The sequence below is a fragment of the Brassica rapa genome, chromosome A02 (assembly GCF_000309985.2).
Source record: "Brassica rapa cultivar Chiifu-401-42 chromosome A02, CAAS_Brap_v3.01, whole genome shotgun sequence".
NCBI lineage: Eukaryota > Viridiplantae > Streptophyta > Magnoliopsida > Brassicales > Brassicaceae > Brassica > Brassica rapa.
This window is the reverse complement of record NC_024796.2, coordinates 20372226-20516404: the sequence shown is the minus strand read 5'-3', so window position 1 is coordinate 20516404 and position 144179 is coordinate 20372226. Positions and strand designations below refer to the sequence as shown.

Genomic DNA, 144179 nt, shown 5'->3' with positions numbered 1-144179 from the left:
TTCTCTCGCCGTTGCGACTTCGAGTTCGTGAAGAAGGCTTGCGGTGGCTACTTCAACTGGGTGGTTTCGTTATCAGTGCTAGTCCACATGATGGCCTTCGCAGACGCTGATTGGATCTTCAAGCTTGCTTGGAAGCTAGATGATATGAAAAAGATGGTTCTCGCATCTGTTTCGACCACCAGGTAAATTCTGATTTGGATCTGATAAAATTGGATTATTTAGGATCATAGTGTGTTGCTTTCAATCACTAAGGCTCTTTTTGGCTAGTAAAATTAAGATAGGCTATGTATAATTGAGGTGCGGATGGGCAGTATGTGATATGGGAATTCAAAATTAAGGGCATTGCAAAGGAGTTTTGAGATGAGTTTGGACAGTTACCGGTCTTCAATATGCTGCTCAACTCCACATATATGTCTTCCACAGTATTCCCATCCACGCCTTTGTTGAAGGCATCCACGTACACACATCCCCTGTCCACAACTCATCCATCCCCAACTCCCCAGTCCACATCTTTTTTGTCGACACACCTAGACTAGAAACAACTTTATCAGTGTATGTTTGATTGTATGAAGAACTATTTAATCAGTGTTAAGCTGTTTTGAGCTATGTTGTCCTATAAGATTATTTGTTGTTTTTCTCCTTTAAATGAACTACATCATTGTGTCCTTCTTTTCAATGTTTTAAATTCTAATTGTTTTAGTAGATCATGGTCATCACCTATATGAACCAACGTACACTTTCACACATACATGCCAACTGATATACCATGATTTTCACCCGTTTTTATACATGGTATAGAAACTTTCTAAGATGTATTAATCATGTTTTAGAGTCTTTTCAAAGCAATTACAGGTTTATTCACCTGATGGAAGGAAATGATACTTTTGGGACATTTTAGAATGCTTTTACGCAAGGAAAATCGATCGACGCTTGAAGAGCAACATCGGTCGATCATAATCACTTACCATCGATCGACAAACATACATGTGCATCGATCGATGCCCAGTCACACGAATGAGATTGCGAATTAAAAGATTTCATTTCCCAGAAGATCTATTATTTGCAACTTAAGTCCCTAGCCGTATGTTAGGCTATATGTACTAGGGTTTTGTATCATTTTAGACAGACACTTGCAAAAAAAAGACCTAGTTTGGAAAAAGAGCATTTTGGCTACCATTAGAAGAGCTTAGGATTGGAGTGATAGATCTGAGACTGCAAAACAGAGAAGATCTTGAACTTCTTTATTTCTATTACACTATCTATTTGTGTTCTATGTTTCATTTGAGTTTATTCATGCCATCATGACTTTGTCCCTCATGAATATGTTTGAGTAAAGCAATTTTTAGATTTAGGTTTCTCACCATGGTTGAAATTATGTACTGCTAATATGACTTTTAAAAAGGTGTTTTGATTGTTCTTTCATTGCTTGTGAACTTAATGCTAAAATTGAGATTGATCACCTTCATTTTAGATCTTAGGATTAATTGAGTCCAACTAATCGTTTCCCCTCAATACCTGAACACACTTGCGTGATCTAACTAACTCAGGCGCAACGACAGTTGGTCTGAGAAGGTTAGAGAACAAGTTAAACCCGTTCGCAAAGCTCGCTAGAATAACCATCGATCGACGCAACTATCGTTCTATTGGTCGATCGTTACAAAGGTGTATCGGTCGATGAACATAAAGTCACGTCGATCGACACTCTCTCGAGATTAAAATAGGACAGTTGAGATCCGAGATCTAACGAAAATAACCTATCCGGTTAAACCATTGTTTAGTTCAAAAACCATCAAACCCTTTAGTCTAAACTAAGTGCATGCATTTCATACCTGAGATTTGCCTGAATCTAGCTGCTTTTCCATTCTTGAAACCACTTCAATTCAATCTATCGTTTCACTATTGTTTTCGATTTATCATTTACTACTTTTAAAACTATTAAAACCTTTTAGTCTATCTTCATTTCTAATCATTTAAGTCAGTTGAGTAATCCTAGAGTCTCTGTGGATTCGATCCCTAAGTACTACATCTGAACCTCTTTTGATGAGAGTAACACTCTTTAGGGTAATTTGAGTGATATCACCAACCATAACTCATTCTTTTAAATTGCACAGTCCACAATACATTCTTTCAATTTGTACCATCCACAACACATTTTCCATGATACCATATCAATTTAACTCAGTTTAAAGTTTAAATTGCATCGTCCACAACATATCGTCCACGATATTGTGTCCACTTAATTCAACTTTAAATTTATAAAAATTAAAATATCAAAATAATATATATATATATATATATATATGGATCACAAAACATAGAAAAAGAAAAATAATAATTTACTATATATATTATATATCAAATTTATATATTGTAATATGAGATAAAAACAAATAAAACATGATGAGGGAAAACAAAAGTATCTGTCTATCCACAAACTTATGTCCACATCGACAGATTTTTCCTCCGAGAAATATAGATTTTTCTCAATTATTATACTGCTGATTTTAACTTAAGCCGTAGGATTAACATTTTTTATACGATCTAGGGGTCCTACTACTAAAATTTGACCTACTACTAAAGTTTTAATTTATGCCGTCAGATTAAAAGCACAACTTCAACATCCTATGATCGAGAATAAGGCACTTCAATCAATAAACCTAACAAATTAAGTGCTACCTAGGAAACAAATACAAAACCGAACCGGTTTCCCTTTTAGAACACAACACAACGGAAACTCTCATTAAGGGCATAACTGTCCAAAATTTTGTTTGGCCCATTAGAAAGTGTCTCTAATGTTGAATGTGTCTCTGAGTGAAAGATAAAGTCAAAATGTGGCCCATAATGTAAAGAACTCAATATATTATCAAAATGGTCCGAAGAATGGTTAAGAGGACGATTATCAGGACACATAACACGGACCAAATACATCAAATCAATGCCATTTCTAAAAGATAACAAAGTACATTTCATATTTGTTATCTTGGTTGCATAAGTCCTTTGTAAATCAATGCCATTTCAAAAAGATAACAAAGTACATTTCATATTTGTTATCTTGGCTGCATAAGTCATCAAAGGAGAGAAGTACACCGCTTAAACACAAAACCAAAGTAGTCACTAGAGAACAAAACTTACGTTCATCCCATGCGGTGAAATATCAAAATTCACCTCATCTGACATTTTATCATCAATTAAAATGACATGTATGATTAATAAAAAAATGGAAGGAGGGTTTCTACAGTTAGGGTTTCAATCAGGTTATTAGAACTACAATCCATATATGCTAGGGGTTGATCCTAGAACTCAAATTCAATAAGCAAGTAATCCCATCTCTCGCATGTAATTACTAATCAGATGACTAAGTCCTATGTTCCAACTTTCGTGTGTGAACAAAGATCAAATCTGGATCGATACTATTGACTAGGTATCGATAAATACTTATTTAGACAAGCATAAATGATCTAATCGATATGTGTTCACTAGATTCCTAGATCAGCTCTGGCATTGTATCAAACAACTTAGCCCAGCAGAATTATACTCAGGTAATGAACCTACTACCGCAGTTGTCAATAATACTAAATTCATGGTTCTAGTTAGCTACTCTAGAACACAAAAAATGTGATCAATTATGTGAAGGATCTAATAAATCACCCTAGCATTTCTATAATTCAGAAGTTCATCAAAACCCTTGAGAACCTAAACCTAACAGTAGATCTACTTAAACATGATAGTTGTCACAGAAACCATAGATAAGTAGATATAAAATAAATAAACCAAAACCGATGGAGTTCCAAGAGGACTCTGAAGAAGTTCCTCTCCTCTCTCCAACCCTAATAGAGAAAACCTAACAAAATAAAAGTCTAGCCTAAACAATGGATTAGAAAACACATATATCGAGTTTAAGTCGGCCATGGGAATTCTTGTAATATGTGGTGACTTTTGGCCCCATGTCGATCTTGAAATATACTCGGCCCGTCTTCTGGCATCAGTGTCGAGCGATGCCAAGGGTGTAGTGTCGATCGACATTCCTTCTAATCCTCGACAGCTTCCTCTCGCGACTTAGACCAACCACTCTCCATGCTCCCGCCCGTAGATCACGTGTACGTCATATTCTCTCAAGTCTTGCGTTCCACGACTAAAGGACGCACAAACATGGGGGCAAAGCTGGCAACTACTCAAAAAAACCACCCAGGTAATAGCTAATTAGGATCAACGCCTCGTCCTCTGTGCAAATTAACCGATCTTCCAAGGGCGATTTCTCGGAGTTACCAGACTCACTACCCTTCGCAGTCTGGTCACTTTCTGCGGTCTCGTCGACTTCTATGATCTCCCGATCATCAACCACAGTTTGGCCACTGCTCTCTCCTCTAATTTTTTTTTTGATATACTATCGATTATACCTGGTTTTATGCCATATATTGTGGGAATCAAAATTCACACTGTCGATTTTCCGTAAAATAAGGAAAGATAGAAACCATAATATTCCCAGAGATCCCGGATTATCTGCGTAAGCACACGAAAAACGAAAGAGACAGAGATAACAGAATATCGAAAGTAAATCGCACAGTGGCGTATTATTGATTGATAAAAGAACAAAGTTACATGATTTGCGAGAGATAAGACGGACAGAGTTTCTCTAGCCAAGTTAATCTTAGAACAAGAACGAAAAAAGTCTAAGTAAAATCGAGCCGCCTAAATTCTAAGATTTCCTAAGCTAGCCAAGTTTTTTTAGGTCACCTACAAATCTCCCTCCTCGCCCTCGGCTTTAGCTCCTCTTATATATCCTTCTAGGTCGGTTCCCCCTTCCTTTTTGCCCTTGGTTGAGTTTATCACTTCGCGGAAACTTTCCATTTTCCTTCGATCTTTTATGTTTATCCTTGAAAACTTAGCATTTATCTTCTTCTGCAACATAAAAGATAAACCGTTGTATCGATTGGGCTTGATTTCGTACAAAGTCGCGAGTGGGCTGTTAGCCGCGTTCTGGGTCTTTTCGGGGCGTTTTTTGGCTTATGCGTTTTTCATGACTTATCGAAGAGCGCTCTCGACACGACGTCGATTCCAAAGAAAACCTGGATTTCTCATCCGGTTTAGGCAGTTTAAGGTGTTTAGTTATTCGTCGCCGTTACATATGATACATCCGAACTTGATACGAGAAAACGAGTTCTTGCAGTTTTAAAGTCGTAAAGTTCCAACGGAGCCCCTGATCGAAGTGAGGCAAGAGCAAGTTTGATCAAATTTGGGGGAAGAAGCTTTGCGGACGAGACGAGGACAGCACAATCGTTCCAGCTCGGCCATCCGCCAAAGTGGACTGGTCCAGCTCGGCGGATGGTCGAGCTGGTTGCGAGTTCGATCCAGCTTGGCCATCCGCCGAACTGGACTGGTCCATCTCGGCGGATGGCTGAGCTGGTTTTGTGTTCGATCCAGCTCGGCCATCTGCCGAGCCGGATTGGATCAGTTCGTCGAACGGATGAGCTGGACTGTTTGTTTTTAGTTCCGGGGTTCATCTTTCTTTGAAACTTACACTCGGGTACTTTCGTCGATAGTGTGTCGAGAAAGTCTCCGTGAGGAAAGGTGATTTTAGATGCTGATTTCGAGATAACCGTTTTTGACCCCAACAATTAGCCTCCAGCTCGCAAGTTTCGAGTACGAATCTTGCGGGCGAGTGATGGTGTTAATTGGAATCCGCAGTTAAAATCGCTTTTTCTCGAAAATTTTCTTCCAATAATTTTAATGCGGAAAAAATCCCTTCAACTCTTAATTTCTCTATAAGTAGTGACCTCCCTTCTTCATTTTCTACACATTCTCTCAATTTCTCAAGTTCCCTTTGCATTTTCTCTCAAAAACTTCTCTCCACCAAGATGTCTTCTTCCAACAATGTCCAGAAGGAGGGTGATGTTGAGATGAGCGACGCCGCCGGTGCAAGTCCGTCGGTTCTTCCTGCCGCCGGAGAGAAATCGTCGGCTCTCCCTGCTGCTGGAGCTGTTCCGGCTCACATTGTAGAGTTTCTCTCCTTCCAAAGTGAGATGGCCCATTGAGAGGCTGAGGAGACGGCAAACCCCACATATGGCGTATCTCCAAGACCTTAGGTTCCAGCCAAGGCCCTAACTCCCGAGGTTCTCCCTGTATGTGACAGCGTCCCTTCTGGTGGGGTGGTTCCCATGGACGTGTCGGCGCCTGAGGTCGAAGGTCAGCCATTGGGTTCCTCAACGACTCCTGCTCGTGTTGTCGTTACCGACCAGCTAATGAGTCGATGCCTCCTCCTCCAGCCAAAAGAGTGATCGTCTTAGGGCTTCTTGCTCGCAATAGGACGAGCGCAAACCCGGACGCGGCCAAGAGGAAGAGATTCACCGAGGCTGGCGCTTTGCCTGCCAAGGCGTCTGGTTCGGGTTTGTCGTCGCGACATCGCGCCAAGGTTTGTTTCGAGCAAAAAACTTCTCTCTTTCTTAGTGCGTTCATGTTGATCACTTCTTGATCACCCCTTTTTTGTCTTGCATTTTGTTTCCCTAATTGATGGGATGATCAGCGAATGCGGATCGGAGGTCGAGGTCTCGCTAAGAAGTTAGAGGAGTCGAGAGAAAAGTCATCGCAGTCCAAAGGGAAGTTGAAGGTCATCGAGGATGCTGATTCCCTCAAAGAGGCTCGGTTTGAGTCTAGGATCGGCGAGCTTGAGTGGGATCTTGGGAAGACCGTAAGCTCTTTGCTTAAGGCGAAAGAGGCAAAGGCATTCAAGTCTTCAGATTTGCGTCAGCTAAAGCGCAAGGTCAAGAGTTGAGAGGGCTTATCAGTTCGCGCGATCGGAGAGGCCAAGGAAGCCATGCGCGCTGAGTTTCAGACACGTCAGGAATTTGGCCTTGGCCAGGGTCGAGGAAGGGACGAACAAGGTCGGTGAGGCACCTCTGTCTCCGCGAGCTGAAGGGGCCATGCTTCCCCTCTGTAGAGCGGAATTAGTGGATGCGGAAGGAGACTTTGACCAGATCCTTGATGGCCTGAAGTCTGAGTGTATCCTTCCATCTCGTTCGAGCAAGCCTGAGGGTCAGGATCCCGTAGCTTAGGACGGCGGAGGAAACGCGGCTCCGATCCCAAAAGAGGCGATTGGCGAAGGTGAAGCTCCGCATGCGGAGGATGATTGAGTTTGCACTCTCGTTTGAGACTTTTATTTTTATGTTTTGTTCCGGCCAAGTTTGGCCGTGTTTTTATCTTGGGACTGGCCGCTTGTGGCTTTGAATCCCCGTTGCTTCTGCAATTTTTAAATGAACTTTATTTTTTTGTTTATAAGAGCTTTATCGAATCATTTGTATGAGAGGGAAGACTACGAATTGTCATCTCGTAACCTAACTTTGGATGTACTGCTGTATCCGATCGACATGGGGTTCAAGTCGGCTGTGACCAAACGGGTTTTCTGCGCGCTTCGCTATCGATCGACACCATGACTTTTGTATCGATCGATTCTATATCTCTAATATCGACCGATTGTCGATCTCGATGGTCATCTCGGGTGCTTGCTCCAAATCTCTCCAAAATGCTCCAAAATCATCACTTATCTCCAAAACATTCCTGATCTTATAAATATAATAAATAGACTCTATAGTAATATAAATATTAGTACAAACACCTATAAACTATGGATGAAAATGGGTCAAATCCATAGTCTATCAACTCCCCCACACTTACCCTTTTGCTTGTCCTCAAGCAAAACAAACATGCAGTCTCTCTGAAAGAGGTTTTAAAAACAGCAGGGACTCACATGATTTAAAACTTAGAATCATCACCTCTACAATATTGCAATCCACATCTAAGAAATCCTAATCACAAAAGCACATCATACCATTTCCTAGCTTAGGAACCAAATTCATCTAGCCAGTAACTCAGCATAATCTTGTCTTTCATTCCCCTCTACCAACCTCAATTCTTAGCATAAAATAAAAGTGAAGGCTTTACCTTGGGAGTATCGATCACATGATTCAAGGATTCTCAAATAAGTATTTGGACCTGCAGGTAAATATTAGTTCATATCCTCTCTCTCTCTCTCTCTACTAATTTTCTCTCTTGGTTAAAAATCTGCTTATATGCAATATCATTAACCAAGATTGGACAGGTTTCCATGAATCAAGCCTTAATGGTGTTTGTCACCAAGTCCTGTTCACTTCTTTTTGACCTATATCCTAGGATTATTTATGAAGCAAGCCTTAATGGTTGTAGCCATCAAATCTTGTTCTAATCATTTATCTATGAAATTCTTATGAAGCAAGCCTTAATGGTTGTAGGCACCAAGTCATGTTCGAATTCCTTCCTAATAAATCTCTAATATATATATATATATATATATATTTTATAATCTAAATTTCAAAAATAGAAAGAGAAAGGGTGATAAATCTATATACACAAGGCTTTACCTTCCAGACTTGTTTGAAGAATCCGATCCCATGTATACCAAGCCCCAAGACAAGCAGTTGTGTCTGGTTTAGTGTTGGAGGTCAGCTTTGGTTCCTTCAAAACAATCTTAGCAAGAGTGGATAGTTGACAAGTTGATCCACTTTAGTATTTTTAGTACTATCTGCAATCAATAAGTCTAGAATTGTGCTAAAGAGTTGTTAGATATCTTTGCAAAATCTATAAGTTCATAATCCCCTTCTTAACTCAATAATAACTTCATTTGAATTTTTTTTAATAAGACTAATAAGTAAATAAATATCAGTAAACATCCCCCAGACTTAAACTACAATGTCCCCAGTGTAAATTCAGTCGGAGTTATGGTGAGAAATAAATCATAAGGACTCAATGTAACAAGTAGGAACAATATACCAGACCGGAATAGATGTTGATGTTGGTCGACGCAGGTAACGCAATGTCGAGCGATGTCGGCTTGTTCACGTCGGTCGATACAGATGTCAATCGTCTACTCGAATCTTCTACATATATATATATATATATATATATATATATATTTTATGACCTGCAATAATTAAAAACCAACATAAATAGTAAATCAATGAAAACTTAATAAATATTGCCTAATAGTGGGTTGCCTCCCACTCAGCAATTTGTTATAGTCCTTTAGCTTGACTTTGGAGGTGTTTTGGCTAGTAGTGTTGAGAACTGGGACTTGTTGGAAAACCAGTATCCATCTCCTCTTTGCGCTTGTTGAACCATGTACCAGTGAAGTCTCTCATTGCTTCATCCCCTCTGCACCATTTATCCTTCATTGCTGCAGTTGTGTTTTCAATCCTCTGCAATCTTTCACCAAGACTCTCAAGGTTGATTTGATGTCTTGTAAGTGTGGCGTAAGTGTCAGCTGAGATCTCCTTTCCATGGTAAGCTGTGTTGGACATGTCGAATGTCGTCTTTAGTACTAGCCGGCCTCGGTTTGTATCACTGTCGATCGATGCTGAACGGTTAGTGTCGATCGAGTTGTTGATGCGTCTATCGATTGATATCGATGCTTCTGGTCGACGTGCAATGTAACTCTGAATCTCCATCAACTCTCCTTGTATAGCTTCAACTTTGGAATTTAATCAACTTTGCAATGTCATCGCATTTCCCATTAAGCCTCTCCTCTGTAGTTTCCAGAGCTCTATAGATCATTTCTACCAACTGATCTATATCTTCTGTGGTGTGGAAATCTGGTTGAGACTTCATTGTGGTTGGGCGTGGCGGATTGGTGTCGATCTATGCGGCCAGGCGGCTGTCGATCAATGCTTGAAGGTATCTGTCGAGCGATGGTGATTGTCTGCTGTCGATCGATGGCGGTCGAGCAGTGTCGGTCGCGTTCTGAATTCTGGCTATGTCCTTCTTCATCAGCTCCATACAATTAGTTAGCCAACTTATACTATCATTCAATGGATATTAGACACCATCAAGCTTCATCTGGAAGGCCTCTTTGTTCCTATCATGTTCACCACAGACTCCATAGAACATCTCGTTGATCTCGTCCTTGGTGTAGATCTCTGGTACCAACTTTGTCTGTGTGAATTGGATAGCATGTTCAGGAAGACATATGTAGGCTGGTTCATCTCTCGAACATCTTTCCAGAAGTCTTCTGATATCTTTGTTGTGAACTGGGATGGTTTGTCCCTCTAGATCTCTGGAAAATTCTCGATCATCTCTGTAGAATCCATACTCATCTTTCTCTTCCCAGTAAAATTTCATGTTACCATAAAGGTCAAAAGCTCTTCTGCTGAATTCTCGCTGTCTGGCGACCGTTGGGACGTCTATGTTGATTGGTGGATAAGTTGTATGGCGGGATTTTGTTTGAAGCTGTTTTCTATACCACCAGCTGTGTCATAGAACTCCTTTGTAGTCATCTGTTTGCGGTTGCTGCGTTGATGCATGAACAGATTGTCTGCTCAATTAGATGTCTGAAGGATATTTGAAATATCTTCTCGAGATATGTGTAGAGTGCGGCCGTCTATTGCTTTTGCGAAGCCATAAGGGTCCCTGAAAATACCAAATTCATCTGGAGTTAGATACTGGTTATCTAATTTGTCTTTTTCGCTTACTGTGGTTTGCGCTTTTAGACGGTTGTCGATCGATGTGTTATTGTTGATGTCAATCGATTGTTGAGGAAGCTGATCGATCAATTGCTGGTGACGAGTGTCGATCGATTCGCAGAAACGAGTTCTTTCCCGGGTAGCTTCTGCTTGAATCTGATTTGTATCATCCCGCTTTTGCATGTTGAGAAGCTCCTCGTTTGTGAAGCTATCTTGTAGTTTATCTGCTCCTGGTGTGTAGGTTACTGTTTCTAATGCAAAGCTCTCGTGGTGGTGTTCGTCTGCCCTACTACCAATCGAATAGTGCATCTCGCACACGGTTGAAATCATTGTTGATCGATTTGTGGTAGGCAGTGTCTGTCAATGCTTGCTTTTGGTATCGTTGTTGAGGTTGAGTTTCGATCGATGGCTATCTCGTCCTGTCGATCGATGGTGCATTTCTTTTTCCAATAGGAATGGTGTAAGAGGTTATCTTCCTTATCAAGGATGGCTTTGTACTCAATAGCTCATTCCTCCTCATAGTCTTCATCATACTCGTCTGTATGCATATTTTGTCTGGTGTAAGCGTCAATAGCGGGGTTGTAGTAGTCATTCTCCCATTCATTCGGATTACTATCGACCGATTCATCATGTGGAATGTCGGTCGATTTCTGGTTACCACTGTCGACCGATGTTGTTGTGTGAGTTTTGATCGATTCTGAATATTCAGTTTCGTACTCATCTCCATAGTGGCAGGTTGCAATGATTCCTGAATCATTGATTCTTCTGGAGATCATCTGTGGCTTCTTGATTGGGATATGGTCGTAGTGGGCATTAAGATCGATGAGTGTTAGACACAACTGGTTGGTTTGCAAGTTTCACACTGTTCCTACTGTTGACAGGAAAGCTCTCCCAAATAGTAGAAAAGAGTTCCAGTTTAACTTGATGTCCAAGACATTGAAATCAGCTGGAACTAAGGCATTACCAATCTGTACCTCTAGGTCTCTTACAATTATTCCTGAGCTCTTCTGGGAACAATCCAAAAAGTGAACAATTCCTGCGAAGGCTCCACCTGTAGACCCAAATGCCATAACCCTAGGTAGGATGCTGACCGATGCTCCTATGTCGCACAAAGTATGTGGGAATTCAATATCCTGCACTATGCATGGTATTGCAAATTGCCCAGGATCACTCTTCTTCTTCAATGTAATCCTTCTTTTCATATTTTCTCTGGCTTAACATAACATTCTCCTAATGTCTTCTTCTTTCTCTCTAGTTTCTCTGAAGAACATTGATATCACTCAAATTACCCTAATAAGTGATCTTACTCTCTCAAATAAGAGGTTCGATTGTAGTACTTAGGGATCGAATCCACAGAGAGCAGGGGCACACAATAGACTATATAAATCAAGGTTAAGCTAGGTAATCAATATTAAAACAGTAAATAAAGCAATGTAAACAAAGCAGTTGTTCAATTGATTGAGGTTGTAAACAGTAAGGAGAAATAGCTAGACCTAGAGATTTATCAATCAAGAGATTCAAAACTACAATTCAAGGATGCTAATAGCTTATAGATTCATTCTCGAACTCGATTTTAATAAGTAAGTAATCCATTTCTCAATGCAATTACTAATCAGATGTCTAAGTCTCTGTTCCAGCTTTCGCATGCGAACAAGAAGTGAGTGTCGATCGATGCTATGGTCTGAGCATCGATCGATACTTCCTCAGACAAGCGTTAACGACCTAATCGATTATGTTCAACTAGACTCTTAGACCAAAGTCTCATATGCGCCTAAGTATCTAATCCAGCAGGGTTTGGGTTCCGTTAATTGACTGCACTTTAGTGCATCTCAATTCTCCTATGATTCTAGGTTCAAATAATCAGTCACACTTTTATATGAAAAAAACTATTCCAGATCCTAGTATTACAAATCACCCTGGTGTAGAAGTTCTATAGATAACCTAGCAATCCTAATTGATTATCAGTTTGACATTAAGCTCATGAAGTACTCAGACATGATAGAAGAAACACAAATCATAGTCTGGATAATATAATAGAATAGAAAAAAATAATAAAATCAATGGAGTTCCAATCAATCTCTGAAGGTGAATTGATCTTCTCTCCAACCCTAAAACAAGAATAATGGTGTAAAGAAAGCGTAGCCGTCAACAATGGCTTAGAAATGACATAAGTAGGGTTTTGGTCGTCCAAGGGCATTCTGGTAATTTGTGGTTACTTCTGGGCTTCACGCAGTCATAAAATATACAAGTCCCAGGATCTGGGATCTCCATCGATCGACATGCAGAGTGCTGCATCGATTGACGTGGCTTTCTCTTCTCGGCAGCTTCCTCTCGCGAGGCAGACTGACCACTTTTCAGTAAAACAGGCATAACTTCTGCTACAGCATGCTGAAAATACCAAATTCATCTGGAGTTAGATACTGGTTATCTAATTTGTCTTTTTCGCTTACTGTGGTTTGCGCTTTTAGACGGTTGTCGATCGATGTGTTATTGTTGATGTCAATCGATTGTTGAGGAAGCTGATCGATCGATTGCTGGTGACGAGTGTCGATCGATTCGCAGAAACGAGTTCTTTCCCGGGTAGCTTCTGCTTGAATCTGATTTGTATCATCCCGCTTTTGCATGTTGAGCAGCTCCTCGTTTGTGAAGCTATCTTGTAGTTTATCTGCTCCTGGTGTGTAGGTTACTGTTTCTAATGCAAAGCTCTCGTGGTGGTGTTCATCTGCCCAACTACCAATCGAATAGTGCATCTCGCACACGGTTGAAATCATTGTCGATCGATTTGTGGTAGGCAGTGTCTGTCAATGCTTGCTTTTGGTATCGTTGTTGAGGTTGAGTTTCGATCGATGGCTATCTCGTCCTGTCGATCGATGGTGCATTCCTTTTCCAATAGGAATGGTGTAAGAGGTTATCTTCCTTATCAAGGATGGCTTTGTACTCAATAGCTCATTCCTCCTCATAGTCTTCATCATACTCGTCTGTATGCATATTTTGTCTGGTGTAAGCGTCAATAGCGGGGTTGTAGTAGTCATTCTCCCATTCATTCGGATTACTATCGACCGATTCATCATAGGTATATCGGTCTGGTTACCACTGTCGATCGATGTTGTTGTATGAGTTTTGATCGATTCTGAATATTCAGTTTCGTACTCATCTCCATAGTGGCAGGTTGCAATGATTCCTGAATCATTGATTCTTCTGGAGATCATATGTGGCTTCTTGATTGGGATAGGGTCGTAGTGGGCATTAAGATCGATGAGTGTTAGACACAACTGGTTGGTTTGCAAGTTTCACAATGTTCCCACTGTTGACAGGAAAGCTCTCCCAAGTAGTAGAAAAGAGTTCCAGTTTAACTTGATGTCCAAGACATTGAAATCAGCTGGAACTAAGGCATTACCAATCTGTACCTCTAGGTCTCTTACAATTCTTCATGAGCTCTTCTGGGAACAATCCAAAAAAGTGAACAATTCCTGCGAAGGCTCCACCTGTAGACCCAAATGCCATAACCCTAGGTAGGATGCTGACCGATGCTCCTATGTCGCACAAAGCATGTGGGAATTCAATATCCTGCACTATGCATGGTATGGAAAATTGCCCAGGATCACTCTTCTTCTTCAATGTAATCCTTCTTTTCATATTTTCTCTGGCTTAACATAACATTCTCCTAATGTCTTCTTCTCTCTCTCTGGTTTCTCTGAAGAACATTGATATCACTCAAATTACCCTAATAAGTGATCTTACTCTCTCAAATAAGAGGTTCGATTGTAGTACTTAGGGATCGAATCCACAGAGAGCAGGGGCACACAATAGACTATATAAATCAAGGTTAAGCTAGGTAATCAATATTAAAACAATAAATAAAGCAATGTAAACAAAGCAGTTGTTCAATTGATTGAGGTTGTAAACAGTAAGGAGAAATAGCTAGACCTAGAGATTTACCAATCAAGAGATTCAAAACTATAATTCAAGGATGCTAATAGCTTATAGATTCATCCTAGAACTCGATTTTAATAAGTAAGTAATCCATCTCTCAATGCAATTACTAATCAGATGTCTAAGTCTATGTTCCAGCTTTCGCATGCGAACAAGAAGTGAGTGTCGATCGATGCTATGGTCTGAGCATCGATCGATACTTCCTCAGACAAGCGTTAACGACCTAATCGATTATGTTCAACTAGACTCTTAGACCAAAGTCTCATGTGCGCCTAAGTATCTAATCCAGCAGGGTTTGGGTTCCGTTAATTGACTGCACTTTAGTGCATCTCAATTCTCCTATGATTCTAGGTTCAAATAATCAGTCACACTTTCATATGAATAAAACTATTCCAGATCCTAGTATTACAAATCACCCTGGTGTAGAAGTTCTATAGATAACCTAGCAATCCTAATTGATTATCAGTTTGACATTAAGCTCATGAAGTACTCAGACATGATAGAAGAAACACAAATCATAGTCTGGATAATATAATAGAATAGAAAACAATAATAAAATCAATGGAGTTCCAATCAATCTCTGAAGGTGAATTGATCTTCTCTCCAACACTAAAACAAGAATAATGGTGTAAAGAAAGCGTAGCCGTCAACAATGGCTTAGAAATGACATAAGTAGGGTTTTTGGTCGTCCAAGGGCATTCTGGTAATTTGTGGTTACTTATGGGCTTCACGCAGTCATAAAATATAAAAGTCCCACGATCTGGGATCTCCATCGATCGACGTGCAGAGTGCTGCATCGATCGACATGGCTTTCTCTTCTCGGCAGCTTCCTCTCGCGAGGCACACTGACCACTTTTCAGTAAAACAGGCATAACTACTGCTACAGCATGCTGATTGACCTGAGACAGGTGGCATTGGAAAGATAACTCAAAGCTCTATCTTGTGTCAAAATATGGGCTCAATCTAACGGTCGGAAGGTCTCCATCCATAGCTAAACATCTGACGCGTCTGTGCAACTCTGTACCTCCAAAGGCTCCAAAAGACTCCAAAATCACCATATTTCTCCTAAACGTCCCTGAACCTGTAAATGCTCTAAATAGACTCCAAAACATAGTAATTGTATCTTAAAACACTTTAAAACACTTATAGAACATGATTAAAAATGGGTAAAATATATGGTCTATCAACTCCCCTAGACTTACCTTTTTGCTTGTCTTCAAGCAAAACAGACGGGTAGTCTCTCTGATAGAGGTTTTAAAAAAAGCAGGGAGTCACATGATTTAAAACTTAGAATCATCACCTCTACAATATTGCAATCCACATCTAAGAAGTCCTAATCATAGAAGCACATTATACAATATCCTAGCTTAGCAACTAAATTCACCTAGCCAACATCTTAGCAAATCATGTCTGACATTCTCCTCTACCAACCTCATTTCTTAACATAAATAAATGTGTATGCTTTACCTTGGGAGTATCGATCACAAGACACATGGACTCTTACCCCAACAGGTATCTGAGTAAACATGTAGTCTTGTTCTGGTTTCTTTTACTCTATATCTCCCTTCTCTGAATCCTTTTTATCTCAATTCCAATGAACAAAGATGCTGATGCAGTCCATCTTATTCACCTTCTTTTTGATTTTTTTTTCTTTTTTTTTTCTTGACAAAGTGTAGGCGAATAGTGGGGTCATCGGTAATGTACATACCCCTCGCTTCCAACAATGTGTGATCATTCTATTAGAGTAGAATAATGGGGTCATCGGTAATGTACCTACCCCTCTAAACCGCAAAAAATCATCTCAATCTTTTATTTTATTTTATTAGGATGCCAAAAAGAGGAGATAAGGAAACCGAAATCACTCAGACTTTTACCTTTCAGACCTAAAGGAGGAATCCGATCCAGTGTATACCAAGCCCCAAGACAAGCAGTTAAGTCAAATTAGGTTGGAGGTCAGCTTCGGTTCTTTCAAACAATCTCAGCAAGTGTGAACATAGTTGACAGGTTGATCCACTTTAGTATCTTTAGTACTATCTTCAATCAGTAAGTCTAGAATGGTGCTAAAGAGTGGTTAGATAACAAGCATGAATCTAATAAGTTCATTATCCCTTTCTTGACTCAATAAAGACAATTTGAAAATATTTTAAATAAGATTCATAAAGGTAGATAAACGTTAGTAATCCCCCCAGACTTAAATTACACTGTCCTCAGTATAACACAATCGGTGGTAAGGTGAAAATAAAAAGAAACAGAAGTACAAAATTCAACAAGTAAGAACGATATACCTGACCAGATTAAGTGTCGATCGATGGAAAAGAGTTACCATCGGTCGCTGCAGGTGATGTACTATCGATCGATATCGACATGCTCGAATCGGTCGATATTCAAGGCAATCGTCTACTCGGGTCCCTATTCTAAATATATAACTCAAACATAATATTAGTAGAACCTCCCCCAAATTTAAACAACACTATGAATAGTGTTATACAATCTAAGATTGGTGGGAAAATAAACCATAAGGACGATATTTAACAAGGCTCGCGGGTATACCTGCCATTGATTTGAGTATTGATCAACACAATTAAGTGTCGGTCGATGCTGATGCAGAACTTGTCGATTCTTGTGCAAACTCATCTTCTTGAGATCTTTTCCTATAACCTAACAGTGGGTTGCCTCCCACTCAGCGCTTATTCTAAGTCATTAGCTTGACTTCGGGAGATCTGATTTATTCTGGATTAGCATGTGAACTTGCTCCAAGACAAGTCTCAGTGTCCCTCTTCCTCATTTTGTTGATGCAGTTGATGAAAGCTCGTGCTGAAAGTTCCCCTTTATCTTTCATCTCTGAATCACATAACACTCTAACCTTGGTAAAAGGTTCATGACCTCCTCTGCAGCGCACTCTATACGCAAGACTTCCCTCCTGAAATTGTGAAGGGACTAGTGACAGGAAATCAGCATCTATATTCTTTTTCCTCTTCTTCTTCTTCCTCTGCCTGGTCCTTCCCCCAGACTTAGACTTTTCTGTCACGGCCTGTTCTGAAATATGGAGGGTGTCGACCGATGCTGGAAGTTTTGTGTCGATCAATTCTGAAGGCTGCTTGTCGACTGATGTCGAAGGTTGATTATCGATCGATGCTGATTCTGGTTTTGCTGGCTCGCGAGTTGAATCAGCTGTGTGTGTTTCATCGTCAGACAGCTCTATGCAAGAGATAAAGTCCTTGCTTCTGGTCTTGTCCACAGGATCGTAGTAGACTCCTTCATCAATGTTAGTCAAGCACATCATATTCTTCTTTAGATCACAAACTGCTCCCACTGTAGCCATGAAGGCTCTTCCAAAAAGAAGAGAAGATGGCTTGCCTGATTTAATCTCCAAACATGAAAATCCATAGGAATAGTGCAATTTCCTATCTCCACCTTAACATTCCTGATCATGCCTGCTGAGTTTGCATTGGAGTTATCCACGAAAATGAAACTATCTTGAGAAGGTTCCATCTTTAGACCTAATAGGTCGGCAGTGTCTATGGACATGATGCTAACTGCAGATCCAGTATCGCAGAGGGCGTTTGGTAAATCATGGTTTTGTATAGAGCATGGAATCAGAAACTTTCCAGGATCTTGTTCCTTCTTCAGAGTCCTCTTAGGCTTACGGCAGACCTTGTTGAATAGTTGCTCAATGTCCTCATATGTCTCTCTGCTCTCTCTGAAGAAATTACCAAGTCTATACTTATAGTATGCATCTACGAAAGACATATCCTTAGGAACCCTCTTCACCCTCTTGTGAAATCCATCAAGTTCCACTTTGTTAACTTCTCTCCTGAGGTGTTTGGGAATAAAGGGTTTCCTAGATTTGACTCTCTTCTCACGTTGAACTCCTTCTTTCGTTGCCTGCATTTCCATTACATGTTCATATCCATCCCTTTGGTGTTGATCAATCTCAACGAGAGAGGTTTCAGCTAATATTGAGTGCTCTTTCTCTGTTGCGTCTTCAGTTTGCTGACTGATCTGCTCTGTTGTCCCTAAGCAAACTGATGTCTGAGATGAATTTTGAGTGGCATTCAAGCGGTGTGCATCAAGATTTGGCAAGTCTACTCGGTATGGCGTGGATGGAAATCGATCGATTATGTGCTGCTCTTGTCGATCGATGCTCATATGTTCCTGTCGGTCGATTCTCTCGTGATGTTGTCGATCGATTCTTTCAGCTTGTTGTCGATCGACGTCATTTGGTCGGATGCGAACTAGGGTGGGAGGATGTGGGTGTCGTGCAGCGAAGTCGGAGTTGCTCTGAATTTGGACAGTCTTGTCTGATCCAAAAAGTGGTGTCGATAGATGCTTGTCTGATGGTGTCGGTCGACGCTCAGACGATGATGTCGAGCGATGTGTAGATGTTGGTGTCGGTCGACACCAGTACGAGCTTCCCACAGACATAGAACTTTCGACTAGAAAAGCATCTTCTTTCCGCTTCTCCTGCTCAGATATTTCCCCAAATTCATTATCTAAGAAGGAATCTCTCTGGTGTCCTTTAGTGGCTTGATCAACAGTGTTTTTGGACACGGGATGAACAGTAACTAGGTGAACAGTATCGTGATGAACAGTACCGCGATGAACAGTAACTGCGTAAATAGTGTCGCAATAAACAGTAACTGGGTGAACAGTGTCATTCGACGCGGGATGAACAGTGTCAATCGACGCGGGATAAGCAGTATCGATCGACGTTGGGTGAACAGTGTCGATCGATGTTGGATGAACAGTATCGATCGATGTCGGGTGAACAATACCCGAATGAACAGTACTTCGATGAACAGTACCCGGATGAACAGTACTTTTCTTTTGAAAAAGTGCTTCTTGCTTCTTCACAGCTTCTTCTGTCTGAGAAGCTTGGGTGTATAGCATCTTGACATGGGTATCTAAGGTTTCTAATCTTTCATTCACCTCTTTGCAGAGAGAATCCAAATGCAGATTCAAATCTTTAGTCATCTCCTGCTGTTCTTTCAAGAGCTTCTCTAGCATAAATTTCATCTCCTCTATATCGCACTGATCTTCATCCTGGCATATAGCTTGCTCCACAAGTGAGACCATGTATGGAACCAATCTCAGCCTCAAAGATCTTGTTGCCATCCTTCACAGTTGAATTTATCCTATGCATATCCAGATTTTTGGCACTGTTGCTAGATACCAAGTTCTCAATCAGTCTCTTAGTTTCCTCTAGGGTTCTTGTCTCAAAGTTTCCTTCGCTTGCAGTATCCAGCATCATATGATATCGTACATCAATACCCTTGACGAACCTCTTCAACAGCTGAATCTCTGTAAAACCATGATGTGGACAGTCCCTTTGGTATCTCCTAAACCTCTCCCAAGAGCTTCTGAAAGCTTCTGTAGGTTCCTGAAAGAATGTCCAAATTTTATCCCTTATCTCATCAGCCCTTCCTTCGTTGAAGAATTCAGTTAGAAACGCCGTCCTGACATCTCTCTAGGTAGTGAGAGACCCCGGTGGTAAGTGCCTCAGCCAAATTTTTTCTTTTCCAGAGAGAGAATACTTGAACACCTTGCAGATGATGTAGTCTGTGGCTGCTTCATTCTTATGTATTCCAGACACATAATCCTCTAGTGTCTCAATATGGTCGAAGGGGTTTTCTTGAGGAAAACCATGAAAAGGGTGCTGAGCCACATGAGAAAAGTATCTGGCTTTCATATCAACACCTTGTATTACTGGAGGTTGAATTGCAGACCTGTTGGTATAGATTTGACTAGGTCTGATCAATTCTGCCATCGTTCTCGGTTGAAGAACTTTAGCGTCCTCAGTAGCAGTAGATGGTTCAGGGATTACAGCTCCATGTGCATCTACTTTCTGACCTGCTGCATTACATAGATGACCCTCGTGGTCATGCAGGTCTCCGTTCTCATCTCGTAGAAGAATTATATTCGCAACCATGTCTCGCGGCTCAGTATCGATCGATGTTTTAGGTGAAGCATCGATCGATGTTGGGTGGAAAATGTCGGTCGACAGAAGACTTGTTTCAGTCGATGGGGGTGGGCGAGTATCGGCCGATGAAGACGGTGTCTCGGTCGACTGTGGTTGGCGAGTGTCGATCGACGAATTAGTGTTATTGTCGATCGATGGGGAACGTCTTTCTTTGCGGATTGAACGCTCCAATCTTGTAGAATCTGAGACGTAAAGTAATTTCTCCTTGCTGCTTCTGGTACTGATAGGCATGTACCTGAAAGACAAGAAAAAATTTTCAGTAAGCAACTATAACAGTAAATAAAACCTAGACTAAACCTATTAATCAACTCTAATGGTGAATCCTTGCTCCCCGGCAACGGCGCCAAATTTGATATCATTCAAATTACCCTAATAAGTGATCTTACTCTCTCAAATAAGAGGTTGGATTGTAGTACTTAGGGATCTAATCCCCAGAGAGCAGGGGCACACAATAGACTATAGAAATCAAGGTTAAGCTAGGTAATCAATATTAAAACAGTAAATAAAGCAATGTAAACAAAACAGTTGTTCGATTGATTGAGGTTGTAAACAGTAAGGAGAAATAGCTAGACCTAGAGATTTATCAATCAAGAGATTCAAAACTACAATTCAAGGATGCTAATAGCTTATAGATTCATTCTAGAACTCGATTTTAATAAGTAAGTAATCTATCTCTCAATGCAATTACTAATCAGATGTCTAAGACTTTGTTCCAGCTTTCGCATGCGAACAAGAAGTGAGTGTCGATCGATGCTATGGTCTGAGCATCGATTGATACTTTCTCAGACAAGCGTTAACGACCTAATCGATTATTTTCAACTAGACTCTTAGACCAAATTCTCATATGCGCCTAAGTATCTAATCCAGCAGGGTTTGGGTTCTGTTAATTGACTGCACTTTAGTGCATCTCAATTTTTCTATGATTCTAGGTTCAAATAATCAGTGACACTTTCATATGAATAAAAAGATTCCTGATCCTAGTATTACAAATCACCCTGGTGTAGAAGTTCTATATATAACCTAGCAATCCTAATTGATTATCAGTTTGACATTAAGCTCATGAAATCCCTAAACCTAACAAGATGAATTACTCAGACATGATAGAAGAAACACAAATCATAGTCTGAATAATATAATAGAATAGAAAACAATAATAAAATCAATGGAGTTTCAATCAATCTCTGAAGGAGAATTGATCTTCTCTCCAACCCTGAAACAAGAATAATGGTGTAAAGAAAGTGTAGCCGTCAACAATGGCTTACAAATGACATAAGTAGGGTTTCTGGTCGTCCAAGGACATTCTGGTAATTTGTGGTTACTTCTGGGCTTCACGCAGTTATAAAATATACAAGGCCCATGATCTGGGATCTCCATCGATCGACGTGCAGAGTGCTGCATCGATCGACGTGGCTTCCTCTTCTCGGCAGCTTCCTCTCGCGAGGCAGACTGACCACTCTTCAGTAAAACGTGCATAACCTCTGCTACAGAATGCTGATTGACCTAAGACCGGTGTCAGTGGAAAGCTAACTCAAAGCTCTATCTTGTGTCAAAATATGGGCTCAATCTAACGGTCGGAAGGTCTCCATCCATACCTAAACATTGGACGCGTCTGTGCAACTCTACACCTCCAAAGGCTCCAAAAGACTCCTAAATCACCATATTTCTCCTAAACGTCCCTGAACCTGTAAATTCTCTAAATAGACTCCAAAACATAGTAATTGTATTTTAAAACACTTTAAAACACTTATAGACCATGATTAAAAATGGGTAAAATATATGGTCTATCAAACATCCACAATCTGTGGCTGTAATAAGCTTCTTCGAATGGCTTATGTAAAGGAATCCTGAAGACTCTTTTTTGGAAACTTTCCTTTTCATTAGTCCCCCTCTTCAGATTTTTCGCCATTTTTTCCTTTCTTTTCCTTAGGGTTCTTCCAGTAGAAACCCTATCTTCTTCCATAGGATCATCTCCATCATCTGAAGGTGTCCTGACAGGCTCCGGTGGTTGTTCTGAAGGTTTAGATTTGGGCCTAAGTGCGTTAGTTGTGCCACATCTATCTTGGGCATCTACACTTGGTAGGTGATAGGGGCTCGTCGATCGATAGGAGGTGAAGGTTGTCGATCGATATTAGCTTCTGAGGGTCGATCAACATTGATGTTGGTATGTCGATCGATACAGACATTGTCAAGGCTGGGCGGATGTGGGTGTTTTGCTGCGAACTCCTCGTGAGTTAGAATCTTCACGACATTGCAAGATGCAGTTGAATCCGGAGGTGTTGTCGATAGATGCTCCGGTAATCATCTCGATCGATCTTGGTTGGTGTATGTCGATCGATACTCGAAGGTTGGTGTCAATCGACGTCAATGTGACCCGCCGAAACTCATTGTTGGGGTAAAAAACGGTCACGGCGGAATTAAAATCCAAAAATCCTCGGAAATCGTATTTCCGAAAAAGATAGTAAAAAGAAAAATGTAATTTTCGTAAAAACGAAGAAGTATCTTTAAAGGCTCAAGGCAAACGAACCAAGCTCGGTCATTGCGTAACTACCGCACATACACGTTGTCCGGTCGCTACGAAGCAACCAAGTCCGAGCCAAACTCGGTCGCTACATAGTGACCGAGCCAAGCTCGGTCGCTACATAGTGACCGAGCATCCAACCCGCTCGGTCGCTACGCAGCGATTGAGCGCTCGTCCCGCTTGGTCGCTACGTTTTGAGGTCAAAAACGGTTGCGACAAATTTAACATTCAAAACGTCTGAGGAAGAAAATAAGAATTTCTCCGATGAATACTTTTCTAAATAGATTCTTTCTTACGAAAAAGCTTTGCGGAAGAAAGAACGAGACGTCCGACGAAAGCTCGAAACAGGTCGTTACGCAGCGACTAGGCGCGCCACGCTCGGTCGCTACGTAGCGACCAAGCTCGGTCTCGGTCACTACGTAGCGACCGAGCGTTCGTCCCGCTCGATCGCTACGTAGCGACCGGGCTCGAGCCAAAGTTCGGTCGCTGCGTATCGACCGAGCTCTTCCGAAACGTCGAGACGACACCAGTCCATGCACTCTCGTCAAACCTTCAATGCTATCTCCCGAAGACCGTAGCAAGCTCAGTCTAGTTTTTCCGCTATTCTAAATTATCGATCAAACTTTGCGGATTAACACCGCGGAAAGCTCGTTCCTTATCGAAATAAATCGTAGTAAACGCTTCGAGTCGGAAGACGGCCCAAAGGGACCTAGAACACGACTCGAGATCCATCCTGCGATTTCTTAACCAAAAGCCCGTAAACCACAGCACGGTTTACGCTTGGTCCACAAGGAAGGATAAATGTCAAGTTTCTGCGGATAAATACGGAAGTTTTGAAGATAATTGTGAAGATCGGAAAAAATGGAATATCTCCATTTTTATGCTATGACGGCTTAAGGGCAGAAGAGTAAAAGCGTAAACCGACCTTGGAGCTAGTATATAAGGAGTCCTAGGCGAGGAGCGTGAAGGAGGATTTTTTCAGAGAGAACTTAGCACTTAGAGCAATTTAGACAATTTTCCATTTTTGTTATCTCGAGCTGCGACTCAATTAGGTTTAGCTGTCTTAAGGTTGCTAGAACTAGGAATCTCGCCGACAGCTCTCGAGACCAGGCTTATACCTTGTTGTAAACGCTCATACGCAAATTCGGAATAAGATCTTCTTTGCTCTTTTTTTTCGATTTCTTATTTTTATCGTTGTTATTCTCGTGTTCTGATTGCTTGACGTGTGGTATTAGCAGATATCCGGGTCCTCTGGGAAATTAGGATTTTCCTAGTTTCCTTATTTAAACGGAAATCGACAGTGCAAATTTCGGTTCCCACACTCATCAAACTTTCTACCTCGAAATCACATTCTTGCAGCTTCTCTTCCTTTACCACTTGCCAAAAGTCATCCTCAATAATGGCATTCACGTGGTGCTTCATCACATCATCCCCTACTTCTCTTGTTGAAGCTTCCTGCCTCCTAATAGCATCTCTTGTCTCCACAACCTATATCTCCATCTTCTTCACATGAGATTTCAAAGTCTCAAACTTTGTGTTCAGGTTGGTGTAGACAGAATATATCTTCCCATTGAAGTCTACTGTCATTTGCTGTTGTGCCTCAAGAACTCTATCGAGCATCTCTTCAATCTTGCTTTCTTGAGTAGGCGGCGGTGGCTGCTGGTAGTAGGAACTTCAAAAATTCATGTTGTTGTTGTAACTGTTGTTGTAGGGTTTCTGGTACTGCGAGTTTTGGTTCAAGTTACTCATATTTCCATAGGAGTTTCTGTTTCCATCCTGGTTTCCTTGGAATCCAGCTCTACCAATGTAGTTTACATCTTCTTCTTCTATTCTACCCTCTACAGCTTCTGTACCTTCAACAAAGTTGACCTGCTTCTTGAGAAGCTTGTGAATACTGTCCAGTCCATCTGATCATTGCCAAGGATGGTGACAGATCTCTTCCTCTCAAAATCAGTGTTCTTGGTGATGTTGCTGGATGCTAGGTTTTCAATCACTTTGACTGCCTCCTCTGGATACTTGGTGTTAAAGTTTCCATTGCTGGAAGCATTAAGAGCCATCTGGTACTGCACCGCGATGCCTCTGTAGAAAGTACTGAGTAGCTGTACTTCATTGAATCTTGGTGTGGACAGTCTCTCTGGTAAGACTTGAATCTGATCCAAGAGCCTCTGAATGATTCTGCAGGCTCCTGAGTGAATGTGGCAATCTTGCTCCTCAAGTCTTCAGCACGCTTGTGACACCCCCGATCGTAGTTGACCGGAAATGACACGGTTGATGTTCCTCGATGGTTGATCCAAGGTTCTCAGAATACTTCTGATCGCCTTAGACCAACAACCAAAGAACACCAACGCTCCTATCAGATATCACTCTAGGCTTTTCAACCCGAAAAAGCAATACCCGATAGTTAGTTCGACCGGACAAGGACTAATATCATATGGAACCCGTACTTTAAAAATACTCTTTATATATCATTCAAAAGCATCTTACAAAATTTGTTATAAATTAACCTCGAGGTTTTCGATCAACAAATCTTATACATAAGGTATATCAAAGTGACTTTGCAAAGATAATAAAACTACCGCTGGCTAATGTTGTTCCTTCCCGTCCTAGAGTAAGGTATCCCGCCTATTGGTTACCTGCATCACAAATGAGTCATGAGTAACTAGTTTACTCAGTGAGCCTAGTCCCGCACTCCGACATATATTAATAATATCTCAAGCAATCAACTTCATTTGTATGCAGTGGAAATATATTCCATATCTGAATATTTATATATAAGGAATATTCTTCCATCATTGTGAATCTAATCATATACTTCACTTCCTATTCCCGTCTCTCATATCATTCATAATCATATTTATATATATATATATATACCAGACCCGAGAAACCACAAAGGCTAAACGAGTCTAGCGAGTTAGCATCACAATCATCGCCATCAGATATTCAAAAATTAAACATCTAACGCTGCATGCAGTTACACGGCCTCCAGGGTGCAACCCCATCATCGTGTCTTCATGACCTTGTTCCATATCGCAGGACCAATTCACGGTAATCATCGTTCATACGGGAATATTTTGGAAGACAGATTTATAATAAGACTTCACATGATTAATACTTCTATACTTAATTATATTTAATACTATACATATGTATTAGTACTTGAGAACAAGTACTAAGGTTTGGAATAAACCTCTATGATCATTCATAAATATTTAATAAGTGTTTACACTAAGTAAACACTTTACCAATTCAATATTGATCAAGAGACAAAGCCTATCAATCATCTACAATCAGTACGTTCAATCAAGAAATATGCATTCACTACTCATCAATCATCTATCTAGACTCACCTTTGATTCCATGAGATTGGCTAGGAAAGACTAGACTCGAGCTCAACTAATAACACTCCATTTCACTCCTGAGTCAGAATGTGTGGATACAAGATCAGTCAGGTTGATTCCAACAGAAACTCTACTCAGCTTAGTTCAAAGCAGTTCAGTTCGGTTGAAGGATAATTCAGTTCAGATAAGCCTTTAAAAAAATATCTAAGACACATAACTGAACCAAGATCAATCCACATACAGGTTTAAAAACTAATCTGGACAGGAAGCTTAACAAATCAGTCCACTTGTTCCAAACAAAACTTCTCTGAACTAGTAGCTATGGCTTACCGATTTCCTCAAGGTTTAAGATGAACTTGGTTGATATAAACTTCAAGCTGAACACACGTCTAACCTGATCAGGACAAGATACCCATGATGGGTTCAAGATCAGAAACAGACCAAATCGTTTTGGTTACCTAACAAGAACGGAAGCTCAAGCAAAACTGATCTCATCAAACCCATATGTTCTTACCGATAAAATCCAAGGCTAAAGAACTTGGGTGATTCTAAACTCTTGAACACCAAACCTTCAGCTCTTAACCACACCAGAACACACTGATTAAAGTCACAGGATGGTGAGAAAGGGTCGTCCAAACTCACTTCTCTTCCCTGATTTTTTTCTGAAATTTTCAACTAATTTTTCTCACAGAATTTTCTCTTTTCTTTCTCTCTTTCTCTCTGAATTTTCTCTGGTTTTTCTTGCAGTAACAGGACGTCCAGAGGAGAGAAGAAGATGTTTTATACCATATGGGGTTGCTTCAGCTCAGGGTTTTTTCTTTACACAAAGTGGTAGTTTGGAGAAACATGTGGCAACCAGCTTCAGCACAAGCACCTCACCTTTCCCTTACAAGAAGAAAGCTGACAAGCAGCTGAAGCAAAAAGCTTGTGACCAGCATGTGACTTCTAATGAGCAAGCAGGTAAATAAGTAGGTGCATGTCATGTGACCTAATTACTGAGAAAGCAAGTAGGCTAGAAGGTGCAAGGCATGTGACTGTTCAGAAATAATTTTAAGAGTTTTGTCGATATTTTTCGGACTGTTTCGACTAAATATTTTTCATCATTCGAATCTCGTCCTGCTCTGAATAAACTCGCCTAGCATGAACAAAAATCAACAATAATAATTAACACTCGACCAGAACCATCAAGAGATGGTTTTTCGACCAAAAGACAGCCCGTCGAGAGATTAATTCACCGTGTCGATTTTTATTTAAATTCTGATCGATCAAGCTTCAAACGGATCTTAAAGAATTTTCTCGACCAAAATTCTATCTGCTCGTGAGGGTTATTACAACGCGCCTCATCAAAGAAATTTCATAAGAATGCATTCTTGATTTCGCTCCAGGATTTAAGAGTTCCTGGTTGTAACTGCTTGAGCCAATGCAGAGCTTTTCCAGCAAGCAAATATCTGAAAAGCTTGCATAATAGGTAGTCTTCAGAAACCCCTTTGACTTTAATAGCATAAATCAGATCCTCGAACCTCTGCAGATGGTCTGTAGGATGCTCGTGGGATAGTCCATGGTAGGGCAACTGTCCTACAAGTTTGTAGTACTGCGCTTTCAGCTCAAAATCCCTCTCAATGGTAGGAGGAAGGATGGCTGATCTGTTGGTGTAGTAGCAATCTGGACGGTTGTAGTCAGCCAACGTCTTGGATTGCGCAGCCTCATATACAGGTAAGGCAGTACCTGTAGTAATAGCATCAGGCTCAGGGATTGCAGCCCCCCTGAGCAAATATTCTCTGACCTGCTGCATTACGCAGATGACCCTCCTGGTCATGCAGGTCTCTATTGTTGTCCCGAACAAGTATCAAAGGCGCAACCATTGCTCGCGGTTCAGTATCGATCGATGTCCGAGATGGAATGTCGATCGATGTTGGGTGAAGGGTATCGGTCGACGGAAGGTTTATGTTGTCGATCGATAAGTGTGACCGAGAATCTGTCAACGGGACTGGTGTATGGGTCGATGGTGGTTGAGTAGAATCGAGCGACACGGAGTTGTTGTTGTCGGTCGATAGGGACCGCGCTTCCTTTCGGATCGTGTGTTCCAAACTTGCAGGATCTGGTGAAAATATCAGTTGAGATTCCTTGTTGCTTCTGGTACTGCTAGGCATGTACCTGAAAATCCAAAAAAAAACAAAAAAATCCTCTCAGAATACTTAACAAGAATTAGAAAATAGGCGATCAAAGCTCCACGGCAACGGTGCCAAATTTGATACCACTCAAATTACCGTAAAGAAGTGATTTATACTCTCTCAAATAAGAGGTCGAGTTGTAGTACTTAAGGATCAAATTCACAGGGAGCTAGAACCTAGGGATTCTAATAGATTTGTTAAGCAAGGATGTTTTAAGAATTTTTAAAAGTAAATTGCAGTTTTATATTGAACAAGTGTTTGTTCAATAGCAGATGTTTTGGGGTTTTGGTGCTTAAAAAGGAAATAGCTAGATTTAAAGTTTTTATACAGGAAAGTTGGAATTATAATCCTATAGATGCTTAATGAGTTGCATGCATGATAATCTAAAGCTCAACTATTTGATCAACAAGTCTTTCAGCCTTTGCGAGCATTGACTTGTTGACTATTAACTAGATATATGATCTCAACTCTCGTTATATTGATCTGTAGAAAGTGTCAATCGATATTCCAATGGGCGTATTGATACCACTCAAATTACCCTAAGGAGTGCTACTCTCATCAAAAGAGGTTCAGATGTAGTACTTATGGATCGAATCCACAAGAAGCTAGGGGACAATTAAATCTAGTGTTTATTAATTCTAAAGGTTGTAAATGTCTAAATGAAATAGCAATAGTAACAAGTGAGTAAATAATAAATGTAACTTGGTTGGAAATGATATTAGATGCACTGCCACTATTCAGGTGTTGGAGGTTATAATACCTATAGATGCCTAACTGTTGCATGCATGATATACTAGAGCTCATTCGCTTAACCCAGTGATCAGCTGCCGCATGTACCACTGGTTAACAGACTAGATATCGTGTCTCAACGGTTAGTATGCAGACATAGAGAGAGTGTCGATCGATGGTCTATTAAGACGTCGACCAATATGCCTTTGCCAACGTTGACCGATACGCCTTTGCCAACGTCGATCGATTGTCAGTTGAGGACATTGATATCACTCAAATTACCCTAAAGAGTGTTACTCTCATCAAAATAGGTCTTCGAGTTATAGTACTTAAGGATCGAATCCACAAGGAGCTAGGGAACCGATTAGATCTAATAGTTATATGATTAAGCTAGGCTAATTGGTTTTAAAGCAGTAAATAAAGCAAGTAATAAATAAAGCAATAAACAAGATGAACAAGGTAATTGTTCAGCTTGGCAAGGAGTAGTTTGATGGAGGGATGGTTGATAGATCTAGGGTTTCTATTTAGGTGTTGGAGATTATAATTCCTATAGGTACATATTTGTTGCATGCAAGATATGTTAGAGCTCAACCGCTTAACTCAGTGATCAGCTATCGCATGTTTCACTGGTTAACAAGCTAGATCTCGTGTCTCAACGGTTAGTATGTTGACAACGAAAGAGTGTCGATCGATAGTACTATTGGGACATCGACCGATACACCTTTGCCTATGTCGACCGATAGTCAGTTGAAGACATCGATCGACGGGTTCTAGCCAGGCCTATGCGCGAGTATGAAATGCCCTATTAAGATACTAAATTGGCGGTTAGCCCTCTCTAGCAATCCTAATATGATATATAGATGTCAGGATGGGATAACAAGGGTGCTTGAGTATGCAATCCTATGATCAAGTTCTAGTTAATTACTCTAAAATAAGCAATGAATACAAATATTTCATGAATATCACAACAAGGCAGATCTATAGTTTGGGGCTAATCCCACAAACCTATCTGAACCCTGGATCTAACAAGTGGATCTACTCAGACATGAAAACAGAAATCATATATGAATAGATATAAACTGAAATGAAACAGATCAATAAAACCAATGGAGTTCCAGGAGGAGTCTGATAGAAGTTCATCCCTTCTCTCCTCTAAGAGAAACAATGAAAATGAAAGCGTGTAGAAAGCGTAGCCGTCAACAATGGCTTAGAAATAACATAAATAGGGTTTCTGGTCGTCCAAGGGTATTCTGGTAATTTGTGGTCACTTCTGGTCATAAAATATACAAGGCTCATGATCTGGAATTTCCATCGATCGATGTGCAGAGTGCTGCATCGATCGACGCGGCTTCCTCTTCTCGGCAGCTTCCTCTCGCGAGGCAGACTGACCACTCTTCAGTAAAACAGACATAACTTCTGCTACAAGATGCTGATTGACCTGAGACCAGTGGCATTGGAAATCTGACTCAAAGCTATATTTTGTGTCAAAATATGGGCTCAATCTAACGGTTGAAAGGTCTCCATCCATAGCTAAACATCTGACGCGTCTGTGCAACTCTGCACCTCCAAAGGCTCCAAAAGACTCCAAAATCACCATATTTCGCCTAAACGTCCCTGAACCTGTAAATACTCTAAATAGACTCCAAAACATAATAATTGTATCTTAAAACGCTTTAAAACACTTATAGACCATGATTAAAAATGGGTAAAATATATGGTCTATCAGACATTGATCGACGGGTTCTAGCCAGGCCTATGCGCGAGTATGAAATGCCCTACTAAGATGCTAAATTGGCGGTTAGCCCTCTCTAGAAATCCTAATATGATAGATAGATGTCAGGATGGGATAACAAGGGTGCTTGAGTATGCAATCCTATGATAAAGTTCTAGTTAGCAAGGCTAAAACAAGCAATGAATACAAATCTATCATGAATATCACAACAAGGCAGATCTATAGTTTGGGGATAATCCCACAAACCTATCTGAACCCTGGATCTAATAGTTGAACTACTCAGACATAGCAAAGCAATTCATCACAATAAAAGAATAGAAACTCAATAGTATAAATGAAAAGAAATAGAAACAAGGAGTTCCAATCACAAGTGATATTCTCTCCCAAATGAAACTTGTAACAAAACTAGGTCTAGAAAAAGCTCTGTTCTTTTGCCGTCAAAACACTTAGGCAGTATATATTCTACTAGGTTAAAAACTCATCAGGGCATTTTGCTAATTTGGCTTGGCCTTGGTTTTTAAGTCTGCTGAATTCAAAATGTCGTGTCTGGTGTCTCGACATCGATCGATGGTACTTGCGTACATCGATCGATATTAATCTTCATCTGTCGAGGCATTTCCTGATATCGATCGTCAGTACTGATGCGCATCTTAGGGCATTTCACCCGAGCTGACCACTTAGACTTTGGAGCATTTTGGAGCTTAAAGGACATTTCACCCGAGCTGACCACTTAGAAGTCGACGAGAGGAAGTCTAAGTGGTCAGCTCGGGTGAAATGTCCTTTAAGCTCCAAAATGCTCCAAAGTCATACCTTTACTCCGAAATGCACCTGAACCTGAAAACATACCTAGAAGAGTAGAAAACATAGATATATATAGTAAAATACTTATATACTATGGATAAAAATGGGTCAAATCCAAGTTATATCAACTCCCTCAGACTTACTCTTTTGCTTGTCCTCAAGCAAAACATACAGGCAGTCTCTGTGAAAGAGGTTTGAAAATATTTGGGGATTTAAGATTTTAAAATATAGAAATCTTTCCTCAACATTTTTTGCAACCACATTTAAAAAGTCCTAATCACAAAAGCACACTATGCAATATCCTAGCTTAGCAACCATTTCTAACATAACACAACTCATCAATTCACGTCTGACATCCCCTCTACTGATTTCATTTCTTAGCATAAATATAAAGTGAATGCTTTACCTTGGGAGTATCGATCACAGGATGCAAGGATTTCAGACAGGTATCTGGAGCTGCAGGTAAAAGTTAGTTCCTAGTTTCTCTCTCTCTAAATTTCTCTCTTGAGTCAAAGTCTGCTTCCATTGCAGGATCAGTGACCAAGATTGGACAGGCTTCCATGAATCAAAACTTAATGATGGTTGCCACCAAGTTCTGTTCACTTCTTTTTGACCTATATCCAAGAGTTCTTTGCGAAAGCGAGCCTTGAAAATTTCCGCCTCCAAGTCCTGTTTCGAACTATTTTATTTGAGTCTTTATGAATCAAGCCTTAATGGTTTTAGCCACCAAGTCCTGTTCAGACTCATCCTAATTAAACAATAGATCTTATATATATATATATATATATATTTTTTTTTTTTTGTTTTAATACTCACTAACTAATCTAGGGTCAAAATTTAGAGAGAGAAATTGTGATAAATAATCTAAACCAGGCGTTACCTTCCAGACATGTCTGAAGAATCCGATCCCATGTGTACCATCCCCCAAGACAAGCGGTTATGTCAGGTTTAGTGTTGGAAATCAGCTTTGGTTACTTCATACGGTTAAAGGCAAGTGTGTAGTTGATACGTTGATCCGCTTTAGCATCTTTAGTGCTATCTGCAATTAGTAAATCTAAAATGGTGCTAAAGATTGGTTAGATATTCATGTTTAAATAAATATAAGATTATAGTCCCTATTTTCAATAGCTAAGAATAATTTCTTAAAATTCCTTTTTACATAAGAATAAAATAAATTATATCAGTAAATCTCCCCCCAGACTTAAATTACAGTGTAACTCAGCCGAAGTTATGACGAATAGTTCATGATGTACGAAATGTAACAAGTAAGGAAGATACATCTGACCGGATTAGATATCGATCGATGTTGAAAGTGTTACATCGATCATCGTGTGGTTGTCTATGTCGAGCGATGTCGACGTCTCGTCGTCGGTCGATATTCAGGTCCTCCTACTTGGATCTCCTAAATCTGAAAGAAATAAAACGAAAGTAAATAAATGCTAGCTAATAAAACCTAAATAAAATACCTAATAGTGGGTTGCCTCCCACTCAGCGCTTGGTTATAGTCATTTAGCTTGACTGTGGTGGTGATTGGCTATTGTGTGGAGAAACAGCTGCTTGTTGGAAAGCAAGCATCCACATCATCTTTGCACATTCTGGACCAAGATGCAATGAAACTTCTTGTGGCCTCATCATTTCTTGTCCATTTGTCATCCATCTTCTCAAGTACATTGGAGATGTTCTGTAGCCTTTCTTGAACGTTGTCAATGCTGACCTGATGCCAGCTTATGTTGTCATAGGCATATGCTGAAAGATCTGTCAGTTCCTTTTGCATTGACTCTACTGTCTTGTGTATCAGCTGCTTGTCGATTGGTGTAGACTCGGCGTTGATCGACGCGATTATGTGTTCGCTGCTCGATCTCGGTGAGTTGCCATCGATCGATTTTGCTAGTATCCTGTCGATCGATGCTGATATCTGATGTTGAGCTGCGAGTTGCCTCTGAATGGCTTTGACTTCTTTATGTAGCCATTCTGCGTGGTTGTCTAGTCCACTGATTTTGATGTCGAATGGAAAGTATATGTCATCGCAGCGTTTGTCAAGTCGTTCCTCCATGGTGTCTAGAGCAGTGTAGATCTTGGATGTGATCTTGTCAACCTCTGCTGCTGTGTACGGAAGTAACTCCACAGGTTTCTTGCCATCGATCCAAGGCCCTCGTAGCCTGTCGATCGATGCTGATTTTGCCTGCAAAAAAAATTGATTAGTAATGTTCTCAATATCCTTTTGGGCATGAAGTAATTGACTAGACAATTTATTTAAATCTATCATGACTGGTGATATAAAGCGGTCATGCATGTCCTCGTAAGTCCTCAGCCTCTCATTCATGGCTGAGACTTTAGCATCGAGCGATGTGAAGGTACTCGGGTCGATCGATGTGGCTGGTTGTTGGTCCTTCTTGCGAATGGTGTCCAGATCTTGCTGATAGTAGCTCGATTTTAGTGCTTAGCCAGTCCACATTGTTGTTGAGAGGGCAGTAAACGTCGTTTATCCTCGTGTTGATGTATGAGACTTCCCATTCATCCCTGTGTTGAGTTGAATATTGCGGTTCTGCAGGGATCTGGGCTGTAGGAAGACTGACGTCGATCGATGTTGCATGTGGTGCGTCGATCGATGCTGAAGTCGTAGCTTCCGTCTCAAGTTGCTGACGTAAACTCTCAATTTCTGTCCTCATTTTTGCCATACATCTGAAAAGCTCATTGTAGCCTCTATCCAATAGCTGATGTGTATCTTCTACCAATGATTTGAGCTCCTCTCCCAGTTTCTCTTGAGCTCCACAAATACCAAACACCATCTCATCGATTTCATCCTTGGTGTAGAGTTCTGGTGCCAGTCTTGTGAGTGTGAAAGAAGTGGCATGTTCTGGAAGACATATGTGGCTTTCTTCAAAAAGAGATGCTCTTTCCAGTAATTTCCTGATGTTGTCCTTTGTGACAGGTATCATCTCACCAGCTACGCCTCGTGCGTGTCCACACTCATCTATGTAGACTCCATACTCGTCCCTTTGTTCCCAAGTGAACTTTCTGGCTCCGTACATGTCAAAAGCGCGGTTTCCACATTCATACCGTCTGTCGATCGATGTCGGTTCATGTATATCGATCGACGTTGGTGTTACCCTGTCGATCGTTGTCTCTGTTGTACCGTCGATCGATGCTTGCCCTTTTGGTTGGCGTGATAAATCTGGATTGATCTCTGTCGTGGCGACTCCTGCGTGGTTGTTAGGATCTGTTTGAATGACGTCTGGAGTGCCACGTTGCTGTGAGAATAGGTTGTAATGTCCATTGGCTACTTGAAGGATGTCTGCTATGTCCTCTCTGGACACTTGTAAAATCCTTCCATCCATTGCACGTACGTTGCCATCTGGGTCCCTCAAAATACCAAATTCATCAGGTGTTAGAAAACTGTAATCAATGTTTGCATAATCATTCAATTTAGAAATATAAAGATTAGGGTTTAAAGTAGTATCGGTCGATGTAGATACAGTTTCATCGATCGATGGCAGAGTAATTTATGCAGAACTTGTGTTCTTGAGATGATTGCTCTTCATGGATTTTTCTGTTGATGTAAAAGGAAGAGTGTTCATCTTGTTTGCTTGTGTGTTCGCTCTGATGTGTGTAGGTGGTTTCGGGGGTGCAAAACGATTTATATAGGTATCTATAAACCTAGTTGGGGAGGGAATATTCTCCTGCTCCTGAATTTTCGAGAGGGTGGGTATCGACCGATGTGGAGTGCACAGCGTCGAACGATGTTGGAAACGTGTTGGTGAACTTATGTGTTTCAAGTCTTTCATCTTGCAAAGATATTTCTATTGCACGTTCTTTCCAATAATCCTCAACGTATTTCTCCGTATGTTCCTCATTAGGTGAAGTAATTACAGTGTCAACTGCAAAGCTTTCTTGGAAACCACTGTCTGCCCAACTGCCTATGGAATAATCATCATGTCCTCTCTTGCTTGGAGATTAGAAGGCAAAATGTTGGTAACAATGATTAGGTGAAGCGAAATGGTCAACTGGGTGCATTACGTCGAGTGACGTGTTGTTGCGGTCATCAGTCACCGTTGACTCATTGGAATCGATCGATGGAAAGGTTGGGGTGTCGATCGATTCCGAGTACTCTGTTTCGTACTCCGATTCATACTCTGCTCCACAATGACATGCACCAATGAAGCCAAGTTATTTCCCATAATCCACATAATTAATGACCTTTCCCTTAGGTCGGATGAGGTCGTAGTGGATGTTTGGGTCTATGAGCGTTAGACACAATTTGTTTTTGTTCATGTCACATACAACTCCTACTGTAGCTAGGAAAGATCTTCTAAGTAGAAGTGAAGAGTTCCAGTTAAGCTCGATGTCTAGGACATGAAAATCTACAGGGACAAGGGCATTACCAATCTGTACCTCCAGATCTCTTATGATACCTCCTGATCGTTTCTCTGAAAGATCCACGAAGGTGAAGGATTCCGTTGAGGGTTTGATGGTCAAACCAAGCTGGTCTGCCATGATCCTAGGGAGGATACTAACTGATGCTCCTGTGTCACACATTGAATGGGGAAATTCAACACCCTTGACTACGCATGGTATTGCAAACTTCCCAGGATCACTCTTCTTCGTCAATGTGATCCTGTGTTTCATCTTCTCTCTGACTTGATGAAACATTCTCCTAATGTCCTCCTCAGTTACCTTTGTTTCTCTGAAGAACATCCACAACCGGTGTGTGAAGTAAGCTTCATCAAAAGGTTTTTCGATTGGGATTCTGAGGACTCTTTTAGTGAAACCATCCATCTCCTTATCGTTAGCTTCCCTCTTAAGGTTTTTAGGAATCTTCTCCTTTCTTTTCCTTAACCTTCTCCCTTCAGATTCTTGTTCTTCTTGAACTGATTCTGGTGAACTATTTAAAGGGTTGGGTTTTGGTTCGGGTGGGTTAGCTAATGGTTTAGGTGGTGGTCTGAGTGCGTTGATGTAATCATTATCGATTGAGGGTAACCGCACTCGGTATGTCAGAGGTGCCTGTCGATCGATGGGAGGTGTGTTGTGACGATCGACGTCGGACTCACTCTGTCGATCGATGGTTGGCTCAAACGATCGATCGATTATATCATAGAAAGGGGAGGGTGGGTGAAGATGCTTAGCTGCGAATTCTTCATGAGTTAGAATTCGAACCGCATTGCATTTAGTCGATTTGGCAGACGACGTCGATCGATGACTAGAGTAATCCGTCCATCGATCTTCATCATGGTCTGTCGATCGATGCGAGTTCATCGACATCGGTCGACACCATTGGGATCCGCCGAGACTCATGGAGCTTTCGATTTCGAAGTCTCCTTCCTCGAGCTTTTCATTTCTCACCACTTGCCAGAAATCATCATCTATGATGGCATTTACGTGGTGTTTCCCTTTGTCGGCTCCTGCCTCTCTAGCGAAAGCTTCTTGCCTCTTTATAGTCTCGCCCGTCTGAATTACTTGGGTTTCAAGTTTTCTCACCTGAGTCCCTAAGGTCTCGATTTTGGTGTTCAGATTGTTGTAGGCGGAGTCTATCTTACCGTTGAAATCCACAGTGATTTGTTGTTGTCCCAACAGTACTCGATCAAGCCTCTCTTCGATCTTGCTTTCCTGAGTCTGGGGTGGTGGATTTTGCTAGTAAGAGTTCGAGTAGCTTTTGCTGTTGTTGAAGGGTTTTTGAAATTGTGAACTTTGGTTACTTCTTTGGCCATTTCCAAAGAAGTTTCTGTTTCCGCCCTGGTTTCCAAATTTCTGGAATCCGGTACCTCCGATGTAATTCACATTTTCTTCTCTTTCCATATCTACTACTTCTCCTTCAGCTGAACAGACTTGCTTCCTAAGAAGCTCGTGCACCACATCTAACTTAGCTCTTACTTCGTCCATATGTTCCTTCCCGATAGAGGCTACAGACTTCTTCCGTCCAGAGTCAGTGTTTTTGGTGCTGCTGCTGTTAGCAAGGTTTTCGATAAGTCTCACAGCTTCCAACGGATTCCGAGTAGTGAAGTTTCCTTCACTCGCCGTATCAAGAGCCATTTGATACTGTAAGGCGAGACCTCGGAAGAAAGTGCTTAGCAGCTGCACTTCGTTAAATCCGTGGTGTGGACAGTCTCGCTGGAAGAACCTAAATCTAATCCACGCATCTTTGAAGGACTCTCCAGCCTTCTGCGAGAATGTGGAAATTTTGTTCCGAAGTTCTTCAGCGCGCGCCTCATCGAAGAAGTTTCGTAAGAAAGCATTCTTGATGTCGCTCCAGGATGTTAAAGATCCTGTGGGTTGCTGCCTAAGCCAGTGCATCGCTTCTCCATTCAGCGTGTATCTGAAGAGCTTGCACAGCAGGTAATCTTCGGGGACTCCTTCCATCCGAATAGCAGCGATTAGATCCTCGAACCGTTCCAAATGGTCCATAGGATGCTCGTGCGGTAACCCAGAGTAGGGTATCTGCGACACGAGAGTGTAGTATTGAGGCTTCAGCTCGAAATTCTGCTTCTGGATCTCCGGAAGTCGAATAGCTGATCTGTTGGAATAGTACTCATCTGGGCGATTGTAGTCGGCCAGTGGTTTCGATCGAGCGTCCTCATCTACAGGTTGAGCAGCTCCTGTAGCATCAGCATCAGGGATTACAGTTCCCTGAGCATCTATTTTCTGACCTGTTGCATTACGCAGATGACCGGCCTGGTCATACAGGTTTCCGTTCTCGTCCTGAGTTAGAATAATAATGTTTACCATTTTTGACGACACGGTATCGATCGACGTACGCGGTGTAGTATCGATCGTTGTCGAACGATTGGGATCGATCGACGATGATGGTCTGGTGTCGGTCGACGGTTGGTTGTGCGTATCGATCGACGACGAAGTGGTTGCGTCGAGCGATGTGGAACGTTGACCTCTACGGATGGTGCGTTCCAAATGAGCAGGATCGTCTGAGAACAGCAAGTCTTTCTCCTTGTTGCTTCTGGTACCGCTGGGCATGCACCTGAAAAGACAAGAAAAAGATTATTAGAAAGGGGGTAAAGAAAAGAATAAGAATCAATAAAACTAAATCTAATGGCGATCAAAGCTCCCCGGCAACGGCGCCAAATTTGATACCACTCAAATTACCCTAAGGAGTGTTACTCTCATCAAAAGAGGTTCAGATGTAGTACTTAGGGATCGAATCCACAAGGAGCTAGGGAACAATTAAATCTAGTGTTTATTAATTCTAAAGGTTGTAAATGTTTAAATGAAATAGCAATAGTAACAAGCGAGTAAATAATAAATGTAACTTGGTTGGAAATGATATTAGATGCAGGGCCACTATTCAGGTGTTGGAGATTATAATACCTATAGATGCCTAACTGTTGCATGCATGATATATTAGAGCTCATTCGCTTAACTCAGTGATCAGCTGTCGCATGTACCACTGGTTAACAGACTAGATCTCGTGTCTCAACGGTTAGTATGCAGACAACGAGAGAGTGTCGATCGATGGTCTATTAAGACGTCGACCGATACACCTTTGCCAACGTCGATCGATTGTCAGTTGAGGACATCGATCGACGGGTTCTAGCCAGGCCTATGCGCGAGTATGAAATGCCCTACTAAGATGCTAAATTGGCGGTTAGCCCTCTCTAGCAATCCTAATATGATAGATAGATGTCAGGATGGGATAACAAGGGTGTTTGAGTATGCAATCCTATGATCAAGATCTAGTTAGCAAGGCTAAAACAAGCAATGAATACAAATCTATCATGAATATCACAACAAGGCAGATCTATAGTTTGGGGCTAATCCCACAAACCTATCTGAACCATGGATCTAACAATTGAACTACTCAGACATAGCAAAGCAATTCATCACAATAAAAGAATAGAAACTCATAGTATAGATGAAAAGAAATAGAAACAAGGAGTTCCAATCACAAGTGATCTTCTCTCCCAAATGAAACTTGTAACAAAACTAGGTCTAGAAAAAGCTCTGTTCTTTTGCCGTCAAAACACTTAGGCAGTATATATTCTACTAGGTTAAAAACTCGTCAGGGCATTTTGCTAATTTGGCTTGGCCTTGGTTTTTAAGTCTGCTGAATTCAAAATGTCGCGTCTGGTGTCTCGACATCGATCGATGGTATTTGCGTACATCGATCGATATTAATCTTCATCAGTCGAGGCATTTCCTGATATCGATCGTCAGCACTGATGCGCATCGATCGATTGTTCTTCCTCTCGTCGACCTCTAAGTGGTCAGCTCGGGTGAAATGTCCTTTAAGCTCCAAAATGCTCCAAAGTCATAGCTTTACTCCGAAATGCACCTGAACCTGAAAACATACCTAGAAAGTAGAAAACATAGATATATATATATAGTAAAATACTTATATACCATGGATAAAAATGGGTCAAATCCAAGGTATATCACGTATCGACCGATACAACTTTTGCACCGTCGATCGATTATTCAAGTATGATATCGATCGACGCGCTCTAGTCAAGCTTTATGCGCAGATTGAATGAATGCTTACTAAGCTCACTAGATCAGCTCTTGCCTTGCTCATAGCAAGAAACAAAGTTCATTTAGAATGTTTTCAGGATGAGAATTAGCTATGGCTTTTATCAATTAATCCTAGGGCAAGTTCTAGGTAGCTAATCTAGACACATGCATTAATGAACAATTCTAAAGATGATTATCACAACTCAACAATCTATAGTTGGGGTTAATCCCTCCTAACCTATTTAAACCCTAAAATCTGACAAAATAACTACTCAGACATGGCTAAGCAATTCATAACAATGGTTAGGTATAAAAACTTCATAGAATAAATAAGATAAATATCAATGGAGTTCCAATAAAAAAATATAACTTTGTATCTTCTCTCCTATCTATCAATAAAACAATGAAACACAAAGCTTATATAGTTAGGGTAAAACACGTCAGGGCAATCTTGTAAAATAGTAAAATCTTGGGATTCAAGTCGGCTGTGACCAAACGGGCTTTCTGCGCGCTTTGCTATCGATAGACACCATGACTTGTGTATCGATCGATTCTATCTCTCCAATATCGACCGATTGTCGATCTCGATCACTACAAGAAAAATGGGTTTTAATAGCTGATCGGGATAGCGTTTTTTTCGATTGTGCTATTGTTGACATATCTCTTACTTTTAGATAGCGTTTGCGAAAATACAAACGCTATGTTAGGTTGGTCCGACTTTAATTTCTCCAAAACACTTTTCGGACATTGTATACATAGCACTTTTAGTTTTGAAACGCTATGCATATCTAAAGCGGAAAAAATAATTGATTTTCCCTCTCGTACTTGTTTCACTTTTCCTCTTACTATATTTTACATAACACTTAAGGTGAAAAATGCTATAATAGCATATGTTTAATAGACATATATTTAATAGCACATAATTAAAAATGCTATATTTTTCTTTTTAAATCCCTAAACCGTAAACGAATTTTTAAACCCTAAACTTTAAACATATACTTTAAACTCAGATATTAAGTATATAGTCAAAAACTATTTCTGTTTAGGGCTGGGCAAATAAATCGAACCCGAAAATCCGAACCGAATCCGATCCGATAAAAATGAATCCGAACCGATCCGAACCCGACATAAATACCGAATGGATCTTGTTTTATGGTATTTCGGGTTATGAGTATTATCCGAACCGAACCCAAAATTAAATGGATATCCGATAGAACCCGAAACATTCAAAATGCCAACAAGGAACTTGTACCAAACATGATCTTAATTCCTGATATGTAGTCAAAATACACTAAGATATTATTAAACATCTACAATAACTATCTACTACATGAAGGTTGATGGTTGAAAGTGGCGGTTGAGGCTTGAAATTTTTAGATTTTGGTTTTATTTTCATTGAATAATTTTTTTCATTTCATGAAAACTTAATTTTTCGTTTTATGATTTCATTTATTAGTTTTCTTTCTATCAATAACAACGTATACCTTTCGTTTGACTTTGAATGATCATGTTTGATGTTTTTTCTTATTTCTGAATCGATTTTACTTATGTTTTGGTTACAAAATAGGTACAAATCAAGTACTTTAAACCCGAAGAACCGATTTTACTTATGTTTTGGTTACAAAATAGGTATAAATCAAGTACTTTAAAACCGAAGAACCGGTTGGAACCCAAAACCCGAAAGTACACCGGGTTGTACCGGTTCTTTGAAGATTAACTAACCCCGATCCGAACCCGATAAAACCCGAACCAGTCCCGAACCGAATTTTTATATAACACGAATGGGGCTGATATTGATAAACCCGAAAAACCGAGATCCGATTGGACAAAACCGAAACCCGATTGGGACCCCGAATGCCCAGGCCTATTTCTGTTTCATAAATTTAATCTCAATCTCAATACCCCAAACTTTTAACTCTCAAACCCTGGGCTCAAACCCTATACTCAAACCTTTAAACCCTTAAACTAATTTCGTTTACTATAATTCTTTTATTTAAAATCTTTAAACTAATTTAAGATTACAGTTTAAAAATTAATCTCAAAATCATATAATCTTTAAACTAATTTAAGATTACTTAAACTTCAGATCTTAGATATAAAACTAAAAAATTGAATATTTTTGAAATTATCAAATCATATAATTTTTTTATCAAATCAGTTTTTAATCATATAACCACAAAATTCAAATGCTAAACTTAAATCCTCTAGTTCATAAACTTTAAACTATATTTCATATATCCAAATTTTAAACCTTAATTTTAAATTTCAAACTTAAATCCTCTAGTTCATAAACTTTAAACTATATTTCATATATCCAAATATACATCACAAAATCATAAATTTTAAACGTTTTCTTAAAATAATTTTTATTTTCAAAAATATATCAAAAATATTTTTATACTAAACACACAAAATAAAATAGAAAACAATGTTATTAAGAAAAATAGGAATCAAATACAAAAATTTGATTGGTCAACACAAACTGGCCAATCACATACAAGGACGGAGATCATGCTTTATGTAATCACAACCATTGATTAAACTTTTTGAAGGGTCCAGATTATTCCTACTTCTTCTCCTCTCTCTCTCTCTCTGTCGCTTTTGTTTTCAGATCCAAAATTTTTGTAAGTGTCTAGACTCACAAAACTCATCTTCTTTCTCTCTGCATCTTCAGTTTCTGTAAGTCACAGACTCATCGTCACCATCCTCTCTGTCGCTCAGTATCCTTCTCCTTACAGATAATGGAGGTCGTGAGACAACAACAGAAGAGGAGCATCCCATCTACTCTATTCTCTCTCTCTCTGAACCATGATGCCTCCTCTCTGTCCTGTGACGAAGTGCCGCCTCCTTTCTGTTCTGGTATTCATTCTTCTCTTTTACCCTCTTTGTTGTTTACTTGATTAATTATTTTTGGTTTGTAAGAAGGTTTCAGAGAAAGACTAGAGCAATAGCGTAAGCTTGGAGAATCAGAGCAAGGTGGGAGAAGACAGAGCAACAGCGTCGGAGAAGACCGAGCAGCGGCGTCGGGGAAGACAGAGCAGGGGCGGCGTTGGGGTAGACAGAGATGGTCGCGAGCAGAGATGGTGGTGCGGCGGGTGAGGACTGGAAGATGAAGAAGGCAAGAAAGGTCATGGCTTGATAAGACGACGAAGATCATGGAAGAACACGACAACGAAGGTGGTGGTGCAACGGGTGAGGGTTGGAAGATGAAGAAACGACGAAGGTGGTGGTGTTGGGGTGGCGCTTAGTTAGTACTAATTAGGTTAAAGCTTGGTTTAGTTAGTAATTAGGTTAAAGTTTTTGGTTTATTATTTAATTAGATTTTTTTTTTGTATTCCAATTTTGCTACAGATCAATATTAATAAAGAAATTTTAAATATCTGAATTAATTTTAAATTTTAATTATGCTTTTATTTTTAAATTATTAACTGAAAAATAATTCTAAAATAAATAATTAACAAAATATAATTTACAATATATAGCAGAAACAAATTGTTATAGTAGTTTTAACAATAACAAATCAAAAACGCTGTTAATAAAATAAATAATAGCATTAAAGACATGCTATTAAAATTTATTTAATTGCATATTGAAAAGTGCTATCGTAGCGGAAGAAAAAATAGCAACGCTAAAAACCGCTATGTAATGTCATTTACCTATTATGACGGGCGATGATACAGCGCTTCAAAAACTGCTATCGTATCGTTACATAGCGTTATTCGTCCGCTATAAAAACACATTTTTCTTGTAGTGGATGGTCATCTCGGGTGCTTACTCCAAATCTCTACAAAATGCTCGAAAATCATCACTTATCTCCAAAACATTCCTGATCTTATAAATATAAGAAATAGACTATAATAATTTTAATATTAGTAAAAACACCTATAAACTATGGATGAAAATGGGTCAAATCCATAGTCTATCACTCGACTGAAATTCTCCTTTATATACAACCTCATCAATCTCTTATCAATCATCCAATCGTATTCTTCTTTCTCTGTAAAATATCAAAAAATGGGGTTCGTAAAGGTAACCATCCTTCTCCTAGCGATGATGATCGGCGTTTCATACGCTGTCGACATGTCGATCATCTCATACGACGAGAAGCACCACATCTCCGCCGTCAATGGCTGGAGCGACGCCGAGGTTTCAAAAATCTACGAGGAGTGGATGGAGAAACACGGAAAGAAGATGATGATGACGCAGAGCAACGGTCTTGTCACGGATCAGAGATTCGAGATCTTCAAAGACAATCTTTGTTTCATCGACGAACACAAAACAAAAACCTCAGTTACAAACTCGGTTTAACCCGGTTCGCTGATCTAACCAACGATAAGTACCGATCTATCTACCTCGGTGCTAAACCAAAGAAGAGAGTTCTCAAAACCAGCGATCATTATGAGCCGCGTGGTTGCGACGCGCTTCCTGCTTCCGTTGACTGGAGAAAAGAAGGTGTCGTCGCCGCCGTCAAAGATCAGGGAAGCTGCGGTAAGCTTTTTCCAATTTTTGATTAGAGATTTACAAATCTGAAAATGATTATATCTTTGATAATTTTTTGAAAAATATCTTAAGAATCTTGTAACTTTTGCAAAAAGACAAATTTACCCCCCCCCCCCCCGTTTGTGGGGTCTTTGAAACTATTATGGTCATTGAACCCATACGATATTTTCAGTTTTTTAAGAATCAAAGCAAGTGGTGGGGCTAATTTGATTTAATTAATCTCTTGTTTAGGGAGTTGTTGGGCATTTTCAACCCATTGGAGGTGTGGAAGGAATAAACAAGATTGTGACAAGAGACTTAATCTCTTTGTCTGAACAAGAACTAATAGAATGTGACACATCTTACAACCAAGACTGTAATGGAGTTTTGATAGACTATGCGTTTGAGTTCATTATTAAAAATGGTGGTATTGATACTGAAGAGGATTGTCCATACAAAACTGTGGATGGCCGTTGTGATCAGAACATGGTTAGTTAACTAGTGTGTGTTGGTTTAGGTTTTTTGGTATTTAAATCGAATACAAATGGGTTTAACACCTCTGTTTCTCGTGTTTTGCAGGGAAACGCAAAGGTCGTCACAATTGACGGTTATGAGGATGTGCCAAAGAACAACGAGGCGGCTCTTAAGAAAGCTTTGGCTAATCAGCCTATTAGTTTTGCCATTAAAGCTGGTGGTCATGCCTTACAGCTCTATTCTTTGGTATGAAATAGCCTAACTTGTAACTAGTTAGCATGAGAAGAATCAATGGAATATTAATGATTAATGGTTTACCATTCAAAACATTTATTTAGTTATTCATGTTCTCACATATTTAAAGAATGGTAACGCTATATTCTTAGTAAACACTTGCAAATTTCTTTATTTCAAGATGCTAAGATTTTGATTTGCCTTTTTTCACTTCAGGGTGTATTTGATGGAACCTGTGGAACAGAGTTAGACCATGGAGTTGTAGCTGTGGGTTACGGAACTGAGGACGGAAAGGATTACTGGATTGTGAGAAACTCATGGGGAGGAAGCTGGGGAGAGAGAGGATACATAAAGATGGCACATAACATTGCAGAGCCCACATGAAAGTGTGGAATCGCCATGGAGGTCAGAACAACAACAATAAGAAAGAAAGGTTAGAACCCACCAAACCCTGGACCATCCCCTCCATCTCCCATCAAGCCACCAACCAAGTGTGACAAATACTACTCTTTCCCAGAGGGAAACACTTGTTGTTGTCTCTTCAAGTACAGTAAGTACTGCTTCGGTTGGGGATGTTGCCCTCTTGAAGCTGCCACTTGCTGCTTTGATAATACTAGTTGTTGTCCTCATGAGTACCCTGTTTGCAATGGCGATACCTGTTTGATGGTGAGTTTCTTCACAAATATTTTGAATGCTAATGTTTGGAATATGTACTGATTTTGAAATGGTGTGGTTTTATAGAGCAAGAACAGTCCATTCAGCGTCAAGGTTTTCAAGTGTACACCCGCAAAGCCGTTCTGGGCACATAGCAGAAATAACATGGCTTAAGAGTAAGAAGACAAACATCATTGAAGAATTCATTCCTCATGAGATAGAGAGAATTCATCAAAAAAAAATTTTCTTATTGTTGTTGTTCTGATTAATTTAAAATTGTTGATTCTGCTGCCTGGGGGGTTTCTGTACATATAAAACATCCGAAATTTCATTCGCTTTCATCATTGTTAACAAACTCAAACAAAATGGGTTTTGTTATTAATCTTAAACATGGTATTTATCGGTTTATCATGGATACATTTCATCTTCCCTTATCTTTCAAAGGAGACACACTAAACAACATTCACTGAAAGCTTGGAAAAAACATTTGGAAACAACTCTGTCAATCATCTGACATACCATTCTCGCCCAAAAATATAACTCGTACCCATTTTCATGATCTTCATCTATCTTGTAAGCCTTGAAACCACGTTTGGTGGCAGTAGTTTCCTTCTAATGTTTTATATTTCTTTGTCGTGTATCATATCAGAATGTGGTGAATGCAAAGAAAAACAAACAATGGGAGCTGATTTGAAAACATGTATAAACACTAAACAGAGCCTTAATTTTTTACATGAGACAGTGTTTCTTACATCTCATGACACTGAAGATATTGAATACTGCCAATTAACTTGTGAAATGGTGTCGGATCATAGAGAGGGTCTCCTAAAATGAGAGTCAACTTTGGAGACGAGGCCATTGGTGTAGAGACTGGTTTCACTTCACTCATGTTAGCTTGAAGGTGATGGAAACAACTTCAAATTGAGACTTGTGCTTCAGTGGGTACAGCCAAGGGTAGCGTGTTTAACGATCGATAAAGACGACATAATATTTGTAATTGTTGACAGAAACAATGGGTGAGTTCCGTATAGGTTTATAGAAATGAATGCTCTTATTAGTATGTGCAATACACATATATATATACTGAATACAGAAGGTATACTAGGTCTAGATGAATGATTATACTACCCTTTCTACATACATACTATATACGCCCCCTCAAGATGGAGGGAGTGAAACTACTCCGATCTTGCTTATCAGTTCAGTAAAGTGCGTGCGAGGTAGAGGTTTGGTCAGTGCATCTGCAAGTTGGTCTCTTGTGGAAACATGAGTGACATGCAAGGCACCAGTCTGGACATTTTCACGTAAAAAATGGAAGTCGAAGGCAAGGTGCTTCATACGGGAGTGGAACACCGGGTTCGCACTAAGATATGTTGCTCCTACATTATCACAGAAGACAACTGGAGGCTGGGCTAGTGTGATCCCAAGCTCTGTGAGAAACGAGCAAACCCACTTCATTTCGGCTGCTGTGTAGGCGAGACTGCTCGATACTCGATGATGGAGCGACGCCGGATTGTTTCTTTGATGACCAACCGATAGGTGTGGCACCAATAAAAAGAATGTATGCATTGGTGGAGGTGTAATCATCTGTATCTCCTGCCCAGTCAGCGTCCGAGTACACGTGAAAAGAGAGAGGTGTGTTGCGGCGCATCATGATACCATGGAAGAGAGTACCTGTTAGATATCGCAAGACATGCTTGGCTGCTTGCCAATGATCATCGGTAGGGCGATGCATACACTGAGAGAGACGCTTGGCTGTAGGCAATGTCTGGTAGAGTGATGGAAAGATACTGCAAGCTCCCAACAATCATACGAAATTCATGAGGATCAGCGATTGCAGTGCCCGACCGAAGCGTCAATTTTGCTGAGACAGCCATGGGAGTTGTAACTGGCTTTGCGTCTAGCATCTTAGTCTTGGTTAAGAGATCAATAATATACTTGTTCTGCATTAGATGAAAACCAGCGGAGGTGCGAGTAGCTTCAACACCTACAAAGTAGTTCAGATCATTTGGTTCTTTGAGGGAGAACCGAGTAGCCAGAACTTGGATGACGCCAATTACTAACATGTTGCTGTTGCCAGTTATTATAATATCGTCCACGTACACGAGTATGTAGACGAGATGATTCCCGTTGATGTATTCAAAGACCGATGTATCAGCAACCAAATTCTTGCATCCCATCTGAAGAAGATAGTTTCGTACTTCTTGATACCAAGCACGAGGTGCTTGTTTGAGGCTATAAAGTGCTTTCATGAGGCGACACACGTGATGTGGTTTATCTGGATCGACAAAACTCGGAGGATGAGAAACATAAACTTCATCCGTAAGAGTACCTTGGAGGGAAGCATTGTTAACATCTAGCTGTTTGATAGGCCATGACCGTGTGACTGCGATTTAGAGAACGAGACGAATCGTGAGGGTTTTAACCACTGGGCTGAACGTCTCCGCGTAGTCAATGCCATATGCCTGGTTGTCTCCACGTGCTACCCACCTTGATTTGTACCTATCAAGGGAACCATTAGCAAGAAACTTAATCGTATGAACCCACTTAGTAGGAATAACATGCCGATTTGGCACCGGTGGAACCAGCTCGAAGGTGTGATTCCGAACTTGAGCATTGTACTCTTCTCCCATAGAGTTTCTCCAATTAGGATCTCACATATCTTGGGCCACAGTTGTGGGTATGGTTGGGTTTTTGGTTTTAGTTGCGGCAAAAAGAGTTAGCTTTAGGGCTGGCTTGGTGATTTTGGTTTTAGCTCTGGTTTGCATAGCATGAGCGTTTGTAATGGGATGAGATAATGGTGGAGGTCTAGGTGCGGGTGGTATTAGGGATGGTGTTTGGTGAGGTTCAGTTTGGTGAGTTGATGAAGGTGAGGGATGGTCGGTCTGGATTGGGGAGGATGAAGAGGATACGGTGGGTGTAGGAGATTTCTGTTCATGTAGCTGCACAGAACCAATAACAGTACCTGTTTTATTATTTTCTTGCGGCTCTACTACTTGCATTGTAGAGTCAGAGTTAGACGGAGTGTTTAACCCCGTATGTTGTTGGTGAGGAGCCTACCAAGGATGTACTCGATCTTATCTTCATGTTCAACTGGTTTACTTAGTAAGGCCAGTTGGTCGAATCGTGTGGTGAAACCTTGTATGTATGCGTCGATAATATTGGTGCTTTTTGTCCAGTTCTTTATTTGAATTTTCAGTTTTTGAATGTTCCCCCTACTTGGTTTCACATATGTTGCTTCAAGAATTCTCCAAATGTCTGCAACTTTCTTGGCCGTCGAGACAATCGACTGAAGAGTATGGTGTGACTGCGCTGATGAGACCGCTAAAAATAAAATGATCTTGTCTTTTCCAGACTTGAAAGGTTGGAGATGTGGAAACACCATTGTTGGTGAGAATGGTAACTGGTATCGCCGTGTTGCTGTCAAGATGGCCAGAAGTTTATCACCATCTAAGAGGGCATAGATCTTGATGCTCCACATAAGTAGTTACTTGCTGTGAGCTTCATAACATTAGACATGTTGACGTTAAAAATTGTTTGAGGTGTAACACATACACGGTTTAAGAAGAGGAGAGAGACATAATTTTGAAAAGCAGAGTTGATAGAGAAACAGAGAAAGAAAAAACGAGAAGAAGAGGTAAGAAGAGTGGCAGCTAGGTTTTTAAATCTGCTCTGATAACATGTAATGTGATGGTTTTATTATTATACAACAGAGAGTACACGAGACAATATATACATAGGAGGATACTCTAGGTTAAGACTAAATACATAGCATTTCATAATGAGATGATGCGGGGAAAATTATTCTAATAATGACAACGATATGACTATCCTTAACAGTTAGTAACTAGCCGGCTGAAAGGATAAATGAAGAGACCATTAGTGAAACTCATCTTGAATTTTTTGATAAAAACGAAAGAAAATGTCACCACTATAGTAGAATCTCGACATAATCTATTAAGAGAACGCATAAAACAGCAGTGATAACAACGTTAATTCCAAAAGCTCCAAATGATAGAGATATGGATGCTTTGCGCAACATATAACCCCCCTAACAATGAGATTCCTCTGAAACATGTTCTTCTTGACACCTTTCTTAGAAGTTCAGAACTTGAGATCTAGAGAATGATGATGAGTGTGAGAAAGTTTGATACAAAATGAGGATATGTTTATTCAAATCAAGTCAACTACGGCGAATGTATTCTTTCGCTAATTATCTATAATCCTAATATCGGTCTAATCACATTTACTATGTCGGTTTAATAAGTCTAATACCCCTCAAGATAAAATGAACAACCTGTGAATACCATCTTTTCCATCCCTTAAGATCTCCATTGATAGTTTATGATTATATATTGATGTGAAGCTTATTTAAGATCATATAAAGACTTCACAGAGGTGCAACTTGCTTAGTGGCTAAAAACTTCTTCTTATGCATGAAGAATATGTGTACTACATGTGTCTTGTGATGATGATTAAGTTTAACATGTGAACCATGTTCATTTTAAAGACGACGCCACTGGCGAAAGCGGCCAACAATTACTCTGTGAAATAAGAAAATACTGAGTTTTAAAAACGCCGTTAGTCGCAAGCTGATAATCGGAGGCAGGAAATCAGAGTTTCCGATGTCGTTGATATTTTGAGCGTTTTCTTTACTGGTTGTGATTTGCCGCGGCGTCGGAATAAGCAAATCCGTTTTGTCTGGGCTGTGATCTGCTCTCCAAACCGTAGAGATAATTTAGAGCCGCAGCCCCTTGTCGCAGCGTTGATAAAACGAACATGGCTGTGGGTGAAGACTATTCAGTTGCTATCTCATTTTGTGCCTTGGTTTTATTTAAAATCTTATGTAAATCTGTTAAGCCTTTTCTTTATAGTCATATCAGTTGTGTGATTGTGTCATGTCTATTTGGATTTTTTAACGAAAAATCTAGTAAACAAAAAAACTGTGAATGCCAGTTTTGTAATATTTTGTAGCTGGTATGGGTTTTTGTCTTCATCCACTTAAACTAAATTGTATCGATGATAAGAAGTTAATCTAGTAATTAACTAAAAATTTTAGAGTTAAAAAAAAAAAAAAGGTAAAAGGCTAGAAAGGAAAAAACGAGGGCGTTTCATTGGCCGGGTCGTAGAGAAGAAGAGCAATCCGTATTTTAGGCATTCGACTAAACCAAACCCATTGCTCAAGAAAAGTTAGATAGAACAAAGTTTCGTTGGTGTGAGATCTGTCCGCTGCAGAAGAGGATGAGCGACGGGGAAGAAGCCGTTAGACGCCGTACCGCAGCGGTTGCGGATTATCGGAAAAAGCTCCTCCAACATAAGGAGCTCGAGTCCCGAGTTCGAACAGGTGAGGCTTCTTCTTTTGGGTGTAGATCTGAAGGCTTTTGATATTTCTTAGTGACTCGAGTTCGTTTGTGCAATGTGCAGCGAGGGAGAACTTGAGAGGATCGAAAAAGGAATTCAACAAAACTGAGGACGATCTCAAGTCTCTTCAGAGTGTGGGCCAGATCATCGGAGAAGTCCTTCGACCTCTCGATAATGAAAGATGTAACCTTTCTCTCTTTTTGGCTCACTCAATCTTTATGGTGTCTGATTGTTATTGTTCCCCTTAGTGATTGTGAAAGCGAGCAGCGGTCCTAGGTATGTGGTGGGATGCCGTAGCAAAGTGGATAAGGAGAAGCTTACCTCTGGAACTCGAGTGGTTCTTGATATGACTACTCTTACTATTATGAGAGCCCTTCCCAGAGAAGTAACTTCCTTTTCTTTTCTTTTTTTTGATATGACTACTCTTACTAATGTTGTATTTCGTTTTCGATTGTAGGTCGATCCCGTTGTGTATAACATGCTGCACGAAGACCCTGGCAACATTAGCTACTCCGCTGTGGGAGGGTTAGGTGATCAGATCAGAGAACTCAGGGAATCTATTGAGCTTCCTCTCATGAACCCTGAACTTTTCCTCCGAGTTGGGATCAAACCACCAAAGGTATACTCACTCTTCCATCTTCTTTGACATTTTAGCTAATTAAAATATATATAAATGCAGGGAGTTCTTCTGTATGGACCTCCGGGTACCGGGAAAACTCTACTAGCTAGGGCTATTGCCAGCAACATCGATGCCAACTTCTTGAAGGTTTGATTTTCTCAAAGGTATGGCATATCCTGAGGCTTACTTAATCAAAATTGTTTCTTCTCGTTAGGTTGTATCGAGTGCAATCATAGACAAATACATTGGAGAAAGTGCTAGGCTGATTCGGGAGATGTTTAACTATGCCCGTGAACACCAGGTAAGTCTTGCCTCCTTAATGGCTGTATATGTTTCTGTTCTATAAGCTTTATTATATGCTTTTTTCCTCTGGCTAGCCTTGTATCATTTTCATGGATGAAATCGATGCTATTGGTGGGCGTCGTTTTAGCGAGGGAACTAGTGCTGATCGTGAAATTCAAAGAACACTTATGGAGTTGCTCAATCAGCTTGATGGGTTTGACAACCTCGGAAAGGTACTCTTCTCTCTCTATGTCTGAAGCCATATATGTGCATAAGATCGTGTTTGTTAAGTTATATATATATATATTGGCAATTTGGCTGTCTTGAAATCTGTTGGATATCTTTGATTGGATCTTGTCTCTTATAACTTCTGTTTCGCACCATTGCTTATACACTAAAAGCCATAATCAATGCTATAATGTGTCTGCGAGTGTGAATGAATGTTCTTTAACTTGGTTTGTGTAAATGTATTAGGTGAAAATGATAATGGCAACGAACAGGCCCGATGTGCTTGATCCGGCGCTTCTCCGTCCTGGTAGATTAGATAGAAAGATTGAGATCCCTTTGCCAAATGAGCAATCAAGAATGGATATCCTCAAGATCCATGCAGCTGGTATCGCCAAACATGGTGAAATAGAATACGAGGCTATCGTCAAACTTGCGGAGGTTAGTTTTAATTTTCTTACTAAACGTACTCTACATGAGGTTCTCACTAAACGTTTCTCCTGTCCCAAAAAGGGATTCAACGGTGCTGATTTGCGTAACATATGCACGGAAGCTGGAATGTTTGCAATCCGAGCAGAGCGAGATTATGTGATCCAAGAAGATTTCATGAAGGTATATTTGAGATTTGGTTAAATCATGTATGTAATATCTTTTAGTTTGTGATTTCGAAACCAACTAATTTTTGCAGGCGGTGAGAAAGCTGAGTGAGGCCAAGAAACTCGAGTCGAGTTCACACTATAATGCTGATTTTGGAAAAGAGTGAGAAGATATACACTCTCTTCTCGTGTTGTATGGGTGAAAAAAGGACAATGCAATATTAGTTTCGTATTATTATTTCTTTTTGTCTTGTGACAATGTGAAACTTCTTTGTTTTACTTCATCGAGGAGCGAGCAAAGATTGTGGTCTGTGCTTACTACGTTGTAGTAACTTATCGCTTCAAGCATTTGTCTCTTTTAAGTAAGTTCACTTGCATTTTGTAAAACAGCAATTTGCCCAAACCAAAAGAACAACTTACAATTAGTTTATTTAAAGCCTTTTGGGTCTGAACCCAGAACATGCCAAACTGAATCGACAGCTTCAGTTTTTGGTTCGCGCTCGGTTTCAGGTTTTGAACCGTTCAGCAATATTCCAATATAAATTTATTGATCTAGTCTTGCAGTGGGTTAGTTTGCTTTTTCCAGTATTTCAAATTTTAACCAAATCAAACTGATTTATACAAAGTTATGCTCGGCTGGCCCACCAATCATAACAAAACTTGAGGAAAATACATCATATCAGAGTAACAAAATTATCCTTTTAGATGTCTTGCAGAATCTCTAGTAAAGATAATAAGTTCAGTCATCGTCGGATGAATTTCTGACCACATTTTCTATAGGGCCCTTTTATTTCATTGTTTTCCAAGTTCAGTTATAGACGGCTGATTTGCATCCATGTGAACGACGAAAGACGATTGTTTTCTATCACTGCGTGCTAGGCTATCCGCTTTTGAATTTTGCATCCGTGGTACATAGATAATCTCTGATCGGGTGAAACTCTCTTTCAGGATGTTGATATCTTCCAAATAATTTGCAAAAGCTGGTCATTCTTCTGGTTCTGAAACCATCTTCACCAATTGAGAACAATTCGTTGCAAACGTAACCTGAAATTGACGTAAATTCTTCATGTATTCCATTGCCCATGATAACGCTTCCATCTCCACATGAAGAGGAGAGAGACTAGCCCTAACATTCCTCCCCTTCTATTATGCGCTTCTGCATTTAGTATTATATAGACTTCATATATTATGTCTTTTATTCACTTCAAAATACATTCAAGATTACTTTGATTAATAAATATGTAGATGTTTTTATAATAAATTTGAACTTCATTTCTTCGATAAAATCAAAATACTGGATACTTCATCAAAATCTCTATATAGTTAATTAGAATATACAATAGTTTTCTTTGACAATTCATTTTGTTTTCCTTTGAACTTATCCAAGTGATCTTTATTCTACCAATGCTTACACATTATTATTCCAAAATCCAATACAGGAATCAATAATCTAAATTACATCTCTAGACCATACACGGGACGATAATAGAATCTTCGAAGAACACCGTAAGATTAATCGGTACATGAAAAAGATGAATTACAATTAGAGACATAATACTGTAACACAAATTTGGGGATGATTGGTTGGAGCTGTAGATGCTCTGGACAGCCAAAATTTAGTCTACAACTATATATCTCAACCAATCGAGCTTTGCTTTCCTTAAAAAACTCACAGCAAAAAAATCTCTACAAAATCAAAATATGGCTGTACAGAGCTTTATTTCCAAAGCAAAAAATTAGTGCTTTAGAAATCTACAGCAAGAAAAGCTACAGCAAATAAATCTACAGATTAAATTCGACAGCAAAAAATATAAAGCTACAACACTTACCAATCATCCCCAAAAGTAGAGGATACTAGAATAATGCTCTCCTAGAAATATACCAAATAGATAATTTTGGAACAAAGATTACCATTCACTTTTTCAAAAAAAACGTTTCTTTTTGGCCTCAAAAATAAAACGTAAGTGCTTAACGAGAAAACGATGAACACACTTATATACTACTCCCTCCATTCCTAAAAGATATATGTTCTCGAAAAAAAAATTGTTTCAAAAAAAAATATTTTTTACTTTTTCAATGTATGATTTTATGAAAAATTGTAAGTTTCAAAAAACAATAATGGTGTTTATTGAATTTCTATTGGCTAAAAATTATGAAAAATTGTTATTCACAAAAAACAATGCATATTTAATGAGTTTTTTTAATATATGTGAAAATTCTAGAATATGCATCTTTTGAGAACAGAGGGAGTAATAGTTTGAGAAAAAAACAAACACATTGTACCATGTCTTGTCCAAATTTCTTTGTGGTCCAACTGACCATGCATTGAAAAGTAACACATGTTTTATAGGCATTAGTGGAGATCGCTGGTAAGGGATATTATGTCTCAAATCCGATCGAACGATGTGAATCAGTACCAATGTGCTATGGTAGTAGAAACATACAAAAATCACCAACATCATCCACCATGGTAGCATTATCGCATGACAAGTTTTTGTGAGATCATAATCTGGTTGTTATACATGGTCACATAAGATGGAATAGAATAACTAAACCAAGACACATGCATATACATACACGCCAACAACAAAACTCATAGACATGAAAGTAAATCGCCGATGGTAAGTATGAAATGTGACAACAAATATATTCTCATAGCAAAACTAAAACAGTTTGGAAACTTTTTCTTTGTAATGTCTTTCTTTATTATTCAAACCCTCGTAAAACTAATAGATATATAGGCTAATAATTTAAAGTTAATATAAACAATTAAAACATATGTTAATTTTTAATGTTCATTTGAATGGATGTAGATATATAAAATAACCTAAGAACTATAAAACTAATTTGTTAAACAAAAAATAAAAATGTATGCATATGCTATAATACATATTCAACTATTACAAACATAAGTTACATTTAACCATTTTATGAACGTTATATAAAAACATACTAAAATTAATTAAATGAAAGATAAAAATGCATACATGTGTCGTAATATATTTCTAGAGGATACATAATTTTTTTACTTAGTCCTATTGAACAGAAATTTCCTAACTTATTTTAAAGGTATCGAATCTTTTGATAATTCATTTAATAAATAATTAAAAATATACTTTAAATTTTTGAATTTTTTCATAGCATGTAGTAGATATATGAGGCAAATTTAAAAATACAAAAAAAAAACTAATTAGACATACAAATTAAATTACTGCATGTATTAAAATAAAAATTAATTAAGTAAATGATTAAAATATACAGAGTATAGAGCCATTTAACCAATGGTCTAAAGTTACTTCTGTGGAGCCGATATTATACTTAATAATAATAAGGCTGGAAGTCCATGCTTCATTGGCCTATGGCAAGGGCCGGCTCTTGTATTCATGTTTTGTTGAAAACAGTGGCGGAGGCAGAGTGTTGGCAGGTGGGTCAAATGACCCAGGTGGATTTTATAAAAGAAATTTTTTTTACATGTATAATCCTTTAAAACCTAGATAAATCTTGCAAATTTTAGCTAAATGACCCTTGTGATATATGCTAATTTCGAAATTGACCCCCTTAGAAGTTTTTTCTACCTCCGCCACTGGTTGAAAAAGACATAGTTGTATCTATTCGTCATGGCTTAGATTTGACAAATCCAAAAGATTATACAAATTACAACAAATTTTGTAAAGAAACAGAGATAATGAACTTCTAACCATACCCTAGTGTTCTTGAGCTTACCCGATAGAGAACAAGTTTTAAAAGCAACTCAAACCTAACAAAAAAAAAATTACATAACTCTAAATATATTTGTTAAGAAATTATTATATAAATAAAATAGGGAGATCTTTTTGTGCCTGGGCTGGCGGCTTTTCTAGCACTAATGTTGGGATTTCTCTAGTCAATAGAAATGGAGTGGTTGAAGAGATTGCCAAAATTGTCACTCGTGAGAATAGGCTCCAGTCTTATATCGCTTATGGTGGTCCCTCGTGGTTAGCTAACATCATTCTTGGGGAGGCGAACGCGACCACCTTCCACAGTCTCTCTTGAAGCTTTGGTTAAGAGATCTTCATGAAGATCCTATAATATAAGCTTCGTGGATAATGGTCCTTTACGAAATTTCTGTTTGTTGCATTTTCTTTTTCTATTTCATATTATGTACTCGTGGAATCTTTCCCGCTACTTTGATTCAATGACAAAAAAAATGTTGGGATTTCTCTTCAAATAGTCTTTTCTTATTTGTTTTTAATATTCCCTAGACATTATTTGAAAACTGATTTGTCTTGTGTCATCATCATATTGATTTTAAAAGAAAAATAATGACATGTCATACTAACAATGACCACATGGTTTAAGCTAATTATGAATTGGACATTTACATTTAATGTTGATTTATATTTTTAGTACAGTTTTTAGAATATGATATTAACTCATACATCATCATTAATATAACAATAAATAATATAATATTATAAATAGAAATATTATAACATTTTATAATTTTCAAAATATTATTTAATTCTATTTTATATAAATTTATAATTATTAATACTAAAACATATCATAAAAAAATTTAATGCAGTTTTTAATTTAAATGTTCTCATCCCATTATCATTAGTTTTTAAAAAGATTATTTAGTTTTATGTTTTGATAAATATATACCTAACAAAATTTTCTTTTAATTTTATAGAGTTGGATTTAATATATTTTAACTAAAAGAAATAGATAAAAAAAATTCCAAGATTATAATTTTACACAAAATTAAATATTATAAGCAAATTATAAAATTTAACAAAATTTTATTTTTAAATATTATATAAAATTTTAAAGCTATTATTTGTGCAGAAAACACCTAGTTATAACTTTATTTTGGTTGTTTCTTTCAAAGTTTCCAGGGATATTTTTGTTTTCATCTGTCTTTTTTAATCAGTGATTTATTCGTTTTGCTCCGATCTTTGTAGTGGTGATTATCACAGGTTGTTTGACGGAGTCTAGATGAAACTCCTTTGAAAGGATCTCTTGTAGAACAGATCTAACCAAAGAAAATAATATATTTTTGTCTTGAAAACTTTTATTGTGTAGGCAATGAACCTGATTGTAGCCCGTTGTGGTACGAGATAGTACTTCGATTGTTTGAAAATTGCGGAATACGATCATTTTGATATCAATATATTGGCAATATCCAACCAAATTTTTGGTCTAGACTTCATCATTGATTTCTCTTGTAATCGTATATGTTAGATCATATTTTTTAGGAAAAATGATTACTAACTACATAAAGTATTGGTCATCACATGGCTAACCATACAAACTAAACTAATGTATATCTAACCACACGAAGTATATGTTATGTATAAGAACATTTCTCAAATTAATGATGTTATGTAGTTGACATCATGAATTTAATTTTATTCATCCAAAAACTGATGTGGATGCCAGAGACCGTTTAAATATATCATTTTATCAATGAAAATATGACCGACCCAACTGGAATTAAACTAAAATTAGATTTTTACCTGTATTTTAAAATCATAAGAATTTTAAACAAAATCTAGTTTACAAAATCAATATGTTTAAAAAGAACTATATAATTGTATTATTTTTATCTATATTAATATGAAAGTTGTATAAGATATTATTGATTTTTTTTTTTGTTTTCTAAATTATTTTAATATGTTTTGCTATGAAATTTTAATAATAAATTTGCAATTCATTTGATTAATTGTGTGATATATTTACATCTTTGATAACTTTTCAATTATAAAACTTATTTGTTGTCAATTTATTGACTCTAATATTTTATTTGTTTAAGACTTATGTGATGTCAACATAAACAAAACAGAATCTTGCATATATAATCATATATTATATACTTTTAAGAATAAAAATAATCAAAGAATAAGAATCTCATATGAAAGTTTTACTAAGTTTAAATGAATGCAATTTTTGTTTATGAATATATAAATAAAATAATTCATTAACTTAGTTAATTTCATATTAAACAAATAAAATGATAGAGTAACTAAATTGACATCAAATAAGGTTTATAATAATTTTTTAATAAGTATATATAATACAATTAGTCAAGCGAATTACAAAATTTTTATTAAAAGTTCATAACAAAGCATATTTAAATAATTTTAAAAAATAAGTAAATAATATCTTAAATAACTTTAATATTTAATATAATATATTATTTTTGAAAACCCTAAAATAAAAATGTTAAAACACTACTTATCAAAATTTTATAAAACAAATTGATTTTGTAAATTAGTTTATGCTAAAACACTACTTATCAAGATTTTATAAAACATATTGATTTTGTAAATTAGTTTTTGTTTAAAAATATTCTTACGATTTTAAAACACGGAAAAAAAATCAAATTTAGATAAATTACCATCAGGTACATCATATTTTAATTGATGAAACGAGATATTTAAATGGTCTCTAACATACACATCATTTTTGGATGAATAAATTTCAACTCGTGATGTTAATTACTTAACATCATAAAGTTAAGGGATGTTGTCATGCATAACATATACTTCGTGTAGGTAAGTATAGATTAGTTTAGTTTGCATGGTTAGCCATATGATGATCAATATTTCATGTAGTCAGTAATAATTTTCCTATTTTTTAACGGGTTAGATTTTTTCTCAAGAGCTTGTTTTCACTTTATTGATGTGTTGTAGGGATGGGATGGAACCGGATATCCGGATATTTAAGGTATCCAGATTCGGATCCGGACTTGTCAGATCCGTGGATTTAATATCTGAGTCCATATTTGTGGTTTCCGGATATCCAGATTTCATATATCCGTCTAGATATTGTACTACCCGCGGATATCTTGACCTGGAATTTGACTCATAAAAAATAATTAAAAATATTTTTAAAAAAATACTAAAATTCTAAAAATAATGTATAAATTAAATATTTATACAAGATTTATAAATATATTCATATGTATATAAAATTAAAATTAAAATATAACATTATAAAACTAATTTTATGTATAAGTATTAATAAATCTTAATAAAATTAAACCTTCTAAAAATACAGATCTGGATCTGGGTATTTAGACCTAAAAATCAAGATATCGGGATCTGGATTCGGTTTTGACGGATCTGAGATTTTCTATCTGGATCAGGATTTGGGCATTCCGGATATCCTATTTTCGGAACGGATCTTGGATCGAATCCGGATCCCGGATAATAATTCCAGGGCTCATGCGATGTATCATATCAATTTTTATGTTATTATCTTTGATTGAGAATATTGAATAAACGAATTTTAGACTAAAAAGTATATATAGCGGACAATGCTTTTCAAGGAGGTTAAGTTGAGCAGTATTTATATTATAGAAATGTAATTTAGTTAAGACCACCTATTCAAAATTTTGACATGCCGACATTACGTACGTCGTAAATGACCAACCAGCAAACTGTATATTACGCTTAAATGAATATTGATTTTCATTTTCTTATAGTAGTGTACAGCTTACTTGCTATGATAAACAAAAACAAAGACCTCAAACGCAAACTACAAAATAACTTTCTTTGGTTCCCTATGCAATATGAAAAGTGAAGAGTTCTTAATTAGCACAGAATTTTCCAAGCTTAACTTTTTGACTTTTATCTCTCTAATCATCTGCTAATCATCCCTTCACATCACTATAAAAAGCACCACGTACCAAAGTTCGTGATATCATATTTTGTTAGTTTCAAATTATAATTTCTTTTAAAAAAATGCCGATCCTAACTCCGGCCATCAGACTCGTGGTTTTCAGGCAAAGTCTTCGACCACATTCCGCTGTTGCATTCCTCGTTGAGTTCCTCTGCTTTGTCTTAGAGCTACTTGACAAGGAGAAAGATCTAGCAAAGATATTCGGCATCGTTTCTGCTTGTGACACATTAATCTTCACTATGCTCGATATAATCCAAAATCTGATCGAAGGAGGAGTGAAAATACGAAGATGCGGTCAAGTGTTTTGGCTTTACAAAAACGATGGGAGTCTCTATTGGCACACACTAAACGCGTATTTACTGATGTTGTCCATTGTCCACGTCATTGGCTCCGCAATTTCATATAGGTCTCGTAGACGTTATCTAGTCTTGCTCCCGCTTTTTGTTGCTGGCCTAGAGCTTCTTCCTCAAGAGGCATATCAGATTCTTGGAAATGATCAGAGTCAAAACCTTCAAGATTACGTTGAGCCAGATCAAGTTCCACGAGATTGTATTGGGCCTCTTCAGAATCCATTAGATGGTATTGAGCTGGAGGAAGGCGATAGAGTGCCGGATCAAGAAGTTGCTGACCATGTTGCGCCTGATGGTGTCTCATAAAATATTAAGGCCTAAGCTGAAAAGACACCGTATTGTATATATGTATATATATGGGTGTATGGTGGTGTTCAAAAGAAAAAAGGGTGTATGGATGTTTGGTACTTTGTCTTAAAAATGCTATGTACTTGTCGTTGTATACGATTCTAATTATAAAGACAATAGGCATGTCGGATGCGGTAATGTAAAAGAATATTTACAACAACTTCTTATGAATTAAAAAATGAAAGTACGTACTTAAAATGTTTTTATTGTGAATGTTTTATTCAAGCAATTATGTTTGAGTTAGTGACATTTGAATAATTTCTTGTATGTTTGATGTTGAGCTGGTAATTTTTGTATATATTTGTTTATGTATCTATTTAGTCAAATTTTGTATATATTTACAACAATGCATATATTTGTTTATGTATTTAGTCAAGTTTTTTTCTTTTTTTTTTCCATTTTTTTCTCGTTTCTTCACTTTTTACTCTCTACAAAGAACTGTTCCTTGATAGAAACTAGCCAAGCATGTGTTTGAAATTTTTTTTCTATAATAATTTTAGGGGCTAATGATGAAGATTTATATTCAAAAGTTCTGGTGGTACTAGGCTGGTTAGGATCATCAAGGAAGGATGCGCAAGATGTAAACATAACAGGCCCATCAAGCATGAAGAATGAAGAGGTGATGGGCCCTCGACAACAAGTGAAGCCCACAGCTCTACATTCAAAGACTCCAACGGCTAAGTCAGCAAAATGTAAAGACAACGCTTCCTCAGCTACAGACAAACAGAGTACGAACTCTGTCATTAAGGTTCAGAACAGATATGGTCTCCTCTCTGATAATGAGTCTTGAGAAGAGCTTTACAGCCAAGCAGAATATGCTACAGGATATTCCTTTAGGTCTAGACAAGTTCTCTTAGTATAAATAAGCTATCTTGTAAAACCCTAAGACTTGAGTGAAATAAGAATGAAGAGTTTAAACCATTGAAATTGTCTCTCTGTTCTTCTCTGTTTCTCTGTAATTACTTACACAAGATTTGACTCTCATTGGATTTTTTTTTTCATCTGGTTTTATTAATACGATCAACAAAGGATACAAGAGTAAGATTCTACAAACGGAGGACCACAAGACTGTCCCCGATAACCAAAGCCGGAAGAAACACGAGATATTCCCGGAGACTGAGCCCAAACCAGGGAAACAAACATTCAAACAACACTTAACATTAAACACATAATAGGAAACTGAAATCATAACAGACTGGCACAAAACCACGACGAGCAAACCTCTAAACATCTGGAAATCCAATGAAAGATATCTACTGGGGGATTGGGGAATGCCCTCAGCTCAATTTTTATTACATTCTTTTTGTAAATAAATTTTTTGTGGACCAAATTACTTATTTCTGCTTGGCATATATATATATATTAAATCCGACACTGTCTCTATATATGTTAATCTTACTTGATGAAATACAAATTTGATACCATTTTTAAAATTTATCTCTAAAGAATATCTATTTTCATAAATATTTTAAGTTTAAATGAAAAAATTAAACTAATCTTTAAAATAATATATAAATTCTTAATAATAACTTATAAAATATTTGTAGAAGTTTATAAACTCAATCCCACCCCTTGAATACTAAATCCTAAACAATAATCACTACATCCTAAATCCAAATATTAGAGTATTTTTCATTGAATATATTTTGTAAAATGGTAACTAACTTATGATATTTAAAGTAATTTTCATCTTACATTTACTTCGTTGAGTTGGATGCTTCTTTCCATTGTGTGATTTTTTTCCGGGTAATCTCGACCATGATTCTTTATGATTCGTAGTCTCGAGTAATGACCGTTAGTTCTTTTTTTTTCAATTGTATTATTAAGCCTTTTAGGCAAATAAATTAAACAATGAGAATTAGCCAAACAAATATAGAAAAATGATAATATTAGTAGGGATCCAAAGTAAACTAACACATATTTATCTTGCGAGTGGATGACCAAAGATTTTATATATAAAAGCTTCAAATTTGCTTTTGGAATAGTTGAATCGCAAATGAGATAATCTTCGTATTAATCCAAAGACGCCATGATTTAAACTGAATTGCGAACGATTGTCACTCTCTTTTTAATACTCCAGTAGGAGTCACCGAGACCAGACAAATCTTTATATTACTCTTTTGAAAATAATAGAGTCAAAAAGATTACCATTTTCAGAGTAACCATAGTTTGCAGCAAAAAATCCATCACCATCAAATGAAGAACCATCAACGAGAAGCCGGTAAGACCCGTCGCCACCATCTGCATTAGATATGTCAATTACCTTTTCTAAACGGTTCAATTGAACCGAAGTTTTTGGCTTACTAAATCTATTGGAAGAAACATACAAAAGAACAATAAAATTTCCGCATTTAAAATAAATTGACAATCAAACAAATCAAATGATAGAAAGTAAAGCAAAAAAAAAAGAAGCAAAACGAACCAAACAAGCCGATGTCAGAGCTATAGAAGCCTCCGGTCATCGGCTTGAAACTAAGAAAAATCTCTCTCTTTTTCTCTTGATGGCTAGAGTTTTCGATGGGAGATAATATTTTTCGATTGACCGTTAGTTCAGTATGCATAAACTTTCTTTCTACAAAGAAATGGGAATTATTAAATAAGGAAAGACAAAATTGATTAGATATAGATAATGTGGTTCTAACAATGTGCAGGGTCGGTCATGGGTCATGTAAATGAAACATTTGTTACATGCCTCCAAATGTTTTGATGAAAATTATATTCCCCTGAGAAAATTTTTTACTCTCAAATTTATATTAAAAAATTAGTTGAAAACTTTAATAGATCGCCTACAGGGATGGCCCCTGTTGACAATGTGTGTTAAGATACTATGTTTTACTTGGCTTGCTATAAGAAACATGTTATCCTCCGTAGATTGTAAGTAAGTGATATCACTCAAATTATCCTAAGGAGTGATTTGTACTCTCTCAAATAAGAAGTCGAGTTGTAGCACATAAGGATCAAATTCACAAGGAGCTAAGACACACAAAAGATCTAGTAGTTATGTGGTTAGCTAGGAAAACATGTTTAAATGTAAATAGCATTGGTGTGAGCAAGGTAATTGCTCGGTTGATTGATTGGGGTTTTGAAACAGATATGAAAGGCGTTAGACTTAGAGTTTCTATTCAGACAATCAGGGTTATAGAGATATAGAGACTAAGTGTATGTTGGATATTCTAGAATTCAAACTAAAAGAATAGTCGATCAACTTCCGTATATTTAGACTATCTATTGCCAGATCTATATTCAGATGTCGCTTGTTGGTCTTGAAAAAGTGTCGATCGATACCAATTATGAATTTTTGATCGATACACCTTTCAGCCCGTCGATCGGTGCAACTACTGAGTTGTTGATCAACATTCCTTCCAGTAAGCTTTACCGCACGGGTTTGACTTGTTCACTTGGTTAAACTAAATCAGCTGTCGCTTTTTTCTAGCAATCCTAGCACAATGTAAACTAGATCAGACAAATGACCATGCTTCCGCTTGCGCCCTAATATCTATGGACAAGGTCCTAGTCAGCTACTTTAGAACACATCCATTAAAGAACAGTTCAATTGATTGATATCCAAACACTTAGCAACTACATATTTTGAGGTAATCCCTCATGAATATCTGAACCCTAAATCTAACAAAGAGAACTACTCATACATAGTTAAACAATTCATAACAAGACAATAGTAAAACTGCATAGAATAGATAAGAGTAGAAAAACTTGGAGTTCCATTCACAAATCTCTGAAGGAGTCTTGGATCTTCTCTCCAAACCTAAAACTCTAAGTATTTTGCTGTGTAAGAAAGTATGAAAGCGTGTGTTTCCTAGAACAATGACAGAGCACATAAATATTAAGTTAAAACTCGTCAGGGGAAATTTGGTAATTCTTTTGGGACTTGGGCTTAAAAGTTCGCTGGAACCAAGTCTGGTCTTTGCGCACTTCGCCGTCGATCGAAAACACATGGTATGTGTCGATCGATTATAATCTTCAATCATCGACAGCCAGACTGTTCGATGGTCAGTTACGGGCCCTGTTCGGAACTACGCTAGGCGTAAGTGAGACGGCTGGTCTAAGCCTAGCGAGTTAACATAAATTCGGAGAGTAATCAGAGATTAATCGGGGCCTAGTTTTAAGTGATTTTTTAATATTTCTAAAACTGTATATATATTAATCAATTTTCGTAATGAAACACATATTGTCTTGTACTCTGGTGGAAGGTTAGCTGCTTTTTAAGCATTATGTCACGTCTTCGATATGAGGCCCTAGAAGCGTGTTTTCTTTAATCTCTTCTTTAAATAATGGCAAAACTATAATTAAACCTTCTTCTTCCTTTCTTGTCGCTTGGAGTTTCTGCAACTCTTACCATAGCCACTAATTTAGTCTATCACCATTCACTCAAATCTTTCGTTTTTCTTATTGTTTTTTCATCAAACTCGTAGATCTCGCATGTACAACTCGATTTAAGCATTTAAAACCTGAAAAGACGAACTTTTTTGGTGAACCCAATTTTTTAACAAATTTTCATGAAATGTTGCGGCTGATCTCCGCCGAACGTTTCGATGCTGCGTAATCGGTCTCCGCGCCCGCGTTTTCGTACAGGAGTTACAGGTCCTTTTCACTTTATCTCCAAAATGCACCAAAATCATTTTTTTCCTCCAAATCACTCCAAAACCTGAAAACGTATTAAAAAGACTCTAAAACAGCTATAATGTATTTAAAAACACCTATATACCAAGTGGGTAAAATCTATGGTATATCAACTCCCTCAAACTTATTCTTTTGCTTGTCCTCAAGCAAAACAATGAGCAGTCTCTCTGAAAGAGATTTGAAAACAGCAGGGACTCACACAATTTAAGAACTCACTATCATCACCTCAGCAATATTCCACATCAAATCAATCTCAACTTCAAAAGTACTTTATATGCAATATCCTAGTTTAGCAACCAATTTCATTCATCCAACAACTTAACTAATCATGTATGACTAAACCTCTCCTGACCTTATTTCTTACATAAAACAAAATTGTATGCTTTGCCTTGGGAATATCGATCACTAAACCCATGGAATCCACTTAAGCAAGTATCTGGACCTAGAGGTAACCCTTTTCTGGTTTTCCTTATCTCTTCTCTTTTCTCTGAATCCAATTTATAGTATATATATATATATATATATTTATATATATATAGTATATATAAATATATATATATATATATATATATATATATATATATATATATATATATATATATATTTATTATTTATTTATTTTTATTACTAGGCAAAGTTGTAGGCGAAATAGTAAGGTCATCGATAATGTATTTACCCCTCGCTTCCAAACAATGTGTGATCATTCTATTAGAGTAAAATAATGGGGTCGCTGTAGACACTCCTACCCTTCTAAACGGCAAGAAATCAACTCAATCTTCTGTAAATATATATATGGATGCCAAAGAAAGGTTGAAGGAAAACCAGGGACACTAAGTCTAATACCTTCCAGACTTGAAGGAGGATTCCGATCCAATATATACCATGCCCCAAGACAAGCAAGTTGAGCTCAATTAGGTTGGAGGTTGGATTTGGTTCCTTCAAACAGTCTCAGCAAGTGTGAATAATTGGCAGGATGATCCACTTTAGCATCTATAATACAATCTGCAGTTAATAAATCTAAGAATGATGCTAAAGAGTGGTTAGATAAGTGAGGGAAATTGAAAAAAGTTCATTGTCCCCTTCTTGACTCAATAAAACTTTTTGAAAACATTTATAAAACTCATAGGTAAATTAATATCAGTAAACTTTCCCCTAGACTTAAATTACACTATCCCTAGTGTATATCTAGTCGGAGTTTGGTGAGAACATAAATCATAAGTACATAATGTAACAAGGAAAACTATATACCTGATCGCGGATGTCGATGTCGATTGACACATTGAAGTGTCTATCAATCGTTTCTGGTGTCGTGATGTCGAACGACGTCGACTTGGTCTCATCGGTCGATGACTGAGTAATCGTCTCCTCGGGTCTCTTTTTGGTTTTTCTGTTTTTTATACCTGCAATAAATTGAATGAAAAAATAAATAATTTAAAAAGTGAAAACTGAAAAAAAATTACCTAATAGTGGGTTGCTTCCCACTCAGCGCTTTGTAATAGTCATTTAGCTTGACTTTGGAAGCTGTTTTTGGCTAGTAAGGAGGTGGATGACTACTTGTTGGGAAACAAGTGTCTACATCTTCGTTGCTCATCTGGAACCATGTACCAATGAAGCTTCTTATGGTCTTATTTCCTCTGGTCCACTGATTTTTCAGTATCTCCTTATCAACCTCAATGACATGCATCCTATTCTGAAGATTACCAATGCTGCACTGGTGAATTCCAAGTCTGGCATGTGTTGATTCTGTGATGTCCTTCAACTCTTAATAGATATCTTCTTTCAACAAGTCTTGAGAGAAAGTGATATCATCAAGCTTATCATGTAAGAATTTCTCGGTTACCAGCTTGCCTCATAATGTTGTATAATCGCTGTCGATCGATGGTGACTGCTCTGCTTGAAAATATAGAAGTCTCTGAATCGTGTATTTCTCCTGCTGCAGTGCGTTCATGTGTGTAGTCAATGAATCTATGTCGTCACGGAGCGGGTAGTAGATACCATTAAGCCTATAGGTGAATGATTGTAGCCTATCTTCAAATGATGCAAGTTGAGCGTCGATCGATGTACGGATGTGGGCGTCGATCTATTGTTAAATGTGAGCGGCAATCGATTTCTATGCTCCTCCACCGACTGCATGTTGTTCTTGAATCATGGCTATGTCTTGCTTCATATCATCTGTGCGTGTGGTTAACCAGCTTATATTGTTGTTGAATGGGTAGTAGATGTCATCGAGCCTCTTGGAATGATAATCATATGTCGTCCTCATAGCTCTATAGATATCTGCTACCAACTCATCAATCTCTGCTTTGATGTAAGTGGCTTGTTCTGCACGGTTGATGTTACACTATACTCGTTTTTCATCTCCCAATGAGGTTTCATTTTCATGTTCTGATGAAGCGATCTTCGTCTCAATTCGGACTGACCGTCGATCCATGGTGCATCTGCTTCGCCGATCAATGGTGGATCCTCTGCTATGTTCTGCGTGTCTAAGAATTTTCTAGACCCATTCATGGCAATGATTTCAGCAATTTCCTCCCTGGATATGTTGAGAATGTGTCCATCCATGGATCGTGCTTGGCCTTCTGGATCCCTGAAAATACCAAATTCATCTCCCAATGAGGTTTCATTTTCCTGTTCTAGAGAAGCGCTCTTCGTCTCAATTCGGACTGACCGTCGATTGATGGTGCATCTGCTTCGTCGATCGATGATGGATCCTCTGCTCTGTTATGAGTGTCTATTAAGTTTCTGGACCCATTCATGGAAATGATTTCAGCAATTTCCTCCCTGGATATGTTGAGAATGTGTCCATCCAGGGCTCGTGCTTGGCCTTCTGGATCCCTGAAAATACCATATTCATATGGAGTTAGATAAGCATAATTTGTATTATCTTTTACTTGTACCTCGGAATTTGGTGTGTGATGAGCGTCAATCGATGGCTTGGTGTTGATGTCGATTTAATTTTGCCTTCTTATCTGCATGTGATGTATGGAGAACTCCTTCTTCTTCCATGGCAACACCATGATACTCGATATTCTTCTCTCTGGGGTAATCCTCGTCATACTCCTCAGATCGCATCTCATGTAGTGCAATGTCAACTGCAAAGCTCTCATGATGGCTATCATTTTCTCAACTGCCAATATAATAGTCGTCATGTCTGCTGATCGTGTCACCGTAATGGTAATCAATCGATATCTGAGGCTGGGTGTTAACTACAAAACTCGGATAGCAGTGTTTTGGCAAAGCGAAAGTTTCATTCGCATGACTACTGTCGATCGATTTCCTAGGTGGTTATCGATCGTTGGCTGAATGGCATTGTCGATCGATGGTTGAGTATGGCTGTCGATTGATGCTTCACACTTTGTCTAGTATTCAGCTTCAAATTCACAGTAGCATGCTGCTATGAATCTTGTATCAACTCCAGTGTTGGACGTATGTGGCTTGTCAATTCTGACTGGATCATAGTAGACATCATGGTTTATCAGTGTTAGACACAACTGATTAGTCTGCATGTTGCAAACTGCCCATACCGTAGCCATGAAGGCTCTCCAAGGGAGTAGAGAATGATTCATGTTCAGTTTGTTGTCTAGGACATGGAAGTCAACTGGAACTAGTGCATTACCAATCTCCACCTCAAGGTTTCTGGTGATTCCTCCTGAGTTCCTCGTAGAATAGTCCAAAAAAGTGAATGAATCCTCCGAAGGCTCTATCTTCAGACCCAGATGGTCTGCCATTATCTTGGTTAGTATGCTGATTGATGAACCTGTGTCACACAGCGCACACATGAATTCAATGCCCTTCAACAAACATGGCACTGCAAATTTCCCAGGATCACTCATCTTCTTTAGTGTAATCCTCTGCTTCATCTTCTCTCTGACCTGATTGAACATCCTATGTATGTCATGTTCAGTTTCCTTGGTCTCTCTGAAGAACATCCACAACATGTGGGTAAAGTAAGCTTCCTCAAACGGCTTGTCCAAGGTAGGGATGTTAAAATAGGTGAAATAACCCAGCCCAGCCCAACCCACAAAAAACCCGACCCAGTTTATGCCCAGCCCGCGAAAATCCAAAAACATTATGATTAAATTAAAACCCATAAAATAACCCAGTAGGGTATAGGTTTACCCATGGGTACCCAAACTATTTTATTTGTTGTAAAGAGATCATGTAAAATATTTATATCTTTTTGCATACATAATCAAATTATACATTTTATATACTAATAAAAAGATAATTTAAATATCTATGCATAAATATTAAAATCACAATTATAATAAATTTATATTTGATTCAGATTGAAACAAATTGTAGCTTGCAACATTTGTAAAGAAGTAGCAAAAGTATTTTTATTCAGATTAAAATAAATAGTAGTTTGCAATATTTGTAGCTTCTTGAATCTTGAATCTCTCTCATACTCCTGAAGAACTTGCAACATTTGTAGCTTCCTCATCGAAATTATCTTCAATATCACCTAGAATACCAAAACAAACAAAGCACCAAAGCATCAGTCACCAAAGTTGGTGGTGAAGAACAACAAATTGTCACCAAAGGCACATCAATATGCTCTTTACTAATGCTTCAACAACACCAGAAACTAGAAGTCTTCAAAGAATCAGATTCTTACAACTGCAATGACTAATCATGAATGTCCAAAGCCATAAGAAAGACATAATCTTATTACTGCTGTCTACGTTTACAGCCAATGACGAGACAGAGAGGAATATTTAATCGCTGTAGCTAATATCTAAGTCAAGGCATCAAAGACAACGAACAATGAATGCATGAAGCACACACATGGATGCACACACTGTAAAGTTACCTTCAAGTTCTGGATAACCACGCAACCAGTTACGAGTGCAAAGCAATGCTTGCACATTGTCTGGAAAAAGGCGGTTTCTGTATGGGGTCAATACACGACCACCGATACTGAAAGCGGACTCTGATGCAACTGTAGTTATTGGGATACTGAGAAGATCCATTGCTAGCACAGCTAAGTCACCATGGTGATGCCCATTTTCTTTCCAATAGCTCAAAACTTCTATATCTGCAAAAGCTTTTAACTCAAGCCTCGGCTTCCAAATACAATTCCAAACTCGTCTTTGTGTTATCTGAACCATGGTGAATACTCCTTTCAAGTTCAAAAAGATCCTATATTGTAATCAGACAAGAACATCAATATAATCAGACAATTTCAACTATACTCATCAAGACAAGAAAATAAGTAAATTAAGTAATCTTACAGCGTTCAAATCATCATCAAGGGGTGATTCATTAAGAAGGTCATCTGGTGTTGATGAATAGTTAGAACTAGAAGATGAACCCGTCACAAGCTTGCTCGTATACTCTTCGTACAGATCCTTCAGATTCTGCACTATAACTTTAACTTTTTTCTCGGAAGTAGTTGGATCTAACCTATCAAAAGCTTTTTTGAGTATCTGAGTCTTGAACCTTGGATCCAACATAGCTCCCATCGCTAAAACTATGCTATAATCATCCCAGTACTTTGTAAATTCGATTTGCATCCTCCTAGCCATTAACCTCAAATCCTCATCATCACAATCTGCATATTTCCTTAATAGCAATTCGATATTCCAAACTTGAATGAAGTATATATTCGCAGTTGGATATTTCACACCTGAGAAGTATGTTGTGATGGTACTGAAAGGCTTCAGGAAGTCACAAATTTTCTGCCCACGTTCCCATTCTTCCTCTGAAGGCAGCGTGTTATAGCTCCTATCACAAACTTTGTAACTAGCAAACGCCATACGGAACTTAAGAGCCCTTGCGAGCATATCATAGGTTGAATTCCAGCGAGTAGATAAATCTAAAGACAATCCTAAGCTACCCGTAGTCCCTGAACTTTCAACACAAGCAGCAAAAGCATCTTTCCTTGATTGAGAGGCTTTCACAAACCTCACGCTCTCGCGGATATTCTCCAACAGACTATTAGCTAATTCTATTCCTTCCTTCACTATAAGATTTAGGATATGGGCACAACACCTCACGTGTAAGAACTTTCCATTACATGGCAATCTATTTCCAGCAACCATCTGAAGACGATGTGTAAGAATCTTTTGCATACTAGTGTTACTAGTAGCGTTATCTAAGGTGAAGGAGAATACCTTATTTTCCAAGCCCCACTCCTTCAAGCAACCCAACACCTTTTTAGCTATTTCATCACCCGTGTGAGGAGGCTTGATTTCACAAAACGCCAAGATCTTGTTGTTTATGGTCCAACCATTGTCAATATAGTTGGCAGTCAAACAAATGTACCCCATCACCGTGCGAGCTGACCAAAGATCTGTCGTAAAACACACTCGGCTTTTGAGATTTGCAAAAAGTCTTTTGAGCTTTGCTTTCTCCATCTCATATTTCCTGAAGACATCAGCAGCAGCGGTTTGTCGGCATATAGGCACACACTTTGGGTTTAGATATTTATCTCTTGCCCTAACCTTCTCGTACTTCACATACCGAAAAGGCAAATCATGATAGATAATAAGCTCACTAGTCATTTCGCGATTTACATTGTGATCATACTTCCTTTCAGCATTGCCATCACTTTGAGGCTTCACTGGACAGATTTCTAAATGCCGTTTCAAAGATGATGTTCCATTCTTAACTTCTATTACTAACTCCTTACAACAATAAATGCAACGCCCTCTGTTTTTTTCCATCTATCCCTACACCTACCGGTATGTATTCCTTCCAAACATCAGCCTTTAAGCGTTTGTTAGACTGAAATACCGTTTTTGTTGGTTGAGTCACTTGAGTTTCACTGTGGGCTCCTTGAAGTTCAGCTTCATTCTCCTCTCTGTCCATATCTAGTTGCTCTTCAAGTCCTGCAAGTACTCTCACTGACTGGGAATCCATCTACATATACAAAGAGAAGTTGATGCAAAGAGATCAAGCAAACACAGTAACATACCATAACATTCTACATATACTTTAACTTCTACACTAAAAGGGTCTTCTTTCAACTCTTAAAAAATGTAAATTTTCCACAATCTACATATATGATTAAACGCAAAGACACGGAAGAGTAACATATCACAAGAGAATTGGGCAAAATAGTTTTATATAAAACAAGAGAGATTCTCTTTGGGACATTTCGACGAACACATTCAATAATACCCAAATTTTTCATCAACAACACTAATTTTCTTTCACTATCAAAAGAAGCTAGAGAAGAGAGTTGGAGAGGAAACCTGATAATGGGTTTGCTGCAGAGACAAGCGAACAATCAGAATCAAAACCTGATGAAGTTTCTTCCCTGAGACAAGAAAACAATCAAAATCAAAACAAGAGAGATAGAGAGATCGAGAGAGAGAGAGAGAGAGAGAGAGAGAGAGAGAGAGAGAGAGAGGGGGAGGGAGAACCTGAGAGAGACGGTGAAACTCGACGATTCAGAGTTTCAGACTTTAGATTAGAGGGAGAGTCGGAGTCTCAGAGAAGACGATGGAGGTTTCGAAGTCGGAGTCTCAGAGAAGGAGGAGAAGTTTTAACGTCGTCATTTAGTATTTTTTAGATTTGTGGGTACCCATTCACTCTATTGGGTTTACCCATATAGTGTAAATTCATTTATTTATTTAAGGGTAAAAGCCCATTGTGAACCCATTTATTTATTGAAAGGCAAAAACACAACCCAATACTTGTGGGTTTGGGTACACCGTACACCCATGGGTAATTACTCATTTTAACATCCCTAGTCCAAGGGTATCCTAAGAACTCTTTTAGTGAAGCTATCCATCTCCTTCTCATTAACTCCTCTCTTAAGATGCTTATGAACCTTTTTCCTTCTTTCTCCTCAAGGTTCTCTTCTCAGAAGTCTGATCAACTTGCATTGACTCTGGTGCATCATCAGATTGTTGACTGAAGTTGTCTACAATAGTTTATGAAGGTTGAGATGGATTCCTGAGTGCATTCAAACATGATACATCTATCTTTAGTAGATGCACTCGGTACGTGAGAGGTGGTTGTCGATCGACGCTGGAGTAAGCCCTCCGATTGTCGGTTGAGTCTTTTTGTCGATCGGTAGATGGTTCATGGCCCCAATCGATATCCAACTTCTTAATGCGTAAGGGTTTGGGTGGATGAGGGTGTTTAGCTGCAAACTCTTCGTGAGTTAGGATCCTTACTGCTGCGCATGACGCAAATTCCTCTGTCGATCGATGCTGAGTAGCTGATGTCGATCGATATTCGTCTGTCTCCATCGGTCGATGTTCATTTCTTGGTGTCGGTCCACACCAGGATCAACTACCAAAACTAATGGAGCTCTCGACTCTAAAGTCCCCTTCCTGAAGCTTCTCATCTTTTACGACTTGCCAGAAATCATCATCTATGATGGCATCACGTTGTGCTTCAGTGATTCCTCTCCTTTACCCTTGATGAAGGCCTCCTGCCTCTTAACAGTTTCTCCTGTCTGAACCACTTGTGTCTCCAACTTCCTCACATCTGTGTTCAAAGACTCAAACTTTGAGTTGAGCTCTGTGTAGACATCATCTATCTTTCCATTGAAATAATCATCAACTTCTGCTGACCCTCAAGAACTTGATCAAGCAAGGACTCTATCTTGCTCTCCCGAGTCTGTGGTGGCGGATTCTGGTAGAAAGAATTCCCATAAACTCTGTTGCTGATGTTGCTGATGTTGTAGTTGTTGCTGATGTTGTAGTTGTTACTGAAGGGTTTCTGGTACTGCAGGCTCTGGTTGTATCCACTCTTCTGTCCATTGCCATAAGAGTTTATGTATCCACTCTGATTTTCATACCTCAGATTCTGAAAGCATGTACCACTAACAAAGTTCACATCCTCCTCTTCATCTTTGTCAATGTCGACATCTATAGCTTCTACATCCTCTGCAAAGCTGACCGGCTTCTTGAGAAGCTTGGGAACACTATCCAGCTTAGCCTTAACATCGTCCATCTGCTCCTTCCCTAGGGTAGTGGCCGATTTTCTCCTCTCAAAATCATTGTTCTTGGTGCTATTGCTGGATGCCAAGTTCTCAATAAGTCTCAGATCCTCTTTTGGATTCCTAGTGTTGAAGTTTCCATCACTAGCTGAGTCTAGAGCCATCTGATATGACAGCTCGATGCCTCTGAAGAAAGTGCTGAGCAGCTGAACTTTATTGAATCCATGGTGTGGACAGTCTCTCTGATATAACTTGAATCTGATCCAGGAGCTTCTGAATGACTCTGTAGGCTCATGTGTGAATATAGCAATCCATGGTGCAGGATCTGAAAAGAGCAATGTTTGTTCCTTGTTGCTTCTGGTACTGCAAGGCATGCACCTGAAAGACAAGAAATTTTTTTTTTGCATGTAACAAAAAACCTAGACTAAACCTAACAAAATAAGATCTAATGGCGATCGAAGCTCCCTGGCAACGACGCCAAATTTGATATCACTCAAATTACCCTAAGGAGTGATTTGTACTCTCTCAAATAGGAGGTCAAGTTGTAGCACTTAAGGATCAAATTAACATGGAGCTAAGACACACAAAAAGATCTAGTAGTTATGTGGTTAAGCTAGGCAAACATGTTTAAATGTAAATAGCAGTGGTGTGAAAAAAAGTAATTACTCGGTTAATTGATTGGGGTTTTGAAATAGATATGAAAGGCGTTAGACTTAGGGTTTTATTCAGACAAGCGAGATTATAGATATATAGAGACTAAGTGTATGTTGGATAATATCCAACATACACTTAGTCTAAACCGAAGTTTGCGATCTAGAATATCCAATGGATATTCTAGAACTTAAACTTAAAGAATAGTCAATCAACTTCCGTATTTTTAGAATATCTATTGCCAGATCTAAGACCTCAGATGTCGCTTGTTGGTCTTGAGAAAATGTCGATCGATACACTTTTCAGCCCGTCGATCGATGCAACTACTGAGTTGTCGATCGATGTTCCTTACGGAAAGCATTACCGCATGGGTTTGACTTGTTCACTAGGTTAACTAAATCAGTTGTCGCTTGTTTCTAGCAATCCTAGCACAGTGTAAACCAGATCAGACAAAAGACCATTCTTCCGCTTGCGCCCTAATATCTATAGACAAGGATTAAGCTACTCTAGAACACATGCATTAAAGAACAGTTCAATTGATTGATATCCCAACACTTAGGAATTCTATATTTTTGGCTAATCGCTCATGAATATCTGAACCCTAAATCTAACAAAGAGAACTACTGAGACATAGCTAAGCAATTAATAACAAGACAATAGTAAAACTGCATAGAATATATAAAGTAGAAAAAAAAACTTGGAGTTTCAATCACAAATCTCTGAAGGAGTTTTGGATCTTCTCTCCAAACCTAAAACTCTAAGTATTTTGCTGTGTAAGAAAGTTTGAAAGCGTGTGTTGCCTAGAACAATGGTAGAGCACATAAATATTAAGTTAAAATTCGTCAGGGACAATTTGGTAATTCTTGTGGGACTTGGGCTTAAAAGTTAACTGGAAGCAAGTCTAATCTTTGTGCGCTTCGCCGTCGATCAAAAACACAAAGTGTGTCAATCGAGTATAATCTTCAATCATCGACCACCGGACTGTTCAATGGTCAGTTACGGGTATTTTTTACTTTATATCCAAAATGCACCAAAATCATTATTTTCCTCTAAAGCATTCCAAAATCTGAAATCATACTAAATTTTTTCCAAAAAACTATAATGTATTTAAAAACACTTATATACCATGGCTAAAAGTGGGTAAAATACATGCTACATAAGTGAGCTTGAGGACGGATAAACATGTGTGTTTTGTAGTGAGCTTGATGAGAATCTTTTGCTTCTATTTCTATATTTAAGGATTGGCGGCGGTCTTTTTGCATCCATGGTAACTGTTGGACCCAATTATGGCCAATACCATAATGGACCACGATCAAAGGCATGGGCCTTAAAGGGCCGTAGCCCGTAGCAAGGATACGAGCTCGAGAAGGAGTCGTCGAGGTCGCGGAGATCGTGCAACAAGAAGCTGAGATCGTGGAGCTACCACAGGGGTCTCGAAGTCAGCTTACTATAAAGGAAGAGTAATGGAAACATAAGAGGACATGTTGAAAACCCTAGAGAGAGCTATACACTTACACCGATCTTGTTGTCTTCCCACTTTTAGATTCTTTCTTTACCGATCTCGTTTGTATCAGTCGATCTAGTTCAATCCATTGTATTTGATCTTATTCATCAATAAAGTCCATTTTCACCTATTGGAAACTATTTAACATCATTGTGTTCTAAAGATATTGTTGCCTACATCATTTGTCTTATTTAGATCAAACCCCAATCACTATCAAATACTTTGTGTAGATTTTAGGTTCTACAGTAACCACCAGATTGAAGTAGAGGGAGAGTGTGAAACCTAATAATCAGTGTAACTAAATCATATACTAGATTAAATGTAAACTGAATGTTAGTCGCTTTCATTCTATATAATGAGAGTAGCTGTATGTGTTCTCAATATCATGAAAAACAAAAATTAATGTTGATTCGTTGAGATCGAGCTCGTTCTCTTGCATAATATTAGAGCGATGACGTACAAATCTTGTACCTCATTTGATTTTTATTTTCTTTGTTTTCTTCTTTTCAAGAACCTAAAATTTTCAACGATTTTTATCAAACTTTGTGATAGATTTTTGGTCAAATCACCAGGAATCAGTAATAAAACTTGTTGAGAGCGTGGATCATCAGTAGTGGTGATCGCTCCAAGTCTCCACGTCAGTTAACCATGGCAACAATGTCATTTTAAAGAACCCCCTTTACTCCAAAATAACTTCACAAGATCCTCTAATGACATTCCCATATTTTTCCAGATAGCACCAATTCTCCATTATTCATTAGAAATAGAGATAATCCTTGATTTGTGATAATCTGTGAGTTACTAGACGGCAAAAATTGCGATAACTGATGTATTATGTTGACTGTAGTCTTAGAAAAAAATACAATCACATATATAGATGGTTTTGTAGTTAGGCCAACTCAGCCACGTCCTAACTTTTGAACCTGGTTTAGATTCAATTTAATGTTTATGTTGGATACTCATCATATTCCTTAGAAGAAATACAAAATCCTTTTACGATTTAATGATGCTATGAAAAAATATGGAAAGATTTGATGTCCAAATTTCATATTTCACATATCAACTATCTCAACAAATCTTGTCGCTCAATCAAGGAGTGCTTGGTTAGCTTAAACAATTTTTATGCAATCATTAGAAACACAATAATCATGAACAAACATGAAGCGGAACTATTTGAGATTTACAACTTGCTTGATCAAAAAACCGTAGCCATACAAATATTAATCATATTCAGAATGCAATTTCATTTAATTTATGTCTCATCTCTTCTATAATCTAAATCAATGCAATTCAGTTATGCTCATAAGCAGTTGAACAAGCCAATTTGTGCGAATTGTGGTTATACAAGACACTCAGTTGAAACATGCTACAAATTCATGGCTACCCTATCCGATTCAAGCACAAGCATAAACTCTGATCAAATAAGAGGTTTCACAAGTTTATATATCATATACGTAAATATTTTGAGAATGTTTCATGTAATCAATCAATTATCAAAGACCATAGTTTAGCGGTTATTGCATAATTCAATGCTCAATTTCAAATTTCGGGCACTCGAACATACTTCAATGCTCAATTTAAAACTTCTTGCGGTCGAACATCATTTAAGGTTTTTATTTCTAAGATAATAATTTCTACATTACCTAGTATGTCTTTCTCCTCGTCCTTTTCTACACTTTGTGTTTGTAAGAGTGTTAAGAGCCACTAGAAATATGTTAATGTTCAGAACATGAATTATAAATAGTTGAGCTACACACCACATTTGTCATAATAAATTAACGACAATTTGAAAATAGGGAAATTGGTCTAAGTAACAATAAAATAAATCATAATTAGGTATCTAGCTAAAAAATAAACAATCTCCACTATTATTACAATATATACTATACTATCCCTATTTACCGGTTAAAAACTGTATATACTTCTTCTTCTTCGATTACCTACCACCATCACTACTTCTTTCAATCCACCTTCACTTTTTGTTAAAAAAAAAAAAAATCATTTGGGCCTCACCGTATCTATTGTCATCATTTCTTTTAATTATTAACCAAATCTGTAATCTTTGCTTTCATATTTTTTCCATCACATCTTTCAAAACAACCACTATCTATCTCCTTGATATCAGTCACCACCTCTTCCACCGTAACAACTACCACTCGTTTGTACTGTAAATTTCTGGATGTATTATGCTATTTGAACAATATATACTATGTTATTTCGTTTGTTACTATTCCATTTTAACAATGCTTCGTATTATGTACTATGTGCATATTTTGATATTTGGATTAGGGTTTAGTGATTAGTATTTTGGGTTTAGATTATAGAAGGTTTGGGTTGACGTTGGGGTAAGCATTACCTCATTCCATGCAATCATATACATTTTAACATTTGAAAAATATGTACTATGTTATTTCGTTTGTTACTATTCTATTTTATAATACTTCATATTATGTATTATGTGCATATTTTGATATTTCGGTTAGAGTTTATATTTCCTTTTAGGGTTTAGTGATTAGTGTTTTGGATATAGTCTTATTATTTTCAATGTTCTTATATAATGAAAGAGTTATGTTTACATGCTTATAGTTTTATTTTATTGTTGTTTACTATCTATAAGATACATATGAACATTAAAAATAGTTGTAGATGTTGAGCATGTATACACATTATACTTTTCTATATAATCTGATATTTGATAATTTCAGTATATATACTATTTTGTTTAGTTTATTTTATACCATTCAGTTTGTTATATCATATTCATTTTTGTTGTCGATGTGGTAATCAATATCACCATACATTTTTATATTGATTCTTTTTCTTTTGTGTAACTAGGAACCAGCTTAAAAAGGGACAAAATCGGGAAACAATGGTAAAAATGTTATGAGATCTAATTATGTCAAAATCAATGTTTTATTTTTAATTTTATCTCCAAATTTGGTTATTACACAAACTAACCATTGAAAATATTTATAATACTTTTGCAGTGCGGTGCTTAGGCTCAGAGAGACCTAAGGAAAATCTGGTTTTTTTTTTAATTTACATATTTTTTATATAGTACAATAAAATAAAAACAAATCTAAGAGAAATTAAAATATAATTTAATTTTTCAAAAAAATACTTTTTCAAACTTTTTCTCCACTATTTTTCTTACTAAGATAATCAGTTTTTATTTTTGTGTTTTATTTTTGTGTTTTCCACTTGTGTGCGCAATCAAATCATTCTAAAATAAATAATATATAGAATCAATATAATCACAACCAAAAAAGTATAAGGGACCAAGCTAACAAAAAATTAATAGCACAATTTTACCTAATCTTTTAAGAGAATACTATTTATATAATATAAGGTGGTGTTATTCAATCATGTATTTTAATAGAGTTTAAATCTAAACACAATCCACTGTTATTCAAATGGTGATTCTAAATTCTATTTTAAAATCTAGTGTTATTCAATGAATGATTTAAATTCAGCTTTTAAAATCTAGTGTTTTTTGTATTTTAAATTGATTTCAAATCATCTCTTATGGATTCTTATGAATAAATGAATGAATTCAAAATCTGAGGTCTACTGCAGAGATTTTAGAATCTATCAACTTAAAACTTTAAAATTTGATAGATTATAAGACATTAATAACTGATTTGAAATCAGTGATTGAATAACACCCCCTAAAAGTAATGGACATTTTTTTCCATTTTAATTTAGAGTTTAGATTTATCGTTAGGAAACATATTTTTGATTTTGGATCCTTAAAACTTTTTGTACCTTATAAAGGCTATAGTTTTAGCTCTGCCAATTTATGTCTTCTCTACTTTTTTTTTCTCATTGGAAACTTAAGAAAAATTAGCAAGTGCCATTGAACATTCTATTGGAGCTCGAACCAATCCAAACAAAAAATGCGCTGGACATAGTGGGAGAAATTGTTCTGTCCAAAAGAAGAAGGGGGTATCACACTACAAGAAAAAAAGGTTTTGATAGCAGTAGAAGATAGTGTTTTTTGCCTTTCTTCTATAGTTGACATATCTCTTAACTTTAGATAGCGTTTGTATATTTAGAAATGTTATGATAGAGTGATCTATTTGAAAATGCTATGATAGCGTATTTTTAATAGTACATAATTAAAAATGCTATATTTGCCTTTTTAAATCTCTAAACCCTAAACAAATTTTTAAACCATAAACTCTAAATACAAACTTCAAACTCTAATATTCTAACATCAAATCTTAAATTTAACCTAAAATATTAGATATAAACTCAAAAGTTATTTCTTTTAAAAACATTAATTGCAAATCTCAATACCCTAAACCTTTAACCATATACTCAACCTCTATTCTAAACTCATAACCTTAAAACTAAGCTCTAGATAAAAACTTTTCAAAATTAAATCTAATTCTTAAAACAAATTCAAATTTATTTTCAAACTTTAACTTAAAATCTTAAATCAATTCTGCAATCCTTTAACCCTCAAACCCTATATATATATATATCATACTCCAAACTAGTCATATACCCTAAACTCTAACTAAAATATTAAAACTCTAATATTTTCTATTATTTAGCTTTAAATTTTAAATTGCTTATAAAAGTGAAATCTAATCATTTTATTAATCATAGTTTTTTGTCGAGTTTATTAATCTTATTTTTATTTGACTTAAATTGCTTATTAAAAGTGAAATCTAATCAATTTGTAATCTCATATCATTAGTTTTATAAACTCTATATATGAATTTTAAATTTATATTTTTTTAAATTTAAGCACAAATCTTAAACCCACTATTATAACATTCACTAAATTATTAACCACAAAATAAAAGTAACTATTAAATATATTAAATCTTAGAAAACAGAGTACAACAAAGAACAAAAATAAAGAGGAAAAAACGTTGACCAATAGGAAGATCCAATTCAGAATAGTGAGGATAACTAAACTACTAATCTCCAACGTTGATAGATCTCAATCTAACGGATATTATTATTATTTTCTCTCATTATCTCTTTGTTCTTTTTGTTTCTCACGAGTCACGATCTTTGCAATTTTTCTCATAGATCTCAAACTAAATTATCAATCTTCTCACAATCCTCTGCAATCTCATCTGTTCATCTCTCATAACCTCTGGTCCTCTGCAATCTTCTTCTTTTTGGTGAAGCTCGTCACCTTCTCCTTTTGAAACCGTCACTTGTCACCACCACCACCACTGCTCGTCACCACCATCGCCGTCCGACACCACCACCACCGCTCGTCATCACCATTGTTGTCTGATACCATACCTATATCTCTCTATGATTTTGTTTTGATTTCGATCCTAATCTCAATCTCTCTGCATATCACCTCTCTTCTCTCTCAAACTCACCACTTCTCAATCAGTCGATGAAGATAGGTAAATTCTGATAATTTTGTTCGTTAATAGTTGATTCTTTGATTAAATTGTTTTGGTTTGTACAAAGGTTTCAGATAACTAAAGGCTGGAGAAAACAGTCTAAGCTTGGAGTATCAGAGCAAGGTTGTGGAGAATACATGATAAGAGGTGTCAGAGAAAACATTGCAACGGCGTCGAAGATGGTAAAGAAGATATGGAGGAAACTGAAGAGCCTAAGTGAGATAAGAAGAAGAAGAAGAAGATGAGAATCTGAAGCTAAGTAGTGATAGAAGAAATATGTCGAAGAAGAAGATGAGTCGGAGAAGTATGGTTCCAAGCTCGCCATCGTCCTTACCCTTTCGGTGGCAGCTAAGATTGAGGAAGAACTTGGTTAGGTTTAGATAGGTTTAGCTATAGTAAATTGGTTTAACTAGGGCTAGTTAATAATTGTAATTTGCAATTGTAAACTATGTAAAACAAATTTTAATTTTTATAAATACAAACAGATTTAATTATAAACTGATTTCTACTTTATATTTTTATTTTTAAATAATTAAATAAATTATTTTAAAATTAAATTATTTTAAAATTAAATTATTTTAATATAAATAATAGCAAAAAATAAATGCTATTAAAAAAATATTTAATTGCATACAAAAAGCGATATCGTATAGAACAATAAGATAATAGTGCAAAAAACGCTATTTAAAGTGCTTGACCTACTATGACGGACGATGATACATCATTTCAAAAACCGCTATCGTATCGATAGATAGCGTTTTTCGTCCGCTAAGAAAAGCTTTTTTTTTCTTCTAGTGTCAGTTTCAGATTAATTCATGAATTCAATCTGGCATTACTATCAAAACAACTATGGAGATTAATACAATTTCTAGATTCTTTTCCCGCGATAGTTATATGCGGAAGGTACCATCGATTATGCTCGTCTTTGCGTGCACAGCAGCTGAGAGTGCTTCTTATTTATGGAAGAGTTCAATGGCAGCTAGGACTTTATTGTCCTTAGGTAGACATGTCAAAATGAGTTTAACTCACTCAATTCAACTTAGTTCATAGTACGCTTGAATTTTTCATGAGCTAGCTCAGCTCATTTCTTATATGAGCTTCAATATGTAAATTCGAACTCAGATCATCTGACCGTGAGTTAAACGAGTTAACTCATGATCTAATATAAAAATAATATAATAAAAAAATTTTATAAAATAAAATATTAAAATAAGTTCTGCAATATAATTCAAAATTTAAATATGAAAAAGTCCAAAACATTAATATTAAATAATAAATATAAATATTAATGTAAAATTACGAGTAATATAGAAATTATCTCTTAGGAATATTTTGTTTTACATTTTAACTTAAAGATATATATATATATTGTTTTTTTTAATTTCCTATATATATCTATTTTTTTATTTTTACATTTTAATTCTACAAGATAAATATGATTAAGATAGAAATTATATTTTTTACATAAGAAAATAGAAGTATCCAAAATATAAAAATGACTAAGCTCATGAGTTGGTACAAAATGAGCCACTTCAGATAAGTTCAATGCTCCGGCCCAGAATACTATTAATCCGGCGTTCATTAAAGATCGTTCATATAACTTGTGATCTACTTTAAACTCACTCACTAAAATAATTTATTAAATGAACCTAAAATAGAACTCATACTCATAAATAATCGAGATGAGCTGATCCAGCTCATGAGTATAACTGATTTTGACATCTCTATCCTTGGGGATCATACATAAGGTACACTTAGGTTTCCAGATACGAGTATGGGAAGACCCTTCGATCCCTACGATTCCTGTTAGACCATCTCGACCCTCTGTGCCAGTAGTTCATCCACATATGACAGTGAGTGACGTAATCCATAGCTTGCCAAAAGTGTGTAATTTTGAAATGGTGGAAAATTTGGTAGTTCAAGAGGATATACCGTTAATTGAAATTTTGGCCATAAACCAATCAAACAGAGATAACAAGTACAGTTGGAGCTACACAAAAAGTGGGCTGTATACGGTGAAATCATGTTATTGGGTTGCAAGGAATATCCTCCGCCAGGAACCTGAGGTAATGGTATCATAGTCTAGTATCACAAAGTTTCAAGCATTTGCTTGAAAAATTAATGCTCCACAAAAATGTGTCATCTAGTATGGCAGATGGCTTCTGGATATTTAGCAGTCATTAAGAGGTTAACACGTCGTCATATGCAATGTGATAAGCAATTCCTTAGATGTGGAGAATCTGATGAATCAATCAATCATGTAATTTTTGAATGCCCACCTGCATTACAAACTTGGGCTCTCACTTTGACACCATCGTTCCTATATCAAGTATGTTTTCTAATTTGGATTATTTGTTCTAGAGAAATAATGAAATAGAAAATCTAGAGCTAGAGAGAGATTCGTATCCATGGATAATCTGGTATCTTTAGAAAACTTTTAATGATAAATTGTTTAGTGAAATCTCAAGAGATCCGTTAGAGCTAATAAGACATGCTCAAAGTGAATGTTATCCATGGTTTGATGCGAACTCAAAAAGCTCAGAAAAAGAACACCTTGTAAACCAGTACACATGTCTTATGCTTGCAGCGTATCTGTTTGGTAGATGGATCATGGACTTTACAAAATACAATTTTCAACATGTCAGCATTTTGGGACTAACCGCAAGAATGTAATTTCATTGATTCAGAACCCAGCATAATGGCATAGTTTTTCAATATAATTGGCGGATATATCAACACTACAAGGAAGATTGCAGGATTTTAAGATCACACATATACCAAAAGCGCGGAACCGGACATAAGACACTTTGACTAAGACTGTACATGTTTTTCATACAAATTTAGTGTTTGTTATGTATTCTATTTTGATCTAGATTTCTACACCATCTTAAATTTGAATAATAAAACATTGTTAAAAAAAAGACTGATTGGGGGAGATGATACGATCATTGGATCCTAACATAACTTTTGCACCGGTTACTTCTCTTTTTATTTGTACTAGAGGGTTTTCCGGCTACGCCCAGATTTTTCCTATAATATTATTAAATTGAATTAAACTTGTGTATTTTTATTTTGAGATAGTAATTTCTGGTAAAATTGTATTGTAACTCTTTTTATATGTAAAGAGTAGTGCATCTAATTTTAAGAGAATGATTATTGTTGATGTTATTGGATTCAAATGTTGTTATATTATTTTGGTAAATGATGCTATGCGCGGTTAGTACATCTGAATTTTTAGTTTTTATCCTATTACTATATAAATTATTTTGTTTGAACTTGAATTTATTTTGCATATTTTGTTTTTGTATTTAAGCAGTTTTACTAAATAGTTCATTTACTATTTTCTTTGTTTCTTCCAATAAATTTAAAAGATAATTTGCTATTTCTTATGTTATACCACATATCTTAGAGTAAATATTCATTTACTACAGACGGGATGAATATTTAAAAATAGTTTAAATTGTTAGAGTAAATATTTAATATAATTTTTTATTAATTAAAAATAAATATATTAGTTAAATTTTATACATGTTTTTTTAAAACTAAATAAACCATGCTATGTTGATAATTAGTTATGTTTTTTTTCTTAGTGTGGCATTACATCATTTCTTTCTGAGTATTCATGCTGTTGTACTGGAAGTTATTATCATATAATAACTTATGTGGTTCATTTTATATTTATTATAATTTATAATTTATATATATATATATATATATAAGTGAGATAGTATTTTGTAAGTTATGATTGAGATGTAACAGTAAATTGTAGGCTAAAAATCTATTATTATGTTTAATATTTATTTTGTTTCAAATTATAAGTATTTTGGGTTAAAAAATACAAATATTAAGAAACATATCTTTATATATTTAGCATTTAATTAAATAGTAAAATTGACCAATGATAAATTATAGAGAAATTATCTCCAATAGACATTTTTAAGTTAAAAGTGATAAACTGGTGATAAATTATAGGTAAATAAATATAAACAATCATTTTTATATATTTTGTATAGATATAAATAAATTTAAATGATAGTAACATAAATTACTTTTTTAGGAAATTTTGTTTGGGAAAAAATGATATTAACATAAATATATAATGTATTTTAATATAGATATTTATTAAATGAAAATTATTAATCGTATGGTTTTATGATTTTATGCATCTTTTATAACAAAAATTGTAAGCTTATGATAACAAAAGAAATTAATGTGAGACTTTTAATAATTTTAGTAATTTATAACAGCTCTTGAATATTCACTGCAAATCATCAATGAAAATTTTGAAATAAAAATATTTTTATATTTTATATGGTATATACTTTAATATATATATATATTTGTTTTTTTGAATATCTATTAAATGAAAATTTTCACTCATATGTTTTACGATTATTTATATTTTCTACAATACAATTTTTAAACCCTTGATCACAACCTTTAATGTGGGAATTTGAATAGTATTAATAATTTATAGTCATTTTCTAAAATTCAAATAATAAAATATACGAAAAAATGTCACTTTTTGTTATATGGTCAATATGATATGTTTATTTTATGTTAATAATTAAATATAGACGATGGAAGATACGAAAAAACTGTTATTAAGGTTTTGAAACAATTTACAAAAATTATATTTATATCATGTTTTGTAAACATCACTAAAGATCTTCAGACTAAAATTAATAAACGTGTATAAACTCCAGAACATTTCAGTTTTCTTTTGTGATTTCCAGTACACATTTTCTCTTAATTATTTATTCACCTCTTCTTTATTATCTTAGAACTTTATCATCTCCATAGCCCTTGCAGACAACCTCTTCCGTACGTAGCAACACTAAAAATGATTTAATACTTTTTTGTCACAAATATATAGGTTCTGATGAGTCCTCTGACGCAAGTATGTGGATAACAGAAGTACAACACCCTAGAAAGTAGATGTACATGTTGTAATTCTTATTAAATGTGTATCTGCATGTGTGTTGTGTGAAAGCACCCATTGAAGTGAAACCTCACATGATATTGGATTCTCTGATTAGTATAAAATAGTTCGATGTTTCTAGTTAATAAACATGAGCAATCAGAAAGAATCAGATCAAGAAACTGGCGAGCTTGAAGATGGATTTCTTCATATCCTCATCCCCTCTAGAAGGCTCACATGATATTGGATTCTCTGATTAGTATAAAATAGTTCGATGTTTCTAGTTAATAAACATGAGCAATCAGAAAGAATCAGATCAAGAAACTGGCGAGCTTGAAGATGGATATCTTCATATCCTCATCCCCTCTAGAAGAAGCATTTCTCAATTTATATCAGATGATTCCCATATTTGGACATTACAACAAACAATCTCAAAATATTATTAACAAAAAAGTTTTTTTTGGGTTGTTGGTTCCAAACCCCAAACGTTCAAACTTTAGGGAAGGTGGTTGACTTATCCGTCAAACACACTGAGACAGAGGGTCGGATCAATGAGAAGTTGAGAAGATGCACTATGCAAAGAAGCTGCATGCTAGAAGAGCCGCAAAAGAGTTGGACCAGCACTTCCCTTTCTTTATTTTAGAAATGGCTTTTGGAACCTCCCACGAACCCAAACTCTGTACATGTTCTTATTCTTTCTCCGGTTTACTGCTTTGACACAACAATTTTCAAGCTCGAACTGCACTCAAGATAGAAATATTAATAAGACATGTGATCCATTCAAATGTTTTTGTCCCTATGAAGCCACTTATAGAGAGGACTGTGATAGAAACACCATGTAACTGTAGAATTCCAAATACTGCAAAGACTTTTTTTTTTTTTTTTTTTTTTGAACACTGAATAATATAGATGAAACCCAAACCAAGCAAACTAGTTGGTGGGAGCAGAGTGCAGAGATGATTTTGCAAGGGCGTCAGCAGCCGAGTTCAAGTTTCTGGAAATGAAAACAAAGGAGATACAATCAAAGGAGAGAGATAGAAACTCGATATCCCGAGTGATTCCGTGGAGATCCGCCGGGTGTTTTTTCGAGGAGATAATCGCAACAAGTGCTTGACAATCTGATTTAATACAGATTCTGGTATAGCCCGCTTCGAGGGCATTGAGGAGAGCTGTTCTGACGGCGAGAGCCTCAGCCATCAGTGGCGATGAAGTGTAGTTGAAGGTGCTCGTTCCCTGCTTCAACCACGCATCCCGGTGGTCCGTGAAGATCCATCCACAGCCTGCCTTCTTTGATCCAGCCTGCCAAGCTGCATCAGTAAAACAGACTACAAATGGGGATGTCAGAGTTGGTGGAAGCGTTCGGTTGAGCTGTGGCGAGGGAGATGAATATGGAGATGTCTAGAGGGATTCGTCAGGGAGATCCGCTGTCCCCATATTTATTCATCTTATGCGGAGAAGTGCTCTCCGGGCTGTGCTTAAGAGCTCAGCGCAGCGGACATCTTTCAGGACTGCGAGTGGCGATACCTGCACCGCAAATAAATCATCTTCTTTTTGCGGACGATACTATGTTTTTCCTTGGCACAGACGACCTTAGTTGTATCTCGCTGATGGAAATTATTCACAAATACAGAAGGTCATCGGGACAGATGATTAATGCTTCTAAATCTTCCATCTTCTTCTCAGCCATGACCCCGCAGGTAATACGGGAACGTGTTAAATCACACCTCGGGATTGAGAAAGAGGGCGGAGTAGGAAAGTATCTAGGACTCCCGGAACATTTCGGTCGACGGAAGAGAGACCTTTTCACTGGTATAGTGGATCGTATAAGACAACAGGCTGCGTGCTGGTGCTCCCGACAACTCTCTCCAGCCGGTAAACTTGTTATGCTAAAGTCGGTCCTCACCGCCACTCCGGCATACACGATGACTTGTTTCCAACTGCCAGTGAGTCTATGTAAGCGCATTCAATCCGCACTCACAAGATTCTGGTGGGATGAGTCCCCGGAAAAAAAGGAAAATGTTTTGGGTAGCTTGGGAAACACTCACTGCACCTAAAGCATTAGGAGGTCTTGGTATCAGGGATATCCAAGCTTTTAACACGGCCTTACTCGCAAAACAGGCTTGGCGGATCATCTCGAAACCTGATTGTTTACTTTCCAGAGTTCTTAGAGGCAAATACTGCAGCAAGGTGTCTTTTCTTGAGGTAGAACCTCTGAAGTCTGCATCCCATGGGTGGCGGGGAATTCTTGCAGGCAGAGACCTCCTGGCAACTAACCTGGGTAAAGCCATTGGTGATGGGGAAAGCACTAGAATCTGGAAGGATCCTTGGCTGAGTCCCCTTCTTCCGACCAGACCCATAGGACCTGCAAAAGAAGAACATCAGGACCTAGTTGTGGCGGACTTTTTATGTCGAGGAAATACAGACTGAAACATTCAGAGAATCAAGGAAGTGCTACCTAATTATCTGACTGACATACTGAATGTAAAACCGAGCATCATGGGAGTTCCGGACTCGTTTGTCTGGCTAGCATCGAGGTCAGGAGTTTACACTGCGAAATCTGGATATTATGTTGCTGCATCAATGGAGTTAGCTGCTAACAGAGTTGAGGCGAGACCCCTACCAGATCAGAACCTTTACAAATCCATTTGGGCTAGTAAAATACCACCAAAGCTACATCTATTTCTCTGGAAGATAATGCAAGGAGCACTAGCGCTTGGAGAAAATTTGGCTAGGCGAGGCATCCTCAACAACATCTCATGTCGCCACTGCGGAGAACCAGAGACCACAGACCATTTGTTTCTTCACTGTGTCTTCACACGACAGATATGGAGCTCACACATCTGGTCTTCTCCCTTTGACCCAAGGCTTCATGCCACCTTCGCGGAAGCTTTCATCGGTTCAACAGCGGCCACTAATCTGCCACCATTAGGAGTAGCGACTAACCTTTTTCCTTGGATTACTTGGGGAATCTGGACAGCAAGAAACTACTATGTCTTTGAGAATAGAGTCTTCACACCTAAGGAAATCATAGCGAATACTGCAAAGACTGTACCTGGAAACGAACATGATAAAAAAAAGTGAAGCAGAGTCATTAAATAAATATTCTAAAGCTGTAACTTCAGGGATTCAGCCAGAGCTTAGTAGTTGTGTGTCTAGGTCCGCAGAAAGGCCATCAACAACACTGAGGCAGACAGGCTTGTCCCTGAAATGGTTGGAAAGAGGTATCTTATCGTACACTAAACTTCGCACAAACATATAAGTTACACGTTAAAAGTTTATGGAAGCAAAATATCAAATACCTATCATCAAACTTTATGGTTTCCTTGCGGTGTTGGGTGCTCTGGGTGTCTTCGTTGTACATGGTTTTGTTGCTCCTAATTTCTCCAACTATATCTGTTAACCAAGATAAACATAAACGCTACTTATTAAATAGTGTGATTGTAGTGAAGCTTTAGCTATTCAAACCTGAAAAATGAGTGATGGTATTGGCAAGTGACATGAGCTACTCGTATTGCGGAACCTGAAGCTCTCCCTCGGGATTCAGGATCAGCTTAGTTGTGTCTGTAACCTCCACGAAAGCTGTCTGGTCCGTGACCTCCACGAAAGCTGTCTGGTCCGTGAATTTAATAGAAACGTCTGCGTCAGCAAACTTGAAGGTTGGATTGCTTCTCGGAATCAAACCATTTAACTCATAAACTGGGCCTTCTTGCAAGATATGTAGGAAGGAGTTAAAACGATAAAAGGTGATTGATCCTTAGAAGCCTGCGAGAGGCCTCGAGTAGATGAAACAAATTACAACAAATATTAAATCGATTAATCGGTTCTAACATCATAAAGTAAATATCGAGTTACTTTGCATCATCTTACATCATAAACCTTAAAAAAAATCAATAAACGAACACAAAATCATATAAACTAAAACTTTCTAAATCAATAAAACGAAACCAGAATCATCTGAACTCAAGCTTTTAAGAAAAAATAGATTGATGATTGAAGAGAAGATGAGTTCAAAGAGAGGGATCTCACAAGTCACATCTATTTATACTGTTTACACACCGCCTTTCACATCTAAGCCAAATATTGAAGATGAATCGTGGAGAGGTGAATCAATTCGAGTAATCACACAGCCATTAATAACACCATTTCAGTTCGAAAGAAGAATCGCGAAAGGTCATCACAGTCGTGTGACTCGCGTCAAAGAAGAAAAACGATTTCGTTTTTCCTTGAAGCCAAGAGAAGCCAAAAAAAATTAAGCAAAAATAAGAGAAAAAGCCCAAATAAAATACGAAGCCCAAATAAAGATTAATCAAAATGACATGGATGATTGCTGCAATATTAGTGGTTGATTTTTTCATCTGACGTGGATAGCTTTAGAGTGGAGTATATCTCCATTTTAGTATAGGTTAGATATAAATATTTTTATCAAGAAATTTAAAAATTAACCCATAAAGATAAAATCTATATGGTATGCTTTGCTGGTTATTTTTAGTATTATTATTATTACTCCACTTAATTTATTTTAATAAAAAGAATAATTTTTGGTAAAAGACCAACATACAGTACTTTTATGTTGTAGTTAGCTAATTTAATCTTCATATAAAGCAGAAAAAAAAACAAAGAGATTTGTTAGCTGTAACTTGTATAAGTGACGTTCTACAACTTTTTTTTTGTGTCAGAATATATGACGCTTACGAAATTCTATGCAAAAAGTGACAACAAAAGACTATTTCTACCCTTACAATTATTAATATCAGATTCTAGTCAAAAGTTCAAACTGCTGACTTTTTTGTAGTGTGTTACGAGAAATATATATATTTCCAAACAATGAAAAAGTAATAGTGATCGACTAAAATTAACTATACCACCCACTATATATTACGACATCTTCTTCTTCGTCTCTTTCAATCTGTATAACTTATCAATTTAAAATGGAGAACGAGGAGAGCAAAGAAAAAGATGATTTACCAGTTGACAGAGTTTGTTTTCGTGTCAATCGTGATTTTGATTTGAATAAATTGTTCTTTTATGATGAAGAAGAGCTTCACCCTAACAAAGCAATTGAAGAAGCCTTACTTGAAATGTTGAAGATTTATCTTTCACATTCTTTTTAAGATCAAATAATGTCTTCTTGTATTGCAAGTTATTTTATCATAATAAAGATGTGAAATATAGTTTCACGTTTCTATTTTCCTTATTTTCTTTGTTCCATTCAATTTTTTTAATAATTGTTTAGATCACATGACCTTAAGATATATTTGATCATATAGACACAATATAATACTCAATAATTTTAAAATAAAAATACTTCAAAATAGTAAACTCATAAAAACAAAACAAAATGAGAAATAAAAAATCTGAAAAATAAATAAGTTCTAACGATGAGTTCAACAATCTTAAAACTAAAATTATGAAGATGCTAATGTAGCCATTACGCTTTGAACCAAGGAGACATCACAACTTATTTGAAGAGGAAGACGGTTCTCTCTATCAAGTGTAGCTTTCTTCATGTGCGGGATTTTATATTTGTTGTCTCCTCCAGTTTTCATGATCTCTTTCATGCACGATTGAAGGGTCAAAAAAATATAATTAACCTTTTCAGCAGGGTATTCTTCGAATGATTCTTCCACGACATGAACAAGATCTGCTACGGTTCTGGGACATGTCTCGTGCTGTAATGATTGGATTGCACTGAAATATCCGAGATCTAAAATGTTTAGATCTGGTGAATTTGCTGGTTGACACATCAAACGTATATCAAACGCATTTTTGCAGGCAGCCTCTTTAAACTCTTGATCACCACACTGGACATGTGTCCTTGCGTTGTCTTGTTGGATGAAAATAGTCTTCCCCCGATCTTCAACTGGCCATCTTTCATGAATTACTGGAATGACTTTTTCAATCAAACATGCTCTTATGTCTTCTCGTTTCACAGAAGTTGATGCTTTTAGCTCTAGGGTTCCAGCGTCTCGGTTTTTGCTTCGCCTCTTAGCTGGTTGCATGGTAACAAAAGGAAACACTCCTATTTTGCCAGAAAATGTCTCATTTCCTTCCTCGTCAAATCTCGGTCGAGCCATCGCCGCCAAGAACATCACCTTCTCAATGTAGTTCTTACTTTGACATGTACGATGCGGTACCTCTTCATCAGGAACTAAATAATACTTCTCCATTTTCTTTGTCATGTAGAACCATTTTTCGTCAATATGTACAATGTTGTACATATTGACGAATTTTGGTTCACGAATCAAAGAGTCTTTTTCTAGCATGGAGAAACAAAACTTCAACCTATCTCTTATATTACCATCCTTTAAACTTGGTTTGATAGCATTAGTGTGACGACGAAGCGTACCTTCCTTGACACGTTTATGCAACGTTGAAGTAGCAATACCCAAACTCTTTGAGAGCGATCGAAGTGATGTTCTCTTGTGAAATGGAATACTCTTAACTTGATTCAAGTTGAGAGGAATTTTCTTGCGACCGCAATTTCTTGATTTTTTGTGGCAGACGTTAACTGCCTCACCATTTGAAGTTTCTTTTGCTTGTTGCCAAATCCGTTGCACGGTTCGGATAGATACCAGAAACAATTCAGACACTTCTCGAGTAGTATTTTTTTTCAGATTCCCATCATGGCTTCTCTCCAACAAAGCATTATAGATTGCCCATCTTTCTGTGTTCGAGAGATTTTTCTTCTTGCCACTTGAAATCTCTATGTCATTATTTATCTCTGCATATTGACAATTAAAATAATTTATTAAAACTGAAAATCAGAAATATACTAACAACACATATACATAGTATAAGTTTATTCATGGAAATTCTATTAGAAACAAACCACAATTCGATAATTTAATTGTATACAGTTTTTATTTAAAAAAGCAAACATAATCTATTTTAGAAAACGCATCTATATTACAGAAACAAACAAAACCAGCAACTTTTGTTGACTTGTATACTTGTAATTGCACGTAAACATGACTATACATAATTGTTAGAACAAATCAACATAAACTCATACCTTGATCTATTTCAGTTAAAAGATCGCTTGCATAGACGTGACTGTTAACGAGTGCATCATCATCATCATCATCATCATCATCATCTTCGTTATTGAGTGCATCTACTTCTTCATTTGTTGGTGTTTGATTTAGATCAAATAAAAACTCATTTTCATTGGCTATATATGAAAGATTCAAATCAAAGTTAGAATCCATAAGTGATTGTGATTCAGTCGATTGTTTATGTCAATATATAGCATAAGCAATTTTTTTGGTTTGGCTCCATTATCAGTTTAAAAATTTTAGTTTTGGCTCCATGCTTAAATTTTTTGGAGAATTTTAACAAAGAAATCTTCTTTGTTCGTGCATATCTTCTTTTTCAGTTCAACACCACATATACGTATTTGACTAAAAGAATTAATTAAGCATTTAAGGCTTTTGTATGTGAAACTGTTATGTCACGACTAAAAAAAGTTGGAATCAACATCATTTTGACTGAATAATGGTCTCTAGTAATAATGATACTACACTAATGAATAAGGTTAAAATAGATATTACATTAGTTTTCTTAATTGGTGTGCAATGTTGTAGAACGTCACTTATATCCGAACGGAGGGAGTATTAAAAAGGCCTCTTTCGTGGCTTTTTAATCTTAATAAATAGCCGAAAAGCAAAAGAGAATTTGTAAGGGTTTGAGCGAAGAAGGCATGGAAGAAGCCTTGAGGAACGCTTCAGCAATCAGTGACCAGCGTCAGAAGATCGAACAGTACAAACTCATCCTCTCCTCTGTTATCTCTTCCAACGATCTTCTCCAATCCAAACACTTCATCGATCACAGTAAGCCGAATGACTCTCTTCGAATTCCGTCGCAAATTGGTTCTGTTTCGCTGACAATTCCCAAAAAACAATCGTGCAGTTCTATCGGATGATGTGCCGTTGGTGGTTTCGAGGCAGCTTTTGCAGTCTTTCGCCCAAGAGCTCGGGAGATTGGAAGCAGAGACGCAGAAGGAGATTGCGCTCTTTACGCTCACCCAGATTCAGCCAAGAGTTGTTTCATTCGAGGAACAGGTTTTGATTTTTAGAATCCTGCATCTCTCTATTGGGTTTTATTTAGAGACAATGTACATTGTAGTCAGTAGTGCTGTTCGCTGCGTCGGCGTCAATTTTTTTAATAAACTATTGTTCGTTTCATTCACGCCGATACTGTGTCTGCGTCTAAACGCTGCATCCTCGCGTCGATTGCCGAAAAAATCTGCGTCTGTGATTAAAATTGCGTCTGTGTCGGCGTCTACAAAACGAACAACAACTGTTTTCATTGACACTGACGCCGACGCTGACGCCTTGATGCCGAAAACTGCGGCAACCAAACGAACATGACTTGTGTTGCTTTACAATCTCCTTGTTGTGGATTTGTAGGCTCTTGTTATCAGAGAAAAGCTTGCGGCTTTGTATGAATCAGAGCAGGAATGGTCAAGAGCTGCTCAGATGTTGAGTGGCATTGATCTCGACTCTGGAATGAGGTATGTTCTATAGCTTTTTTTTTTGTTTCCTTGCTTCTTTTCAGTTGCTTATTCTGGGTTTTTTGTGTCATTCTTATTCAGGGCCGTTGACGAAAACTTCAAGCTCTCCAAGTGTATCCAAATCGCTCGTTTGTATCTCGAGGTTTGCCTTTCCTTTCAATAGGTTTTCTTCTTTTTTTCATGTATTTGTAAGCTTGTAGATTGTATGTGATGGGTTTCCACATGGTAATAATGGTGTTATTATGGCTCTCACAGATTGTAAATTTTAATGGTAAACTGAGGTTACAATGTTGTGTAAGAGCATTATTCTGGTTCTCTAATACTTTTGTGCTCGGCAGGATGATGATGCTGTAAATGCAGAGACTTATATAAATAAAGCTTCTTTCTTAGTGAGCAGCAGTCAGAATGAAGTTTTGAATTTGCAATACAAGGTCTGACCTCCTTAAATTAAGAATTTATGTCCTGTGTCTTTTCAGGGTTTTTATTTTTTTTAATATATATATTTATCATTTTCAGGTTTGCTATGCTAGAATTTTGGACATGAAAAGAAAGTTCTTAGAGGCGGCACTTCGGTATTACGGCATATCTCAGATTGAACAACGACACATAGGCGATGAGTAAGTAAATCGTCTTCTCCCCCCGCTGCAACTTTTCTGAAATGTCTCTTAAGTTTTGATGTTTCTAAAGTGTTGCCTAATATTTGTAGAGAGATCGATGAGAATGCATTAGAGCAAGCCTTATCTGCTGCTGTCACATGCACCATATTAGCTGGAGCCGGCCCTCAACGTTCTCGTGTTCTTGCAACTTTATATAAAGTAACACTCCTTGTGGATTATTTATTAGTATAATGTCATTTCTCACTTATCTTTTTAATTCTCAATATCTCTTTATCAACAGGATGAGCGTTGCTCCAAGCTGAAGATTTATCCCATCCTGCAGAAGGTTCTATCTATTGTTTCCTTCTATTAGACAAACATACAATTTACTTGCCGCATGTTGTTTGAAAGAGTAGAAACACGTGCTAACTTCAGATTTCTGTGTATCTTTCTAGGTGTATCTGGAAAGGATTTTAAGGAAACCAGAGATTGATGCTTTTGCAGAAGAACTAAGGCCACATCAGGTCTGGACTGTTATTGATATTTGGAAGTTTTATTTTGCTTATCATTTAAGTTGTTTGGTTCATAACATGTTTTTGCCTTTATTGGGTTTCAACAGAAAGCATCTTTGCCTGACAAATCCACTGTTCTTGATCGTGCCATGATTGAGCATAACCTTTTAAGTGCAAGCAAACTGTACACTAACATAAGGTAAGTAAGATGTATGATTAATATCTTGTACCGTTGTTTTTTTTTTGTTTATGAGACTTGCTTGATTTCGTAAATTCAATTCTTTGTTTGTATCTTAGGTTTGATGAATTGGGAACTCTGCTGGGGATTGACCCAATCAAGGTAATATTCGAAATCAGTATGTTAATCCTCTTTTATCCATTCGCCTGTCCTGTGTTTAATGGCATACGTTTTCTTACTGAAGGCGGAGAAGATAGCATCCAATATGATTTGCCAAGACAGAATGAGAGGTTCCATCGATCAGGTTCGCAACACGACAAGCACTTTGTTACTATATTATGTTAGCCTTCAAAATAGTTATTGTTACTGTTCATTATCAAGAAGATTCTTACATGAGTTTTGATCTGTTCAGGAGGAGGCTGTGATACATTTTGAAGATGACATTGAGGAACTACAACAATGGGATCATCAGGTTTACTCTTTCTCCCTTGTTCTGTTTCTCTTTAACAGATATTTATGTTTTTTTTAATGACTGAAGAGTGGAAGCTATGTGCACAGATATCGGGAGTATGCCAAGCGCTCAACGATATTCTGGATGGCATGGCGAAGAAAGGTTTGCCTGTTCCTGTCTGATTGGTTCCACCAAGTCGTGAGGCTCGTCGTTTGACGATTACTTAAGTATTAGCCGATGACCGTCTCATGCTTAGTTTTTTGCCATATTGCTGTGTTTTTTGATACTGAGAAAAAGATTTGGCATCGGAGGAGGATATTATTAAGAAACACTTGTCAGATTTCATTACATTAAAGAGGTTAAGGGTACATTTTAAAATTCTTTTATAGTTGTTCGACTTATAAATTAAAAAGAATACAAAATTGATTGTATAAAGAAATACTACAATATAATAGTTTTAGTTTATGCCTATGATACTTCGAAAAAAGGGAGTTATGTCTATGTTGGATACACGTGCTTCTTTCAACCTTTCATCAAAACTCTGATAGTTATAACAATGATTGGTAATCAAAACTCTTTGTTTATCAGATTCAGTATCTTTTCCTTTTTTTCATGTAGATTAATTTGCTCTAGTATATTATTTTTCATTACGACTAATTTTTTAGTAAACTTTTTGTAATTCAAATAATCAAATGTTTTAAGTTTTTCTGTTCTTTAAAGCCAGTCATTAAACTTATAAACCACAGTTTAGTCTTTGATGACGTGCAAGCTGAAGTGGTATATGACTCAATAATTAAAAATATTTCATCTGATGTGGTAGTTGTCTCAGCATCGAATCCACCATTTGATTTTGTCAAAAAAGGAGAAGCCATTCCAGAGGTCATACATAGTGCCATGAATGATCGGATCGGTTATTTATATGGTCGGACGGATTTGGGTTCTATGTTTTGGTCCAGTTTGAAATCTGTTTTTATCCGTCCTTATAAATTGCAGAATTATCTTTATGCTATTTTTATATTTTGTGATCTTTAATTTATTTTAGAAAATATATATTTATAAGAATATTATATACATATGTATTCAATATCATGTATATTGCAATATTTATCTTATATTTTTTTGTTTGTTTAAATGAATGTATTTTTATATTTATAAAAATAAAGTAGGCTAATATATTTTGTCAATTTTAATGGAGTAATCCACAAAAAAAACATACTTATAGTTAATTTGGAATTTTCCATTTTCACAAAATTATTTCATTGTTTTAGTTATTTTTCTTTCAATCCATCTATACTTAGATATATTAAAATAAAATCTATTAAAAAGTGGAACGTATTATTTTAGATTGTTTGGAAACATATTTTGCTAATGTATTATTTGAAATATTTTTAATTAATGTAATATAATATAATTTCTTATGAACATATAAGTCTTTATATATTGATTAAAGAATTAAAATGAATTGATAAGTGTTTACATATTGCTTAGAAATTCCTATGTATCGGGCTTCCTTTTTTATTTTTAGTATATATAATAGAACTCTATGAATTAATAATCGATAACTTAATAAACATAATAAATTAATAATTTTTTTAGTTCCAATTTGTGCCGGTTCAAAATATAACACAAATCGATGAAATAATAATATTTTTTAGAAAATATTATGTAAATTTGTTGTCCTATTAAAATTATAAATTAATCATTTATATATATACACAATATATATGTATATATTGTTTGTCTTATATTCAAAATAAAATTATTTTTATATTTTTAACCTTAATATATTTTTATGAGATTTAGTAAAATTATATCCAAAATCACATTTAAATTCTATGAAACATATTTTATATACACTAAATAATATAGTAAAATCAACATAAATTCGACTCAAAAAAATAATTAATATATATACACTAAAAATAAAATATTCTTCTTATTTAGAAAAATATATATTACAATATAATAAATTTAAAAGGAATTTTTTTTAGATTAACAACTCTATAAATTAATAAAATGCCATAATCTCAATATTATTATTTTGTAGAGTTTTTACTGTAATTGTAATTGAATGATTGAGTGTTGGATGATTAATTGATAAAATATATATGTTTATTATTATGCTGAAATTTTAAAAGAAAACATTCACATATTAAATATATTTTAGGAAATATATTTATACAAATTTAGTTGATTAATGTTTAATTATATATTTTGTTATTTTCTAAATTTTATAATTGAAAAATAAATTTTAAGATAACAACATAATCTATAAGAATTATCTTATTTAAGAAAATTAATATTAGTAATAAAAATTTGTTTGTAGTTATATAATTAATTATATATAAAATTTATTAAGGGTAACAATAACTTTAACTGCTTAATTATTATAAATAGTTTTATATCTTATTTTAAATTTTATAACTGAAAAATATGTTTTAAGATAACAACACAATGTAAAAATTATTTTTTTGAAAATAAAATTAATATTATAAATTAAAATTTGTTTTTGATTATAAAATTAATTATATAAAAATTCATTAATGATAGTATAGATATTAACCGATTTAACTTTTAACGTGAGAGTTCGATTCCAAAAATTTACGTTGCAAATAATAGTATAGATTAATTTATGAATTTCTCAGGTATTTGTTGAGCAAAAATTATTGACGAAACAATATATTTTTGGCTTGCAAAAAAAGGGATCCGCACGTGCGAATGAAGAAGGCACGAAGCGGAGAATAAGACCGTGTGTTTTTTTTTTTTATCTTCTCTCATTTCGCCGCTCTCACCAAACCAAACCTCTCTTTCTCTCTCTCTCTCTACTCTTTCTCTCTCTAGGGTGAGTCGAAATGATGAAAGCTTCAGTCAAAGGCAAGTACGATGGGGACAAGAGCACCGGAGTTGGTTCCCTCGCCTTCAACGCCGGCGATCTTAAGCTACGCGCCACCATGACCGATGCAACCCTCGTCGCTGGGCCTACCTTGAACGGCCTCTCTCTCGCCGTGGAGAAGCCTGGTTTCTTCATCGTCGAGTACAACGTCCCCAAGAAAGTAACTCTTTCACCTTCCTCCTCTTTTGATTGATTTCAGTTTCCATGGAGATTGCTTACGATTATTCCTAGGGAATCCATTTGTGTGGTTACAGGATGTTAGGTTTCAGTTCATGAACACAGTAAGGATTGCTGAGAAGCCATTGAATCTGACTTACATACATAGCAGAGCTGATAACAGAACAATCGTGGATGGGAGCCTTTTGATTGATCCTTCTAACAAACTCTCTGTTAATCACATGGTGGGAACAAACAACTGTAAGCTTAAGTATACTTACGCTCATGGGAAGATTGCTACGTTCGAGCCGTGCTATGACTTTGCGAAAAACGCCTGGGATTTTGCGGTTTCTCGCAGAGTTTATGGTGATGATGTTGTCAAGGCTACTTATCAGACGTCTAGTAAGTTGCTTGGTATGGAGTGGTCCAGGACCTCCAAATCCACTGGATCTTTCAAGGTAAATATTACGAAAGAGACTATATCTATCAGTGACTTGAGACATAAGTGTTAGTTTTAATGGGATGCATAGGCTTATTTGACATAAGACATGATCCATTGTGGGTGTTTGTGTATCGATTTCTCTTGCAGTAGCTTTAGTGCATGTTTAGACAAACACGATGAAAGGTTTGATTGTTGATTCTTGTTTTCAAACAGGTATGTGCGTCTGTGAATCTGGCGGAGGAAGTGAAAACGCCTAAATTGACTGCAGAAACCACATGGAACCTTGAAATGTAATCTCTTTTTCGATTAACCAAGTTTCCCACTCAATTGTTTGGTGTGTTACATACGATTTTACTAGCCCTTGCGAATCTTCCCAGATTTTGTGGTACATTTCGTGAAACATCATCCATGCTTCTATTATCTTTGCAATTTATTTTTCTTTTGAAGTTTTGTTTGTTAGAGGATTAAAAGTTTGACATAAGTACACATTGTTGTAAAAATTAACTCTGAAACATAAGAATTGTGACTCAACTTTGAGATGAAAGAATGAATGTCAAATCTGATTGGTGATGGGGATAAAAGAGCTTTTAATGTTAAGAAAAATGATGAGAGAGCACTAAATGATAGCAATAAGAGCATGAGCATTGGAGGTTCACTAGGGGGGTTCACACGTTTTTCAAAAAAAAAAAATTATTATAATATGTAATAGTGATGATCCTGGCTCTCCAAGCCCTTTCTGTGTGAACCTGGATCGTTACTGTTCAGCGGGCCCCACGCCACGTGGCGGCCCGCTATTGGTCAATTTTTTTTTTTTTTTTTTAAAAAAAAAAAAAATAACAAACGAAAAATAAAAAAAAAATAATAAAATATTCAAATTATGAACCCCAACCAGGGGTTCATTAATGCTGGTGGTCTAAGTAGCCTCCATCATTAACCCAATCTCTTAATTGAGATTCTTAGCTTCGATTAAGAGATGTTTTTAGTTTTTTTTTAGATTTTAACTGAGAAAAGTTAATAACTGTTTTTTAAATAAGAGATATAAAAGTCGTTTTTAGTTGAAAAATGTAAAAAAAAAACAAAAAAGTGTTAAATCATAAGTTAAGAATTCCGACTAAAAGACCGGGGTTAACCATGCCCTTAGGCATTCGATTCCGGTTAGATTCTTCAATCGTTTTAGAAAATTTGGTTCGGTTTTGGTTTAGTTATTTTGAAATTTTGTTTGGTTTGGATAGCAAAGCTAATATTCAATTAATTCGTGTTAAAAATAGGAAAATTCAGATTTTTCGGGTTAAATATCAGATTGTTTCTGATTTTTGGATAATTGTATGATAATCCGGATAATTTAAAATATTTAGGATATAAAGTATTCTGGTAATTGTTTTTTTTTTGGTATTTCAATTTATAAATAATGAAAATTATTTGATTGTTTTAAAATTAAATATATTTAATATTTATAAGTATATATATTTTAGAAATTTGGATACTCATTCGGTTTTTGGGTCCGACTCGTTCGGTTTCAATTGTTCAGTTCTAGAGATATAGGATCTGCTCGGATAAATCTTACACTCCAACCAAAGCTCGTTTTTATTTGCTTCGGTTCTTGGTTTCGAATAAATGTGTCCATATCTAGCAATAAAAAATGAAATTAGAGTTTAGTACAAAATAAGTTTTGGTTTAGAATTTATACTTTTGTAAATAATTTATGTACCTTGTAAGTTTTGTAAATATTTTATTTGAATTTGTGTCAATAATTATGTTAATTTATTTATTTAATATGTCTGACATTTGTTTTGATTTAACTACATATAATTCACTAAAGAAATTAATTAGTATATAGTTTTATAAGTTTAATTTTGTTTTATTTTTCTTCTAATATATATGATTTTATAGGTTCATTTAAACTGTTTCGTACTTAATAAATATTTGTACTTTTCATAAAATAGCCTGCAAAAAAAGTGCAATCATAAAAACTATTAAAGATAAGTAATATAGGCAGCAATTCTTCTTGTTTAGAGCATGAAACCTCACTTCTTCTCCTGTTTGAATAATTGCGGCCTCCAAGTCATATTTTCACATGCCTCCGATAAAATGGATAGTTTTATTAAAAGGTTATCTTTTCGTATTTCATGATACAATATGGAATGATCTAACTTAAATTTTGAGTACAATGAGCTATAAAAGAGACCCCTAAACCCTACAAGAAAGGGATTAACTATTATTCGCTTTCGGCTATAGAAACATGTAGCTAAAACTATAGGGTTTACAGAACCATTACTTTTGTACTCCTGCTCTATTGATCAATAAAGCATATCTTTAATCTATTCATCTTGCCTGATTACACTACTTCATGTTTCAATAGTATTACAAAGAAATATAATTTTACTGTAACGACCCAATTTCGCAGGCCCAACAAGGCCCAATCAGTTTACAGAAAACCCTAGGTGAGTTCCTATTTAAACAGAGCCAGCCTATTATTTTATTCAGAAAAAGTCTAAAGCGTCGAACCCCTGCAGATTTAGAGCCGTCAGAGAGAGATATTGGTGAACTGTCTCAGCCACCGTCGACTGAGATCAGATCAGTCACGCTGCCGCCGTCTCACTCCCTAGGTAATCCGCAAACCGCCTTTTCCGATTAGTTAAATGTTGGCCGTTTAGTAAATCGTCGATATCTCTCTAACCGTTGGGTTTCTCGCGATTTCAAGGCCACCAGTGTGTTCGTGACGTTGAGACGAGTCCGGAGCAGGAGTTTCAGCCGAAGATCCTCCGCGACGCGCCCACACGCGCAGGAGGAAGAATCGCGCGTGAATCCCACGCGCCGCCATCTCCGCAGGACGTTCGCCGGAGCCACCGCAGCCGGCCACCTTCCGTTCGCCGCCAGGAAGCCGCCGCCGCATCGCCGCCGCGTCTCCGCCGCCGCCGTTGATTTTCCGGTAAGCCACCACCATCGTTGGCCGCCGCCGGCGACTGGTCTACGGTGACTCGCCGGTAACTCGGTGACTCGGCCGAGTTGACTCAGCGAGTCAAGCAGTTGACCAGTCAAGCCGGTTCGGGTAGTCAATTGATTTTATTATTGATTAAACCGATCGGTTATTGGGAATTGGTTTGGTTTGGATTAAACCGAATTGAAATCAATTTTAATCTGGTTTAATTGAAATCGAATCCGATTAAGGAAAACCGATGGTTCAATTCAATTTCAATTTGGTCAAGGGTTGACCGGCTTGGGTCATAGTAGATCGGGTTGACCTTTGACCAGCGGGTTGACTTTTTGACCAGATCGCCGGTTATCCGTTTTGGACCGTTCGAAGGGTGTTCTGACTTGATTTTTCGCCCTGATTTCAGATTTGGAGTTTGTTTGAGCAGCTGGAGTTCATAGCTATCACTTTTCCACATTGCTAAGGTGAGGGTCTATTCCGTAAATCCCGTACCAGTGTAGAATTCTCTCTATCGTAGTTTAGATTTCGAATCATGATCCGTCTGTTTGAATTGAGTCTGTTTGAGTCTTGTTTGTTAGTTAGCTCATTCATTGTAAATTGGAACTAGGGGTCTAGAGGATTCAACCGTTGATTTGATTGTGTGATGTTAAGAAATGCGATATATATATGTATGTTTATATAGTTATGAGTAGGGACTATGTGAGTGGGCGGGGGTCCAGAGATGTCTGGACTAGCGACGCAGCTTTGGTGGGCGGGGGCTCAGAGACGTCTGGGCTAGCGATGCAGATTGTGTGGGGCGTGGGTGCAGAGACATTTGCATTCGACACAGCTTTGGAGGGCGGGGGTACAGAGACAGACTGTACTAGCGACACAGCGTATGTATATATATATATATATTTGTATGAGCAGATGCGAGGTGTACGGACTAGCTATATGCTATCATCGCATTGCTTGTGTTGTGTGATGCTTTAGGCGTCTTGTTTGTTCATGTTAGAGCTAAACTTCCATAGTGGGAGTTATATTACTCAAGTCAGTGGTTTGCGTGTTTAGCATCCCCATACCTCACGGAGTAACTCCCCTGTTACTCACCCCTCATATTACTTTCCCCTTTCAGGTGAGACTGACGAGCAGGAGTGATTGCTATTGGATTGGTGCTTTGGAAGTTCTATTTCTTTTATTTTCAGACTTTCGATTCTATGATTTTATCGATATTTCGGGATTTATCTCTTTTATTGCATTTATGGTTATTTATTGGATTTATGACTTTGAAGTTGACTTTTGAGAAGTAATAAATGGAGATTTCAGACTTTTTATTTATTTAAGTTATTTTGGAAAATACGGGTGTTACAATTTGGTATCAGAGCGGGGTTCCGTCCCGGCTCTGACCCGGGATGACGATTTGTGGGGACTCGGTTTTTAATCGGTTTTAGACTTTTTTTTTTTAAGTACTTATGGGAATATGGGGATTTAAAAAAAACAAAAGTAAATAGCACATTTTTGCTTGGCATTATGTCTTGAATCGTTAGTGTTCGGTTTCGGCAGAAGTTAATTGAATTGCTATTTCTTTCAAATGCCGCCGCGTAAGAGAGTTGTTCGCACTCAGGCCGCTAGTGCTCCTCGAGAGGGTGGAAATGAGCATGTGCCGCCACTAGTTCCACCGATTGATCAGGATGCCCTTAGGCAGATGGTGCAGGATGCTGCCAGACAGGCCGCACAGGAGGCAGTTCAGCAAGCTGTCCAGGAGGCTGCTAGAGTAGCTGCACAGGAAGTGGTTAGGCAGATGGCTGCAGCTCAGCAGGGTCAGCAGTTTCCACCAGTTCAGGCTCAGGGGCATCAGCAGCCCCCTATTCAGCTGGTTCCACCAGTTCAGGTTCAGGGACAGCAGCAACCCCCTATCCAGCATGTTCCAGGGATTTTCCAGGTTCCACCACCAGCACCACGCGTTCTTCCAGGGCAAGTTCCTGAGGTTGTGCCACCCGTTCTTCCAGGGCAGGTTCCTGAGGTTGATGAGACGCTTATGCGGGTAATGAGACAGACGAAAACTGTGGGTTTGGAGACTTTTGAGGGAACAGAAGTCTTGGAGCGGCCTATAAGTGGAAGCATAGGCTGGCTTCGTGTCTGCAGACAATCAATTGTCCGTTGCGCCTTTGTCTTAATATCGCAGAGTTGTATCTGCGTGGAGATGCATTGGTATGGTGGGATGGAGTGCGATCGATGCGTGAGGGCGACATGACTTATGAGGATTTCCTCATTGCATTCGACAAGAAGTATTTTCCCCATTGCATTCGACAAGGGTACTAGGAGTGTCAGGGAGTACGATCGAGAGTTTTGCCAGCTCCGCTTGTTTGCTGGTAATCATTTTGATGGAGATGACTTGATCAGGAGGTTCTTAGATGGTATGCGAGTCGATCTCCGCGGCAGGTGCAGTATGGTTACTTACACCAGTTGGAGGATTTGGTAGAGAAGGCTGTTGTGCAGGAGGCATGTATTGCAGAGGAGCAAAAATACTCTAAGGCTCCACCCAAGACTGGAAGAACTACAGAACCACAGAAGAGGACATGGGACCAGTCAAACATCCAGTGCTACAATTGTGGAAAGATGGGGCATTTGAGTAGGAATTGTCGGAGTAATCCAATGGGTGCACGGGCAGGACCAGCAGCACCAGCAGCACAGACAGCACCAGTAGCACAGGGAGTGCAGGCAGCACCAGCTGCAGCATACGCACCAGGAGCTTGCTTCACTTGTGGCCAGTTTGGCAATATCTCTAGGTTTTGCCCGACTAAAGGGCCTGGGGCCAAGCGTCAAGCCATCACTCCGCGTGTTTATGCTCTAGGAGAGGCCAATGGAGCTGAGACGATAGCCGGTATGTATCTTTATCATACTCGTATGTTTTTTTTTCTTGAGTAATTGTGTTTTGGTGGATATCATGTGTAGTTAGGAAAAAAAATTTGTGTGTAGGATCGGTTTCTGTTGGAGGTAAGGGAGCTCACACTCTATTCGACGCGGGAGCTTCTCACAGCTTCGTGAGTTCGCGTTTGGCTAAGTCTTGGCCTTTTCGAGGTGTCTTTGAGCCAAAGGCTAAGCAGATTCGGACGGTCGGTACAGAGAAATTGGGAACCACCGGCGTTCACCGAGATGTACCAGTTCTACTGGGAGGAGCTGACTTCATAGGAGACCTAGCAGAGATGGAGATGGATTACTACGATGTCATACTTGGGATGGATTGGTTGTCACGGCATCGAGTGGTGATAGATTGCATGCGAGCGAAAGTTAATATTCCTAGAGGAGATGGGAAGATCACATTCCAGTGTCTCCAGGTTTAACGGGGAATTTCGGTTATTTCCATGTTGCATGCTGAGGACTTATTGGAGAGAGGAGCAGAAGGATTTCTGGCGACTATTTCGATGGTTAAGGAAGATGGACATCCTGAATTACAGGACATTTCAGTGGCCGAAGAATTTCATGATGTATTTGAAGCCTTAAAGGGGCCACCACCAGCCAGAGGAGATGTTCTCAATATTGAGTTGGAACCAGGAACGACACCGGTTTCGCGGGAACCATACCGTTTAGCACCAGCAGAGATGGCTGAAGGGAAGATGCAGTTGGAGGAGTTATTGAGTAAGGGTTTCATCAGACCTAGTACTTCACCGTGGGGAGCACCAGTACTGTTTGTGAAGAAGAAAGATGGGAGTTTCAGACTTTGTATCGACTACAGAGGTTTGAACAAGGTGACCATCAAGAATAAGTACCCGCTTCCCCGCATCGATGAGTTATTGGATCAGTTGCAGGGAGCTTCATGGTTTTCAAAAATTGACTTGGCATCAGGTTACCACCAGATTGCGATAGCTGATGAGGATGTCCGGAAGACTGCTTTCCGTACCCGTTATGGACATTATGAGTTTGTGGTGATGCGATTTGGGTTGACGAATGCACCTGCAGCATTCATGAAGCTCATGAATGATGTGTTTCGGAGCACTTGGATACGTGTGTGATTGTTTTCATCGACGATATCTTGATCTATTCTCGGAGTAGAGAGGAGCATGCAGAGCATCTGCGGATTGTGTTGGATAAGCTCAGGGAGAATCAGCTGTTTGCCAAGCTGAGTAAGTGTAGCTTATGGCAGAGGAAGATTGGATTTTTGGGTCACGTGATTTCAGAGGCAGGAGTTGCAGTAGACCCGGAGAAGATTACTGCAATATCGGAGTGGCCTACACCTATGACCGCCACCGAGATTCGTAGCTTTCTGGGTTTAGCAGGATACTACAGAAAGTTTGTGAAAGATTTTGCTAGTATTGCGAAACCGATGACACGGTTAACAGGCAAAGACACCAAGTTTGATTGGACGGATGCTTGTATGGAGAGTTTTACTGAGCTGAAACGAAAGTTGACAGATACGCCAGTGCTGGTACTACCTAGACCAGGGGTACCTTATGAGTTTTATACAGATGCGTCATGTATTGCTTACGCATGACGTCAGTTGAGGCCTCACGAGGTCAACTAACCTACTCATGATTTGGAGTTAGCAGCAGTTGTTTTTGCGCTAAAAATTTGGAAGTCATATTTGTATGGAGAGAAAGTTCAGATCCTCACAGACCACCAGAGTCTGAAGTACCTATTTACTCAGGCGGACCTAAATCTGAGACAGCGCAGATGGATGGAGTTGTTAGCAGACTACAACCTGGATATTACGTATCATCCAGGTAAGGCCAATCAAGTGGCAGATGCCTTGAGTAGACGCAGGAACGATGTTTCAGGAACCAAGGAGGTTCAGGAGCTGACTGGGACACTTGCTAGTCTCAGGTTGTGTGCAGTTACCGCAGAGGGAGAGACTGTTGGTCTTGAAGCATTTGAGCAGGCTGATTTATTATGGAGGATACGCAGAGCTCAGGATAGTGATGATGCTTTGGTTAAGCAAATTGAGATCGAGAGTATTGGATATCATATAGCTTTGAGCGGGATGTACATATACCGGAACCGAGTCTGTGTGCCAGAGGACAAGTTGTTAAGGAAGGAGATTTTACAGCAAGCACATAATTCGCGTTTTTTCGATCCACCCGGGAAATACCAAGATGTACAGAGATTTGAAGCGCTACTACCACTGGCCTGGTATGAAGAAAGATGTGGCTACATTTGTATCGCAGTGTCAGACGTGTCAGATGGTTAAGGCTGAGCATCAAGTGCCTAGCGGGTTATTGCAGAGCCTCCCGTTGCCAGAATGGAAATAGGACAAGGTGACTATGGATTTTGTGACTGGACTTCCGATAACCTTTGGTGGGAGGAATACTATTTGGGTGATCGTGGATAGACTTACCAAATCTGCTCATTTTATAGCAATCAAGAAGACAGGCGGAGCTGATCAGTTGGCGCAGATTTACCTTCGAGATATTGTGAGGTTGCATGGAGTTCCTGTCAGTATTGTATCAGATCGGGATACCAAGTTCACTTCTACATTTTGGAGAGCATTTCAGAGGGCGCTTGGGACAAAAGTTCATATGAGTACAGCCTATCATCCGCAGACAGATGGACAATCAGAGAGGACTATTCAGACATTAGAGGATATGCTTAGGGCTTGCGTCCTGGATTGGGAAGGAAGTTGGGGAAAGTATTTACCTCTAGCAGAGTTTGCTCACAACAACAACTATCATTCGAGTATTGAGATGGCACCGTATGAGGCGCTTTATGGCAGGCCTTGTCGTACACCACTTTGTTGGACAGAAGTGGGAGAGCGGCGAGACTTAGAACCAGCAATGGTTTAGGAGACAGTGGAGCATGTAGAGATGCTCAAGACTCGGCTTAAGGAAGCCCATGACCGGCATAAGAGCTATGCAGATAAGCGCTGTAAAGACTTGGAGTTTCAGGTAGGAGACTTAGTATACCTGAAAATGAGGACATTAGGAGGATCTAAGACTCGGAAGCTTAAGAAGCTTAAGCCGAGATATATGGGACCGTACCCTATTGTGGAGCGGATTAGAGCAGTGGCTTACAAATTGCGGTTATCAGCAGAGTTGTCAGATTTTCATGATGTGTTCCATGTGTCAGTCATGAGGAAAGTTGTGAGAGAGCCAGAGCTCATTTTGCAGCAGCCACCCAATGATCTTGAGAAAAATTTGTATGCATCTTGTCAGCCAGTTGAGATTTTAGATCGGCAAGTGAAAGCTGTTCAGGGGATGATGAGCAGTTTAGTTAAAGTTCGTTGGGAGAGAGACGGGATTCAGGAAGAAACCTGGGAGGCCGAGACTCAGATGAGGATTGATTATCCACAGTTTTTCCAGGACAATATTGGACAGTCGGTTCAGGAGCCGAATTCGGGGACAAATTCTCCATTGGTGGGGGAGAATTGTAACGACCCAATTCAGCAGGCCCAACAAGGCCCAATCAGTTTACAGGAAACCCTAGGTGAGTTCCTATTTAAACAGAGCCAGTCTATTATTTTATTCAAAAAAGGTCTAAGGCGTCGAACCCCTGCAGATTTAGAGCCGTCAGAGAGAGATATTGGTGAACTGTCTCAGCCACCGTCGACTGAGATTAGATCTATCACGCTGCCGCCGTCTCACTCCCTAGGTAATCCGCAAACCGCCTTTTCCTAGTTAAATGTTGGCCGTTTAGTAAATCGTCGATATCTCTCTAACCGTTGGGTTTCTCGCGATTTCAAGGCCACCAGTGTGTTCGTGACGTTGAGACGAGTCCGGAGCAGGAGTTTCAGCCGGAGATCCGCCGCGACGCGCCCACACGCGCAGGAGGAAGAATCGCGTGTGAATTCCACGCGCCGCCATTCTGCCGGACGTTCGCCGGAGCCACCGCAGCCGGCCACCGTCCGTTCGCCACCGGAAGCCGCCGCCGCATCGCCGCCGCGTCTCCGCCGCTGCCGTTGATTTTCCGGTAAGCCACCACCGGCGACCGGTCTACGGCGACTCGCCGGTCGACTCGCCGGTAACTCGGTGACTCAGCCGAGTTGACTCAGCGAGTCAAGCCATTGGCCAGTCAAGCCGGTTCTGTTAGTCAATTGATTTTATTATTGATTAAACCGATCGGTTACTGGGAATTTTTTTGGTTTGGATTAAACCGAGTTGAAATCAATTTTAATCTGGTTTAATTGAAATCGAATCCGGTTAAGGAAAACCGATGGTTCAATTCGATTTCAATTTGGTCAAGGGTTGACCGGCTTGGGTCAGAGTAGACCGGGTTGACCTTTGACCAGCAGGTTGACTTTTTGACCAGATCGCTGGTTATCCGTTTTGGACCGTTCGAACGGGCGTTCTGACCTGATTTTTCGCCCTGATTTCAGATTTGAAGTTTGTTTGAGCAGCTGGAGTTCATAGCTATCACTTTTCCACATTCCTAAGGTGAAGGTCTATTCCGTAAATCTCGTACCAGTGTAGAATTCTCTCTATCATAGTTTAGATTTCGAATCATGATCCGTCTGTTTGAATTGAGTCTGTTTGAGTCTTGTTTGTTAGTTAGCTCATTCATTGTAAATTGGAACTAGGGGTCTAGAGGATTCAACCGTTGATTTGATTGTGTGATGTTAAGAAATGCAATATCTATATATGTATGTTTATATAGTTATGAGTAGGGACTATGTGAGTGGGCGGGGGTCCAGAGATGTCTGGACTAGCGACGCAGCTTTGGTGGGCGGGGGCTCAGAGACGTCTGGGCTAGCGACGCAGATTGTGTGGGGCGTGGGTGCAGAGACGTTTTCATTCGACGCAGCTTTGGAGGGCGGGGGTACAGAGACAGACTGTACTAGCGACGCAGTATATATCCGTATGAGGAGATGCGAGGTGTACGGACTAGCTATATGCTATCATCGCATTGACCCAGATCAATTGGTGACAATTCATCCTGGAGGAGTGTTGTTAAAGGGTGAGGACCTGGGTTCGAATCTCACCAACAACCTAATTATGGAGTCAGAGAGGACTCATAATGGAGGGGTTGGGGTCGGTGCGCTACAGCGCTGTGAACCTAGGTTCCTAGTGAGAGGATGGGTTGTCACAATTACCTTAAAAATTTGGCGCTAAAAAGGGAGGATAACCAGTACTATAAGCCGATGGCAGGAAATGAGCATGGGTAATCCTTGGCCACTGCGGCCGCTGCTGATTTACCAGCCCAACTCAAAGCTTCACATAAGCAAGTCACTATGGAACATTTGAAGGGGATTCCCCAGTTAGTGGGACTCCCACTTCAAGAGTTTTCTTTTTTTATAAGTATGCATTTATAGGTCATTTATCTACCGTTCAAAAGAGACGTTGGCGATTAAGTTGTTCAACCATATCTCATTTGCATGGTCACTGTCTGATGTGCTCTTGGGTAGCGTACCAGACAAAACAGACATGCATGGCTTGATCATGAGAAGCAGTAAATATATATGTTCATTGTTTGACTCATATCTTTCCAAACACAAGCCTTCTACTCATGAAATAATTTGGATAATATTCTTAACTCAATTACAGAGCTCCTCGAAGACGAATCAGATCAAACGGAGTTAATATGTGACAGTTATGCCATTTACAAATCAGGTGATCTTCAGTTCTCGCGAATTCAGACCACCGAAAAGCTGGAAATGGCTAATCTTCTTTCTGATGAACCAACGACCAATTCAATCATGCCAAGATGATTATTCATGTTCTAAATGTCCAAGAAAACCTTGGGCATGATAGTTTTTAAAAAAATCAAAAACATACTTGTTTGAGCCAAATGGAAAAACCGATAAAATATTGGCTAAGGGAAAATATGGATTTCGACCAGGCCTCAAAGGGACATGTATTGGCCCATATCAGGAGCATGTTCTTCAATTTTCAAAGTCCTGGTCGTGGCTATATCAAGAGGCAGTCCAAGTTTTAGCCAACAACTTTATTTAGTCAAGTCTTTGTTTTCACTCTTTTATGTCTTGTTTTTAGCATATTCTTCTTTGGATCTCTACAACTTGTAATCCTATAAATAAAGCCTAAGTACCACGAAATAAGATAATTGATTTTGTCTTGAATTTTCTGAGTTGAAACTCTTTGTTCTTTATAAGAACTCGTCTTGTTTCTTGGTGAGTCATATCCAAGTAAACACTTCCTCAAATCGTTGGATTTGTGAATCATATCAAGCAGCGACGAGAGAACCTTTATTTGTTTGTCTTGTGAGTCATAACAAGCACCATTGGAGTCGGGAATATCGGAGGCCTTCCGCAACCTTCGTGCGACCCTTCAATCCATCCAGTTTTCCATCCAAAGTTCATATCCAAACCGAACCAGTATAGAGTGATCTGTTCCTAGGGTCCTTCAAGTGGTATCATAGACCATGCTTATCAGCCTGAGGTTTGGAGATGCATGTACTCAAGGAAAATAGCATCAAGGAAGTTATTGTCCAAAATTTTCCTTCACTAAATTTTACATGTTCTTTAGACTCTTTTTGCCCGATTCATTTCCTTTTGATACAGGTAAAATGGATTTGAAGTCAAATCCTTTTCAAGTGGGAGGGAATGATGTGCCCTTGAGTAGCACACTAGGCAAAACATACATGCATGGCTTGATCATGGGAAGCAGTAAAGATATATGTTCATTGTTTGACTCATATCTTTCACACCACGAGCCTTCTACACATGAAATCACTTGGAGAATGTTCTCAACTCAATTACGGAGCTCCTCGAAGAAGAATTATATAATACGGAGTTCATATCTGACAGTTATGCCATTTACAAATCAGGTGATCTTCAGTTCTCGCGAATTCATACCACCCAAGAAGCTTGAAATGGCTAACCTTCTTTCTGATAAACCAGCGACCAATTCGATCATGCCAAAGGTGATTATTCATGTTCTAAATATCCAAGAAAGCCTTGGGCTTGATGATTTTCAAAAAGATTCAAAAACATACTTGTTTGGGCCAAATGGAGAAACCGATAAAATATTGACTAAGGGAAAATATGGATTTCGACCAGGCCTCAAAGGGACATGTATTTGCCCATATCAGGAGCATATCTTCCCTTTTCAAAGTCCCGGTCGTGGCTATATCAAGAAGAAGTCCAAGTTTCAGTCAAAAACCTTATTTAGTCAAGTCTTTGTTTTCGGTCTTCTATGTCTTATTTTTAGCACATTCTTCTTTGGATCTCTACAACTTGTAATCCTATAAATAAGACATAAGAGCTACGAAATAAGATAATCAATTTTGTCTTGAATTTTCTGAGTTGAAACTCTTTGTTCTTTGTAATAACTTGTCTTGTTTCTTGGTGAGTCATATCCAAGTAAACATTTCTTCAAATCGTTGGACTTGTGAGTCATATCAAGCAACGATGAGAGAACCTTCATTTGGTTGTCTTGTGAGTAATATCAAGCACAATTGGAGTCGGGAATGTCGGATGCCTTCCGCAACCTTTGTGCGACCCTTCAATCCATCAAGTTCTCCATCCGGATGTCATATCCAAACCGAACCAGTACAGTGATCCATTCCTAGGGCCATTCACTGTCGATCGGTGTTTCCAACTCTTTGTCGATCGTTGCTAAAAGTTCATCGTCGATCGATATCTCAGGTTGAGTGGCGATCGATGGTACAATCTTTGATTCCTCATCATCTTCATGATCATTGTTGGAGAAAAATAATCCATGAAGAGATTTGAAGGACCCTAGGAACGGATCACTCTACTGGTACATATTGAATATGAACTCCGGATGGAGAACTGGATGGATTGAAGGGTCGCACGAAGGTTGCGGAAAGCCTCTGATATTCCCTACTCCAATGGTGCTTGATATGACTCATAAGACCACCAAATGAAGGTTCTCTCATCGTTGCTTGATATGACTCACAAGTCCAACGATTTGAGGAAGTGTTTACTTGGATATGACTCAACAAGAAACAAGACACGTTCTTACAAAGAACAAAGAGTTTCAACTCAGAAAATTCAAGTCAAAATCGATTATCATATCATAATGAAGAGGTTACAATACTTATTGATTTTTGTAGTCAAAGACAATAATGGACTTGTGGAAAAAACAAGACATAGAAAAGATAAATTTGACTAGATCTGGTCAAGCCATGAAAAATGGAGAAGGCTAGTCAAGATGACCATTCGGCTACTGTCCAGATTCATCCGAACTGGCTGATCAGTACGTGCACGGGACGATTAGCAAGGGCCGCAGGACGTTCTGATCGGACAAGTTGTGTTCAAGCGTGGCCCAAGTCTTCATAAAGCTTAAGAATCCTTGCCTTTGAGAAATATCCAAAAGAGAGCTATGACGGCTTAAGGGCAGAAAGGGAAAAGCGTAAACCGACCTAGGAGCTAGTATATAAGGAGTCCTAGGCGAGAGGCAGAAGGGGAGAACTTTTACACAGCAAACTTAGCACCTAGAGCAATTAGGCAACTTTCCGTTTTTGTTATTTTGAGCTGCGATTCAACTAGGTTTTGCAGTCTTTGGTTGTTAGAACTAGGGATCTCGTCGACAGCTCTCATAGCCGAGGCTTCTACCTTGTTGTAACGCTCATATGCAAATTCGGAATAAGACATCTTTTGCTCTTTTTACGATTTCTTATTTTATTACTGTTCTCGTTTCGTGTTTTGATTGCTTGGCGTGTGGTATTAGCAGATATCCGGGACCTCTGGGAAACTAGGGTTCTCCTACTTTCCTAATTTAAATGGAAATCGACAGTGCAAATTTCGGTTCCCATACTTTATATATGCCTCCAAGGTCGGTTTTCCGTTTCCTTTTCGGCCCCAAGTCAAGTTTATCATCTTGCAGAAATATTTCATTTTCTTCGATCTTCATGATTATCTTCATAAACTTGACATTTATCTTCGAGACTTGATTCTCCTGCAAATAATAGATACACCGTCATAGTAACCTTGGGCTTAATTTCATTAAAAATCGTAAGTGAGCTTTTAGCCGTGTTTAAGATCTTTCGAGCCGTTTTGCGATTTTGAACGTTTTTACGATTTTATCCAAATATAACCTTCGATATGATGTCGATTTTAAACAATTTAACTTGACCATATAATGAAAACAACTAAGGTGTTAAGTTAACGGTTGCCGTTTTAAATGATCAATCTGAACTTTTACGAGAAAACAAGTCTTTGCGGTTTGTATCGTAAAGTTCCAACGGTAACTCCGATCGAGACGAAACAAGAGATAATTCAGTCGAGGCTCGAAGGAGGAAGCTACAGAGGTGGGCTGAGAGGAATTGTGGTTGATCCAACTCGCCATTGGGCGAGCTAAACATGGCTGTTCCAACTCACCCAATGGCAAGTTGGTTTACACGGTCCAACTCGTCATTGGGCGAGTTAGTTTACACGGTCCCAACTCACCATTGGGCGAGTTGGATGAGCTCTCTCCAACTCGCCTGATGGCGAGTTGGGTCGATCATTGCAACTTTCCCTATGGCGAGTCGGATGATGCTCGCTTCGTTGTTTCGATGCTCGCGAATTGTCTGTTCGAGAGATTGAATGATCCTTTCCAACGAGCTTGTCGTGTTCTACTCTTAAAAATACGAAGTTTTAGTTTTCTGTATTTTTATTTTTCTTTTTAGAAAGGTTTCTCGAGAACTTTCCGAAATTGATTTCGTCGTAACCATTTTAGACCCCAACAACAGACTAGCGGGCTAACTAGCCATATGACGAGTTGGGTAGCCGGTTATTGGTCCAAATAGCCATATGGCGAGTTGGCTAATGAGCTAGATGGTTATTTTCTTCCGTTGATTGCTTTGTAGATTTTCGGAATCATTTCGTTTGTTTTACACAAGTTTTTCCGTAAGTATTTTCTGAAAGCTGTTTTTCGGGGACTTTCCGGCATTGATTCCGACGTGACTGATTTTGACCCCAACAACAAACTTGAGTTCCTTGTACCATGGTGGGATCTTCAAGTCGGCATCTCAGTTATTGTTTCCTGAAACTGCTGAGAATATGAAATATTATTGTGAAACATGTCTTTTATGATTTTATGAAAATATACATTTTCTCCATTGTATTGAATTTTATGATTTTTAAATTACATGAGTTATGGTGTTATTGGTTAATATTATTACTATATTATAGTGAGTCAACTCATTAAAACCACTAACTCATTAATCTAAATGAGTTAGAGACTAAACCAAACAATTAGGTAAATGGTTTGGGTTGAACCATAACCAATAGAATACTGGTTTTATTTGGATATGATTTTATTTGGGTTGGTTTACGCATTTTGACAACTCTATATCTAGGGTATAAGGATCTTTTGCTTTTTAATGCAACATTTTGGTCATTTTGATCATTGGAGTCTTTTACGACGAAAACTTAAAAAGAATCTATTTGAAAGAATTGTCATAAAAATATTACACCAATATTAACTGATAAAATGTTACACTAGTATATAAAATTATAAATAGAAATACATTATTAAATATTAAACTATGAGAAAAGTTATTTGTGTTGACTTAGTTTATGTTGTTGTTAGTTCTATCACTTTCATAAAACACCATTTTCCTTAGAGCACCTCCTAAAAGATTCTCTATTTTGAAGTTTGCAAAACTCTATATTTAAAGTTTAAAAGTGTTCTTCTCCAAAAGCAAAACTTCGACTTTAACTTCAAATTTATTTTTATTTAATACTATAGTCCTGATATTTTTCATAATTATTATGAAACTTTTATAAATAACTAGCACTTATATATAAATATTACATCAATATTAACTAATAAAATTTTATACTAGTATATAATATTATAAATAGATATACATTATTAAATATTAAACTACAAGTAAAATACCAAATTATTTCAAAAAATTATTTCCATAATGCGCCATATATGATCAATTAGTGCATTTCAAAATAAGAATCATAAATATGATGTGTAATTGTAAGGGCCAAAATGCAAATAAAAATATGAAACTTTAAAGTTGAATTTTTGAGTAGTGAAACTTTAATATAGAATTTTACTTCTCAAAACTCCAAATTTAAAATTTTGAAATTCCTTTTTAGAAAAAAAAACTCTATATTTAAAGTTATAGAATTTCTTCTGGAAATGCTTTTAGTTTTATGTTCAAGATGGTCCTACCTGCGAGGCCACTTGTCCACACGTAAACGTCTTAAGTGGTTAGAAAAGCCAGATTATATGGGCATGTGCGTAGATTTTTTTTTTTTTTTTTTTTTTTTTTTGACGTCAAACGGTCATTCTATTACTCAAGCTTGAGGTGGTCTGGGTAACCAGACCGGAATAGAACAACCAATGAAAAGTAACTTCCTGAAGAACCCTAAGATAGGGAGGATCACTTTAGCTGGGTGTTGGATATGATCCGAGAAGGCAAACGGCACTTCTGGAACTGAGATGGATTGAAAGGATTGTCAAGAGATACGGAATAACTCTTGATATACCCACGATCTAAGGCTAACCACCAAAGAAAGAATGAATGTGTTGGCTAACCACAAAACAACACACAAAGATGAATTGGCTGACCACCAAATCAACAAGCCGGTTCAAACCGATGAACTAGCTAAGAACTCTCTCTCTCACTCAGAGAAGAAACGAAATAAACAACCAAAACTGAACTGATTTTATTCATCAAAGGGATTACATATTTATATTGTTTTGTAGTCAAAGACAATTAAAGAAAATGTGGGAAAACAATGCATAGAAAATATAAATTTGACTAGATCTAGTCAAGGCACGAAAAATGGAGAAGACTAAATCTAGTCAAGGCACGGAAAATGGAGAAGACCAGTCAAGATGTCCTGATTCATCCGAACCAGATGGATGCACGGGGTAAAGATAAGGACGCTTGCGGGACTGTCCGGATGGTCCGCCGGATGAGAATGCATGTCCGTCTTTGGTTTCTTCACCACCCAAGCTAAGTCTGGCTCGACCCAAGTCAAGTCTGGCATGATCCAAGTCAAGTCTGGTACGGTGAAAAACATGAACCTCGTTTGAAATGTTCAGAATGTCCAGAACTCCATGCTGAGCTGGTTCCATGTAATGATCCATGGACTGCGGCACATCACTTCCTATGGAAGGATCTAGCAGTCTTAGTTAAAAAAACCTGAAAATTGATTATGCGTTCGTGGGACATGAGTAATGCTGAACTCCGGGAAGCATATCCATAGCGTCTCGATCTTTTCCAATTCTGTCGCAAAGCTTGGCCAAGCATGAGGTTCCTCTAGCATAGCAATCAGGTCCTTACAGTCCGTCCCAAAGCTCTGACATGTTGAGTGCTGGAGCATATTCTCCATTGTCCACTGTAGTGCTTCAACTTCCGAGTGCAAGGCTGATTCACGTCGAGTAATATTTTTTAACCCCATAAGCTGAGCCTTCCCCCTGCTGTCCATCCACACCCATCCACATCCACTAAAGTTGGCCGATGCTGTCCAAGACCCATCTAACAGGCATATATTGCCCAAGCTTGGGGGATCACCATATTGTTTTCTTGTGGCACTGGTTGTATCACTTCATTCGCATCAAACCAGACTCGATATTCACTCTCTGCATATCGAACTAACTCCATAGGATCTCTATCTATCCCCCTGAACAGTTTATCATTCCTAGCCTTCCATATATACCAAATTATCCAGGGAAAAGGATCCCTGTCTTGTTCCGCCTCGATAATAGAGTTTTTCCTCCAAAATAGATAATCCATGTTCGTGTAGATGCTTGATACTGGAAATACCTCTGGGCATGTGCGTAGATTTTGTGTAATATATTCCGCACTTTGCATATCTCAAAGATGAAGTTTACATATTATATTTTTGGTAAAATATGAATTTTACATTTGTAAGTAAATAAAGCAAAGACTCGATTGCTGGTTATTCCATCAACAATTTATTGGTAAACGAAATAAAATTAAAAGGTTAACTAAGCTTCAATAAAAATGATGGTAAACATATTGAGGTGAATAACAGGAGATAATAAGGTGATAAGCAGTTTGCAAATGTTGAGAAACTTGGAAGAAATTCTTAAGTTATCAAAAATAAACAAGAGACATGAACTCTTCATCTGATTCTAAAGCTTCCATAAACTGTGGAACAAGACATACCTCCAGATCTATGCTTCCTCCTCCTTCTCTTCCCGGGTAAGCCGAAACTTTTCCATCAAACTTATGCGCGTAACCACTTCTAAGTGTCATTGCTTTTCCCATCCCAAATTCACAACCATACTTGTCAAACCTCGGTGAGCTTCCCATCATCACGCTCATTGGTTCAAATAGCCGATCAATATGGTAGATAAAAGGTGACTTCAACCACTGATCAATCATTTGAGTTACCTTTTCACTCGTATGATCAGCTACAGCTTGATGCACTTTCAAAGCAGCCCATCCAAGATCATTCTCCAACAGCTCACCTGCTTTTGCAGCCGTCCTCAGTGCAGAGAGACAATTTCCAAAGTAATCCCGGGGAAGAGGAGGATACATCCTTCCCCTGTTGTCCGCAGCAAGTCTACAACTTGTTTCTCGTTCGATAGGTAATCTTCGAGCCCTAGTTATGCATCTCCATATAACCGCGGTTAGCGATTGAAAAGATGAGATGGAGGTTGTTCCACATACCTGGTTAATCTTTGCCTTTAGCAATCTGATTGTTTCTGATGAGAAACAGAATATTCTCTCCTTGAGAATTGGGGATTCGTAAGTTCTGATAAATTCATCAGGATGGCTATAGGGAAGGCTGAAGAGGGGACCATATCCTTGAGGGATATAACGCTTTAAGACTGGTGGATTCTTAAGATACAATTCATCGGTTTTGTTGCACTCTTGTGCTTGGAATATCTCGGACCAGGCACTGAAGAAGTTCCAGAATGAAGTGCCATCTCCCATTGCGTGGTTTATCGACAGTCCTACGAAAATTCCATCTACCAATTCTGTTACCTAACCAAGTGCACAAACCCCACCAATTTGTTAATGTCTAATCTAGTTTAACCGGATCAAATCAAACTGAAACAATCCAAAAAACGAAAGAAAGAAAATAATTAGATTAAAACAACATTTTTCTTTAATTTCAGTTACTTTTTTATAGTCAAATCTGAACTGGAACAGTATTAAACAAAGAAAACAAGAAGGGAATAAATCGACTAAAATCTCAATTCGTTGAATACTGTCACATACTCATGAAATTGATTGATTCCGAACCAAAACAAAACTGTATCGAAACACATGGAAGTGATAAGTAAATAAATTAATAAACAGATATAAGCATTGTTTTCTTTGAAACATTTGTATACTTTCTATAAACATGCAAACCCATCACTTATTTTTACACTATTTCTGAAACCCAAAAACTCAATCGTATGGATATGTAAAATACAAAATTTATAATCTTAGCAAGAAAATGAGGGAAACAGATACTCAATTTAAAAGTGACTAAACAGAATTTCATACTCGATTTCATAGATACATATAAAATTCTGTGAAAAGCCGTATTCGATGAAAGGACTGTTTGGAGGGATTCATTTGATTTCTATATGAATAAAAAATATAAAAAGTCTAAAAGTTCTTTCTACAAGGAATTAATATCAACCTGGACTGTCAAGAGGCTCACGGTAAGTCCATCATGATTGACGGCCCTGTTGTGGTCAAAGAAAGAGTGAACAATTAAAGGAACATACTTAGGGCCAACAATATCTGCTAGACATAAGTCAGAGGTGGCGTAGATGAATCCAGCACCAGGGCTATTGCTACAATCCACAAAAACAGAGTATGATTTGGTGTTTTCGTTTATTTGTGCTGAGAGGCGACCAGCGAGAGGGTAGAAGTGGACGAGAGCGATGGCGAGAGACTCTCTTAACTTATCAAGCAGGGTGTCGGTGGAATGAAGTGGCTTTTGAAAGAGAAGACCTTTTTGGATGTAGTGAACAGAGAGCATTGCGAAGTCCCATGGGGATAGATAGTATGGTTTCTTTGATTCTTCAAGGATTGTTTTGGGTTTCACGAAGCATTTTGAGACGATTTTCACTGATGGTGAAGAATTCATTATGAAAGGTTTTTCTGGCTCAAATTTCTGAATTGTAAGGTCTTACATCGCTTAATATAAGTAGAGTAGATATCCCTTTTGGTTTTCAAACTTGAGAATTGCCGTTTTGCTTCGTCTCCTTTGGATATTGTGAAAAGTTATTGGAAATTTTTTTAAGGAGACTTTGACCATAAAAACAGCCCAAGAAAAATAATTTTAAATAATTTTTGTTTACGTGTATTCTTTTTTTTTTTATCAGCAACATAAACAAATTTATGTAGATTCTGCAAACCACACCGGTAGTTCTGCATCCATATAAACGACAAACAACGGTTGTTTCTTTGCATTTTTTGCGAGACAATCGGCCTTTGAGTTTTGCGTCTGTGGTATATGAATGATCTATGAGCTGTTGAAACTTTTCTTCAAAAATGTTATGTCTTCCAAATAACTTGTAGAGGCTAGCCATACTTCTGGTTCCGAAACCATCTTCACCAACTGCAAACAATATGTTGCAAATATTACCGAAAACTTTCTAAGATTCCTCATGCATTTTATTGCCCATATGAGAGCATCTTATCTCTGAATGTAGTGGCGACTAACTCGCTATTGTATTCCTTGCTCCCATTAATCCATCAAAACCTTCTAAGGTACTATACCATCCTTACCCTGAATATATATCCTGATTTTTCCCAGATCCGTCCGTAGAACACCATCTACCTGATATAGTCGGTACTATCGATGGAGAATTTATTCCTAGAGTATATTTCATTCCCTGTACAGGAGAATTTTGTGCTTCAGCCCAGAGTAACGATTTTGTTTCTGCCAATTTGAAGTTATCTCTCGGATCCATATCCAAATTGCTAAATATTTTATTATTTTTTTCCTTTACATATATTCTATAAAATCCATGCAAAGTGATGACTTTCCATTTATGGGGAGACTCTCCAAATAAATGATTCATATTTGTAAACAATGATTGAATGAAAAATATATCTGGATTCGTTGGGATTCATGTAAGTGCCCAGATTTAGATCGCCGGTGGACATTCCAAGAAAATATGATTTATGGACTCCTCAGGAGCTCCACACGAGTTGCAAATTTTATCCCTATGCATTCTTCTTGACCTAAAATTTTTCTTAACCGATATGCATCTTTTCAGCAGTTGTCATAAAAAAATATTTCATTTTAGGTGGATATACTTTCCAGTAGAAAGCCTTCAGTGGGGTGACCGAAGGACCATACACGGGTGGTATTCTTTCTCTATCCGGATACACTTGCTTCACTTGATATCCAGATTTAACCGTGTATCTCACAATGTTTGTAAAATACCATCCATCCGATCTTCTGTATGAAATCAACTTAAAGGAATACTTTCAATAATTTTCACATCTTGCGGGTCTACCATAGTCTGAATAACCTATAAATTCCATGTTCTCAATATTTCATCAATGAGAGAATCCACTGTTAGTTCCGGGTAAAAATTATGTTGATTTTTATTTGCTGGTCTCGGGCGAGTAGATGGAAACCAAGGATCATTTCATAATGAGATAGATGATCATGATTCCACCCTATTGATTAGTCCTTTTATAACGAGAGATCTAGAAGAGACAATAATACGCAAACCATAAAATAACGAGTACGATCTAATGAGTTCTATGGTGATGCATTCCTGAAATACTTCCCTTTGAATACACAGGTGCTGGAAAAAAAAACCTTATTAAGAAAATTATAAATCAAATAATTAAGAAAACCTTATCAATTTCCTCTTACAAATCAAATAATTATAATTATACAACCTTATTAAGAAAATTATAGGAACCAATACAATGGCTTTAAATTGTTATACAGAACATTGTTATACATACTTTTTTTTTTAAACAAAATCATACATAATTTATAAATTATTTACATAATTTGTGATATGTGTATGCAGATTTATAAATTCATTTATAAAAATTACTTATAAAGATTTATAAAATCATGTATAAAGGCTTGCCAAATCATTTTATAAGATTTTAAAATAATTTTAAGAGTCTATAAATAATTTATCAAAATACTTAATTCATTATAAATTTTATTTTATTTATAGGTACAAATAAAATAATTATGGATTTATAAACGGTTACATTTATAGAAAAACGAAAAAGGTAACATCATGCATTTAATAGAATGTAACCATTATAAATACAATAATAGAATACTTATTTATAAGTGAAGTGATCTACGATCGGGCACGAATATTAATATTTACGAAAAAACTAAAACATAAAAATTTGGGTGATATTTTTAGTTTTTATTTTCTTTGTGTTAAATATTTTAATTATAATACCTCTGCAACTTCCTCTGCTAATTTAGAAGCAGCTTTTCAGTACAAGATGTTCGGCAAGAATATCAAATGAGAGAAACTTGACTTACTCATCAAATCTTTCAGAGACGTGCATAATTAGACGATATCTATAATGTTCAAAATTTATTAAATAACATAGGAAATTGTATAGTTAAACAATTAACATAGGAAATTGTATAGTTAAACAATTAACTAACGTAATTTTTGTAGTTTTCTTTCCTAACGTATGAATTTAATTCCAGAAAATATAAAATTAGTAAATAAGAAAAAAATGCTTGTATATTTTCATAACTAACTTAGTTTCTTTTTTATGAAGAAAATACCTAAAAATAAGGAAATGGTTTAAATGTATGAGAAAACATGTAAATAATAATAAGAAAACATATAATTTATTAAATCACATGTTTTAAATATATAAAATTATTGTATATTTTAGTTTTAAAGATATTTCCTTTTTATTATAAAATTCCTTTTATGATAATAATGTGGTTACAAAGAATTATTAATAAAAATAAAAATCAAAAACCGCAATTATAATAATAACTTAATCATTAAAGGTATTATTGTAGTTAACGTGAGCACTTCACATCAGAAATTAACTTTTGAAATAATATTATAGAAATTAAATAGTTTACTTAAATTTAAAAGAAATATTTATGTTTGAGATATGTATATGAATATATACTAAGCATATTTCCGCACATGCGGACATGCATATTTTATAACTATTTATTAGTACATGTATTACTAATTAAAGACAATAATGATAAATTATTATTTATCTTTCATTTACATTTTTTTACTTATTATGATTTTTGAAAATTTATTTGTATGCTATATTCATTATTAATTAAAAAAATGTTAGAAATCACTCAATATTTACTTCTCATTTATGTAAAATTAAGAATTTACTTAATTAATATTTAGTTACGTGTTTTGTTTTTGAATTTGAACTTTTTATGAAAGGATATTTTGTGGATAACAACACATATATTTATGAATTATCTTGTTATTTTTAAATATATATTTAGATTTTGATAATTTTTATTTATATTATTTTAATTTTTTATTTAATCAAAGAAATTTTAAATTATTTTTTATTTGTATGGCTACTTTACGAGTGGGCTTTGTGGTAGTGAATGAGTTTTGGATGCAAACACATTTCGGGTTTGATTTTCGTGATGCGCAAACTAAGTCACATTGTTCTGCTCACCACGGCTGCGTATACGTCCGTATAAATACCCAAAAGAGAGCATGTTGTGGGCTGCACCTCTCATCCGGAAGTTAGGTCTTTGTCTTTAATAAACCAGGATTTAACATTTATTTTAACAAAAAAGTATGGCTACTTTATATATTTATTCATTAAAAGTATAAATAATAATAATTACTCTAACTTCTAATGTGAGAGCTCGAATGTGAAAAAAAAAATAGTATGGATAGGTCTCATAGGTGGGCATTTTTTGTTTAGGGAGGGAAATCCTTTAATAGGATAAATAATTTCTTAAGATAAGGTTCTTAATGAAAAAAAAAATTTCATAGATGCTCACGTCAAAGAGAGTTGGTGGATTAACATGATTACAAAAAAAAAAAGAGTTGGTGGATTGACTTTTTTTTTTTGACATCAGAGTTGGTGGATTGATTACAAGAAAAAAAAAAGAGTTGGTGGATTTTATTTTCGTAAAGATCTGGTGGCTCACATTAAAAATAAATGAAAAGGGTTGGTGGGTTTGGAAGAATGACATTCTCCGAGTGGATTGTTTTATATTTCTACTAGCAGTTTTTGGTTTGCCTACATTTCTGATAGTATCTTCTAGAAATTATTTAAAAAGTGATTTGTTGCGTGTTATCATTACAATAATTTTGAAGAAAAAAACATAGCATATTAACGATATTGATGACTTGAAGTTAATTATGACAAGCACATTTACATTTATTGTTGATTTATATTTTTGGTAACTTTTTAAAAATATAGTAAAACTTACAAATCATCATAAATATAATAACATATAATATAATAGTAAAAAATAAAAATATAATAATAATTTACAATTTTCATAATATTATTTAATTTAATTATATAATTTTTTTAATTTTATTACCAAAACAATTTTTAAATTTTTATACAGTTTATTTAAGAATTATAATTTTCTAATCCCATACCACTAGTTTCATTTTAAATTTTTTATTTATGTACACAGTGCAAGAAAACACCTAGTTTAACACATAAAGACAACATCTTCGTCGAAAATATATGTTTCTCTATGTCCGCAATATCTCCTCATATGAGAAACATATAAGAAATGATGTTTCGCTACCGATAAAAACCAGAAAAGAAAAGAAAACAATTTACCAAAAAAAACTGTGACGAACCATAACAACACCGCAGTGCCATAACCAAATAAAGAACTAGTGATGTCCCTTTAATACAAACTAAGGGTATAGCCCTGTGCAAGCGCGGAATCGTGGACATAGTTGTTGCTCTATCTAAATCTCTGGAGGTGATGTCGTGTTTGTAAAGTTGGTGTTTTGCTGTTGACATTTATTCTTCAGGATTTGTATTTTAATAGGTTGAGGTAGGGTGATAAACTGTGCTACTTTTTGTGTGGTTGGTGTTGTGTAAGTAGAGTAGTTTACATGGTTGAGTTTATTTGATGTTGTATTAATTTTAAAACAATGTTCATACTCAAAAATTTGATAGATATTTGTATTTTTTCTTTATAATTTTTAATTATCCGTAACTTGTATTAAAATTGCATACGGTAAATGTAAGTGGTTGTTGGATCTTAATTAGTCAAAAATGTAGCGAAGTTTTTTCCCATAAAGACAAAATTTTACTAGTTAGATTGACGTTGGACCTGTAAGCCAAATTCATAAGAAAACGTAAGTGAACAATAATAGGTGGTGATCTTGCCGCCATTGCGTAGCTTGGTGCCGGTTTCTGAATTTTCTTGTTTTGCATGTGTTTGATTGTATTATTTTGTTGGAGTAATACATATATTAAGTTTGGATTTAGCTAAATTTGTTTTTACCATCAATTGTAAATTTGTAATGTATTATTGATACTCAATTTTGTACTGATAAAAACTGGTTTCTTTCCTTGCAAAACTAAAATTAAGCATATAATGGTTGTTTAGATTGGAAATATATGTCGATCAAAAAAATATTAGAATCTGTCTAATCTTTGATGTACAACATTTGATTGGTACAATTAAAAAAAATAGACACAGGGCTAAGGCTCGAGCATGATTCACCATTTCTCCTATTTTGATGTTCAATTGTCTTCATCTCATTTTTCTTATACTCATTTGACCGCATTACACTTATTGTATTCCAAGGTCTCTCCTTCGAATGTATTTTTTTTTTTTTGTATGTATAACTTGGTGAGGGATAATTTGAAATGATGGTCAGTCCCAATTCCTATCTAGAGTGACTAAACCAACATATATATAATTCAAATGTATATTTGCCACTAAAGATGATTTTCCAGCTATCTCTATTGATCATAAACTCATAACTCTCGTATTTTTTAAATGCAAAGAAAGTTGAAAAAATGTAGAAAGTATTATCCAAATGACAACAAACATGAAGCATCGAGGGAAAAAAAAACAAATGTCAATGAAAGCAGAACTTAAGATTTTATTAGCTTGTAAGCAACACAGGTTGCTCTGAGCTAATAGATATTGCTAGTACCTAACATGTTCATACATGATCATGATCTAACTGCTTCTTATAATAGCATCATGTACCATACCCGTCTCTATTGACTATTGTACGTACTATTTGTCAACCTTCTCGTTGTCATATATGAATGAAGTTTCCAGTGTCACCAGCGACTGTGCATTATTGTATCAGACTTGAGTTTTTTTTTTTGTCAGCTGTTTATCTATGCTATGCTAGATCAAGTGGTGGTCAAACGAACCGATTCTCCTATGAACACTTTTGTCTTGCCAGGTCTGATCTATATGGTAAAAATATAGCCTCTGGTCTTTGCTTCTTTTGCTAACGCATCTGCCGACCATTTCAACTCCGAGGAATATGAGACATGCTCACATCCTCGAAATCCTCCTGTAATCTCTGGAACACCTCGATCTCTGTCGCGAATTAAGGGTAATCCACTGGGTTTGTAGTCATGTCCACTAGGTCCGAGCAGTCTGTCTCGAACCGTATTGAGGTTATCCTTCTGTCTCTCATACATGAAACTGCCCAAAGTAAACCTTCCATCTCAGCATTCAAACCTGAGAGGCTCCTGTTGCATGCCCGTAATCCGAAATATTCAAAACCCATTTGATCCTTAAGACTCCATCCTAAGCCACTGACACTGCCATTATCTTCCATGACGCATTAATTTGACATGTAGGGATTCAGTGTATCCAAGGAGGCATTGTCTCAACCTCTATGGTAGGAGGGTCGTCATGATCCTCGTTTGCTTCTTCCTTTTCGTTAGCTTCCTCCAATATTCTGCCTCAGGAGATGCATGTTGAAGAGTGTCAATCATGGATACGACTTTCCCATTAAAGAGTTTATCGCTCCTCGCCTTCCAAATGTACCAATAGATCCATGGGAAGTTATCGAATTGTGGTCTCAGTGGAACCACCTCTTTTCTCTTCCAAAACATAAAGTTCATGTTTTAGTATATAGATGTTCTTGGGAAGTAACCCGGAAGGGAAGGATAGTCCGATAAGCCCAAACCTGCAGGGCTAGGGCCTACGGGCATTCAAAAAGAAGATGATTAATCGACTCCACTGGACTAGCACATCTAGGACAACTCCTATCGGTGCCCGATTGTCTAAAGTGAGCCTCTCTTCCGTCGCCACATAGTCCGAGATAGCCTGCCACAAGAAATGTTTCATCTTACTCGGGGCCTTTATCTTCCACACACGGCTTTGAAGGCTCATGATACTCGGTTCTAGAACCCCTTCATGTGTAAGACTCAGCTTCGTCTCAGAAAGAAACACAAATCCTGGGCGATGCTTCTGACACATCTGCGTAAAGCGTCGAACTGTGAGGTCGTTTCCAATCCCTCGACAGTTCCAACTGATTGTCTTCATGGATAATTTGGGGGGGGGGGGGGGGGGGGTTTGGACCCCTCTAACTCATTAGCCTTATGTGAACTTGATCTCCCTTTCTTTGAACTGTTGTGACAACTGTGCTTATGACGATTTGTGTGTCTCGAAGAAGAGACACCATGATTCCTTGGAGAACCTCGACGAAGGAACTCTGTTTTTCTAATTGGCATACCACGTGTAACTACATGCCGTGAACTCCCCTTGTATGAAGGTTTGGTTCTAGCCTCAGCTGGATTGAGAGAACGTGACCCCACGTGATGAGATTCATCGCCGTCCTCCATGTCTTCTAAATCCTCACCAATTAGATCATCCGCTGCCTCATCCAACACCTCAGCATCCCTAGATGCATCATGTTGCCGCAACACTAAGCCATCTGATTCCCAATATCCATGTCCTGTAAAGCGCCTATCACCTGGCCATTTTCCATATCATCCATGTAGTTTTCTTTCTCCATATGAGAGAAATTAATAGCACGAGGCTCACCCTTATCACGAAGTGTGACATTTGTCATATTGATAACGATCACGCTCTGTTCTATCAGCCAACAAAGATTGGCGTGTATTTGGCTCAAAAGGGAGATGAACTGCGAGAACACCCCAGCCTCCTTAGCCTGTAGCCTCTGTTCCTCCATTTTCTTAGGACAGTGTGTGGCTTCGTGAGATAGGAAACCACAGTATGAGCAATGCTTGAAGAGCTTCTCATATTTGAACTGAATAGTAACCTCATCACCTCGTGGAGATTGTACCTTCTTGTTAAAGACTAACGACTTCCTTGTGTCAGCCTCCACCAGTAAGCGACCCGCTGACAGTTCAATCGTGTCAACGTGTCCGAGCTTCTTCCCAATATTCTTTAAGTTCTTCACTGTCCAGAGATGGAGCGGTATTCCTATGATCTCCACCCAGAAAGGAATGATCCAGGAATACTCATCATGAACAATGGGCTCCGATCAGACCATCACAAACATAAAGAAGTTATAGTGAAATGGCCCTTGACTAAGTACATCCTGTATATCCTCTTCTGATGAAAAGTTGAACAAGAACTTCCTATTACCAAGATCATTGGCCATAACTCTGTCTTGTACTCCCCATTGGGTCGGCATAGATATGATCAGCTTCTCAACATCTTGTTTCTTCGGGTTTAAGATTTTACCAATCGGTGACATATGGAACTCCCGAATTGAGAATCCTCCTCCTCTTCCAACTGAATAGGATCGTCGTCTTCTTCATACAAGATCCCTTTTCCCTTCAAATCTGTCATAGGAGCAGATGAAAACCTCTGAGAGGTTCCCATATTACACATCAGAGAAACACATATCCAACGTAAAACCAAAATACACACCAGCCAAAGGGCTCGTTATATGAGATCCGGGCCTGATATCGAGAGATCGGACAAATCAACCAGCCAAAGAACTAGTAAACACAGATCCAACCTTGATATCAAAAGTTCAAAAAACAAATAAAGGCCAAATAGAGTGTCAAAACGAAACCGAGATGAAATCTTATACAACTTTCTTGATGGAGAAGCCACGATAATCCATTGCCCACTGTGTGAGAAAACCTGGATCCAGAAGAGTGAGAGAGTCGATGCTAACACAAATAATCATTGTGGGCATGTTACTCATACTATAATCGTATACTTGTTTAGCATAACGACCCTACATAGTACACATCATCTTCACATTACTGTATAATATAAACTTAAGTTAATAAATATAATATACATATTTAGGTAGCAAATAAGAAAAGGTAAAGTACTTAAGCTTACTTTTGGTCACGTAACTCAATCAAGAGCCTCATGTTATCTTTTCCTTTTATCATTTTGTTTTCAATAGAACCGAAGTTAACTATTTGACCAATAACATCTACATTCCAAAATAAAAATAATTAAATTAACACAAATAATACAAAACCAAAAGAATATCTAAACTTTACAAATTCAATTAAGTAGGTATAATATTAAAGTTATTTAATAAGCAGATTAATAGCCTTAAAATCATATATAAATTATTAGTGCATGAACAATTCCCAGTTGAAAATTACTTACCAACCAAACGACTTTTATCAGCTTTTCCACCAGGAATTTCAGTGTAATCAGCCAAATACTTCTCAGGAACTTCACTTGGAAAATTATTTGGTTTTGCAACAAAAGTCGCGTGGAAGAACCCAATTTTGTACGGATGAGAGCTTGTCTGATAATCACCAATAGCATCGTACACTTTGAATAACTGGACAACCTTCAAATTTTTTGATGAGCTGTTCACAAACTGAAGCATGAAATTTTATCCCTGATCGAATATATGAAAGTTATGAGTTAGACAAATAAATTATAAGGGTTGACGGAAAGCAGAATAAGTAGTTATGAAACACTATAAAAAATATTGTTCATTGTAAAGTAAATATAATATATGACGATTATGAGTTTTGAGAAATTTAGTACCAAAAACAAATACCATTTCGATGGTGTTGTCGTATTCTTTGTTATAATTTCTCCACAAGCGAAAAAATCCGTACTTCAATATGCCATGTATCTTTAGACGGGTTTTTAAAAATTGTTAGGAAAAGAGAATAGTTGTATTGTAAGACGTTAGACGTTTGGGGTTCCAGTTATATATATAGTCTACCTTCCACATTAGACATTTATTAGGGAATATTTTACATAATAAATGACGTTTTTGAAATAATTTTTATCAAGAAAGAAACTAAAATTATATTACCATAAGGTGAAATGCAATAAACACAATACCAACTTGGCACAAGTAATCCATATTCAAAAAGGGTAAATTATTAAAAGCGAGCTAACAAATTATAATGCATTAACTATTATCAACTTGCGCAAGTAATAGGGGAATTTAAAAAAATGGTAAAGTTATAAATAAACGGGCAAAAAATTATAAACATTAAGGTTACTTAGGTAAATTATTAAAAACAATAAGGTAAATTACATTTAAACAATGCAATAAATACTAGCAACTTGCTAGGGATGGCAATTGGACCGCGATCCGCGGGCCTGGCCCGTAAAAGTCCCATGCAGGACGGGTTTGTGCTTAGGCCCGATAAAGTGCGGGCCTTTCGGGCTGGGTAATTTTGGGTTTGGGCCATAGCGGGTTGGGTCTACGCGGTTTAGCGGGACGTGGGAAGCCCGCATTTCTTCATTTTCATCTTTCAGACTTCTCACCGACGAGGAGACGACTCTTGCGACCACCGAAGCTTCTCTTCTTCCTCCAGCCACCGCCGGAGCTTCTCTTATTCGTCGATCAACCACCATAGGCCGTAGCTTCTCTTTCTCGGTTAAACAGGTGTCGATTTCTTCCTCTGAGTAGACACCATTTAAGGTTAGTCTCTGCATGCATAGAACTCTGGCTTGATCTCATAGAAGAATTTGTTTCTGAGCTCTTAATTTTATTCTGAATAAGTGGCAGTTGTTCTAATTCATAGATATTTGTTTCTTATTTTTGAAGTATCAATAGTGATCCCAAGATCCATGATGGATGGTTTTGACTTTTGTATGCAAGCTTGAATCTTAGAGTACACGCCTGTTCGTTCAGATTCTGCTATTGACTACCAATGGTATATTCACTCCTGAGCTTTTATATCCTTGACTATGAAATTTTCGGATCCAGAGTTCTATAACTTGATTGTTTTGTTTGAAACTTGATCGTTTTAGTACGAGAAGCCTCCAAGCGTTTGATGTTGTGCCGTTTATTTTCTCTTGTGTTCACTTGTTCTGTATGTGTGATTTTTAATGGTATCAGAGATTATTACATACAACAGCCGTCCAAGTGATCCCAAAGACTGAAACTCAATAACTTGATTGGTTTATTTTCTCTTGTGTTCACTTGTTCTGTATGTTTGACCTTATTGGAACTAAGTTTTTTTTTTTTTTGACTTTCTGTTGTTGTGGGAAGCACTTGCTCTGTTGCCGATAGGGATTAGTGTAAATCAGCTGCGTTCTCTTCCTGAAGGTGCTACTACCATGGCTGTTCCAGTTGCTATGGGTGCATACATCTGTAGTTATGTACCTTTAACTTTGTAAGTTACACGTTTTAGGTGCTTCCATTTACTTTCCTTGCAAATTTAGTATGTAACTGATTCCATTCACATTATCTTTGCATCTTTTAGGTTACTGTGCCATCCTTTGCATCTGTCTACAACGAGTATGCTCTAAAGAGCCAGTACGACACAAGCATTCATCTCTAGCTAATCCTCATACAAGTTTTTTCCTTATGGCATCAGAGAAGTGAGGATCTTCTAGTAACATTGGAAGGCTTCTGGTGACCGTTGCTTGTAGAATTAGATGTTTAGTCATGTTAATAAAACTGATGTGATAATCGTTGATAATAATACTTGTGCATTGATTCCAGCTTAGTAACTCGTTTATACACTATGTTATCTGTGTCGTTTTAGTTTTAAACCCTACTTCTAGTGTGTCGTTAGTTTCTGTAAATTATAAATAATTAATTTTAAAAAAATTAAATTTAAAATATTTACAAAATTAAAAACCCTAACAAATAAACCTAAACACACGATACCTATTCTCTCACCGTCTCACGACTCATCGTGACTTTGTGAGGAAAACATAAACACAAAAAAAACTTGAGAAAGCAAGAGGCTATGGATCCTAATTTCAAGCTATTCGATACCTGTGACTTGGACACACAAGGACTGATAGCAGCTCTTAACGCTACTACTGATGCTTTTTGTGATGATGGAAAGAAGCAAGAACGGAAACGAAGGCTGATCGAAGTAGATGATGATGAAGTTGATACTCCCATTTTCGTATGTGGAGTATGAAAAAGTGAGAGACACTTGGAGTTATTTGAATGCTGATGTCCAAACCATTTGTCGAAACACGGCGAAAGCAGATGTGTTCCGGTTGTTTGAAAGCGACAGAGATACACTGATGAGGGAATTGGCGAGTCTTCCTGGAAGAGTTTCCTTGACGTCTGATTTGTGGTCATCGCTAAAACGTGAGGGTTATATATGTGTGACGGCTCATTACATTGATCGAAATTGGAAGTCGAACAGCAAGATCTTGACGTTTTTTGCTTTATCACCACCACATACGGGTATGAATGTTGCGATGCAGCTCCTTGAATCACTGAAAGAGTGGGGAATAGAAAAAAAGGTGTTCTCGATCACATTCCATAATGCTACAAGCAACGACTCGATGCAAGATATTGTGAAATCGCAGCTGATGTTGAACGATGACTTGTTGTGTGGTGGAGAATTTTTCCATGTCAGATGTGCAGCTCACATACTTACCTCAAAGTGCAAGATGGTTTGAAGGTTATTGGAGGTTCTTTGCACAAAGTAAGAGAGAGTATTAAGTATGTATGAGCATCGGAAGCGCGTGAAGTATTGTTTGATAAATGTGTGGTTGCTGCTGGTATAAAGGAAAATGCGGGTCTGATACTGGATGTGCAGACAAGATGAAATTCGACTTTCTATATGCTTGAAAAAGCCATCAAGTTCCGCAAAGCGTTTCTTAAGTTGGAGACTTTTGATAGGAGATGTTATAAAATGGCGCCTACAGCTGAGGAATGGACAAGAGCTGAGAATATTTGCTGTTTTTTGGGACCTTTCGCTGTGATTACAAGTTTGATGTCTGGTTCCAATTACCCGACTTCAAACTTGTATTTCTATCAGGTTTGGTTGATCCATGATTGGCTTCGAATTAATGAAGAAAGCCAAGATGAGGTTGTCAGAGAGATGGTGCCACCGATGAAAGAGAAGTTCGATAAATATTGGGAAGAAGTCAGTTGTGTTTTCGCGATGGCAGTCGTCTTTGATCCACGTTTTAAGCTTTCTATTGTGGATTGTTGTTTAGGGAAGCTTGACATGAGTACATGTGATGCAAAGTTGAGAAACTTGCGTGATAAGCTTAGTACTCTGTTTGAGTCTTACGACAAAAAATCTAAAGACTAACTCACCTTCTACAGAGCCACGTGAGACGGTTCCACAAAATGTTTTGTGCTGAAGGGTCAATGGGTATGTTTGAGAACTACAATGTGAGTGTTTCGATTTTTTTTAACATTCTGTTTATTTATTTTTTTTAAATAGTTTTTGATCTTTTTTTAAACCTTCATAGGATTTCTTTGCGTTTCGCAAAGTCAGCGGTGTTGTGAGTGGAAAAACACCTCTAGAAGCTTATCTTGATGAACCACCCTTGGACTTTAATAGTTTCCGGAGCATGGACATTCTCAAGTGGTGGAAAGATAATACTCATAGGTATGGCGATTTGTCAGCAGTGGCTTGTGATTTACTGAGTATTCCTATTACAACAGTGGCTTCAGAGTCTTCCTTTAGCATTGGATCGCGAGTCCTTAATAAATACAGGAGCCGTCTACTCCCGAAGAATGTGCAAGCTCTGATGTGTACTAGGAACTGGCTAAAGGGATATGAAGCTTATTAACATGGTAAAATATTCTCATTATCATATAATTTTGAGTACCATGACTATTAATATTTACTAACTTCAACTATTGATATTTTCTAAAGATGAAATTCATGATGAAGAAGAGAAGCTACCATCATTTGAATCCATTGTCAATGGTGAAGATGAAGATGAAGAAGAAGAAGTTTAATTTAATTTTATTTTGATTTGGTGTTTTGCTTTTATCTACATTTAGAATGACTGTTTGGATTTGGGTTTTTATTATGTTTGGGATTCATCGTTTGGATCTGGTGTTTTTTTTTTAACTTAAATTTGGTTAAGACTTGAAAAATTTGCAGTGTTTGTCTGTGCTTTTAGTAATGTACTTTTGCAAACAATATCACTATCACTTAAATGATGCATTGGTATCAGTCCTACATACGAGTCATATGGTACGAGTAAAACACTTGGTATTGACTTGATACAATATGTATACGATGAAATCTAATAATTGACTTATTGTGTTGCCAACATAATGTTGGTAATGACTTGATATAAAATCTAATGCCGTTTTTTCTTAGGTGCTTTTGGTGAAGTTTATATTTAACTATGTTGGACTAATCTTGATTTTTATTTACTATCAGCAGACAGCAGTGCCGCAAAGGACCACCGGAGAGAGAGACTTAGACTACCGGCGGGGCGGGCCACGGCGGAGCGGGGCGGGTGGTACCGTTTGCCACTAATATTTGACGACCCGCGGGCTGCCCGCAAAAGGCTTAAGATGTTAGCGGGGGGGGGGGGGGGTTTGGGCTTAAGGATTGAGACCGCGGGTTGTGGCGGGCTAACCCGCAAAGAACCGCCGGAGAGAGAGACCACGGCGGGGTGGGCTACGGCGGGGCGGGTGGTACCAATTGTCATTCCTACAACTTGCGCAAGTAATAGAAAATTAAGGTAAGTTATTATAGACGTTACAATTGATTAAAACATCAATGTAAATTACATTTTAAAGATCCATGTCTACAATATAATTAATTTTATAAATTTATTTATAATTTAATAAATGATTTATAAAGCATGCATGAAATTTATTAGACATTAATAGTTATTATGATACTTTATATACAAATATAAAGTTTTCTATACGAATAAAATCATTATATCAATTCAAATAAACATTTTTGTTTCTTATTTTATGTAATTTATAAATATATATAAAAATTGATCACATTATTACTCTTTCATAGTCTCAACAATTAGTTACCATAAATAATTATTTCTAAAATTATGTATATTATTTTAGAAAGTGGTAATTGAATTATCCTTTCCTTTTAGATATTATTATAATAAATAAAATTAAAAATCATCGGCCAATCAAATTATAACAATTTGAAGAGTTCATTTATGATCGACACATAATAAAAAATCACTTATGTGACTTCTCAATCAATATATAGTAGGTTTATATTTTTTATAAATAATTTATAACATTTTATAAATTATTTTAAAATTCTGATAAATTTATTCTTTAAATAACGATAAATAATTTAAAAATAATATTAATAAACATTTTTGGATTTTGTAATATTTAAAGTATTTATTATACAATTATATTCAAATACAGTTCATCAAGTAGAGTATAAAACTATTATAATTATCTTATATAAATTTTCGTTCATTATATTTTATAGTTTATGAATATTAAAAGTAATAAATAAAACATTATTAATCTTTCTATAATTTCGAGAATTAGTTTTCATAAATTTTTATTTGTAATATTCTTTAGATTATATGGCAAGTGATGTTAAATGATTTTAGATTTACCTTAAATTTTTAGATCTAAACTAAATAAATAAAAATTAAATCAAATTATAAAAATTTCTTGAAACTTTACCTATGAGCGATACATCACCAAAAATCACTAAATTGACTTTTCATTTAATATATATGGGGATATTCAAAAGTTGTTATTTTAAAATTTCCCTTGGTTTGATAAAGTTTCATAAGTAACCGATTCTAGTAGGTTATTATCTGGTTTAGGCAATATCCTTAAATCACAGCGTGACGCCAATACTATAGCCCAACATAACGTATAAGCCCATTCAAGTAATATAAGGCCCATTTGTTCAGTTCCATCAAAGAGAAAGAAGAACCATGGCTTGAAGGAAAAGAAAAGCTTCTGACGAAGAAGAAGAAGAAGAAGAAGATGTTCAGGAATCAGTACGACACAGACGTGACGACATGGAGCCCAACAGGTCGTCTGTTCCAAGTAGAATACGCCATGGAAGCAGTGAAGCAAGGCTCAGCCGCAATTGGACTCAGATCTCGCTCCCATGTAGTCCTGGCGTGCGTCAACAAAGCCCAATCTGAGCTCTCGTCGCATCAGAAGAAGATCTTCAAAGTGGATGACCACATAGGCGTCGCAATCGCTGGACTCACTGCGGATGGACGTGTTCTCTCCCGTTATATGAGATCGGAAGCTATCAATCACTCCTTCACATATGAGTCTCCACTTCCCGTTGGTCGTCTCGTTGTTCATCTTGCTGATAAGGCTCAGGTTAGTCACAGCTGAGTCACTACTCCAGCTTGATGTTGTTCTACAACTTGCCTATTCTTATGTGCTACATACATTTCACTTAACTTGTATGAGCTGTTTTGTTCAGAACTGCATATAAATGATTTTTGTTTTGCTACATATCAGTTGAAGAGGTGAGAGAATCTCTCTTATTTTTATTTATTTTTATTGGTCTTGTTTGCTTCTATGTTTAGTAATTGAAAAGGTAAATTGGGACCTTTAGAAGCAAACTGAATTGGTTTCTGTTTTGTTCTTTGGGTATCTTATAGCTTCTTGGTGCAGTTGGCTTAGGTAATAGTTTCTTTGTAACTGGTAATAACAGCTTATCAGCCTGTTTCCCACTTCCCAGTAAAAAAGTATGCAAATTTGTAGGCTTCGACCCCAGATGAGACAGAGAAGAAGGTTGTTGCCTTTAAGCGTCTGCTACATGGGTCTTATATTCCTCATTCTCATATTTTTATCAGTTGGTTTTCTCATCTTTTATGAGATATTTTGCTACAGTGGTTCATATCAAGTTACTTTGGTATCGTTATCTTCATCTTTACTAAGGCTTCAAAAAAAAGAAGTAATATTTTTGTTTTCTTTTGTTCGCAGGTCTGCACCCAAAGATCATGGAAACGACCCTATGGCGTGGGTTTGTTGGTAGGTGGACTGGATGAGTCTGGAGCCCACCTTTACTACAACTGCCCCAGCGGAAACTACTTCGAGTATCAAGCTTTTGCTATCGGGTCCCGTTCTCAAGCTGCAAAGACCTACCTGGAACGCAGGTTTGAGAGCTTTGCGGATTCCTCAAGAGAAGATCTGATCAAAGATGCGATTTTGGCTGTTAGGGAGACACTGCAGGGAGAAACACTCAAGAGTTCTCTGTGCACCGTATCTGTTCTAGGTGTTGGTGAACCATTCCACTTCTTGGACCAGGAAACGATACAGAATGTGATCGATACGTTTGAGAAAGTTGCAGATGAAGAGGAAGGAGAAGGTGAGGCCGAACCTGCTGCACCCGCAGAAGAGGGTGGTGATGGTACAGGTGACCAAGACGTGGCTCCAATGGAAACCTAAGGCTTTTGTGTGTAACACTGGAATTATTTTATCATTTACTTTTGGATAATTTCATATGAATCATTTGCAAATGGCTGCGTCTGGAAATCTCGTGGAGTTGAAATCAATTTAGTCATTGCTGCCCGCTGAGACTTGTATTATTTTAGTCATTTTGATTCAAAGTTCTTATTTAGTCCGACAATCCCCATAACTTGTTCGGTGAACAATACACGCGAAACAACTTTTTTTATCTACTCACACACTCGCACCTTTTAGCAATAGCTAGAACAATGACCACCACCATTCCTAAAAAAGGGGACTCATAAGAGACTCCATCAAGACTTTCTTCAAGAATTGCATGGGTGAACTGTACCAGCCAAAAGTACAAACTTCTTTTTATACAGTTGACTTGTCGAGAGAGTACGCAGCTATTGTTGGCTCAGGTTCGGTTCGGTTTGATTTGAAAGGAGTGTTGGTGGTTTCTCTAGTATGTCCTATTGCCTGAATGTGCAATCTCTGGACTATCTAACCAATGTTATGGAAGCAAAGTAGATGGTCGCTAAGAAGCCATCTTAATCGCAAGGCCATCTTTAATTCCTGCAAATTCTTGAACTGTTCCAATAGAAAATTTCACTAGGCTCTCTGTAGTGTTTCAGACGCTTATTAAACAGAAATATATTTTAACATTTGAAGTCTATATATTTTGCCTATCACTGGTAGTTATCTCTCTCCAACGGAGATGTAATCTCAAAGATTCATTCTCATATCGGATACCAATTAAACTGCACATTTATAACCGTAAGTTTCCTTGATTGTTGCACATATTCTTTACAAGAAACTCTAACAAATAGCTAGTAAGTTTAAGGATTAAGAAAACAAAATAGTTTGATGTACAACTTCGGGAAAACGAATTCTTACTTAACATATCGCTATATGTTCAATTGATACCTAGCTTATATAACCGCGCAAAAACATATAAGTACTTTCAAAATTTTTAAGTAACATACTTTTTGTTTACTTTTTTTTTTGGCAAAATCATACATTAGTCGCCACATCAGCTGACACATCATCTAATTTTGATGACGTAGATGAATGCCATTGTAGGATATTTTCTTAAAAACTAAAATAAATCAAAATAGTTATTTTATAAAAATATTTTTTAGAAAATTTAAACATTTGTAAATTTTTATTATTTAGTAAAATTAACAAAAGTTAATTAAATAATAGAATTTTAAACTTATATAATAGATATCTTATTATATAAAACTTTGTTCTTCAAATTCCTAATTAACATGATCACGACACATAGCAATTATATATTTAAGATTGTCATATGTGTTAATCTATCTCATAATTAAAAATATATATACTAAGATATCAACAAAAATAAATTTTATTAAAAAATCTTATTAAATATATTATTTAATAATAATTTTCCTTTTTTAAAATCCTAATCAAAAGATAATTGCAAAAGATTATTTGATAATAATTTCCTTTCTAATATTGTGACATGTGTTAAAATATATAAAATATTAAAAATATAGATAATAAGATAATAAAAACAAATTTTAAAAAGGCTACTTTTAAAATTTATTTAATAGTAAAATTGATTTTTAAAAATATTTAGTAGTAATATTTTTAGAAATTTTCCTTTTTCAAAATCCTAGAAAATAGATTTGAAAACAATTTACTTAATATAAATTTTCTTTTCTAAGCTTTTAACGAAAAAATAATTATAAAAGATTATATTGAGCTTGGTTTTTCAAAATATCTAATTAACATGATTGTGACACATGGTAGTTATATTGTGATATATGTTCAACTATATAACAATCAAAAATATATATACTAAAATAATAATAATAAAATTCTCTTAAAAATTAATTATAAATATTATTTAAGAGTCTTATTATTATTATTATTATTAATTTTTTTTTTCATTATAATGTTTGTTTTAAAATATACTAAAGATAGAGAATTATAAAATATAAACATTAACTTTTAAGAAAAAATGTTAAACAAAAAAGAATGGTAAAATCTTACAAGTACAATACATTATTAACATGAAAAAATAACTTTAAAATAAATAATATTACTTTTTTTAAAACTTAATTAAAAGAAAATTGTAAAAGTACTCTTATTATTTTCTTATAAGTACATAACTTTCCTTTTTAATAGATAATTATATGTTAAAAAACTTATGAGAAAAAATAGCTACAAATATTTCACATTTATATTTAGGTTTAAGGTTCCACATATTATTTTTACAAAACACAATAGTATTTACATGAAAAGTATTATCTGAGTATTTTCTTTTAATTTCTTGATACATTTCAGCGGTCTATTATCTTTATTACATCTTATGATGCTAGCATAACTTTTAATTTTTATGTTACTGACGTACATGAGTATGTGTGCATATGATAAATATGTGTTTATATGTATAAGACAAAATATATAGATAATTAAACAGAATTTTTTATTAAAAATAAAATAATTAATTTCCTTTTTAAAAGTCTAAATAAAATAAAAATGTAAAAGTAATCTTATTTTTCTTATAATTAACTAACTTTACTTTTTAATAATTTTATGTTAAAAAATATAAACCAAAATTAACTTCAAACATTTCACCTGATATGATTGTGTATCTGTCAATTTTTTTTTTTTTTTTTGTCACCAACATTACAGACTCAAATAGACTCTGTAAACCAAGCCGGGAGATGTTGATCCATGTGAACGACGAAAGACGTTTGTTTCCTGACACTGCGTGCTAGGTTATCCGCCTTTGTATTTTGCGTTCTTGGTACATGTATAATCTCTGATCTTGTGAAACTTTCTTTCAAAGTCTTGATATCTTCCAGATAACTTGCAAAAGCTGGCCACTCTTCTGGTTCCGAAACCATCTTCACCAATTGAGAACAATCCGTTGCAAACGTAACCTGGTATTGACGTAGATTCCTCATACATTCCATAGCCCATAGAAGCGCCTCCATCTCTGCGTGCAAGGGAGTTAAAGAAGCCCTTACATTCCTTGCTCCCATTAAACCTTCAAAACCTTCTAAAGTACTGAACCAGCCCTGACCAGAGAGCCTATCCCCCTCTTTCCACGAACCATCTGTAAAACACCATCGTCCAGAAATTGGCGGCAAAGATGCTTGAACCTGTGTACCCACCGTTTGGTCCTTCAAAATCTGTGCCTTTGCCCATAGTATGGATTTCGTTTCCGCCAGCTTAAGAGTGTCTCTAGGGTCTATCTCCAGATTACTAAAAACCTTATTATTTCTTCCTTTCCAAATGTACCACAATATCCAAGCAAAGTGATGATCCTCCATCGGTGGAGCAACTCTCCAGAAAAGGTGATCCATATTTGTAAATAAGGAATTTATCGGGAAAATAGATGGATTTGTTGGTATCTTTGATAGCGCCCAAACCTGAATTGCTGGAGGACACTCAAAAAACACATGGTTAATTGACTCCTCATCCGCTCCACATCGTGCACAACATATATCTCCTTGGATCCCTCGCGCCTGTAAATTCTTCTTAACCGCGACACACCCTGAAACCAATTGCCAAAGGAAATGTTTTATTTTTGGTGGGCATCTTATTTTCCAACAAAAAGCCTTTAACATATTAACCGTAGGTCCAATTAATTCTGGTAATTTTTCCCTATCCGGGTAAATCCTCTCTACTTGATAACCTGATTTAAGCGTAAATTTCCCATTATTTGTAAAATGCCATCCTTCCCTATCTACCATCTGGGTTCTGCTCAGCGGTATACTCTCTATGATTTTCGCATCCTGTGGGTCTACCAAAGTCCGAATAACCTGCGAATTCCATTGTCGCGTAGTGGAATCAATAAGAGAATCCACTGTGAGGTCGGGGTACAAATTATGTTGATTTTTATTGGCTGGTCTCGGGCGAGTGGTTGGGATCCAAGGATCATTCCATACAGATATAGAAGATCCTGTCCCCACCCTTTTGATTAGTCCTTTGCTTACCAGAGATCTAGCAGATACAATACTCCTCCAGCCATAGGACGGAGAGTATGATCGAATCGGTTCCAAAGGTGAGGCATTCCTATAATACCTACCCTTGAAACTCGAGAAAATAAAGTGTTCGGCTTTTCTATTAGCCTCCACAGCTGCTTACCAAGCATAGCTGCATTGAAATCAGTGATATCCTTGAAACCTAGTCCCCCATCTTCCTTACTGACACATACTTTGTCCCATGATTTCCAATGTAATCCTCGTGTACTGCCACCAGACACCATTCTCCATCGATAGTCCCCATCGCCCCACTCATATCATAGTGATAGAGATCACGGCGACCCCCTGTTAATCCAAAGATCCCCGGATCCCAATCCCGTAACTGCATCAAACCCTAGATAATCGCCATCGCCATCGCCTTCGTTTAGAGAGAATTTTTTTTTTGTGTATGTGTCAATTAAAAAATTAGATTGTGAATGTGTCAATAAAAACTTCCATGATGTAAAAATAACTTCTTCTTTTCCTAAAATCTTAGATAATGAGATTTCTAAAAGAAAAGTTTTTTCTAATCTTAACCAATTAAGAATTGTTTTTTTTAATCGTGCCTTGAGACAATTGTAAAATTGTATTTAATAGTAATTTTTACTTCAAAAATTTAATGATAAACATGATAGTAACAATTATTCAATTTACAACAAAAAATTGTATAACTATTAATGCTATTGAAAAAAATCGAATTTTGAAAAATGAAACTTTTAATTTTTTTTTTAAATCTTAGACAAAATAGAATAGTAAAAGATTATGTAATATTAATTTCCTTTTCTAAA

At 37.1% G+C, this 144179-nt stretch overlaps 10 protein-coding genes, 1 long non-coding RNA gene, 1 other non-coding gene and 1 pseudogene across 13 annotated transcripts in view; 10 read left to right on the top strand and 3 right to left on the bottom strand.

Moving 5' to 3' along the window:
* The window catches only part of LOC103848578, a 9626-nt gene extending 8451 nt beyond the window's left edge, over window positions 1-1175 (bottom strand). The window contains exon 1 of the mRNA XM_033284746.1: window positions 1-1175. This exon is cut by the window's left edge and continues 8451 nt beyond it. The gene's annotated coding sequence lies outside the window, so the exon portion shown is untranslated.
* Window positions 1176-37771: 36596 nt separating this feature from the next.
* Window positions 37772-37877, top strand: LOC117132251. The gene has a single exon (XR_004455811.1). It is a non-coding gene; the product is annotated as a small nucleolar RNA R71 (small nucleolar RNA).
* Window positions 37878-39873: 1996 nt separating this feature from the next.
* LOC103848575 lies at window positions 39874-51429 on the top strand (annotated as a pseudogene).
* On the top strand, window positions 51091-53454 carry LOC103848574 (26S proteasome regulatory subunit 10B homolog A). Of its 2 annotated transcripts, none has more exons than XM_009125457.3 (10): window positions 51091-51328; window positions 51409-51528; window positions 51594-51730; window positions 51803-51964; window positions 52025-52111; window positions 52179-52265; window positions 52342-52479; window positions 52721-52912; window positions 52985-53083; window positions 53160-53454. In XM_009125457.3, the coding sequence occupies exons 1-10, from the start codon at window positions 51226-51228 to the stop codon at window positions 53232-53234; spliced, it is 1200 nt and encodes a 399-aa protein (XP_009123705.1). In that variant the 5' UTR covers window positions 51091-51225; the 3' UTR covers window positions 53235-53454. The 2 variants fall into 2 exon arrangements, with proteins under 2 accessions (XP_009123705.1, XP_033140611.1); XM_033284720.1 differs by having other exon boundaries at window positions 51594-51682; window positions 53160-53415.
* A 287-nt stretch (window positions 53455-53741) lies between these two features.
* LOC103848602 lies at window positions 53742-91390 on the top strand. Its single transcript, XM_033284735.1, has 3 exons — window positions 53742-70043; window positions 73775-82500; window positions 85088-91390. The coding sequence occupies exon 1, from the start codon at window positions 60795-60797 to the stop codon at window positions 61386-61388; it is 594 nt and encodes a 197-aa protein (XP_033140626.1). The 5' UTR covers window positions 53742-60794; the 3' UTR covers window positions 61389-70043; window positions 73775-82500; window positions 85088-91390.
* On the bottom strand, window positions 63136-73776 carry LOC103848601 (zinc finger BED domain-containing protein RICESLEEPER 2-like). Its single transcript, XM_009125477.3, has 3 exons — window positions 71303-73776; window positions 70882-71210; window positions 63136-70533 (listed from the first exon to the last, which is right to left on the bottom strand). Exons 1-2 carry the CDS (start codon window positions 72734-72736, stop codon window positions 71124-71126), a joined length of 1521 nt encoding a protein of 506 aa, XP_009123725.2. The 5' UTR covers window positions 72737-73776; the 3' UTR covers window positions 63136-70533; window positions 70882-71123.
* LOC103848572 (COP9 signalosome complex subunit 4) lies at window positions 82268-98058 on the top strand. Its single transcript, XM_009125456.3, has 15 exons — window positions 82268-82500; window positions 95077-95250; window positions 95330-95481; window positions 95830-95933; window positions 96015-96075; window positions 96272-96364; window positions 96450-96550; window positions 96640-96748; window positions 96831-96875; window positions 96985-97053; window positions 97149-97240; window positions 97339-97381; window positions 97464-97523; window positions 97632-97691; window positions 97778-98058. Exons 1-15 carry the CDS (start codon window positions 82491-82493, stop codon window positions 97850-97852), a joined length of 1248 nt encoding a protein of 415 aa, XP_009123704.1. The 5' UTR covers window positions 82268-82490; the 3' UTR covers window positions 97853-98058.
* Window positions 98059-100436: 2378 nt separating this feature from the next.
* On the top strand, window positions 100437-101607 carry LOC103848571 (outer envelope pore protein 24B, chloroplastic). The gene is made up of 3 exons (XM_009125455.3): window positions 100437-100723; window positions 100818-101177; window positions 101375-101607. Exons 1-3 carry the CDS (start codon window positions 100523-100525, stop codon window positions 101453-101455), a joined length of 642 nt encoding a protein of 213 aa, XP_009123703.1. The 5' UTR covers window positions 100437-100522; the 3' UTR covers window positions 101456-101607.
* Window positions 101608-105663: 4056 nt separating this feature from the next.
* LOC117131987 lies at window positions 105664-107416 on the top strand. Its single transcript, XM_033285260.1, has 3 exons — window positions 105664-106116; window positions 106476-106956; window positions 107052-107416. Exons 1-3 carry the CDS (start codon window positions 105664-105666, stop codon window positions 107414-107416), a joined length of 1299 nt encoding a protein of 432 aa, XP_033141151.1.
* Window positions 107417-109820: 2404 nt separating this feature from the next.
* Window positions 109821-114252, top strand: LOC117131852. The gene is made up of 2 exons (XM_033284727.1): window positions 109821-110654; window positions 110747-114252. Exons 1-2 carry the CDS (start codon window positions 109871-109873, stop codon window positions 110974-110976), a joined length of 1014 nt encoding a protein of 337 aa, XP_033140618.1. The 5' UTR covers window positions 109821-109870; the 3' UTR covers window positions 110977-114252.
* A 1147-nt stretch (window positions 114253-115399) lies between these two features.
* Window positions 115400-129196, bottom strand: LOC103848570 (uncharacterized acetyltransferase At3g50280). Its single transcript, XM_009125453.3, has 2 exons — window positions 121540-129196; window positions 115400-120890 (listed from the first exon to the last, which is right to left on the bottom strand). Exons 1-2 carry the CDS (start codon window positions 121990-121992, stop codon window positions 119994-119996), a joined length of 1350 nt encoding a protein of 449 aa, XP_009123701.1. The 5' UTR covers window positions 121993-129196; the 3' UTR covers window positions 115400-119993.
* Window positions 129197-129390: 194 nt separating this feature from the next.
* LOC103848569 lies at window positions 129391-136156 on the top strand. Its single transcript, XR_629144.3, has 4 exons — window positions 129391-132715; window positions 132842-132950; window positions 133289-133412; window positions 133503-136156. It is a non-coding gene; the product is annotated as an uncharacterized LOC103848569 (long non-coding RNA).
* A 1736-nt stretch (window positions 136157-137892) lies between these two features.
* Window positions 137893-139568, top strand: LOC103848568 (proteasome subunit alpha type-1-A). Its single transcript, XM_009125450.3, has 2 exons — window positions 137893-138310; window positions 138923-139568. The coding sequence occupies exons 1-2, from the start codon at window positions 137960-137962 to the stop codon at window positions 139385-139387; spliced, it is 816 nt and encodes a 271-aa protein (XP_009123698.1). The 5' UTR covers window positions 137893-137959; the 3' UTR covers window positions 139388-139568.
* The last annotated feature ends 4611 nt before the right edge of the window (window positions 139569-144179 follow it).

Coding starts and splice junctions, on each gene's coding strand:
- LOC103848602 (XM_033284735.1), top strand. CDS start 60,795: ATGCCGATCCTAACTCCGGCCATCAGACTCGTGGTTTTCAGGCAAAGT.
- LOC103848574 (XM_009125457.3), top strand. CDS start 51,226: ATGAGCGACGGGGAAGAAGCCGTTAGACGCCGTACCGCAGCGGTTGCG. Junction 52,266..52,341: donor ACTATGCCCGTGAACACCAG/GTAAGTCTTGCC, acceptor TCCTCTGGCTAG/CCTTGTATCATTTTCATGGA. Junction 52,480..52,720: donor GGTTTGACAACCTCGGAAAG/GTACTCTTCTCT, acceptor TAAATGTATTAG/GTGAAAATGATAATGGCAAC.
- LOC117131987 (XM_033285260.1), top strand. CDS start 105,664: ATGCCGCCGCGTAAGAGAGTTGTTCGCACTCAGGCCGCTAGTGCTCCT. Junction 106,117..106,475: donor TTGATGAGACGCTTATGCGG/GTAATGAGACAG, acceptor TGACTTGATCAG/GAGGTTCTTAGATGGTATGC. Junction 106,957..107,051: donor TGGAGCTGAGACGATAGCCG/GTATGTATCTTT, acceptor ATTTGTGTGTAG/GATCGGTTTCTGTTGGAGGT.
- LOC103848568 (XM_009125450.3), top strand. CDS start 137,960: ATGTTCAGGAATCAGTACGACACAGACGTGACGACATGGAGCCCAACA. Junction 138,311..138,922: donor ATCTTGCTGATAAGGCTCAG/GTTAGTCACAGC, acceptor TTTTGTTCGCAG/GTCTGCACCCAAAGATCATG.
- LOC103848571 (XM_009125455.3), top strand. CDS start 100,523: ATGATGAAAGCTTCAGTCAAAGGCAAGTACGATGGGGACAAGAGCACC. Junction 100,724..100,817: donor AGTACAACGTCCCCAAGAAA/GTAACTCTTTCA, acceptor GTGTGGTTACAG/GATGTTAGGTTTCAGTTCAT. Junction 101,178..101,374: donor AATCCACTGGATCTTTCAAG/GTAAATATTACG, acceptor GTTTTCAAACAG/GTATGTGCGTCTGTGAATCT.
- LOC103848570 (XM_009125453.3), bottom strand. CDS start 121,992: ATGAATTCTTCACCATCAGTGAAAATCGTCTCAAAATGCTTCGTGAAA. Junction 120,891..121,539: donor TGAGCCTCTTGACAGTCCAG/GTTGATATTAAT, acceptor GCACTTGGTTAG/GTAACAGAATTGGTAGATGG.
- LOC117131852 (XM_033284727.1), top strand. CDS start 109,871: ATGCTCAAGACTCGGCTTAAGGAAGCCCATGACCGGCATAAGAGCTAT. Junction 110,655..110,746: donor GCCGCCGTCTCACTCCCTAG/GTAATCCGCAAA, acceptor CGCGATTTCAAG/GCCACCAGTGTGTTCGTGAC.
- LOC103848572 (XM_009125456.3), top strand. Junction 96,365..96,449: donor TTTTGAATTTGCAATACAAG/GTCTGACCTCCT, acceptor TATCATTTTCAG/GTTTGCTATGCTAGAATTTT. Junction 97,692..97,777: donor TACAACAATGGGATCATCAG/GTTTACTCTTTC, acceptor CTATGTGCACAG/ATATCGGGAGTATGCCAAGC.
- LOC103848601 (XM_009125477.3), bottom strand. CDS start 72,736: ATGGAAAAAAACAGAGGGCGTTGCATTTATTGTTGTAAGGAGTTAGTA. Junction 71,211..71,302: donor TTGATGATGATTTGAACGCT/GTAAGATTACTT, acceptor ATTACAATATAG/GATCTTTTTGAACTTGAAAG.